At 43.5% G+C, this 102,271-nt stretch overlaps 5 protein-coding genes and 2 long non-coding RNA genes across 9 annotated transcripts; 5 read left to right on the top strand and 2 right to left on the bottom strand.

The window, feature by feature from the left end:
* Positions 1-3,308: 3,308 nt before the first annotated feature.
* Positions 3,309-10,606, top strand: RPL26L1 (ribosomal protein L26 like 1). Its single transcript, XM_082212974.1, has 4 exons — positions 3,309-3,433; positions 4,635-4,807; positions 5,979-6,119; positions 10,433-10,606. The coding sequence occupies exons 2-4, from the start codon at positions 4,640-4,642 to the stop codon at positions 10,559-10,561; spliced, it is 438 nt and encodes a 145-aa protein (XP_082069100.1). The 5' UTR covers positions 3,309-3,433; positions 4,635-4,639; the 3' UTR covers positions 10,562-10,606.
* A 2,300-nt stretch (positions 10,607-12,906) lies between these two features.
* On the top strand, positions 12,907-26,395 carry ATP6V0E1 (ATPase H+ transporting V0 subunit e1). The gene is made up of 4 exons (XM_082213539.1): positions 12,907-13,104; positions 15,546-15,593; positions 23,878-24,005; positions 25,982-26,395. Exons 1-3 carry the CDS (start codon positions 13,001-13,003, stop codon positions 23,969-23,971), a joined length of 246 nt encoding a protein of 81 aa, XP_082069665.1. The 5' UTR covers positions 12,907-13,000; the 3' UTR covers positions 23,972-24,005; positions 25,982-26,395.
* On the bottom strand, positions 15,601-29,529 carry LOC309527044. Its single transcript, XR_014217071.1, has 3 exons — positions 29,390-29,529; positions 17,284-17,404; positions 15,601-16,680 (listed from the first exon to the last, which is right to left on the bottom strand). It is a non-coding gene; the product is annotated as an uncharacterized lncRNA (long non-coding RNA).
* CREBRF (CREB3 regulatory factor) lies at positions 28,438-50,648 on the top strand. Of its 3 annotated transcripts, none has more exons than XM_082213494.1 (9): positions 28,438-28,604; positions 41,927-42,116; positions 43,283-43,408; positions 45,040-46,111; positions 46,547-46,741; positions 46,982-47,171; positions 48,399-48,472; positions 49,004-49,126; positions 49,941-50,648. In XM_082213494.1, the coding sequence occupies exons 2-9, from the start codon at positions 42,003-42,005 to the stop codon at positions 50,054-50,056; spliced, it is 2,010 nt and encodes a 669-aa protein (XP_082069620.1). In that variant the 5' UTR covers positions 28,438-28,604; positions 41,927-42,002; the 3' UTR covers positions 50,057-50,648. The 3 variants fall into 3 exon arrangements, with proteins under 3 accessions (XP_082069620.1, XP_082069621.1, XP_082069622.1); XM_082213495.1 differs by lacking the exon at positions 28,438-28,604 and adding an exon at positions 29,408-29,534; XM_082213496.1 differs by lacking the exon at positions 28,438-28,604 and adding an exon at positions 31,199-31,283.
* A 6,578-nt stretch (positions 50,649-57,226) lies between these two features.
* On the top strand, positions 57,227-58,997 carry LOC309527053. Its single transcript, XR_014217083.1, has 3 exons — positions 57,227-57,684; positions 57,916-58,409; positions 58,935-58,997. It is a non-coding gene; the product is annotated as an uncharacterized lncRNA (long non-coding RNA).
* Positions 58,998-59,790: 793 nt separating this feature from the next.
* On the top strand, positions 59,791-67,788 carry BNIP1 (BCL2 interacting protein 1). The gene is made up of 6 exons (XM_082213154.1): positions 59,791-59,991; positions 61,428-61,520; positions 62,372-62,463; positions 63,283-63,384; positions 64,240-64,358; positions 67,203-67,788. Exons 1-6 carry the CDS (start codon positions 59,908-59,910, stop codon positions 67,397-67,399), a joined length of 687 nt encoding a protein of 228 aa, XP_082069280.1. The 5' UTR covers positions 59,791-59,907; the 3' UTR covers positions 67,400-67,788.
* A 26,571-nt stretch (positions 67,789-94,359) lies between these two features.
* On the bottom strand, positions 94,360-101,416 carry NKX2-5 (NK2 homeobox 5). Its single transcript, XM_082210997.1, has 2 exons — positions 101,041-101,416; positions 94,360-96,036 (listed from the first exon to the last, which is right to left on the bottom strand). Exons 1-2 carry the CDS (start codon positions 101,330-101,332, stop codon positions 95,429-95,431), a joined length of 900 nt encoding a protein of 299 aa, XP_082067123.1. The 5' UTR covers positions 101,333-101,416; the 3' UTR covers positions 94,360-95,428.
* Positions 101,417-102,271: the final 855 nt, after the last annotated feature.

Genomic DNA, 102,271 nt, shown 5'->3' on the forward strand with positions numbered 1-102,271 from the left:
CATTCTAGCCCTCTCCCACTACTCTGCCAGCCATCCAAGTGTAAGGTTCAGATTGCACTGTGTGTGTCTTGAAAGATGGCAGCATTGACAAGTGGGTGGGGCTTCCTACACTACATCCTCTGAAAATGATTTTTGTTGTAAAACCAAATCCTATGGATCTGACTAGTATAATTATTTTTAAATTCTCACAGGTGCTGGTCAAGGCGAAAAATAATTATGCAAAGTAGATTTTTCTTTTCAATCAAAATGGACAATCATGTTGTCTTTGACAAAAATTGTGCATGAAAAACCCTAGCCTGGATATTGAGATCATTCAGAACAACAGGAAAATAGAACAATCTATTCCTATTAATCTTCTGGGATGTTAAAATGGTTTCTCTTCTTTTCAGAAACTGAACAGTGTTAGCATTTATAGATGGCATAAGGCAGCAGGACAAAAGCAGAATGAATGAATTGAGAACTGCAATATGCAGCAGAAGATGATGATCACTATCTACTGCTGCATTTTTTTGTTACTTCCTTCTGCCTTTTGAAGCATTTACTGCACCTCCTGCCCAGGTTAGAATGTCTGGATTGAAAGAGGAGAGAATGAGGCACTCCAGTAACCTGGATGGATGAGCATAATTTTGAAAGACACGAATGCCAAGAACATAGGACTTGGCCCTCAGTATGTGGAATCCAAATCCTTGTACATATTTTTCAATTGTTTGCTTATCTTTAAAATTATTTTAGATTGCCAACATTTGCCAAGGAGGATAGGTACAGCCCTGTAAAAAACGAGACAAGGCTGCAGCACAGATGTTTTCTACAGGTGCATTTCAATCTTAAGTATAAAACAATTGTTTGTGTGTGCCTGCAATGATTGGGGGAAAGGCAGAAATACTGCTAGTAGTAGTTTTTAATATGCTGTTGACATTGAGAACTACAGCAAGATCTATAATTTCAATAGACCTCAAATAGTCCTTTGATATATGAATCAAGTGATAATTAGTTGCATGCTTTGTAAATTTTATATCACCTAGATATGAATGCACATTGGCTGTGTGTTCTCTAGGTTTTGCTGCACTTCTTAAAATAAACACTAAGAATTTACATGTTACAGTTTGGGGGAGGGTATTTTGTTGCTGGAATAATGTGTGATCTTTTAAGGGTGACCTTTGAAAAATGTGGAAGTGTCATATCAAGACACTGTGACTAAATGACACAAATCTGCACATATTTACTTGGAAGTAAGTCTAATTGAATTCTATGGAGTTTACTTTTAGGTAAAAGGATACAGAATTACAGCAGGGATGGTGAATCTTTGACCCTCCAGGTGTTATTTGGCTACAACTCACATCATCCCCGACCACTAGCCATCTCTTTGGTGGTGGTGGTGGTGGTGGGGAGGGAGCCTGACCCAGGCCATGCCATTTGGTAGGGGATTTCATCTGTTATTGGCAGCCGTGGCTAGCAGCACCGCCACCTGGCAAGCCCTCCTGTCAACCTGCCAAGGCTCTTCACATCCTCCCTTCCTAGAGGGGATGCAAGGAGCTGGAAGAGCCTTACTGCTGCTGCTGCTGCTGCTGCTTTCAGTGTGGTGGCACCACCACCACCACAACAAAAACTAAGCCAGGAGAGGGGCTGCCATGGCCACCATCACCAGGAAGCGGAAAAGGGGCAAGGTGAGGGCAATGAGGGGCCCCACATCGTGATTTGTCACAGGTCCCACACACCCCTATAGTGGGTTCACCTGGCTGGAGCTGACAAAAGTCCATCTGGAGGGCCACAGGTTACATCCCCCCACCCCACCCCTGGGATTACAGCCTTCATCTGCCCAGTATGTCTGTGTGAAAATTTCACTCTGCTATGGTGTTGGAAAGATAGCAATTTTTCTCTGATTGCAATTCTCACTGATTCCCCCCCCCCCTCCTCAACAGCCCTTTCTTCACTGATTTTGAATCCTTCATGCTTTTACAATGTTGATAAAACATCTTTAGAATTCCCCCTACCTTTCTTACGAAATGATTTGTTATATTGGTGTAAAACTGGATCTTGTAACTTCCTGTATCTTGTTTAATATTTGGATGGATTTTATACATTTTTTTTTCCATTTGCAAAAATCAAATTGAAAATAATACATGAGTGTTCATTTCTGTCTCCCTGTGCCTTTCTTACATGGATATGAGGTTGGGTTTTTTCTGAGGACGAAAGTGTACTGTACCACTTTTCATCCAAATGCCACTTTTAACCCTCCCCCCCCCCCAATTCCACCAGCCCCTTCAAGTCTCTTCTACTCTCACCAGAGGCCTAAAAGAACCTTCTCTCCCCCCCCCCGCCCACCCCATGTCATTTATTACAGATATGAGCCCCCTCCTTCCTGCCCCATTGTCCTTCGCTGTCCCTGCCTGTTGAACCAGCCAATGTTTACAGTGCAATGATCAGGACATAAGAAGAGCCTGTCCTCTCAGTGACCATGCCAGTGGGGAAACGAATGCGCACAAGAGCATTTTCCCCTCCTGAGGTTCCAGCAACTGGTATTTGGAGGATTGCTGCCTCCAACTGTGGAGGAGGATGGACTGGTGTAAATACAGTTATGGAGAAACTGTATAAAACCACAGCAATCCTTTTTTAATCGTGGCTACGGATCTCAAGACCAGAAGTGCCCTGGACCTCTGTGAGGGCCTGCTGGAACCAAATTCACAAATTCATCACAGGCTGCCCAGATGCAGAAAGAGGGCAAGGGCTCCTGCCTGCCCTTCCAATAGTTGTGCAGAGGAGGCAATACCTGTACTACTGGTAGGTGTAGTTTCTCATTGCAAGCTGCGGAGGCTGAAATCTCCCCTTCCCCGCAGACTTATTTCAATGGAAAGGAGCTTTGGTTGGTTCTCTTTTTGCATCTGGCCATCTCGCAGCTGCGAGGGCAGCTACCACGGGCGAGGTGTGGGGCTCCTTTAGAAGTGTATGGGACGGCGGCTGCTTCAAGGGTGCAAAGATGGCAGGAGAACAAAATGTTTAGAAATCAAAGCGAGCGCATACGAATACGAATACGCATACGCCACGCTGCTGGCGGGACATTTATCCGCTGGTCTCACAAGTTTTGTGTCCCCTGGCGGAAAGTGGGCTCAGCCCAGGAGCGGGACAGCCCTCGCATTCCTTACAGCAGCGGACTTGAGGCTCTCCCTCCGCGCGCTTCGCTTCTTCTCCGGACTGCAAAGCTCCGCTCGCTCGAGGCGCGGCAGTCAAAGCAAGCAGCGCCCAGTTGTCTGCACCGGCTCCTGCTGCAGTTTCCTCCGAAGGACGCGCGGGGGCGCTGGCCGTTTCTCCTGCGCTTCCGTTCCGTCGACGTTTCTCGGAAGCGTGTGGCGTTCTCGCGAGAGCTGAGGTCTCACCAGCACCGGCGGAAGTAGAATCAACCTCTCTTTCCGGGCGGCCATAGCCGAGGCAGCAGCGGGTAAGAATGGAAGGAGGATTGTAATCTGTTATCATCGGCCCACTGACGGCCGAGACCCCGTTGCAGTTTACCGGGGAGCATGCGGGGTGGAGGGGGCGTCGCGGTGGTTCCTATATTTGAGGCGGGAGGAACCATTTTCTCCGTCGGATCTGCTCACCTCTTTCCGTGGCCGGTTTGGGGCCTGGGAATGCCTGGCAGTGGTGCGCTTCGCCCCATAATGCTCTCCGGTGGAAGTGCTGTCTGAGGAGGAGATGGGAGGGAGAAAGTGGATAGAAGGCCTGACGTTGGAACGCATTCCCAGGTTATAGGGACATAGACGGCTGGAGTGCTTTCCCTTCCGCATAATGCGGAGCCACATCTCCCAGCGTCAGGCTGATGGGAGTTGGAATCCAACGTCTGTAGGCTCACAATTTACCTAAATGCTGATATAACCTGATAAAGCTGTTCCGTGTGTGTCTTTGAGCCTGACTTTCCATACTACTGCTTATGTTCTCTCAGCGTTTTACTGGGGTATTGAGATGTTTAATTTTACTCCATCCCCGTCTCTTGGGAGTCTGCTGCCTGTCCCAATTATTTTAGTGCTGTAGCTGCCACTGTTAAAAATCCTATACGCACTTTTTTGGGCATAATGCACACTGAACATAGCAAGAATTATTTCTCCTGATAACACATTGCTGCTGGTTTTCAGTACAGCTGAGCAACTTGAACTTTTATTGCATGAGCGTGAATATAAGAGTAGAGCAGACATTGATTTATCGTGGCCAGAATATAGTCAATAATGACTAAGCCAGAATGCTCCTATACCAAATATTATATGGGCCTTAAGAAATATTGCGCTGAAAGCTTATAACTCCAGTGCTGTGAAAGAAACATTTTACAGGACATTAATAGAGTCCAAGTTATAACTGAGCTTTATATATGTCTTGTAAGCTTGGCATTCCAGTGTCAGGCTCACAACCCTGCACCCCCACAGCTCCAAATGTCTCAGACTTGCTTGTCTTAACTTTCTCAGGATATATACAAAGTGCAAAAGTATCTTTGAGACCTTGGCTGCTAACATGTTTTTGAGTTTGGGGGTGCTCCTTTCCAATTATTACATTTTTTTATAAATGCTGTTTTATTGAGGGATGATTGGTAGTCATTTTTCCTCGCTAGACTTCAGTGTGAATAATTAGGTGTGCATGTTTTTCCCCTCTTCTAGTCAAAATGAAGTTCAATCCGTTTGTGACCTCAGACCGCAGCAAGAACCGCAAACGGCACTTCAATGCGCCATCTCACATTCGCAGGAAGATCATGTCTTCTCCCCTTTCCAAGGAGTTGAGGCAGAAATACAATGTCCGTTCTATGCCCATCCGAAAGGATGACGAAGTCCAAGTATGTGTTTTGAGTTATTGATTTCTTCTGCGAAGAATAATGGTTTTGTTTTCAACTAATAAAGGCAATAGACGTCAGCGAGGTAAATGGTTAGTTTTGAAAACAATTTCTAAGCAACATTTTGTGGGTTTCCTTATGCATCAAATACCACATTCTAAACTGCATGGAGATCAGGCCCATTCATTCAAGCAGCAATTTTAGGTGGTCACCTTTAATGCAATGTGTGGGTGCTGTCCCACATAAGAAGCTGTTTTATGCCAGTGTGTGGAAGCAAAAACAGCCAGTGTGTCTGCGGCATTTCAGATCAAGTGTGTTTTGGCTGATTGCCATACTATCAAAGCCCTTTAATTTCAATCAATTAAAATTGTGTAAGAGTCATGTCATGCAAACAAATGTCCAAATAGGTCAAACAGTGCTTAGTGAAAACCAGAATTGGAAACTGGTATGCAAACAAACTTCAAACTAGAATTTGTTAGCATTCATTGTTTGTGCCAGCCATAGTTTGCCAGATTTGGATGTCATGGTGGACCTATTACTTGCAACCAGGAAGAGGGAAATTAGCCAACATCGGGAAGAGGAAGGTGGCTGTGTTCCCATGGTACAATCCCAATGTTTGGTTTTTACAATCTGGAACTGTGATCTGAAGTGAACCCCCAGGAGAAGAAAACTAACATAGTAGCATTGTGCTATGGAAAAAGAGCATAGAATGAAAGGCATTTTAATCATCCGAGCTGTCTCCTTGTCTTTGGGATGAAGGTCAGTTATGACAACTTTATTCTCATAGGAATGGGAGGAATTGCTGGAACACTGGGAGTAATGCACAAGCAAGTCAATGAAGGTTTTAAGATTGCCTTCCGGCATATGGCTGGAAATGGTGCTTTTTTGGTGTGCAGATTTATTTCTGTTCGAGTGAAAAAACAAATTCAGTTTTCAGATTAGCAATGTATTGTGGGTGCTTGCAATAAAAACTTTTTAGCATAGTAAATATTTAATATTGTATCAGTCTTATTGTCCCTGAATCTAGTTTCCTGCCTGGCCTGTGTAAGAGAAAGTATTTCCTCTTTATTTAATCCAATGCTTAGTGCATGAAATTCTCTGCTGTAGAAAGGTGATTACGATACTGTGTATAACAATGATACCTGAGAATATTAAATATTTTTTGTATTTGTAGGTCGTCCGGGGTCATTACAAAGGGCAGCAGATCGGCAAGGTAGTCCAGGTATACAGAAAGAAGTATGTCATCTACATTGAACGCGTACAGCGTGAGAAAGCCAATGGCACAACTGTACACGTCGGCATTCACCCTAGCAAGGTAATCTTGGCTGAGATGGTATGCAAGGGAAATGCTCATGTTTCTTGAATTATTCTGTTAAATAGAGTGCAATCCTGGTAGCTGTAGATAACTGGCATTACTTAGTTCTGCAATCAGAATTCTCGTTTCCCCAACAGCAGTTGTTAAACATACATGATCATCAAGAAAAAGAGGCACTTCAGGAGACCAAAACTTGGAACAATCCAAGGAACTTTTTCAAAAAACAAAAACTTTCATATGTGGTGGTTAAAGAATGTAATCCATATAAAAGTAGCCGTCCCTTTATATTAACACTTTACAAATAGTTAATATATACAGTCGTACCTTGGAAGTTGAACAGCTTAGTTTCCGAACGTTTTGGCTCCTGAATGTCGCAAATCCTGAAGTGACTGTTCTGGTTTGCGAACTATTATTGGAAGCTGAACGTCCGTCAGGGCTTTTGCGGCTTCTATTTGGCGGCAGGAGCTTCCTGCAGTCAATCAGAAGCTGTGCTTCAGTTTTTGAATGTTTTGGAAGTTGAATGGACTTCCGGAACAGATTCTGTTCAGCTTCCAAGGTACAACGGTATTTCATTTAGTGATTATAATGTTTAAGTCTATAGCGTTATGAAAAAATAGAGAATCATAATTGAGAGAACAAGGCATCTGACCTAGCCCAAGTTACAAACTTTACAAAGTTCCTGGGATATTAGAATTTTGAAAACTAATTATAGAAAGTATAAATTTCAGTCAAAGATTAATGAAGCTTATTAGAGCATATGCAGAGGCATGATATAAAGCAGGCATATATCAAGGATTGTCTAGTATATGCTAAACCAGGAAAAACACAAGTAGCGTAGGATGAAAATCAGCTTCAGCAGACTGGTTTTGAACTTCTAGCAGTACGATTGGGGGTTGTGTGGAAGTTTTGGAACTTAAGACTTTCTGGCTCTTCAAGTTTGCTCTTGTTAATATGTTGAACATGTTTAGAACAAATAAAAGCATGTTAACTGTTCCTCTTGAAACTCAGGGTAATTGCTGTGCTTTCTCAATATTTACTGATTGGGATTGTTGATTGCTCCAAAGCATAGTGCAGATTATGAGGTGCATCTGGGGCAAAAGCAGAAGTTCCATAGCAGTAACACAGTCCAGTATAGTCTGCTCTGTCTCTGCATGACAGAATACCTCCTGATTCTTGTGTGGACAGGGACTGCATGAACTCACTCCAGATACGCTGTTCCTGGAATATTTTAACTGATTGATTCCATTTTCCCTAAGATTTGGGAAAGTACAAATTGTCCCATCATTGTGCCAATGCTTGTTCTTCCATAGCAATGGCATCAAAGAAGTTCACTTTTTTCATCTTATTCAGATTCCATGATGAGAGACTGGATGCTGTTGGGTCTGTTACAGCATTGAATTCAGACAAGTTTTGAGAGAGTGATTGTTGGAAGGCCATATTGCCTGGAAGGGCACTGATGGCCTTGGCCATGATGCTTTGATAAAATAAGTAGCTATCATCTACACATTTATATCAGTGGTGCAGGGATTTTACTGGTTTCTGTTGCCATAATTTGAAGTGCTGATTTTGACATCTAAAACACTTTGTTACATGGGCAGTGTGTACCTTGGAAATCTGCCTTTCTTCCTTTGCTTGATGGAGAGTTAGTGAAGAGCTGCTTTCGTTCCCCCAAATACATGGGGAAAATACAGACAGTGAGGACATTGTCATGCTTATTGTCTGCATTCCACTTTTGGAATGTGAAATCAGTTTTGTTGTCAGAAATATGGTGGTGATCAAGTGTTGTCGGATGTATCATTATGCTTGTCAGACATGAAATAAATTTTCTTCAAAGAAAAAGCTGGCATGTTTATCACGCCTTGGTGAAATAGTTTGGGGGGAAATTAATAAGGAAAAAAAGTGAGACATATGTGCATTGTTCCTTTGGCAATAAGACACTTTGCATCACATTGAATGAAGTTTTAAGGCTTCGCTACAATTTAGATAAAAGTTGTTGTGGTATAGTGAGCCAGTGGGCTAGGGACTGGGAAACAGAATCCCGCTTAACCCTGAAGCTCAATTGGGTGACATTGGGCCTAACTTAGGTGGGTTACAAATACGTTTGTTATCCTTTGGAGGCCTTACTCAAAGCAGCCACCATATATTGTATCTTGGCTGAAGCTTCTTCTTGCTCAGAAACAAGATTAGCTCTATGTATGTTATGCCAGTAAGAGTAGGATTTATTTTGAGAAAATTTAAACTGAGACTAGCACATAGCAAAAAGCTGACATTAGTGCCCTGTGTGCTGGTATTCTTTCATGCTGTAAAGTGAAGTAGGTAAGTCTTCCAGGTGTTTTCTCACATGAATATTGCCTTCTACCCAGTAATAGAGAAGCACTTAAATGAGCTCTCCTAGTTCTGAAATTTGGCCTCTGCTCATAAAGCTCAGGGCATCCCTCCCATTTTCCAGTTTCCCTCCACTTCCCTCTTTCCACATCTGCAAATTTACCAAGTTGCAAGGTTAGACAGTGTGGGGGGGAGAAGGAAAAAACCCGTTGAGATTAAAGCCCAAAACTGTTTCCTCTGTGACTCATCTGGTAGAAGGAATAAAAATGAATAATTGTTAGAGTTCCTATAATTTTTAGGAACTAGAGAGTTCAAACATACTCAGAAGCAAATCCTCTTGGCTGCCATTTTCCCACTTCTCTTCCGTCTCCCTTCACCATGCTGCTTGATGAGCCTAGCCAATGGTACTGGCATACAAGAGAGCTGGAAGTGGTGGAGGAACTACCACCAAGTTGGAGAATTATTGGAAGAAGCCTGTATTTTCTCTGAGAATTCCTCAAAAATACTATTAAAATTGCCATACCAAGTAAGGATAAGGAGTGCTTGCATACTTCCAATTTATAGATACTTGAGGATGAACTATTAGAACTTTTATATTGAGTCATTAGACCAGAAACAATGTTTTTACTGCTTAGGTATCAGTACTGCAGTGTTATTACTCTAATGAAATTAGATGGAAAAATATCATCTGCATCTGAGTGGTGGGATGAAGCTAATCCCAAGCACCAATTAGGGTATTCGTGCATAATAACCAAATGTTACCTGAGGCCATTATGTTACTGTTGCTTTGATAAATTCCGGCTTCTGCTGCTTGAGAATGGGACGCTTGATGGATGTGCTCTCAGACAGAATGTGGTTCACTTTTCAGGGATTGTTTGGGCCTCTGCTAAATTAACCCTTATTAATCCCTGACAGTTTTGCTGATTGTACATTGTTACGCTGATTGTCTGGTCACATACTTGTCTACTGACTGCCTTTTTGGTCAGATATTCCTGGGAGCCTAATGCTGATATCACCGGATAATTGGCTTGCTCCCTATTTAGTACAATTGCCTTTAAAAACCAACATTTCTTCTTAATGTTGTTGCTTTGCTTCAGTGCTCAGGAGATTTCATTTTTAAACCATGTTCCTTGTTTTACAATAACCATAGTGCATAATTCTGCTCACCATACTTGCCATAGCAGTAGTGATGAGCCCTAGCTTTGTTCTTGACATTGGAAATGGGGAATGGGTAGGGTGGGGTATTACCCTGAGTTTTGTTGTGTTCTTTAGATGTTTCAAGCATAACATGACAAACAAAAGCCCCAGTCCTTTGTTTGAGTTTGGAGCTGGAGTGACTGTTCCAAATTGTAACTTTAGAAGTGCTTATGGGTTCCCCCAGTCCACTCCCAAGTGACATTAATTGAGTTTCAGATGAGCAATGTGACTGTCATAACTTTGCATGAGTTATCATAATACTGAAATTATTCAACCCTTTTCTCCTTTCCATCAAATTCAGGAGTGACATTGAACATTTTGCCCAAGTGTCTGGTGTCAGTAATGGTCTGGATAAGGACTAATAAATTAAGGGTCAATCCAGACAATTGGTCGTATAGGGTGGTTCCATGAACAAGAGAAGTGGTGTTTGGCCTCTTTGGAATAGATTGCATTTCTTTCCTTTAAGGATCACACTTGTCACTTGGGAGTGGAATTAATGTATGGCAGCAATTTTCAGTTAACAGTCCCTGTTTTCTAGTTAGTTACAAATCAAAGCACTCAGAAGAGAGCCTTTGCTGTGCTTTTGTCCTGTTTGTGAAATTCCCTCTCTGAAGACACTGGCTGGTTATTTATTTTTGTTCTTGAGTTGTTCTACTGTAGACTTGATAGATTTGGGGGGAAAGTTTTATTTTTCATACTTTGTTTTTGTTCTCTGAGTTGCATTGACAAGTTTTTTGAGCAGAAAGATGGGATATAAATATTTTAATAAACTGTTTATTTTGACTCCCTAGGTGGTGATTACAAAACTAAAGCTGGACAAGGATCGTAAGAAAATATTGGAACGTAAAGCAAAGTCTCGCCAAGTTGGCAAAGAGAAAGGAAAGTACAAGGAGGAAACAATAGAGAAGATGCAAGAGTAAAATGGACTCTTTTGTGAAACCTATTAAAGTTTCAATAAAATCTAACCTGCAAGTGTTCTCATTTTGTATCTTAACATAAGACAGAGACAGCAACAGCATTAGGTAAGAATTGGCCTTCCTCTGCCAGCAGGAATTACAGAGCAAGATATCTAGCAGATTTTCCTTGGCAGGGAATTCAAATTTTACTCAGCATCTGTTTTGATCTTGCCTCTAAAAATAGATATATTCACTGCAGAAAATGTTGAAAGGATAGTCATGCCTGAATCATATTTCTCATTAAGAACATCTGAAACATTCAAATAGCTGTGGTCACATGCAAGCTCTAAGTCCAATTAAATGCAAAAATGGATTATTTTAAAAAGAATACAGCTTGCCACTACAATAAAAAAGCAGGGACACTCATGTGGAGTCCAGTGGTTCAGTTTAGGGAGAAGCTAATAAATTACAGGCTTTTTTGCCTAGCAGCAATTCTGAATTAAATGGTGTCTATTAGAGTTATTAAGCATATAGAAAAACTGGTCTTATTGAGGAAGGGATTTGCATGCTTGAGACAGATTATAATAGGTATTCAGTTATATTGTTACCTTTATAAATCATTTGTCAGTAGGCCTGGCCCTAGAGGGTGTAAAGAAGGCTTATAACAAAGGTTCTCAAGTAAAAACAACGGTTGCATGGAACCTCTTGGTTAAACAGCAGGAAACAATGGGGAGGAATAAATTGAAAGTTTTCATAACAATGAGAAGCAGTGTGATCCCCCACTTTATAAATTATTCATATATGATTGGAGTTGGTGTTGAGCTGTAAGTTTTGGGAGAATACCAAGTGATTCAGGATACCAAACAACTTTCCAGCCGGAGTGAATGGGCAGCAAAATGGCAGATGAAATTCACTATAAGCAAGCATAAACTGACACAGTGGTACCTCGCAAGACGAAAAACGCGCAAGACGAAAGAGTTTTCCGTTTTTTTAGTCGTTCCGCAAGACTAATTTCCCTATGGGCTTGCTTCGCAAGACGTTTTGTTTGTTTCCTTTTTCTTAAAGCCGCTAAGCCGTTAATAGCCGCATAGCCGCTAAGCTGCTAATAGCCGTGCTTCGCAAGATGAAAAAACCGCAAGACGAAGAGACTCGTGGAACGGATTAATTTTGTCTTGCGAGGCACCACTGTACTAGAACAACAACAGCATAACCACAACCGCTTCACTTACATGTTGAAGGCTTTACTGGCTGCAGTTAGCTAGAGAATTATCTTGGTCGTGGTGGATAGCTCAGTGAAAACCTTTTGCAACACACATGATAGAAGGTTAAGCGGGTGTCAGAGGAGAATTCCAATTGGTGCCTTGTTGTTCATAGAAGGGCCCTTGAGCCAGCAAATACCTCTGGTAACCAGACATTGGGGATTCTATTACCATTATTTGCACCGCCTAAATATATTCTAAAACTGGGAAAAGTGAAACCAAAATGATGCACCTGGACAAGAAAGCGAAATACTTGGGTTTTTAATTTGAGGGGTGAGGATTGCATCATTTTGTAAATTGGACATAGGGCAAAAATTGATAAACTGTCCTAAAAACTAAAATCCACAGTGGCCCAATGAAATAAATTGCAAATTAAGACAAACCCTAAGAATGAAAATCAACTTCTTGGGAGTTATGTTTAGCCTGGAGAAGAGACTTAGAGATGCTATGATGATAGCCATATTCAAATATCTATAGGGCTGTCAAAAGTTTGAAAGGAGATTCTGACTAAGTGTTAAGCGTTAGGATGAGCTATTTGACCGTGGAACGTACTCGAAAGGTGGTGGATTCCTCTTTTTAAATAGGTTGGATGGCCATCTGTCAGGGATTCTTTGGTTGTGATTCCTGCACTGCAGGGGATTTGGGTAGATTAATTTTGGGATCCCTTTCGACTCAACAATTCTGAGATTCCTTTAAAAGTAGTAGGTCTTCCGAGCAAATTTGTTTGGAGTGGTAGTGTTAAGCTTGAGCGACCTTGTAACGAACGAAGTGGCGCTAGGCATGGGTGATATAACAAGGCACAGCACTGGGGCGGGAGGGAGAGAAAGCGGTTTGCTGAAGCTGTGCATGCGGGAGGCGACATAGAATAAGGACACGGGCGGCCGCAGTTCCGAAGGGAACGTGGTTCGTACAAAGAGCGCGTAGGGCGGGGTGAGCTTCCACGGGCACACCAGGCCGCCGAGAGAGCGCATGCGCAACCCTCGCTCGCATCCGGATTCGCTCGGTGCCCAAAGTGGGCGGGGAAAAGGAGGGAGAGCCTCCTCACATGCGCCGTCCCCTCACGCTGCGGGAGCCCCTGATTGGTTGGTGCTCCCGGGAGAGGGCGTGACTTGCGAGGTGGCGTAGAAATCTGCCATAGTGGAGGCGGCGGCGGAGGCCGGAGCTCCGTAGTCGGCGGAGGGAGGGAGCGAGCAAGAGCACGGCCATGGCGTACGGCGGCCTCGCGGTGCCCATCACCGTCATGAGCGTGTTCTGGGCGGTGGTCGGCGGCGTCGTGCCGTGGTTTGTGCCCAAGGGGCCTAACCGGGGGTAAGTGCCCGGAGGCTTCGTGTGGGGATGGGACGTTCTCGGCAAGGGAGACCGGTGGCGGGCGGCCCTTTTCGAGGAGGCCTGGCTGCCCCAACCGGCCGCCCGTGGGAGCTTGAAGTGCTCTGGCTACACCTCCGCCTCCGTCTGCCTAATAGCCGTTTTCCTGGCCTGGGAGGGGAGCAAACGCGGTTTTTTCACAGTTCGCAGTTTTACACGGCCTGTTGTTTAACGTTCTCGGAGGATGCGGCGCAGTGAGCAACCCCAGCTGCGGCCTTCCTCTCTTTCTCCCTTGTGCCTCCTCTTCCTGTTCCTTTTTGTTTTCTCTCCCATCTCCACCGCGCTTCCCGTAGCAGCGCCGGCCCTGCCAGCCTTTCTGGGAGCTTCTGGGCGGCACTGGCACTTCGTGAGTGGCAGGTGTCAATTCAGAAGTAGCTACACCTGCGAAGCGGCTGGAGTTCCCTTGGGATTTCCCAGAGTCGATCCCCTTTTGTTTTAGTACCCATCCCGTGTTAAGTTAACCTGTTTCAAATGAAGCAGCCCCCGAGTCAAATGCACTGTTTTGCGTTATCTCTTGAAACAGAATATTGTTTGAGATATTCTGGGAATAGCTGCTTTGTAAAAGAGGGGTCAGATGTCACAGTCATTTTCACAACCATGTCGCAGTCTTGTGACAATTTATCTTTTCCGTCTGCTGTGTGTAACTCTTTCCCCTAATTCGAGGACTATGAGGTGGATAAGCTACTTCCGTTTGTAATTAACCCATTAACCAAACTGCTGAATTCCTAACTGCATTCTGGTTGTTCATCCTGGAGGTTTTCTTTCTGATTTGAAATAAGATTTTCCTATTGAACCACATTTTCCTCTCTGATAACTTCTTCCAGTGCCATTGAGGATTTTCTTTCTTTCTACATTTCCATTACTGGTGCTGAATGTCCAGCTAGGATTACCAGCAACAGTACTAGTTTATTTCTTTGAAATGTATAAATAGTGTTTCAGCAAAAACCTACAAAACAGTGAATGATAACATATGGGGCAGGGAGGCAGTTAGACCTAAGAGAGAGCAGCACAATAACACCCAATTAGCAGTAGGTGTCTTGACATCTAAGTTGCATTATGAGTCGGGTTTAAAAAGTGGGCCTGAACAGTGTTTGTGTTTCTGGCATAATTGATGCTAAGATTGAAATTAGCTTCCATAGCTAGAGATTGTCAACGTTTTCCTTTCTAAACAGGAAAAATCAATTGTGTGGCCTGCATTTCTGAAAACACTTTCCCACTCAATGTTCCCGGCTTTACGACATTTATTCAGGCAGGGGGATTTCCTCCCCACATACTTAACAAGCTTGAAATGATTTTTTCACTGCATTCTCTTTGTCTTGAATTAGTGATTCAACCATATAATGAAATGTGAGCAGAACTAAGTGCAGCTCAGCTCAGTGCTGCATTTTATGCTTTTAAGGTGTTGGTTAGATACACCAGAGTAAAAAGTGTTCCCTTTTAATACATATCCCATGTTCGCTACCTAGGCAAGAGGCCTAGGCAGTAGTAGCCAAGCACCCAACTTGTGATATCTATTTTGAATTTATATTTATTCATGCAAAGGTTTCATCTCCTGTCCTGATTTGAAGACCTACTTCTCTTAGTGGTCTATATTGTTTTTAGCATTGGTACTAACAGCCTCTTACTTTGCAAACAGGGTGCTCTAAATCCTTGGTGGGTTGAGGACAGGACAACCGACTTGGGTGCAAATATTTTGACAGATGGTGCTTTAGGATCATATTTATTAAAATATTTATGGCCTGCCTTATATGCATTGATCTCAGGGCAGGATACACAATGCATTTAAAACAATCATTCAGTTATATAGGTTCAAAATATGTTGCTTAAAATAGGAGAGAGGAAAAAATTAAACCCGTGTTTCTTATGGTGCTCATTAATCTTCCATGATACTGAATTTCACAACTGGGATCATGGAGTAAGCAGAACCTTGAGAATTGATTCTAAACAATTATATGTGTTATCTGAAACTACAGGTGTGGGGTAGCTTTAATTTACTGTGAGTACTGTAATGACCAAGAGACTTGAGTTGTGAACCTAGAAATCACTAGTTCAGGTATTACCTTGAACTTACTAGATGGCACCTAGCAATCTTCCGTCTCTCAGTCCCCCCACTCCCCCATCTTCAATGTAGGGAGAGTCCTGACCTACCTGACATGGTGGCTGTGAGGATTCCTGATATGAAAATAATCTTGGTATGTATGAAGCACCTTAGAATGTTCAAGTATTATTGTTATTGCAATAGATTTACATTGAATCATCCTCTGTCTGCATGTGTAAAAAACTGAGAAACTATTCAGCTGTGTTTCTTTTCTTTTGTCCAAAGAAAGTCTGTAAATATTGCTTCCATTTTGTCAACCATTTCTTTCTTCCCCCTCTTTCTACAGTGTTATTAACACAATGTTGGTGACATGTGCTATCTGCTGCTACCTCTTGTAAGTATCCATTTTTCTCCTTTCAGTCCAGATGTAGCCAAATCTTTGATAGCACAAAACTACAATGCCTTTTTTATTTTAGTAACCTGGCTGGGTGTCTGATGTGATTGGCTGATTTGCAAAAATATGAACATACTATGTAGGATAAAGAACTTTATATAGTTCTCTGATGTAAATGGATTGTTAGTTCTTAACCAGGGTATCATAAATGATGGGAACATTAAGTTTTCTATAATAGAGTTGACTGTACATGAGTCTTTTGGGATGCAGAAATTGAAGTCTTATCACCCTTCTGATTTCTGTGCTGTTTAATACTTAATAGTTGTGCTTCCTCCTTTTCTAGGAAATGTGTTTAAACCATTTCTGCTTCCTGTATTTCTGCTTTAAAATGACTTTTCAGAGTATTGCTAAAACAGTAAACCATAACAAATTTTTCAGCCTAGTTTTACCAGCTAACAGGCTCCTAGTTCAGCAGTGCAGCTTATCCACATGGGAGTAAACTGATCTTCTGTACTAACAGAAAGCTAGTCAGCTAGAATACCATTGTGTAGTGCTAGTTTAATCTGAAGAATTTGCCTCTGCTTTTGCTTACTCAAAGCCTAGATTGATCATCTTGCAGTGTTTACAGTCAGCATGCTTCCATCAAGAACTGCCTTGCTTTAGCTAGACTACCCTGGGGTATAGGCCTGTTTGTGTTTGGTTTAGTGCTAGGGCAAGCAAGTTTTGTGCAAGTACATCCTGCTTGTTTATGGTTCAACAAACCCAAAGACTCATGGATGTGAAGCTGTGACCTGGCTAACTTAAAAATGCATCACACCAGGATGTCTTTGTTTTTCCTTTGCTTTTATTCAAAGCACAAATATAGATGCATGTAGGCAGTAAAAAGTTCTGACAACTTAAGGTTAGTCACTTACAGGCATGGACTTTTTCTCTTTTTTGCTAAGCAGGTAGATCAAAAAGCTATTTTATCCCAAAATTCCTTGCTATGATTAAACATCCTGTCAAATACATGACTTTGACAATACTTTCTGCATGGACATCCAGCCATAAAGAGTTCTAGAAAGCAGTTGTCGTGGTGGTATGTTGTCTGGGAAAGAAGGAAGAAGGGGTTGTTACTAAACCAGGAAAAAGGTGGGTAAACACATAGACCTGGTGTCAGACCCAATATAGTGAAGCGTTTGCTGGGGCCTAAGCCATCACAGCAAAGCTGTTGCTTTGCCCTCCCCCTCCTCAGCTCCTCCTACCACCTGGGCCTCAGACAGTAGTGATTCCACAGTGGAGAACCTCTCCTTCTGCTTGTTAACTTGTTGTGAGCTGGTGGCTTTGGCAGCAGCCATGACACTATAGTAGACTACAGTAGAGCTTGTAGAACTGTAGTAGAGCTTGCCTCCTGGCCTATTACAGAGCTATTGCCATGGGAGTGAAAAGTATTGCTCATGGAGAGGAGCTGGTGGCTGCCCCTTAACCATGTGCTCTCAAAGAAACTTGCCTGGCAGTGCCAGGTGAGTGTAAGCTGGCAGCTGCAGCACTACTGCCACCTGGGGTCCCAAGTGACAGCACATAAGCCTCCCTAAGACCCCCCCCCCACCAGCCCAAAAAAGTGGAGCTAGGATTCAGTACATAGCAAATACAGCAGTCAGAACTAGCTACGGGGTACAACTGTGTAAGTGATACTAAAATTTCAGAATACCTGACTCAGATAGTATCATGAGACTTCCAACATCTTAACCCACATGAGAGCTTCCTGTGTTGTTGGGATCAAGGGCTGAGTGCTGACCTTGCAGTACAGAAGCTATACAGTTCCTAGATCCCTGGGAAGAGGGAAGAATAATATTTATTTATTTATTTATTTATTTATACATACATACATACATACATACATACATACCCCGCCCATCTGGCTGGGTTTCCCCAGCCACTCTGGTTGGCTTCCAACAGAATATTAAAAACATGATAAAACATCAAACATTAAAAACTTCCCTAAACAGGACTGCCTTCAGATGTCTTCTAAAAATCAGATAGTTGTTTATTTCCTTGACATCTGATGGGAGGGCATTCCACAGGGTGGGTGCCACTGCCGAGAAGGTAGTGTTGTACCACTCTGAGGAATGTAGCTCTGAGGTGACTAGAGGTCTCCTAACAGCTCCCTGCGCCCTTAACAAACTGGTTTCCAATACAGTGGTACCTCAGTTTACAGCCAGTCCAGTTTACGAATTTTTCAGTTTACGTACTCCGCAAACCCGGAAAGAGTGTCCTGGTTTGCGAACTTTACCTCCGTCTATGAGCGGAATCCGAACGATGGAAGGGCACCGGCGGCGGGAGGCCTCATTGGGGAAAGGGCAATTCGGTTTATGACCGGTTTCAGTTTACAACTGAACGGATTAAGGTCGTAAACCAAGGTACCACTGTACAATACTTTAGAAGTGTAGGCGGGGCCTAAGTGTCATGGTGCACAGGGCTTTTTGCAATATTCCCTTTGTGTAAATAGGGTCATCTTTACAAAAAAAAAAAAAAGAAAGAATCCAGGTCTACAAAGCTACAATATAGTACCTGTAGCTCTGTGGAACTAGTTTTTTCTTTTCTTTTTAAAAACTGTTTATAGGATTAAGGTGAAAAGTAAGAGGTTTGAGGAAAAAATGAGATGGGATGAAGATAAGGAGTCAAGGGAGGAACACTGAGATCCTTTTGAGCGAACTCCTTTTTAAAATCTTTTTCTTCCCCACCCATCCATGTGTTTTCTTTATGAATCTGATACCAGCTAAATCAATACCACTATGTATGTGGTGGGAACAGCTTGGTGCTCATATATAGCTTCAGGGTAATTTTCCACAGTTGTAAAAACATACGAGGGCTGCCCATTGCACTTCCATGGCTTCGTACAAATTTATCATAGGCTTTGATAAACAGTGTCCGCATTCACAACACCAAGTGAGAAAATAGCATCTTGCAATGTGGGACATGATTACAACTGAACTTCCATGGGAGTGGCTTTGGGCTTAGTTTGCATTTTCACAGAGCCCCACTTAGGAGTAAGCACTGCTGCTTGCTGAGAGGTGACCATGTTGCATACACTTTCAAGGAATAAAAATCAAAACCACTAGAATGCCTATATTGCGCAAATCTAATTGAAAAAACACATAAACGTAATAGGCTGTATAATAACAATTGTAAAGTTATTTAACTACTTCTCAAAATTAGATACAGCTTCTCATAATGTCAAAATCAACATCGTGACATAACATACTAAAATGTAGCTTATTCAGTTGACCACCGAGTCCACAGAGTTTTTTTACACTTTCAAGGAAACAATGACTAGCTCTATCTTCCTCCTCCTTGGAACCTAAGCTAGATTAAATGCTATTATAACTGCCTTCAATAGCCACCATGGGCTACATATGTGAATGGCAGTACAACAAATGGATCTTGTCATCTGACATTCCAAACATAACTTCTTCTTGTTTTTAAAATAGTACTGCACTGCTCAAACAAACCCTGTATCAGTCATTATATGTTTTGATTCAATAAGGAGTGTAGGGCGAGGACATAAATGGGCCCTGGTCAACAGTTTTAATTATCTTCTGTAAATCTAAAAATTACAGCATGCAATGATGCAGAAAGGTGTCTTCTCAATGGAGTAGAAGGAAGGGAAGCTCCATATATAAAGCTTCTGTTGATATCTAGGCTTCCTTTTGACTTGGGCCTCCCTTGTCCTTGGGAACAATCAGAATTGGTGAAGGTGACATCAGTATGGTGCAGAATTCCTAAGTTGTAGAGCCAGATAAGCTGGCCCTGCCTAACAGTGGAAGTTCAGCGGTTCTTCCTCTGCTTCCCAAGCAAGAGCAGTACATCTTCTCCTTCACCTCTTTAGCTATGTATTTCAGCTCAGTTTCTGCACATCTATTCTGTAGGTTAACACCAAATGCTAATCCTTATTTTCAAGGGAGATTTAGAATGCAATTATGTTAACTGATTTTCTCCCCCAAATAATTATGTGTGGCTACTATTTCATAATAAAATCTCCACTTCCCCCATGATTTAAATATTTCTACTATTTTGGAACAGGTGGGAAGCGTGGCATCCAAAATCAATGGTAATTGTGAATGGCAGTGCTTTTGGCAACACTGAGATGTTACTAATGTAGCATATGCATTTTGCATATGTCTTCGTTGCTACTGTTGTAATAGTTTTTTTCATTACATATCCTTCATATGTATTGATGGGCAAAATGTTTTATGGCAGTCTTGGCAAAGAGCACAAATTTGTGGTTCTCTCATTCGTCAGTTCTTGGGACCTCCTCCCATCAAAGATAAAACAAAGTCTGAATCTGGGTGCTGATCATTAAGGCTGCCTTGTAATTTCTGTCTTGAGTAATTTTCTGGCAAGGTTGCTTTTGAAAATGAAACGGCATTCACTTTGTACCTGGTAGCACAGCTCTGGGTAGGTGAATTCTGTATTCAGAGTGCACTTGTAACTTGTTTGCTTTCATCATGTATACAGTGGTACCTCGGGTTACATACGCTTCAGGTTACAGATGCTTCAGGTTACAGACTCCGCTAACCCAGAAATAGTACCTCGGGTTAAGAACTTTGCTTCAGGATGAGAACAGAAATCATGCTCTGGCGGCACGGCAGCAGCAGGAGGCCCCATTAGCTAAAGTGGTGCTTCAGGTTAAGAACAGCTTCAGGTTAAGAACGGACCTCCAGAACAAATTAAGTACTTAACCTGAGGTACCACTGTACTAGAAATGGGATGCAAAATCTGTATCCCCTTTGGATGTGGTTGGACTACAACTCCCATTGTCCCTGACAGCTTGTTGGGGCTGATGAGAGCTGGAGTCCAGCAACATTTGGAGAGCCATATGTTAACTACTCTGTACTAGATAACGGTGAGGATACCATTGGAAAATATTGTAATGGGCTTACCTGAAATCTGCAGAAATCAGTACTACTGTGGCCCGAAACTGCCCTATGCTTCCTGCACAAAACATCCCTTTTTGGTTTAGGCATGACTAACTTGCATGCTGGGGAGTGTCTTAACCTCCACCAGGAAAGAAGCTGTGGCTAAGGTTTGTGGGAGCTCCATTATTAATCTGGAAACAGGATAGATTGCCTCTTGGTAATATGATAGAATACATATAGTAGCTGTACAGATTGCCCTGTTATGTGTTTGTTTTCTGCTGTTATAGTACCTTATTTTTTGATTTTCAAAATTTGGGGCAATTTGGGTTGTGTCGAACTAAGTCGTACTCAGAGTGGACTCATTCAGATTAATGAACCTAAGTTAGTCATGCCTATTAACTTCAGTTGGTCCACTCTGCGTAAGACTAGCATTGGATACAACCCTTTGTAATAACTTATCAAAAATAAATCTGATTATCATTTGAAAAGGCCAAATATCAGGCACCACAAGGAGAGTTTATTTCAACCTGTGGCATCCTGATAAACCTATAGGAGCGTATGTGTTCTTTCTGTTTTCAAAATGCCTACTTTCAGGGAACCCTTTTCACATTGACATGCCTGTCACAGAACCTTGTGTGTAACTGAGAATACGTTCCACACTCCATTGCAGCAGGAAACTAACTGGCTGTGCTTTTTGGTCTTTGGTGTTACCCCTTGAGAACTGAGCATGTGCCATAGAATGCCTTCATAACTGTTTGTGACTGTACACTGTGGAGGAAGATTGGTAACAGCAGAAAAGCTGCCTTTCAGAAAATCTTCTGCCCTTTGTTGATTGCTTCTGAAGAACCCCATGGGTTTTCTGGGACACAGTGTGAAAAGTGCTGACCTATAGCACACTCTAAGCAGAGCAAACAGTAAGCAAACAAGCAAAGATGTATGCTGGTTATATAAAGAGAAAGAGACAGTGTATAATATACACACTGCAACGTAACTATTTGATATGGGTTAAGCTTCCTTCTGGTCACAAATATGTCAGTTGGGACTCCAAACATGAGTAATCATATCTGTAGAATAATGGGCGGATAGCTCAGTTGGTTAGAGTGTGGTGCTCATAATGCCAAGGTTGCAGGTTCAAACCCTGTATAGGACAGCTGCAGTATTCCTGCATTGCAGAGGGTTAGACTAGATGGTCCTCAGGATCCCTTCCAACTCTACAATTCTGTGATTACATGATTTCAAGGGAAACTACTGGGTTCAAAGAGGATGTCATCCTATATCTGTAGCAATCCATGATGAAAATGCTAGAATTTGCCAGGAGTCCTGTTAGTAATCAGTGTTGAAAGTGTGCATTCATTTTGCTGTGGCTGTTTAATCTGTAAAATTAAGAGCAGTACTGAAATTTGACCAATGAACTCTGAATAGGATTAATCCTGTATTGCTTGTCTCTGTCTGCTATGGCTTTTCCTTCCCTCTCCCAGCTGACCTGCGTTTCATTCTCTGGTCGAAGCATCCAGGTTTGTGTGGAATTTTCCATGACTGCCTAAGCACTCTGCATCTGTAGCAGCTCACATTACAAAGCCGCTTTGCTCTTCCTCCTCCTTCTATAGCATTCTAGAATTAGCAGTTAGATGTGCCTGTGTGTTCACAAAATGTTTTGTGCACTGAACATTTAGCTACACAGTAACGTTGTACAAATTAAAGAGATTCTTAAGCCCTTTCTTATTGGCCAATGTTAACATACCAAATATGTAACCCAGAAATAAATGTGTTGCAGTTTTCTAAGTGTTTTCCGTGCTACAAAATGTATTGTGTCCTACTGGGGCATTGAGTCCTCCTGCTTCGCTAATATGGTCACTGCTCTGAGAAGTATGCATTTTGTTCTATAGCCATTGCTAGTAGCTTCACAAACTCTTAAAAGACATTCTGTGTTAGGTTGTCATAAAAGATACATGGGTAGAAGACTTAAGCTTTTATAAGTATAACATTGATGCAAAAATCCCCTGACGCTTGTCTCCTGCACCTAATGTATGTCCACTAGCAATGTCAATGTCTAAACAAGACACACCAACCCTGTGAAACTACAATTAGAGCAAGAGAAATGATGGGTCTGACAAATAGGGCTGCCGAGTGACTGTATTTTTAGGTTGCCCTTTAATATTGGAAGAAACCAGTCAGACCTGCAACAAAATGTTACCCTTTGGAGTGTTCATGTTCAGTCAGTCGTGCCCTTCTCCATACTTAATTCCATTACTCCTCACATCCAGTTTTCCAATTGCCTCTTGTCATTCAGCATTCTGTGTTCAGCATGCTCTGTTCTTATTAGGTTGTTTTACCGGGTTGCAAACCTTCTGGTTTATCCAGGCCTGCTCATATGCCCCTTTTATGTGTGGAAGGTGCCTTTGGCTACATAAACAACAGCACTCACCTCTGAACATGAGAACTAGAGGGAACCAGTAGGTCCCAGCATCAAAATGTGGAGTGCTTGTTTAAGGTTCAAGTCTTTCCACTCCATCCCGTCCCTCCCCCTGGCTTTCTGTCTTGTCTCCCCCAACAGTCAGTCAGCATTCTTTGCCCACGAAGCTGTCCTCATTGGACTGGTTTTTCTTCCTCGAAGTGTAGTGAACACTCTGGTGCACAGCCCCAGCTACATAGAAATCTTGGATGTCTCCTTTGATTTCTATGAGTAGCTTTCTGTTCCATCACTGGGAAAATTTAAAAAAATAACTTCTCAGAGTGATCCTGGAAATTGCCTATCTAGACAAAGAGGTGGTTCTATCCCTTTTATGTTTTTATATTGCTGACTGTACACTACCACAATATTTTATGAAGGGGTGGTATAGAAATAATCTTCAGGGGTACCCCTAATTTGCTGATACCTCCCACTTAGTGTGGGTAGTGTGGTTCTGGTTGCATAAGTGTGAGCACTACCAGACTTGAAATCATAATTCGTATGTAGATCAGCCTTCCTCCATTTGTTTTCTTTATTACAGTTCTCATCGTTCCTGATCATTGGCCATGCTGGCTGGGGCTGATGGGAGTTGCAAAACATATGGAGGAGCCCTAGGTTGGGGCAGGCTGATAGAAATGATGCTGATACATATTGAACTTCCTGGGTGATGGCATGAGTTAGAACACTTTTTTAAACAGTGAAAATGGAAGAGAAGCTGCCTAGTTAAAACATAAGAATTACTTGAAATGAAGTAGGGCAATACACTTTGATTTATGGGCAGTTGCTCAAACTTTTATGGGTATCTTAATTTCAAAGTTTAATTTTGGTAACATTTTGTTTGGACATTAGATTTAATTAACTGTTGCCATTCTATCTCTTCCTTGGGTATCCTGATAAATTTTAGTCATTCTGTTAATAGTCTGCTCTTGTCTTGCAGCTGGCTGATTGCAATCCTGGCTCAGCTGAACCCTCTCTTTGGACCACAGTTAAAAAGTGAAGTAATTACATATCTAAGGTACCACTGGCCTTAACCGATGTGCTCTTCTACTGCAGTTTGTGGACTGGGTAAATATTGCCACTTTTAAAATTATTTATTACATTTACATCCCACTTTTCCTTCAAGGAGTTCAAGTTGGTGGACATGGTTCACCTCCTCCCATTTTATCTTCATAGCAACCCTGTAAGGGTTACAGTGAGTATTTTCTTTTAAACCCATCCAGATGGGCAGGGTACAAATAATAAATTATTTTTATTATTATTTTATTTTATCGCACAACATGCAGAAAAAGCCATGGCATTTTATTGAGTTGGGGATAGTTATCTCCCAAGAAGAAACCAACTTGCTTTGTTGCAGAGATTGCAGCAATAGAACTTGTTGATCTTGTCATAATTTCATGTGTGATTGTTATAAATGCTAGTGCCCCTTTGACCCCTATCTCAATGATTGCAGTGTACTGGATTATTTATGTTTACATAACCAGTGGAATTGGTACTTCAACTCCCAGCACAATTTCCATTCTTTCTCTATTGCCATTTTCTCTTTAATGAAAACTTGGACTGCCATGGTTTTGGCTCATGCTGCAAGTTTTTTCTCCATGCCATATTCCGTGTCTGTTGCAGAGCTACAAAAATGCAAATTCCAGTTTCTGTTTATGGGTTTCTAGAAAGAGAGCTGTGTTAGTCTCTTGCAGCAAAAGAAGGGAGAGGCTTATAGCATTTCATTATGGCATAAAGTTTGGTGGACTTCTGCATCTGATGAAGTGGACTGTGGTCCATAAGAGCTTATGCCTCAACAAATATGATGGTCTTTAAGGTGGAGTAGCCAATGTGGTGCCCTTCAGTTTTTGTTCAAAAATAAAAGAATTGTCTGCTTGCATGGGAGTGAGAAGCAATTGTTCCTATGCAAGCAAACAAATGGCGCTGGCTCCCTTTTCTTCCTGCCTATTACTTTCCTATTCCTGGAGTCAAAAAGAGCTTTTGCTCTAAGGGGCACTAATCAATTCTCCAGTGTTTATTCTGTCTACTTATTTAATATTGAACAAAATAGCTGTGCCCCCAAACTTCCTGTATGAGGAATGTGTTGTATAAGGGGGGGGGTTATACCATTCTCTCTGCTTTAGTTCAGTGGTTGAACATTGCTGTTGCAATGTTGGCTAAGGCCTGACAGGGCTGTGGGTTGTTTTAGTAAGTCTTCGTCTCTCAATGCACCAAGAAGTTTGCCATGCGAACAATTACAGCAGGAAGCAACTTCAGGAATGTGGATTCTGTAATGGGGAAACTCAGTAGTTCAAAAGGGTTCTACCTGCTGTTTTATCTTGCAGCTCTGATTCACCTTAATAACTATAATTTCCTCTGTTTGAAAAAGCTGAATAGCAGAGGACAACTGGTGGCTGATGTTATGGTTTAATTGTCTGCAGTTAAGCTTCCTTGAAACAAAGCTCTAGTGTTTTCAGATCAGGGTTGTAATGAATTGGGATAGTGACAGGCCGCAGTGAGCATAGGGAGCCTGGTTTCCCTTTTTTTAGCAACTCATACAAGTTGGCAGTAGTCTTGTATTTTACAGAGAAAGGCCTTGTGCAACACAGCAGTGAACCTGGCTGTATTTGCTTGTAATAGTGCAGTGCATCCTGCCAAGTAACAACTTGACTTGAAAATTAAATTGGTGGTATATCAGTAACTAAGGAATTGGAATTAACTTGGAGGTGGGGGCAAAATTTAGCCTTGTTGCTCAAAGATGATATTCTGGCACTAAGTACTTGGTTTCTGCTCTTATTTTTTTCTGATACTGCTAATACCAGTGGACTCTAGCTGACAGTTTGTATTGACTTATTACTGCATTTTGCACAATTGGTTCACGTTTTAGTGAGTAGAGTCTGGAAAGTAAGCCTTTCAAGATCCAAATGGATCTTCAACTATTAGTGTAAAATTTTCTTTGCAGCAACGGTGATGCTTAGTATATTAACACCTCCCTGCAAGAATTTAACTAATAGCTGAATTAAAAATGCCACTGAAAGAAACTAAACTGCTTTTTTGCTTTGCAGGATATGAAGAGATTTTCTTTATGTAAAACCCTGTTGATCCAGATGCCTTCTAACGTACTTTGAATCCGACCACGTCTGCTCAATGCCTTACTGTTTGTTCTATTACAATAAATGTTTGCCTAATCTTGTTGTTTTTTCACCTATGCAAGTGCCTAATAGATACCTATATTTCTACTCAGTACAATGTTGTGCTTGAATTTCAAGTATTATAAATAATATTCCATCCCTCTTCTCTGCACTGACAGTGGCTAGATGGAATTGATAATTGCCTCTGAGCATTTATTTGCCTTACCAATTTTTATACTAGACTGTCTACTGATCCAGTTTACAAGCACAGTCTGAATGCTGTGTCTGATAACTTTAAGAAATATGATTGTGTTCCTCAAATCTGAAATAAAATTCTTTTCTTCTTAATATGGTCTTTTGGCTTTCTTTAGAACACGTTGTTCTTGCATAAGCATGTTCAGCACTTTTATAACATCTGAAAAGTTAAGGACAATGATTGGTTGCATGCCTGTGTGGAAAAGTTCAGTTGCTTCACTGAAGTTTTGCCCCACCCTTCATGAAGTGTGTATGCTGTGAGAAATGCCCACTATGGGAACTTGGATACTTTCATAGTGTTTGAATGGAACTGCAGTACAAATAGTGTAATTGTTCCTTAAGCCATATTGAGTTCAGGATAGAATTTACAAATATTTATGAAATAATGAAGTGACTGGGTAACCCCGCATATAATTTGCTTATCAGCTGGTTTGCTTAGCAGCATATATTAGGAATGAATATGGTTACAAAGCACCTTTTGTGACGTTTTGTGCATGGCAGACTTCTAAAGTGATCATGCAAATGTTGTATTGTGGGAATAATACTTGGGAGTGGCTGTGCTTTTGCATGTGCTTGTGAACGGAATTCTGAACACATGCATGCTCATGGCTGGCAGCTGAATGTTTAAAGAGACACATTGCAGAACGTTGCTTGAGCTGACAAAGATGTGAAAGTCCTAGCTGGGGGGTGTTTGGAATTAGGAAGGCTTGTTTGTGCACAAGTCAGCAAGTAATCCATATGTAAGCAAGTCATTAGACTGCTGTAAGGTCCTCTTCAAAAATAGCACTGTAGGAAAGTTATACGGATGACTGAATGTGAGATTACTAAGTGGTGAGGTATGGTTTGGTAACAAGCTCAAATCCTTGCAGTGGACATAGCCACAGTTAGTTCTAGAAAACAGGGGAAGGGAGCTAATAAACCTAATAAAAGAGTGACATCCAGTTGTGGCATCCTGCTTGTGCAACAGACTTCCATGTGCACAAAGGGGCATTTTTCTTTCCCTAAAGGTAAAGGGCCCCCTGATGGTTAGGTCCAGTCATGGACGACTCTGGGGTTGCGGCACTCATCTCACTTTATTGGCCAAGGGAGCCAGCGTACCTGGTCATGTGGCCAGCATGACTAAGCTGCTTTCTGGTGAACCAGAACAGCGCACGGAAACACGATTTACCTTCCCACCAGAGCGGTACCTATTTATCTACTTGCATTTTGACATGCTTTCAAACTGCTAGGTTGGCAATGGGAGCTCACCCCATCGTGGGGATTCGAACCGCCAACCTTCTGATCAGCAAGCCCTAGGCTCTGTGGTTTAACCCACAGTGCCACCCGCGTCCCTTCCCTACAGCCCCCATCTGTTTTGGAGGGTATAGGGAACTGCACAGCCCAGGAGGCAGTGGAGGAAGGGAAAGTCCTGTTGCATCCACTGGCACAATGTTGCAACTCACCTTAGAGTCGTGTTTGCAAAAGAGCAAGCAATGAGAAAGAAGCACCAAACCCAAAGCCTGGTGGCGATTTCCACAGAAGCACAGCTCTTAATGCCTTCCTGTGAGGAACATCATTATGACACTAGAAGCACTTGCAAAGTTAAGCAATTGGGAAGAATGCTCATTTTTGCTCTGCAGTATCTTCAGTTGTGTACATTTAGAACAAAAAAATCCCATGAATCTATTTCCTATAAATTATCGCTGTATAGTGTGGCCTGCAGGCAATGGATTCCACCAGTCCCAGTCAGCCAGTGATGATGGGAACTGTAGTCCATAAATACCTGGAGGACCACAGGTAACCTATCCCTGCCATAGCAAATGCTTGGCCGAATGCAGAGAAACGAGTTTGATCCCACTTCTTCCTTTCTCCCGCGAGCTCGCCGTGCGGCTCGAAACTAGCAGCTGCCGCCGCCGTGCCTCTCTCGGGCTCGCCGCCGTCACTCCGATCTGAGAACAGAACGTTCTCTTCCTTCTATCCTCCCCCGCCCTTCTCACTTGAAGCGGTCACGTGAGAAGGGAAAACAGTTTCTGCGGCCGCTGATTGGCTCTCGGCTCCTCGCTCTCTGATTGGTGGCCTTGGCTTCCTCACTTTCTGCCTTCTCCTGGCTTTGCTTTTCTCTTTCCCCTCCCCCGGTTTTTTTTTAATAAAAAGCCCACGTGATGGGGGCGAGTCACGCGATTTCCGGGAACCCGTCAGGAAGGGACATAAACAAAACAAACCCCAGAGCGGCATGGAGGGGCCGGGCCAGGGCTGGAGCCTCAGCAGAAGTGGGGGCCCCCACTGAGACACCCCCCATTACCCCGCTGGGACGGGGCGCCAGGTAAGGGTCCGAAGGGTGAGGCGGAAAAGGCTGGAGCCCCCGAGGCGGAGGGTGGGGGGCAGGAGCTTGAAGGGGGTGTAGCGGTGGCCGTAATGCCCCAGCGCGGAAGGAGGGCAGAGAAGCGGAGCTGAAAGTAACAGCAGCTCTCTCTCCGAAAAGGCCCGGGCTGGTGGGAGGCAGGAGGAGAGAAGCGGGGCTGCCGTGCACCCCCTTTTTTGGGGGGGGTGCGGGGAGTTTGTCTTGCTGTTGCCCCCGGGAGGCGAGAGTCCTCTGCTGGGGAGGCTGCGTGGGGAAAGAGCGATCGTGTCGGGAGGAGAGATCTAAAGTTGCTGTTTGTTCCGCCGCAGCTTTTGCTTCGGAAAGGGGGCGTGGAGGCAGCTGCGGGAGCAACTGCTGGCTGGAGGATTAGGCTTGGTGTGTGGTCTTTACTCAAGGAAGGAGGGCAAGGGGCTGCGCGCCCCCGGAGCGTCCCCTTAATCCTAGCAGCGATTGTGCGGGATTCCTGCAGCGAAAGCAGTTCTGGTTTCTTTTGGCCTCTCGCCCCTACATGGGAAAGGATATGGAAGAAAGGGGCGTGTACTTTCTTGGTTGTCTCGCTGGGAGGCTTTGCCTTCTCCTAGGACTGCAGAGGAGCATGGGAGGGAGAAGTGTGGGGAAGGGGGAGTTTGGGGAAGCTTTTGATTTTGTAAGTTTCCTTTTCCTTGTAAGATGTAGGAGGTAGCTGGTGGTAGGTGTGGTGATACTGTGGACTTCTGTAATGATAGTTAGAATAATCCAGTGCTTACCTTCTGCCCTATTTCCATCTTGAGAGACGTAGTTCAACCTGGTTGTTTCAAAAGGTGGCTTGATATGTTTATGACAAGGTGGAGGATGATAAGAAGCTGTTTGCCTCGTTTTCGCAGTCGTCCACACGTTTCCTTTCAGCCTGGGGTAGGTATCTAAAACGAAAGGAGCTAAGATCTTGAGTTGTGCAGTTGTGTCGGTTCAGATCTTTCGTCTCCCAGAAAAGCTGAATCCTTTAAGGATGAATGTTTTGCCAGAAGTCGTTGTTGCAAAAGGAACGAAGGAAAAATCGTTAATGATGAACTATTACTAAATAGCCGTCAAGATTAGGAGACAAAAACTTCCAGAATCCTTCTGCTTCAAATCGTGTTACACCTAAAGGCTACACGTGTTCCCATTTTATTGTCTGCTTAGACTGCATGAGGGGTGGGGAAGTGAAACCTCTCGGGACATTGCCTGAGTCCTCTTGTCTTTGCCACGGTCCAGCCAAGAGAGTAGAACGTGGAAACCAAGTAAACGGTGCGGAGTCCAAGAAAGAAATGTTGTATTTGTTGTCTTATGCAAAAGAGGCGTTGGCAGAAAAGGATGAAAATCGGTCAGTTCAGTCTCGTGATACTCTGCGTCTCTGTGAGGTGCGAGAGAAATCCTCAGTTTCGTTGCAATGATAGGACTTTGGGAAAGAGACAACTGAGTTTGGCCCCACAAGGGGAGGGGGCGGAGGCTTGCCGGCACCCCTTTCATTCAGGGGGACCTGCAGTCTGTTCGGATCCCCCTCTCGTTCCTGCTCTCCACTACTCCTCTTTCCCACCCCACCCCCAAAGGCAGGTCACAGCTGCCTTCTCTTCCACCCACTCCTTATGACTTTCGTAAGTGATCTTGTGGCTAAAGAATGTCGCTGCCCTCGCGGGTCAGGTGCTTGGGGGGGGGCTTCCTTCCCCTCCTCCCCCCAGATCCCTCCCCCGCCCTTGGCTTGGGGAGGACGGAGGGCGTGGGCCGGCGGAGTCCCGCTTGCTTCGGAACATCCAGAAAGTGAATTGTTTACATGTCGCCTCATGCTAGCTTGGGGGAGGCCACTGGGCAGAGAGACTGACGGGGACCCAGCCCAATGGCAGCGGGGTTTGGAATTAGGCGGGCCAATGCGACCAGGGAGGGGGTGGGGCCAAGTGACAACTCGATCGGCTGTGTTTCGGTGCGTTTGGTGGGGCGGCCATGTTGGATGGGAGGTGTGTTAGTGGGTCAGCCTAGCCGAGTGGGGCTGTGGCATCGGGAGATAAAATAAAAAGGGGCAGGAGTTTAAGAGGTTACTGAAGGCCCCCTCCCCACCCCGTAGAGTAGGCGAGCCCTGGGTAGAGCAAGTTTCTGTAGGCTGGAGGGACGACTTGGATTTAATGCTCCTTTTTCTGCAGTGAAAAAAAGCCATGCCAACTCTGTTGTGCCGCCGCCAAAGTATGTTGGGGCAGGCATGTGGGCATGCAGCAAAAAGCAGGCGCGAGTCAGGTCACAGTTGCCATGAGTTTTTAGAGAAGCACATTTCCATTATTGGGGCGGTTTCCTATCTACCCGTCACCTTTCTCTCTGGAAAAGGGGGCAGTTCCTTTTCACGTGAACGGTTTTAGTATTCACACGAGTTGCAATAATCATGCTCCATGTATTTTTTTCTATTATTATTTAATATTTGGAACTCGTGTGAATACTAAAACCGTTCACGGTATATTTATGTCCTTGCAGAAGCACAGGAATGTCTATACCTGCAGCAAGCCCTTATAAAGCTAAATACAATTTCGTTGCTTTAAAAAGAAACACCATTCAGGAAAAATGTGCACCATTATAAATCATTATTGAGACACATAACCAAGTCCAGGGATGGAAGAAAATGAATACAGTTAAAGAGACAAGGTATATATGTCTTGCTATAGTTCAGTGATTTTATTTATTTAAGTGGCTTCTATATTGCTGTTCAGGATCAATGCCTTCAAAGCAGGAGTTCCTAAACTGGTCTGTGGCCCACCAGTGGTCGGTGAGCTTCATTCAGGTGGTTCGTAGTATGCATTAAATATTTGCATTGATTTTTAATTGTATTTTTATTATATTGTATTTTATTTTATTGCAATTTGAACTCAGAATGTAATACAATAAGGTGCAGTATAAGAAAAGAATATAATAAACAAAACCCCCAATAAAAATGCAATTAAAAATTATACAGCATCTAGCACAGTGTATTGCAGCTGGTACCACAGGCAGAAAAATCATAAAGTGGTCTGCCAAGACCCTCAGGAATTTTCAAGTGATGAGAAGGGGTATGGAAACCACTGTCTTAAGATATAAACCAGAGAGGTTAATGCGTTTTTATTTTAAATGCTTGTATTTTGTGATGATGTAGAAGGGCTACCTTCTCTTCTGCAACCAGTACTGGACAGACGGCATTATCTCTGCAGAGGTCACTGAAGCAATCTCAATTTTTTGTGCAAGCTTCCTATCCTGCATATGGTGCAATACTTCCAAATGAAGTCTGTCCAGCCAGTATCTTGTGTGGAATTTACTATGGCTGAGTCCAAGGAGTTGCTGCTTGAGTTTAAAGCTGCTGCTTTGACTCTGGTACCTTACTCTTTGCCACATATACAGTCATTGTTGCATGTGATGCAGCGGTTCCTAAACAAACAAGAGTTTGACAAAGAGCTGTAGCTTGGTGGTACAGCATCTCCACAGTCTTCAGTCTTCAGCATCTTTATGTAGGGCTTCAGTCTTCAGCATCTTTATGTAGCTTCAGTCTTCAGCATCTTTATGTAGCTTCAGGCTTCAGCATCTTTATGTAGGGCTGGGAAACACTTCTGCCTGAAGCCCTGGAGACCTACAGCCATTGTAAGATGGACCAGTGGTCTTCCTATGTTCCTATGTCTATTTTATGAAACCCTGGAGAACAGCTGCTGGTTGGTATTGACAATGCAAGCTAGATAGACCAGTTGTTTGATTCCATATAAAGCAGGTTCTGCTGTTCTGTGTTGCAGATTTGCTTCATACTGTGGATTCCCTCAATTCTAGGTTCATTTCTTTACTTATTTTTAAGCTTAACATTTGTAATTGAGTATTGGTGGAGCACAGTAGTATGCCATGTGCTCTTTATTTTTGTTTGGTTTTCTTTCTGTAAAATTAGAATGCTAACCTGTGTTGCAGGCTTGCTCACTTGCAAAAGCAATACAAGTACAGTGGTACCTTGGTTTTTGAACTTAATCTGTTCCGGAAGTCCATTCTTAAACTGAAACCATTCTTACACGGAGGCACGCTTTCCCTAATGAGGCCTGCCACTGCCGGTGCCCTTCCACTGTTCGGATTCCATTCTTAGACCGAGGTAAAGTTTGCAAACCAAGACACTACTTCCAGTTTTGCGGAGTTCGTAAACCGAATCGTTCGTAAACAGGACTGTTCTTGAACTGAGGTACCACTGTAATGTCAAGTTAAAACTTTTTAAGGGCTCGATCGGAGAATATTAAGTACTGTATTATGGAAGAATCAAAAGACTCCCAAACCTTTTGCTTCTTTGTCTAATTACAGGGTGCAGGATTTAGTCTGTACACCTCCTGGTACATTGTCCTAGTTGCATGGAAGTGAGGTGCTTTCATTACGTGTAACACTGGAAGCAGGAGGTACTCTTTAAATACCGTAATCATATGCCAACACTGAAAAGAAGCTGGGTGACGCTGTAAGTGCAGGCAATTCTGCTTACCTGTTACAGTACTTGTTAGCAGTGCATAGTGGGGTTGTAGTGAGGAGGGATTTCTCTATATGAATTGCAGTTCTGCATTATTTCAATTTACAAAATAATCCTTTTCTTTCTTTGGCAGCTTTTATGCCTGCCATAGCAAGGTATCATATTCCTTGCTTGGGAATAGAATCTCAGTCATGTTTGAGGCAACTGGAGACAACCAGTGCACTGGAAAACCAACTTATACCATTGTTCTTTAGCACTTTTTAGTGGTTTGATGAGAACTTTAAGTGCATCATTCAAGAAGAAAACATCTTCTGTTCCTTAAAGATATTTTTTCCTAATACTGTAAAGAATTTAGTATTTTTGTTTTTCAGGAGCATCCTCATGATTGCCACTTATCACAAAGAGGCACTCATTACCTCTTGGGCCCTGAGCAGTGAGGGGCAATGGAGGAACAATTGTTTACTTATTTAAGATAGTTATACCCCACAATTTAGCCAAAAAGGCTCTCGGAGCAGCTTGCAAAAATCAGTAGTGAATTGGCTCCTGCCCTCAGAGTCACAATTTAAAAAGAGATGACACATGAGAAAAAAAGAATAAGTGGGAGGATGGGAAAGCAAGCACAAATTTTAAAGTCACAGTTCCTATAGCACAGTTATATCGTTGTGTCTAAGCAGATTCTGGCTGTCTAGAAAAGCAGCAGCTGGCTGACTGGTTGACAGGCCTTCTGGAAGTACTCTTCCCCCAAATTCCGTTTCTGTGATAAATTTTAATTGTTTTTATTCTTTGTAAGGCCTTTAAAACATTTTATGTGCACCACATAGAAATTCTGAATATTAAATGGCATAGCAGTCAGTATCTTTAAAAAAATCTCATCGCAGTGGCCAGGAGGACAGAGCAACTCCTGTCACATATGGCAAGTCACTCTTTACTCAGCACCTGGGCACATATGATGACTGAACTGTGTTAACAGAGACATAAGTCACAGTGATTACAAGTAATTTTATCGTTTAAAAGGTGGCTAACCTGAGGCCCTCCAGATGTTGTTGAACTACAGCATGTCCTCCTTGACCACTGGCTGTGCTGGCTGTGGCTGATGTGATTTGTAGTCCAACAACATCTGGAGGAGCACAGATTATACACCCATGCTTTAAGTGCTTATTAAGCGTGGCGCTGTGGGTAAAAGCCTCAGCGCCTAGGGCTTGCCGATCGAGAGGTCGGCGGTTCGAATCCCCGCGGCGGGGTGCGCTCCCGCTGCTCGGTCCCAGCGCCTGCCAACCTAGCAGTTCGAAAGCACCCCTAAGTGCAAGTAGATAAATAGGTACCGCTTACCAGCGGGAAGGTAAACGGCGTTCTGTGTGCTGCGCTGGCTCGCCAGATGCAGCTTTGTCACGCTGGCCACGTGACCCGGAAGTGTCTCCGGACAGCGCTGGCCCCCGGCCTATAGATGTGAGATGGGCGCACAAACCCCAGAGTCTGTCAAGACTGGCCCGCTCGGGCAGGGGTACCTTTACCTTTACCTTTTAAGCATGTCATAGGTGGCTTTTGATGGTTCCTTAATGTCTTCCTGGTGGCCAGATTGCAGTGGATCCTAAATTAGTCAGGAAAGTTCTATTGAATGGCACTGGACAGGTGCAATAATGGCTGAAGCATTGTTTCTTCACTACCATCTCTCACAGAGTAGGCTTGATTGTGTGTTTTAGCCATATGTCATCAAACTCTTTGAGTTTTCCACCATCTATGTCCCTATCCTTTTCTCGGTTTCATCATCCTTTCGTTTCATTACTTCCAGCTCACTGAAAAATCATTGAGCTGTGACTAGTAGAAGAGGATGTGTAGGAGCAACCATGTCCAGTCCCAGACTCATCTCTGTGTGGAACCAGCTTTGCCAATGAAAACCTCCTCAGGAGGTTTCTTGAGTGATCTTCAGGGTCAGGCTGTTCACATTGGTACACCACCCTTCAGAGAGGGATGGCTGTTATCAGCCTGAACCTCAACAGGAAGTAGTGGCTTTGACTAGGAAATCAAATTAAATCACCCTCCTAGACCAAATGAGAAAACCCAAGTAAAATATTTGATCTGTACAGCCCCCATGATTGTCATAGCAGCCTCAGCATGTTGAGGTCCATGTGTAGGGGAGTTCTGAGCACCAATCTAAGACCACCTAAGTTTAGACAAGGAGACTGTTAGACCGAGTTGTTGGAGCACTATTGGAATTATGAACACCAGGTACAAATGCTCAGAACTGGAATCCATTCAGAAGCGTGCAGAGGCAGATGGGATCTTTATAGCCAATGGCAATGCCCAATCTGTGGTAGTTCTGCACAGACTACTCAGATGTACACAACTGAGAGGGATCTGCTCTCAGCTTATCGATCCATGCCTTGGTGATACAACTCAGGATAGCTTCATCATAATCAAATCAAATTTTCTTAATTATTAAGCAGCAATACCTTGTGAGTCCAAGAACAAGTTAGCAAGGCATCTTGAGCCATGGCTGGGAAAAGGACTTAGAAGAAGGGCTAGGCAAATGTTTAGCTGACCTTTTCACTGGCACCAGCAATTCCTGTCACTCCTGTAATTCCAGTATTCTCCCCTTACCTGCATTAACTGGAATGGAGGCATCCTCCAACTTCCCTCCTCAAATTGCTGGATGCTAAATTTCCTAGTTACCTCATGATCAAGCCAGAATAGAGGCAGTACCAACAGCAGACAGCTAAAAATGCAAGATTAAAAAATCACCCTACTGGTTGTTAGCTTCAGAATTAGAGCACAAATTGAAAATAATTTGATCATTGAAGATTTCCCAATCCTTGCCTCTAAACTATTCCCCTACTAAAAGTTTGTACTAGATTGACCTCCAGGGTTTTTTGTTTGTTTGTTTGTTTTTTGGAACATGTATCAGTTGCATAATTTCTTAGCTATTTCACTTTCTGTTCTGTTTGGATTTCAAGTTTTTAGGAGAAACAGAAAGTGTTTTCATTCATACCCATGATAAAATGAAAACGAAATTCACCTGTTTCCATAGTTCATTTCTAAAGTACATTTAACGTTCAAAGTACTATATAGTGGTGTTTTTTTACTGCACCTGAGCAAATTTGGTGTGTTCAGGAAATGACGTTTCTGAGGGAAGTATTTCTTTTTAACTCTTGTAAATACTGGTGGGGAGTTAATGGCTCATTACTGAAAGTAGTTTTAATACATCATCCCTTACCACCGCCCCCTGCCCGGACATGTATAAATAAAATATGTAGGCCCAAAGAGGGGTCCTCAACCTTCTGGGACCCATGAGCATTTCTGAAATTTTAAGGTTGCACCATGGGCACTACCACAAAATGACTCTGCTTGGCATATGGCCATCCTCAAAATGGACAGCATTGAATTCATAGTTTAGGGTTCAGTGCAATATGGCATGTCTTCTACAGAATTATAACTCCATAATCAATTTACCTTTGAGAGTTTGTTCACAGTACTGAGGGGAAGAAAACTTTGTAATGAACGCAGAAAACCTCCCTTCACAGTGGCCACAAAGATGAAATTTTGACTGTTGGCTACAGGATTGGGGATAGGTAACTCTGTCTTAAAATAGACTGACAAGCTAGCTGGCAGTGATATGGACTAGTATTTGCCAACACGCTTATGTAATGTGCGGAAGCAAAGTATCACTGCGTAACCAGTTAGCTACTGGACATGAATTCTTTCATAAGGACACATTCATAGCATGAAACAGTTTTCGTAATCTGGCACCACGGTCTTGAATGCTAAAGTTGTTTTTGAAAGCTATTAATAGAGCAGATGATTCTTTTGTGCATTTCAAGTCTTGACTCTAAAGTGTTCTGTACACCAGGCAGCAGACAGAAAAAAAGATCTTTCTATAAATACCACTCTCTGCTTGAAAGGCCACCTTCTGTAAGACAGTAAAAAAAATGGTAGGAGCAAGAACTCACAGATACAAACGAGAGAGAAGGGAACTTGCTTCCAGAAAGTTTGTAATTTTGAGGAAAATAAACCTCTTGGTCCCCTACATCATCAAGAAGAATAAAAAGCAAGTTTTCTAAGAGTAAAACATCTGGATACAATTTGTCATTGGGACTTCTTTGAGGGTTGAACTAGACATAGTGTTAATTGTGTGAATGCAATTAATGTGCACATTTTTTATCTCCAAGTTGAAGCTTCTCTAGAAATGTGAACAATAGCATCAGATATGTGATTTTTGTCAGACCTGGCAGGGGGAAAGTGTGAAACTCTTCCCTCCCCGATGATGCCTTTGGCTACTCAGGCTTTGCTATGACTGCTATTTACATAACCCAAAGTGTGCAAGTTAATTGCTTTCAAACATTTAACATATCTAATTTAGCCCTGATGGTATCTTATGAGAAGGAAAATATTGGGAAAATATGGGCATGTATACCTCGTGTTGTTAACTAGCATTTTGGACCTCCAAAATCTCTAAAACCAGGTGCTGAAAATAATGCTAAAACTTTTTTGAAAAAAAACTAGTTTCATGTTTTGCACAAATTTCTTTGACAGAATTGTCCACGTTAAAGTGTTTTGGGCAGGAAAAAGTTTAGAACTCATTGACAAGTCAGAAGAGTAATAAGGACAGAATCTGTATTCTAGGTACAACTGCTAGATGTGATAAGCCAATAAGTCTCTTCCCTTTTGTAACTGAAATGCTTATGGCTTCCAAAGGTGGCCTCATACTTTGCATGAAGGTTGAGAATACTATGGCTTGACTGAGTTGTACCTGGGTGTTTTCAGAATACACACTTGTCGCTTCCACTGCACATGTTTGCTACAGGTAAGTTAGATGGCAGGGATGGGGAATTGTTTTCAACCCAAGAGCTGTATTCCCTTCTAGGCAACCTTCCAGAGGCCATGTGCCAGTGGTAGGCAGGGCCAGAGACAAACGCAGTGAGAGCGTTAGATGCAAATTTTACTTTCATACCATAGGTTAGCATCTACATAAACTCACATACCTCTCTGTATCTACTCAGAGAAGCAAGAGACATTATAAGAATTCAAGGACACAATCCAGCCAGGCAAAAGCTTCAAGGAAGGTATGAAGTAGAGCTAATGAGGGGTGTGGCCTGGAGAGAATGACCAGACAGTGAGGGGTGGAGGGGCACATTTGGCCCTTCAACCTGATGGTCCTAACCCCTGATCCACGGGTTCAAAACTAGTGATGACTATTTTGTTGTTGTTTAGTCGTGTCCGACTCTTCGTGACCCCATGGACCAGAGCACGCCAGGCACTCCTGTCTTCCACTGCCTCCCGCAGTTTGATCAAACTCATGCTGGTAGCTTCGAGAACACTGTCCAGCCATCTCGTCCTCTGTCGTCCCCTTCTCCTTGTGCCCTCAATCATTCCCAGCATCAGGGTCTTTTCCAGGGAGTCTTCTCTTCTCGTGAGGTGGCCAAAGTATTGGAGCCTCAGCTTCACGATCTGTCCTTCCAGTGAGCACTCAGGGCTGATTTCCTTAAGAATGGATAGGTTTGATCTTCTTGCAGTCAATGGGACTCTCAAGAGTCTCCTCCAACACCATAATTCAAAAGCATCAATTCTTCGGCGATCAGCCTTCTTTATGGTCCAGCTCTCACTTCCATACATCACTACTGGGAAAACCATAGCTTTAACTATACGGACCTTTGTCGGCAAGGTGATGTCTCTGCTTTTTAAGATGCTGTCTAGGTTTGTCATCGCTTTTCTCCCAAGAAGCAGGCGTCTTTTAATCTTGTGACTGCTGTCACCATCTGCAGTGATCATGGAGCCTAAGAAAGTAAAATCTCTCACTGCCTCCATTTCTTCCCCATCAATTTGCCAGGAGGTGATGAGCCCAGTGGCCGGGTGGCAAATTTGATTGTTGCATAAAGTGTGGAGTTTTGTCGTTAGCAGAAGCTTAAATTGAAGAAGATTCTCTAAAATATCAGTAAAACAGTTCTGCTCTTGTGGTTCTAGATTATAAATCACCAGGTATCACATTAGAAGTCATTCCTTTAATCCTGTTCCTTATGTTTCAAAGTATTGCATAGAGTGCTCAGTGCTCTCAAGTTGTGATCCTTAGGCAGTATTTAAATTGTACAGTGGAAGTTAATTGATCCAGAGAAGCTTTTGAAATGACTGCAGGTTTGTAAAATTAAAGCTGTGTGTGAGGAGATAGCTTCATGTTTTAGAGCTCTTGTTTGTTTTATAGTCTTGTGGTCTATGATCATACTGGTGGCACATGGATTAAAATGCTTCAGGCGAGTTTTCTTTCACATAAATTGGGTGTAAGAGATACATGACTTTTATTTTCTTAACCAGTAAGTGCAGATAAAGCATTCTTCTAATGTTCTCCACTTTGCAACTAAAGGAACTAGTTTAAGTGGTGGTCAGAACCAGGCCTGTCTTGTGCAACTCTGTTTGCCTGCCTGCTGCTGTGTGACTCATGGTCCAGTTTGAACCCAAACTTAATTCTTGTACAGTGGTACCTCGGGTTACAGACACTTCAGGTTACAGACTTCGCTAATCCAGAAATAGTACCTCGGGTTAAGAACTTTGCTTCAGGTTGAGAACACAAATTGCACAGCGGCAGCGGGTGGCCCCATTAGCTAAAGTGGTACCTCAGGTTAAGAACGGACCTCTAGAACGAATTAAGTTCTTAACCCGAGGTACCACTGTACTGTATTCACGAGCTTTCAAGCTGATCTGCAGCATCTTTTATACTGTACTAAATTTAGCTTTTTCAGGAAAAGAGGCATAATGAGGCATGTAGAATGGAGGCAGGATATTGGAATGATAGGTATGCCAATTTTAATTTATGAGCATACAATCCTTAAACAAGCAGAAGAAGATTTTTGTTGTTTTATGGCAGTCATTTGCTTTACCTCCAGCTTTCTGGATAAAAAAGAAGAAACTTCGAGGACTTTTTTCAGTGAATTGATTTTAATTGGGGACTTTTGCTTCTGAACTAACAAGCAAATTCATTACAGCAACCCATTGTGAAGCGCCATGGTGCTGAGTGGGTTATTCCATAGATGTTCCTTTGCATAATCTTGCTGTTTGTGGTATGCTGAAGGGTTGCACAGTTGGTGCCTTGAGGCGATCTGCCAAAAAGCCTAAACATCAGGTTTCAGGGGTGGCAGGGAAGCTGGAGTAGCTAGAAATTCTAGGACAAGTATTATTATTCAACTTTAAATGGGTAATCCATTGCATAATTGTCAAAAAAAGTAGATTTATTGGAAGCAAGACATTATTGGGACTCTGCCTTGTTCAGGCATGATTATGGTGCATTGTGGCTTTTTGAGTGTTTTACTGAGCTCATATTAATGACAATTATTCCTGCTGCAGCACAAAGCTGGTCAGTTATCTTCCATATGCATCTTAGGACACCACTTACTATACCTGAGTCATGTCTCCTTTCCTTTTAATTGAATTTTGAGGCATGCTTCACCCTCATACGAAAAGCTTTTGGCTTTAAAAGGTGTTAGAATAAAAACTATCCATTCTTACCTCATGGTTCTGTATGAGTTACTGTTCTAGGTGTTCCACCTCTGAGGGCAGTCTGCTGCCTTTCTGTATCAGGAGTTATGAGATAATTTGGTCACACCTGATACAGAGTAGGGCAAAATACATAGTCGCCAGCAGAGGCTGCTTGGAAGAAGAGAAACCCTGAGTAGTCGATCAGGCAGAGCCACCCTGATCAGTGTCTCCTGTGAGTGGACACTTTGGGAATTATATGAACATTTTAATATCCTTCTTCTGGCACACTGGCAATTAAAAACAACAACAAATAATAGAATTTAACTACCACTGAATATGAAAAAGTAGTTTACATGCAGTAGAAAATATACCTTAACCATTCCAATAATACGAGAGGTTAAAACAAGTTAACCTACAATTTTTCCAGCTATAACAGCAGTCTTATAAACACACATTATAAAATAATATTACATATTAAAATATTGTGTGGGGGAGCACAAACAGATGCTATGCTAGAATATGCCTTGTAATATTAAAATAAGGCTTGTAGCTCTCTGAAAAGCCTAGTCTCAGTTAACCATGTCCCGGTAACATCCTGTTTGGATTACTGCAATGCGTTCTACATAGAGCTGCTTTTCAATACTGTTTGGAAACTGCAGTTGGTTCAGAATACATCAACTAGATTACAAAACGTGACTAAGCGAATAGAACCTTTCTGGCCGGTCTTAAAACAGCAGCACTGCCACCTGATTTGTTTCCAAACACAATTCTCAGTGCTAGTACTGACCTTTAAAGTTCCGAAAAGCTTGAAACATGGATGCTTAATGGAACACCAGCTATTAAGATAATTCTCAGGAACCCCCTCTCCACTGCCTCATATGTCCACATATTCAGTCTATTGTCAAATCATGTCACTCTCCATTTCAACATTTCATAAATATAGTCATTGCACTGTGTCTCTTCAACAAGTACTCCTGATTTTCATGCTCTCTCCTCTCTAGTGGTCCCCTCAGCTCTAGCCCTTGCTCTGCTGCCAAAATCATTCACTTCTCTCATTGCTTTGAATACATCTTCCTTTTCTGTTTTATCTACTTTCTCCCCTGTGATGAAATTATGAAGTCCAAGAGAGCAGGTCCCTCCCCAAGCTCCTCAAGGCAGGGACTTGTCCTCTTGGACTTCAGAAAATCATGGACTCAGATCATGCTATGTAAAAAATCTCACAAACAGTGTTCAAACTGAAATTGGTGTACTTGCTCAGTTCTGACATTAGGATTCATGGGTATTAGGTTGTGGAAACTTTCTTTGTTCAGAAATTAGCGAGCAATCTTCATTTCAATGCAAACTGAATATTTGGTTTTGGTTTTATTTCATGCAGAAAGTCCCCAGAGAAAAGTTCCATGTAGTCGACACAAAGCTTTTTCTAGGAAAATAAATCTGTGAATCTCCATTGCATGAGTTATATGTTGCCTATTGACCCTGAAGAAAAGCTGGAACGGAATTTGCAAGCAAAGAAAACAACAAGTTTGGACTTAGGCTTAGGGGGTCTGGGCCTGGAAATGCCTCAGGTAATACCCAGTATTATATTTGCTTACCTGATATAAGAAGTCAATAAATTTTTCTTAGGTTTTGACTTTATGTGTTTTGAGGTGGCAGTAGAGCTTATCTCAGCAGAATAGAGAAGGAAACAAATTTCTATTTCAGAGAGTTGATGGGGGGGGGGGGAGAACAGCAAGAGGAAAGAGAATTGCTGGAAATTCCTGCCTCCTTGTTCCGCTGATGGAGCCTTGCCGCCACTGGATACAGCCAATGTTGAGTGCTTTAGGAACTTCTTGCTTGTGCTTTTCCATGACATGTGAATCTAGCATGTAGCAATTATCTGATTGAGGATGCCAAAGACAATATAATGGGAACAGAGGTATGGGAAACATAGGAATTGGCCTTCCTTTGTACATATACATTTCCAGATAATTGCTTAATATACAGTCATACCTCGTCAAAATAAAAAAATTCCTTCCAGTAGCACCTTAAAGACCAACTAAGTTAGTTCTTGGTATGAGCTTTCGTGTGCATGCACACTTCTTCAGTGGTATCTGAAGAAGTGTGCATGCACACGAAGCTCATACCAAGAACTAACTTAGTTGGTCTTTAAGGTGCTACTGGAAGGATTTTTTTTATTTTGACTATGGCAGACCAACACGGCTACCTATCTGTAACTGGAGTCATACCTCGTGTTATGTTTGCTTCATGTTACGTTTTTTCAGGTTGCGTCCCGCTGCGACCCGGTAGTACCGGAAAGGGTTACTTCCGGGTTTCACTGCTTGCGCATACAAAGTAGCGCTAAATCGCGCTTCGCGCATGTGCACAAACACCAAATTGTGCCGCGCACATGCGCAGATACAGCACTTCAGGTTGCGGGCTTTTCAGGTTGTGAACGGACCTCCAGAACGGATCCCGTTCGCAACCAGAGGTACCACTGTAAAGGCAGTGAGAAAAGGGATAGTTCACCAGCCAGTTTTCTTTTGTTTAGCTTAGCAAATATGCAGAACATGTTTTAAAACTGGCTAAACCCAAGCTGTGGCTCCTGAGTGACTGTTGTAATAAGGTGCTACCATTTAAAGAAGAGATAGAATATGTACCACATTAAAGGAAAATGCTAGCAATCACCCAGTAGGATTTAATGTTTCTTACAAACTGGTTGTTTGTGTTACAAATTATTAACATTCTGTTGCAGCCTAGTGTGAGTGGAATGGACCCTCCTTTTGGGGATGCCTTTCGAAACCACATGTTTTCAGAACAGACTCTGATGAGCACAGATCTGTTGGCTAACAGTTCTGATCCAGATTTCATGTATGAAGTGGTAAGTTGCTTGTATTTTTCTCTGAACTGCATAAAGCACAGCTTAGCCTCTCTCAAACGAGAAGGGGTGTGCCTTGCAGCAACCTGTGCACTGAAGGCCAGTTTGCTGTGCTTTGCTTCTCTATTAAATTTAATCACTAATTGAGGAATCCTCAGTTCCTGAGCCCAGCAACAGTGGCTTCTTGCCAATGAAAGGCTGACAAAGCTGGCTAAGAAAGAAGTAAAAAAAGAACTGTGCTTGAGTGGACTTCAAGGCATTGCTGACATCGCTACATCCAAGAGGAGTCAGAAGTGGTTGGATGTTAGAAAAGACGCTTTAAAAGTGAGGGAAATAGAGAAAGTGCTGGAAGACAACCAGCACTTCGTCCTGCCCCATGTAGAATCTCTTGTTGGGCCTGGTGAGGACCAGGGTGTTCCCATCTCCTATAGTTATAATCTGTGGGTTGCCATCTGATTTTATTCTGCTCCAAAATTGATTTTAAGCTGTATCGATTGATTTATGTTTTTAATGTATCATACTTTGATGTTAGCCTCCCTGAGCCCGGTCCTGGCTGGGGAGGGCGGGGTATAAATAATTTCTTCTTCTTCTTCTTCTTCTTCTTCTTCTTCTTCTTCTTCTTCTTCCTGAAAAAATCCCCCAAGTGAGAAAATGCCATAAGCTCCCTTGGCAACTTGTTGCCAATCTTGTTTTTTCCCATTCGAGCTGTTTTTCTTTGCCTTTAACCAAAGTCCACACTCAGTAGTTAAAACTATTGCCATTTGAGCTTTATTAGTACTATTTACACTTACGTAAGGCCAAACACATGGTTGTAGGATAGTATTATCAGTAAAAACAAGAATTTAAAACATTCAAAAAATTAAAATCGGCAATGAACTAAAAGCAGATTAAAACACACATCAGTGTGCTAGGTATCTGGGTAAACTTGCCTAAACAGGGTACAGTGAAGGTGCCTGCCTGTTATCAATAGGCAGGGAGTCCATAGTGTAAGTGCACTTACAAGTATCTGGAAACTGCCTCTGCTCAAATCTTTTCCTTAAGCTAATTGTGCTTGATTCCTTCAATATTTCTGAACAGAACTTGTCAAAGACTATTACCGTAGTTAAATACAAATGAAGGTGGTTAGAAAGCAAATAAGATATTTTGTATTTTATTCATGCACTTAAGTAAAATTCTTCAGACTAGATGATACAGCTTTGTGCTTTAGAAATGTGAGATCAGTGATCCCTTTCTCTCTTGTCCTAATTTTAGCAGTGTCACTGACAACTAACTCCGCTCTTAAAGTAGATGAGTCACTTATTTCTAGGCAATTATAATTGATGGGCTTTTCATTGAACTGGGCATGGGAACTGCTGACCTCTTAAAACCCTTTGATTCAAAGCTGACAGACAGACAGACAACACAATCCTATGCATGTTTTCTTGAAATTCCCACTGTGTTCAGTGAGGCTTACTTCCTGGTAAGTATGTTTTAGGATAGCAACTATTGTCCCTTGAGGTATGAATAGCTTTTGTAGGTATGTATGGTGCATGTCACCAGCCAACTAGTGCTTTTTGTGGTGTGGCTTGAGGGTGAATCCAGAGAGAAAAGTAATTTACCATTATTTACTGACATTTTTACATCTGCCACTGTAGGACAGAGAAATGGATTACCAGCAGAGTTCCAGGGATAACCACCTTTCTGTAGAGGACTGTAAAGATCTTGAGAACCTGGAGTCCTTTACAGACATTCTGGATACTGAAACCTCTTTCCCTGCAAATTGGGAGCAGTGGGACACTTACTGTGAAGATTTGACAAAGTACACCAAACTAACCAGCTGTGACATCTGGGGAACAAAAGAGGTGGACTATTTGGGCCTTGATGACTTTTCAAGCCCCTACCAGGATGAAGAGGTGATAAGTAAAACTCCGACTCTGGCTCAGCTCAACAGTGAGGACTCTCAGCCTGTCTCCGATTCACTGTGCTACCCAGAATTGCTGTTCAGTGTAAAGCAAACCCAGTTAACCTCTTTGCCAACGAAGAAGATTGCAACCAGAGCAGCAGCCCCCGTTTGTTCATCCAAGACGGGCCAGGCTGAGGCACCTTTATCAGAGTCTGCCCTGAAAGGAGGCAAACCCAATTCAAGCACACAAATCATGGTGAAGACCAACATGTACAATAATGAGAAAGTGAACATGCATGTTGAATGCAAAGATTATGTTAAAAAGGCAAAAGTAAAGATAAATCCAGTACCGCAGAGCAGGTCTTCCATGAGCCAGGCGAACGCTGATGCTGCAAAAGAAAACACCTGCTACTGTGGAGCTGTAGCAAAGAAACAAGAGCGGAAAGGGAATGATTCCCTCCAGAGTCACAGTCCAGTGTTGCCTTTTAAAGAGACTCAGGCTCTGCTCCTCACTCCACCTCAAGAAACTCCAGGAACTGTTGCTGAGGAGAACAGCCTCTCTGCCAGCACCTCTGTTTCAGATCCTTCACAGAAGAAGGAAGAACACAACTATTCCCTCTTTGTCACGGACAGTTTGGGTGAGCAGGCCGGTGCAGGCAAAGCTGATCCAGAGGAGGAGGAGGAGGAAGAAGAGGAAGAGGTGGAGGATGAAGATCACGATGAAGGTTTCGGAAGTGAGCATGAACTCTCTGAAAACGAGGATGAGGAGGAAGATTACGAGGATGACAAAGATGATGACATCAGTGATACTTTCTCTGAACCAGGTAATTTTAAGCTTGTAATCTAGAGCTATGTCTGCTGCAGGTATGGGGGGGGGGAGGAAAAATTTTGAATGAGTATGTTGGCAAGGCTGATGACCCACATAACACTTTTGTTAGTGGAAGAGTTGTGAATTATTTTTCAGTCATAACTCTAGAGTCAGTTCCCATGTCCATGTAGAGAATCTGTTTTTCGGCTGAGTATGCCTTTGACTAATGTGGCAGAAGGATGCAGAGTTTAGAATGCTGCACGGTTGTCTTCCTAGTCCTCTTTTCAAGCTTCAGAATCTTGTTTAGAAATGACTAGGATGGTCTCATTGGGTGAGTTTAAATGGAATGCTTTAGAGCCATTTAATGCAGGTTTGGGCAACCTTCTTTCTGCCCTTATTGCTGTGGTGAAGGGGGAGACTGCTGAACTGCAACTTTTTATGCCTTTCTTAGGGTATGAGAATGATTCTGTGGAAGACTTGAAAGAAATGACCGCAATATCTTGTCGAAAAAGAGGGAAGCGAAGATACTTCTGGGAATATAGTGAGCAACTAACACCATCACAACAGGAGAGAATGTTAAGGCCTTCAGAATGGAATCGAGATACACTACCAAGTAACATGTATCAGAAGAATGGATTACATCATGGTAAGAGCAGTCCCTTAACAAATGTTGTTGCTTTCAGGTGCATATGCAGCTTTCAAGAAGCTTGTCATAATTTTTTTTTTTTTGCATTCCAGTTGTATAATTGATTATATATTGTACTGGGTAATAATCATAACAGTGCCATGGGAGGTTGTAGGATAAAAACTATTTCTAAAATTTGAATGTAATTCACAGTATTCTAGCAACCCATCAGATAACCTGCTTTTATATATATTTTCATAGGGAAATATGCTGTTAAGAAGTCACGGAGGACAGATGTAGAAGATCTGACACCTAACCCTAAAAAACTGCTACAGATTGGGAATGAATTGAGAAAGCTAAATAAAGTGATCAGTGATTTGACTCCAGTCAGCGAACTTCCTTTAACAGCTAGACCAAGGTCAAGGAAAGAAAAAAACAAGCTAGCTTCCAGGTAAGGCGGTATAATAATAATAATAATAATAATAATAATAATAATAATAATAATAATAATAATATCACTAGCAGTTAAGATTATTACATGCCAAGGTGAGTGGATTCTTCTGTTCTGACAAGCATTTGCAGGCTAGTATTGTACTGCAAAAAGTAGGTTGTGCTGAAGCACGTGGTTGTTTTTCTCTCCCCATTCCTGCTTTTGTTGTATGTTTGAGGCATATCTGATTATGATGGTGTAATATGTCCAGCCTACACAAATGGCTTCACACTAAGCTATGCTATTTAAGCCTAAAAGTTGTCATACTTTGCAATAAACATCTGCATAAGACTATGGTAGTGTTGTCAGTCAAGGCTTAATGAGTGTTGGGAATTATCGTTCGGTATCTTGACTATTAGATTATACAGTGGTACCTCGCAAGACGAATGCCTCGCAAGACGAAAAACGCGCAAGACGAAAGAGTTTTCCGTTTTTTGAGTCGTTCCGCAAGACAAATTTCCCTATGGGCTTGCTTCGCAAGACGAAACGTCTTGCAAGTTCTTGCGAGTTTGTTTCCTTTTTCTTAAAGCCGCTAAGGCGCTAATAGCCGTGCTTCGCAAGACGAAAAAACCGCAAGACGAAGAGACTCGCGGAACGGATTAATTTCGTCTTGCGAGGCACCACTGTAAGATCTAAGCTATTATTTGTGTCCTCCCCCCCCCAACGGCTTATGCTTCATGCCCCCATGCGCATAAGGGAAATTGCGTAAAGTGGGGAGTACCCCACTTTAATAGGGAGAGCATGTGGGAAATGGAAATAGGTGGAGGCTGCTGACCGGCTTGCCCCAAGCCAGCCTGCCTGCCTGTTTTCCTGAGGAGAGCCAGTGCATGTGGTTGCAGCGACTGGCCATGGAGGGCGATGGCCAATAAAGGTGCCCAGGAGAACTGGTGTCAGGATGGGGGCAGGGAGAAGGCGTCTCCTGCCCTGTGCTGCTGGTCAATCAGAGGCCGCCTTCTCTCGTTCAGGCAGCAGCCCCAGGTGACTTCTGGGCAGCAAGCCTGAGTGAGAGAATGGCTATTTATTTATTTATTTATTTAGCGGTAACCCATGTGAATGGGGTGCACGTAAGTGGGGTGGGGATAGGGGCACCTGTATAGCATTGATGACTGCCAGTACAGTAACATCAGGTATGCTCTAAGACAACTAGATGGATATTCTAAGCTTCTTTTTTGCCTTCCGTTATCACAGAGCTTGCCGACTTAAAAAGAAAGCCCAGTATGAAGCCAACAAGGTGAAACTGTGGGGTCTCAACACTGAATATGGTAAGCCTTTAAAACAGAAAAAGACTTAATTAGCAAACTTGAAATAACTTCCTTTGTTGCTTTGTGTGAGCATGCTGTCTGGAGATAGGAGGCCATAAGGGTCTACTTGCAGCCTCAGCTCATGAGGCTTGAAATCTGATGGTCCAAATATATAATGGACAGGTCATTGTCTCCACGGAAAATAGTATCATCTGTTTTTTATTAGTAGTAAATTGATTAGCTACTTTTTGTCATGGCAACTCAAGGCCTTTTTAGCCATAGCACCTTGCTTGTGTAATTTTCCCAGGGAGGTTTAGCTGTGGCTTACATTAATACCTTTTAAGTGCATTTTTTATTTTCTCAGGCTTCCCCCTCTGTTCTATGTTAAGCGTCACTTTTTATTGTTGTGTTTGTATTAGTTATTTCAAATGGACTTGAAAATTAAAGGGGCATTATAGCAGATGTTAAATGAATAAATAGGGAGGTGTATTCTTCCTTCCCCAAAGGGTGCATTCCAGTAGACTTACATTGTTGCCTGGTCTCTTCTTGCAGATAACTTGCTGTTTGTGATCAACTCTATCAAACAAGAAATTGTGAACAGAGTGCAGAGTCCCAAAGATGACAGAGTAGCCAATATGGGTCAGAAGCTTGATGTACTTATTAAAGATACTCTTGGTAAGTAAATATCTAGTGTGATGGTACCAAAAATCATTAGTTTTTCTAAATGTTGGAAACAATGCTTGCACAAATACCATGACTTTAGACTATGTTCACCTACTACACTACCATTGACTTGACTTTTAAAATCACTTGAGATCTTGCTTTTAACTAATGCAACCTAACATCACAACAGCAGAGGCCATATTCAGATGTTTCAGGCAGGGAATATACTGTTCCAAACAACTTTTTAGGTTTTAGGTTTGTGCATTTGACTCTTTTTCTTCATTATTGGCCCTTCTTCCTAATTTTTGACATCCAAACCTGTTACCAATTCTGACAAAGATCCTTTCCAGGGAAGCAGAACCTGTCTTGGCTGCACATACCAGATATGTATCAGGATCTGCCTCACAGGCCAAATGCAACAAGTCGGTGAGGCCCCCCCACCTGTCAATCACCTGATGTTACAAACGACATCAGGAGATTTGGTGCTCTGAAGTTGTGAAACTGGAACTTCAAAGCATCTAGGCAGCAAAGTGCTGCTAAAAGCAAGTTTATTTCCTTTGTTTCAGTGAAACAGCTGTTGTACTTGGGAAGTTGCACAAGGGGGCTTTGTCCAAGCTCTGCCATTATCTGATGTCATACAAATGTAGCGCAGACGGGCGTGGCCTGCCCAAAACAGCCTCATGGGCCTGTTGGACCAAGAAAGACCTAAGGGGTTGAGGTTCCCCACCCTTATTTTATATGTGTAGGCACTAGCAAATCTTGAATTAACAATGAGCAGAAGGCAGAAAACACGCATCTGAATATATGTCTTCATTCATTTTTCCAGGGCCACCTGTATCTGGGCAGACATCAGAATTTGTGAACCAAGTTTTAGAAAAAACAGCAGAAGGAGATCCTACAGGAGGCCTTGTAGGGCTACGAATACCAACATCAAAAGTTTAGTAGACATCACTTGATCCATTCACATTGGTCAGAGCTCTGCCTGTGTCATGTACTACATTGTAAAATTATTTCTGGTCTGCATGTGAATTTAGCGTTCTATAAAACACAGTTTTCAGTTCCATCATTTTTTTCCTTTTTATAACAATGTAGTAAGATAAGTGAAAGCATGGTATAAAATGCTTACTGGCATTTTGGAGCATAAATCTTGTAGTTTTAAATCTGCTTCTGTCATAAATGTGGTGACTACATATTCATTTTTAAATTAAGTTTACCTAGGACCAGATAATATAACATGCAGGAGCAAAACATGTTTTTTGCAAGTAAAAATCTTGCGAAATGCCAAACGATATGGCAGGTTTATGCTCCAAGAAAAATAAAAACTTAGAATTCAGATTAAGAAAGTTTTTTTCAAGAATAATTGCTCTTTCGTTCTAAACTAAACAATAAGTTTTCTTTGCAACCATAACTTGTACATAGCACACCTGGCAATAATGCTAGTGTGCCATATAAAAAAATATAGTTTTCTGAGCTTGATACGGTATTTAAATGTCTGTGCAAGTAAGAAAATGTATACTCTTTGTGCCTTGTATTGAGGGGGAGGGTGGGTGGGGAGAAGTGTAACTATAAAATGGTAAGAAACCCTTGTGGGAGAGAAGATGTATAGATGGTCTCATGGGTTTTAACGTATTTGTTCCAGCTCTTACAAATTTTTGAATGTATATAGGAATATGTTGAAAATGTAGATATGCCACAGAGTCTATGTATTGTATAAAAGATGGCTCTAGAAAACTCATTTTCGGTACTTGGCCGGAAGAAAACAAATACTTGCACATTAATGCGATTGTTTATTTTTGTACCAAAGACAAATGCAACTGATATGGCAGATTGCCAGTTTAAGTAAAGTTTTGCACAGCTTACATGATACTGTACTGAATGTATAAAAAGAAAAAACTTAAAAGGTCAGGGTTAGGGATCTTACTGAACTGTGAATTTTTTTCTCTTTGGGTCCAATTGTCTACGGAAGGAGCATTCATACATAACTATTATTTTGCTGTTCTTCTAGTTCGCTTCATAGTAGATAAGTTGGCCATCTAGAAGTCTGTAAATCCTTTTTTTTCTGCACATGGTAGAAATTTTAATATATTTGGATTTTAGTAAGCTATTGGTAAAGAAGATTTTGACTTTGGAAATTAAAAATTTAGCTTGTAGGATACTTCCACCAAACAACCAAAATAAAATTATTTTTATTGTAATGTGTATATATGTAAAGAAAAGAGCTAAAATATCTAATTCCTTAGTTGCCACTTTTCCAGTTGTTGTATTATTGTGCATGTGATGTTTCCAAGGATCAACACAGGCTTAAAAAAAGAAAAGAATTTATAGATTTTATATTTTTGTACAGATATTTCAACTAGCTTCTTCAAACTTCTATGTGACTTATTGTTAACTTGTAGTTTCTATGATTGGGGGGAATACAAATGCGTGTGCAGTTTGGCTCACGAGAGTCTGCTTTTAGTCAGTGTTAAAGTACCAATGAAAAGCTTTATCTCTTGATGAGAAAGTTGTTTATGTCAAGACAGGATCATTATCTGGTTTCATGAATGCCTTTCCTCCCAGTTGTTTGATAGACAGGTGACTACATAACACTATTTATGAAGGATACCAAATAATTCAGATGCAGCTCCAAGTAAATACAAAAATCTCATTATCCCCCCTCTAATTCTTACATGCACCTTACAGTGCGATTCCTTATATCTAAATGGACATTGGGAATTGCTACATTCCTGTAATAGGCAAGCAATGCATTCTTTTTTTAAAAAGAAAGATTGAGGAAGATGTAGCTCCCACTGTAGAGTTGAACTACCCCAAAGCCTTTCCCCCCCCCTCTTTCTGTCTGCACTGCTGCTTATTGCTATCTACCTTTTCAAAAATTGATCTAAAGTATTTGCATAATTTCAGCACAAATTTGCATGTCATGATGGAGCTGCTTCTTTTTTTTTTTAAGCGTCAAGCCTGCAATAGTGCTGGCATATCAGAAATGTATCTCATTTAACGCTGGTTATAGAGCTGTGTCCAAGTATTTTACATCAGCCTATTCTGATATACTGAGATAGTGTTGAGCTTCATTGAAGAATGGTGTTTAAATATGATTCATGCTAAGATTCTAACACTGGATCAGAAGAGCGTGAATAGGATAGTTACAGTGGGATACATCTGTTTTGCAATCAGGACTTGTGCAGCAAGACAAACTGACAGTAAGATACAATACCCCTTTGTAGTAATTCAGGCTTCTCTGAGCTAATACTGCATTTGCAGCCTTTTTTGTGCATGTCTGAAAACCAGAATATGATTTTGGTCTAGCATTGAAAAGAGACTTTGAATCTTTTTAGTGGATTCCACACCCTTGCATTTCAGTGTTTTCTATGTATTAAGTTATAGTCTAAAAGCTTTGAAATAGTTGAGCTTTTTAATGGTGACACTTTATTTTGTATCTATTTATATATGTATGTATATCTTAGAAAAGCACTTTGTTTAAAAAAGAAAAAAAAGATATTGCATTTTATATGATTCCTGCCATTTGCTGCTAACTCTGGGCTGGTCAGAATGCTGCAGCGATACTTGATCTAAATAAAACCTGGCAGTAAAATGTAGAGTAAAGTTAAGACCTTTGCTGGTTTAACCTTTATTGTAAAGATGACATAGGCAAGCTGTGCAGCTTTACATTTTAACCAGGGGACTCTGTGGCATTTAAAACAGTCTAGAAAATGGTTGTACTTTTAATGCCAGTAACAATCTGCTTCCTCTAGTGTCATTTAATATACGTTTAGTGTATAATTATCACAAAGATTTTTAAAAAACCAAATGTTCATGTTTTGTTTTGGGAAATTGTGGCATGCATTTTTGGATGATTATCTTTAGAGGAGCTCTCTAAAGGTTTTCAGTGTTCATACACAGTATGTGGATCTTATTGAAGTCTTTGGTCACTTTACAAGTGTAGGCATTGTGAATATTCTCATGTCACCCAAAAGCAATTATACACTTTATTTTTTAAAAGGAGTTCCGAACTCTCTTTCATACACTGGATACTTTAGAGTTTGTTTCCATATTCAAACATGCTCTTGCTAAAAAATTGTCCGAATGAAACTGAGTGCCACACTTCTATTTTTGAATGGATATGAACTACTTACTCTGTACCATGTATGGTTCTTGTCCTTTACCCATTTTCTCCATTGACAGATTATGATGTGGCTTTATATTGTGCCTTACTTGTATATTAGAACCAAGTTTATTTTTCATTCCCCAGGACTCCTTAAACCCTTGAACCCTTTTGGAAGCAAACTACAATAAAAGCATCATGAAGGAACTTCAAACAGATTTGCTTAGTTGTATTGATTAGTTTGTACTGGCATAGGGTGACCAATTTTTCAGTGGTCTTGGAAGATAGGATTTTTTATAGTAATTCCACTACATCTCTTTACAAAAGCTTCTCTGCCTTTTCTTGAATTTATCAAGCACACCTTGATATTTAACTTTCTGGGGCTCATAAGTACTAGTCTCCTGGCTAGTCAAGGACTGGCTCTTTCCACTCAGCTCTGGCATCAATGCAAACAGTGACACTGTTGTAGGAATTGGGCACAGAGATATACTAAGTCCACTAGTTTGGTCAGTAATTTATTTTTAAATGTAGACTGAAGTGCAGTGGAAAAGAGCAAAAATGATTTCTAACACAGATTAAAGGTCTCTTGAATAATCTTAAAGCAACAGACATTTCTCAAATACCGTACTGTCAGTGTGGGTTTCACATAAGTCTATACCATTTTTCTGATGTTTGCCTTCATTAATAAATCTGCTTGTTTATTCACAAATGTCAATAATGATGTATTGTTTCTCTTATGTAAGTCTTTTTAATACAGCTAGTTTTGAAATGGTAATCGCCTCCTATCTGTGTTTGATGGGATTACTTACAAGTTGCCTTCAGCAGAAATAGCATAGCCAGTCTGTTCCTTGACTTATTTAGCAGTCTTCCTGGAATTCTGTTGAGGCACAGTCAAAATACATAACATTGAAATTCAGCCTTCCGACCTGAATTTCATACATCTAATCATGCTTTCTTATTTTTCTTTTTTTCTTTTTTAGGGTAAGGTTTAGCTGTCAAATTGTCTAGTTTAGTCTGCTATCAGATGGGAGCCTATATTTTTGCTAGCTGAAATGCTGCACAAAAGTGCAGTTTCTTATTTTGTTTTACCTGAGGGATTATACAAAGTACATTTCAATCAGTTCCTAATCCAAAAGCTGATCCTTTCCTTTGAAAAAAAATGTTTAAGGGCATTACCACATTGAGAGTACAACGCTTAGTGATACTTTCCAGTGTAAATGGAATGCTTTGTCAACATTGCAGAAATGGCACTTTAGCATATACTTCCTTCACAGCATTCTAAGCTTGATTGGGTCTCATGGATGCGTATTTTCAGTCTATTTAATTTCCCCCAATTGGTTTAGTGCAGTAGAAAGGTGTTTGTGCAATGTGATGCTCAGCCTTTTAAGATGTTAATGAACTTCCACAAGAGCATATTGGGCATGCATTTTTTTCTCCATAAACCGAAACACACTTTATTGGAAGTAAGCCCTATTTGTTCTGGTGAAACTTCAGTTTAGGATTGCAGACTTAATCTTTCTGGAAAGCAAGTTTTAGCCAAAGCTAGGCCTAGCTAAGAAATGAGAAGAAGAAAATAATTGTCTTGTGAGACCAGGCCAAAGCTTCTTCTAACCCATCATTATCTTCAGAGGCTAACAAGATGCCTCATTTCCCAACAGCTTTCCATGAACTAGGGACTAATGAAACAATTCACTTTTACAGAAGTATAATGCGTGAATAGTTTTCCCTCTCTCTTCTCCTGCCTTAAACATTCTCAACACCTTTTGGCCCATATATATGCTTAAGAATGAACAAAGTCTGCAATTCTAACCTAACTTAACAGCTAGCAGGGCCAACTCTCATTGCAATCAATGGGACTTGCTTCCAAATGAATAGGTTTAGGATTGGGGCACGAGGCTGACAGCATATGCAAACACAGCAAAGCTTTCTGAAAACCAAAAAAAGAGAAGCATATTAACAACCTTAGTGATCTTATGCTTGGGATCATGTTTGTAATGCTGTTTATAATGTTCTGTAGTCCATTTCCAACTGGAGCTCAGACAAATGTATTGAAGGTCTTGTCTCTGTTCAGAAAATTTTATCCTGTTAAAAGCATGATCTGTTTGCAATTTTTATAATGTTTAATGTTGTGTAATTTTTCTTTTTTTAAAAAAAAAGAGGCACAATTAAAACATTGATTTTGTTTACTCCTGTCACCCTGGGGCCCGAGCACTTCTATTCAGATACAAACTCATCAATGTATGCAACATCCTTTGTAACTGAAAATAAATTGTGAAGAGAAGTTCTGACAGTATGCTGGCTTTGTGTGTTTTCTGTCTGATGCACTTCACTCATAGACCGCTAAGTAACGTTAACTGCAGCTCCCACATAAGCTTTCTTACTCGTTTGAAGTAACAGAAATATCTATACTAGTAATGAAAATGTTTTATTATTTCAGTCAGCAACTGTAGGTTCCAACAGAACCCCCTCAGTTAGGAGTTCTAATCACTACATCAAGAAAAAGCCCTTTGGAATTATGACTTAACAAGAAGATAAAATTAAATATAGTCTAGCCTATTTGCCATTATCTGCTCAAGAATTGCTGCTTCATACTTCCCAGCCTCAAAGCTTTAGATCCATATAGGTGCTTAAGAACAAACTAAGGACACAATCCCAACCTCATTTATCTGGGTGAATACTTCAGAGCTTCACAATATTCTAAAACATTAGTTCCTGAGCCTTGATATTTCTGCAGTCTGCCCCTGGTGTGCCCCCAAATTTGTTCTAGAGAGTTGGGGGACTCATGAGATTTGGGGGGGAGGGTTCAGGAGGGAGAAGTCCCATTCTGTTCATGCAATGTTGGATATCTCCCAAAGTACTACCTAATGAGTGACAGGCTACATAATGAGCGAGCATGCAAAGTGTTACACACAGGAAAATGGTTACTGGTCAACCCTGGTCTCTCTGTTTAGAAGTGTGTAAATAGATTAGACCAGTAATTACCAAACTGTAGACTGGGGTCAAGTAGTGTTCCATTACAGGTGGCTAAAAAGACTCCTTGGGCTCTTCATCACAGGAGATGCCTTCTGTGTTCCATATACATTGCTCTGACCATGGTTCCTTCCACTTGGCCTTTTCTCTTCCTTCATTGGGAGTGGTAGGGTTCTTTAGTCATGCTTAATGTAGAAATGCTACAGAACCACCCAGCCACAGAAGTAAGTATTGTGTGTTTTATAGCGTTTTAAGTTGAACGTATCTCAAAGCTTGCCTTCATGCAATGAGTGGAACTTTAGAGTAGGACCTGAGTGTAACAGCACACACTCTCCTTGCAATTCCCAGGAATTGGTATTCAGAGGCATATTGCCTCTGATAGTGGAAGTAGTGCACAGCCATAATAGCCTGTAGCCATTGATAGCCTTAGCCTCCATTAATTTGTTCAAACCCTTTAAAAAGTCATCCAAAGTCAAAGAATGTCCTTGGTAGTTTACCTTGTTTAAATGTTTTCTTTTTTGTTAATCTGTCCATTTCTGGCATCACCACAGCATTACACTCTCCCATTAGCATTATTTTCTGATCAACAGTTTCTACCAATCTTTTTTCCAACCTCTTACAGAATCCCGCCTTATTTGTGTTTGGAGCGTAGATCCCCACCACGTTCAATTTCTCCCCCTGATAAGTAATTTGTACCACAATTACTCTCCCTTCTTCATATTTCAAAATTAATTTAGGCTCCCATTTCTTTTTAATATACAATGCCACACCTTTTTTATTAACATCTGAATTAATAAACTCGGTACCCAACCTTTTATTTTTCAAGATGTGTTTGTTTTTTGGTGACATGGGTTTCTTGCAAACAGATTACATCTAGATTTTTTTTCTTCAAAACATTTTCCACTTTATTTCTCTTAGATGTCTCATTTAACCCGTTAACATTCCACGTTAACAGTTTCAGAGTCATTTTTTACTTAATTAAATTCCAACTGTAAATTAAGTTCTGTAAATTAAATTCGGTATTCAAATTTTTTTTAAAAAAAAGTCATCCAAGGTGGCGGCTGAAAATGAAAAGATCATAAACTTTTACACCTCGGCACCTTCGGCAACTGCCTGTGTGGGTAGGCCAGTCATGCTGGAGGTTATAAAGTAGGCTGCCACTTATACCCATATGCTCCCTTTAATTCCCAATGGGTATGTTTTGCAGCAAACAGAGGCAAATTCAAAGGGAAGCAAAGATAGCACCAAAGTAGCCTGCTTTTCTCTACCAAACCCCACTCACACATATAACATGAACCAAGTGACTAGGCATGGAGAAAGGTTGAAATAACCCTGAGAGTTTTGGCAAAAATTCACCCAACGCCCCAGCTGCCAAATTCGATGGTGTTTATTACAGAATAGAAAATGAAGCAAGAGGACAAATGGAAGAGAGAGAGAATGTTGCTTCAAGAAAATAACAGCTAACCTTTTCATTCAAGTCTACCCCAATACAGCTACAGTGGTACCTCAGTGGTACCTCAGTGGTACTTCATTACGGAGGTCCGCTCTTAACCTGAAGCACCACTTTAGCTAATGGGGCCTCCTGCTGCTGCCGCACCACCGGAGCACGATTTCTGTTCTCATCCTGAAGCAAAGTTATTAACCTGAAGCACTATTTCTGGGTTAGCAGAGACTGTAACCTGAAGCGTATGTAACCTGAAGCGTATGTAACCTGAGGTACCACTGTACTTAGAAACAAGTTTCTGAGCTCATGTGTCAGCATATGGATAGTCAGCTGAGGGACAAAGGACTCTCCAGCAACAGTCACCTTTTAACGAGTTTGTAGCTCACATAGGTCGTTAATCAGTGGCTGGGACCAGCCGTTCACGTCTGACTGGCTGACGGAGGACACCTTTTGGAAGCCAGAGACAGGCGAGGTGTTGATTACTGCTAGACATCTCCATCTCCCTTTAATGTGTAGAATGGGAGATGTGACCTTCCCGTTAATGCAGAAGACAAGAGATTCACAAAATAACCTCACTTTCCTCTCCTCCCCCCACAATGACTCCCAAATCTGCCCTGAAGGACTGCAGGAGGGGAGAGACTGAAGGTGCAGTTCTCTTTCCCGAGACTGAAGTCTGTGCTACTCACACACATGGACTCTATTGGATACTATCATTGGCCTCGGTTCATGGCTTGCATCAAAATAAACCACAATCCCTGGACTGAACATAACTCTAAGGCAGTGTTTCCCAACCGGTGTTCCGCGGCACACTAGTGTGCCGTGAGACACCGGCTGGTGTGCCGTGGGAGGGAGGCGGGCGAGGCGGGCGGCGAGAGGCGGCGGCGGCGAGGATCCGCGTCGAGCCGGGGGCGGCTCCGCGGTGGTGGTGCCGAGCGGCGGGGCAGCGCGCGCAAAAGGGAGGAGCGCGAGACAGCGGAGGAGGAGGCCGGCATGTCCGGGCAGCAGCAGCAACAGCAGCAGCAGCAACTCCCGGCGACGGCTCCTCCTCCGCCCGCTATCGCCGCCACCACCACAACAGCCGCCACCGCCTCAGCTGCCGCCGTCCCTCAGTCCCTCGCTCTGCTGCCTCCTCCCACCCCGGCAAGGGGAAGGGAAAAAACTTTCACTTTTGTGCGTCCCTCCCGGCGTGACGCTGCGCGCTGATGTCACGGGGCGGGGCTTTAATGGTGGTGTGCCGCGAGATTTTTTTCCGGTAAACAGGTGTGCCGTTGCCCAAAAACGTTTGGGAAACACTGCTCTAAGGTAAGGATCATGGTTTAGGGGTGAGGAGGGAAGCTGCAGTTATCTGGGCATTCATGGTTAACTATGCCAAAGCAGGTTACATACAATTTAGGGTGGTGCTGTGGGTTAAACCACAGAGCCTAGGGCTTGCCGATCAGAAGGTCGGTGGTTCAAATCCCCACGACGGGGTGAGCTCCCGTTGCTCGGTCCCTGCCCCTGCTAACCTAGCAGTTCGAAAGCATGTCAAAGTGCAAGTAGATAAATAGGTACCGCTCTGGAGGGAAGGTAAACGGCGTTTCCGTGTGCTGCTCTGGTTCTCCAGAAGCGGCTTAGTCATGCTGGCCACATGACTCAGAAGCTCTACGCCGGCTCCCTTGGCCAATAAAGCGAGATGAGCGCCACAACCCCAGAGTCGGCCTTGACTGGACCTAATGGTCAGGGGTCCCTTTACCTTTAAAGTACAATAAAAATGATCGGGGGCGGGGGAGAAAGTGAACACACATAAAAGCCCGTACTAAGTAAAATGGTTTCCAGCTACAAGTCCCGCCAAAAAGCCACCAGATTCTGTGCCAAATTAAGGCTCCTTGGGGAGACCATTCCAAGGGGCTGTGCCATAACAATACAGGGTTGAATCCAGAGTTAGTCGTGCATTGAGCAGATCCTTTGAAACCCATGTGTGTTAATTTAATTGTGGCTAATTCAAAAGCCCATTTGTTTTTCCACAGCCAGTCAGCTCTAAGAATGGCTCTGCCTGTACGGCTCTCCCCGTGTGGCAGCAAAGAGCAAGGCGAGTCTTGCAGCGCCTAAAAGACCAACGGATGCAGACTGGGGGTGGCCGCACGGAGTGAGGGGTGGGGAAGAGCCTCCTCGGCCGCTTTCCTCCTGCCGCCGGTTTCTTTTCCTCCTGCTTGTTGGCACCGCCTACCAGGGCGGGGCGGAGAGGCCGCGTTTCGAAATTCTGCTCTTGTCCCCTTTGCGCTCGCCGTAGTTCCTCCCAAGATGGCGGCCGCCGGTGACGTGCCGGTTCGAGTTTGCAACCAAGAGATCGTGAAATTCGACCTCGAGATTAAGGCGGCGGTGCAGGTACAACAGCCCCCGGCCTCGGTCAATACATCGCGGGCGACGGGCAGCTACGCGCTTATGCCGGGGTGGGTGGGGCTTCGTGGCCACGCCCCCTCTGGGCAACCAGGTTCCCTTAGCGCCGCCCCCCTCGCCTGCGTCCTAGCGGAGTCACGTGGCACCTGAAGGCCAACGCAGTTGCAACGATGCCCGCTGTGGGGCGCTGGCGTGCACTTCTCAGGATGCACACAAATGCGAGTTCAGGGTGACATTCCACGCAATTGATGATCCACACAAATTTCCACGTGCCACAATAGATGCAGTTAAGTCTTTAAGGTGCCGCGTGATTGTGGTGTTGTTGGTGCGATGGCAGTTCTTCCTCACACAGCTTTTTGACTGCAGAGGTGTCAGGCTCAGACTCTGGAGAGGTGCCTCCTCAGCCTTTGAAAGTTTCCACGATAGGGAAAGTTCCTGCAACTTCTCCCAGCTTTGACTCTGTGTTGGAAAAAATCTGCTCACAATGTGATATTCTCTCTTCTGTGCCATGATTGGAGGCGGCACTGGGAGCTGGGGTGTCCGATGGTGGGAGGGCCTTGTGCAATGTTGCTATGTGAGGAACCTTTGGTAGGGATAAGAACCTTTGAGAATTTCATCACACTGTAGATAACTGATTCTTTTTTGCCTCCTGCTCTTTCCCACGATTGGCAGGCAACAACGCAATGAGGTTGCCGTAGCTTTCCAGGGCAACCAGCTTCTTAATGATCTGAAAAACATAGTTAGTACCCATCAGGGGGTACCCACTGGCATGGTTACAACTTCATGCGGGCAACTTCGGCATCAGTTTTGCATGCTGAAACTTTTAATCTGTTTGATTAGGTTCTCTATACAGTAATGTGTTGAAACAAGCATGCACTCTGCTCCTTCCTTCCCTTCCCCTTGAGTTCAGTTCTCACAATGCCAGGCTTCCCTAGCTTCCAAAATTAGGCTCAGAGGGGGCCACTTTATATGCTAGTAAATTTATAAAGAGAAGGCACTTCCAAGTAGGAATTAGAGCTGTGAATGCTAACCGTTGCATGCATTTACTATTGTGTGCTCACACATGGCGAAGCCATGGATAGGTGTACCTGCACAGTGAGTGTGCATCCTTGTAAATAATTGATTTATATGTAGGATTGTCATGTTTGCATGAAGCACACCAGCTACTATGTAACTTTTTATAGCAGTCAGGGCAGCCTTTAGGACTAAATTCACATTGCTTGTAGATAATATGGGTGATATTTCTGTGTCAATTTGCAACCTATTGGTGGTTGCAATTTCAACATTTAAAATAAACATTTTGTTTTCTTTAAAAGGTTACACTTTATATTTAAAACAATCAAGCTGGCAATTGAACATATAGCCCAAGAGAACATCAATGTAAAAATGTGTTTATTCTATACACTGCTTGTTATTTCTTTTAGGACATCCGGGATTGTATGGGACCTGTAAGTACACTTACAGAACTGAATGCCAAAGTAAAGGAAAAGTTTCAGCATTTACGGCTTAGAATACAGGTGAGGGCTAAATAGATTTGGGGGTGGGGGTGGGGAGTTGCTAAATCCTAGAATTGTAGAGTTTGAAGGGACTACGAAGGTCATCCAGTCCAACCCCCTGCAATGTAGGAATCTCTTGCCTAATGTGGGGCTCGGACCCATGACCTAGAAATTAAGAGTCTCATGTTCTGCTGACTGAGCCACAAATAAGCTCCCTTTTCTGTTACAGCAAGACTGATTCTTCGAAATAGCATGTCACTAAGCATAACAGAAAAGGGACGCAGGTGGTGCTGTGGTCTAAACCATAGAGCCTAGGGCTTGCTGATCAGAAGGTCAGCAGTTCGAATCCCCGCAACAGGGTAAGCTCCCGTTGCTCGGTCCCTGCTCCTGCCAACCTAGCAGTTCAAAAGCACGTCAAAGTGCAAGTAGATAAATAGGTACCGCTCCTACCGCTGGAAGGTAAACGGCGTTTACGTGCGCTGCTGTGGTTTGCCAGAAGCGACTTAGTCATGCTGGCCACAGATGAGCGCCGCAACCCCAAAGTTGGTCACGACTGGACCTAATGGTCAGGGGTCTCTTTACCTTTACCTTTAAGCATAACAGCTTTTTAGAAACCTGGTTCCCATTTCTGTCGCTCATAAGCAAAATGTGACCTTAGCAGCCCCAAAGACCCAGCTTTTTGCTGAAAAGGATGTGCTAAAAGAATAATTGTGTATATTTTGATTAGGAAAGAAATACCCAAGAGAACAGCTAGACTTTATTACCAAGTAGGAACAACATTGTAATGAATTTTGTTGTTGCTTGTATTAAAATTGAATAAAAATAATATTAAAAATGATAATATGCACCTGCTGTTCACGGATTTGCTTTAGGAGCTTGAGCAGATGGCGAAGGAGCAAGATAGAGAATCAGAAAAGCAAGCATTGCTCCAAGAGGTAGAGAACCATAAGAAGCAAATGCTCAGGTCAGTAAAACCCTAAATATTGTTTACCGCTGGGCTGTATCCAATGCTGTGTCCATGTGCAAGCAAAATGGACTTTCACTTGCACAACAGGATCACCTTCCTTTCCTCTTTCCTGCAGCCCTCATAATCTACTCCTGAGAGTTGGGGGACCTCTGGAGCAGATTTTGGGGGCCTGCAGGGGAGGAGACAAGGAGGGTAAAGTCCTGTTGTGCGAGCAGGGATCTGTTTGTGCAACATAGAGTTCTTCCCAATAAGTGCTTAGGCTGAGATCTTGTATCCCCTTCCTCCCAATTGGTGTCAGCACCAACAAACTTAGAGCTCTGACACGTGTTTGGCATAGATAACATTTGTGTGCAACAGTGACAGCATGGAGGGTGTCTACGTTAGACTCACAGCACTGTACTGGCTATACGTCTACTCAGAAGTAAGTCCCATTGAGTTCAATGATAGCTGCATCGTTCAGGGTATCCATCCAATACTGTGAGTGTCCTTAGCAACCTTCCAGAGAATAGGGTGGACTGTTATTAATTTCTTCGGACATCCAGACCTTTTCATTGTTGAACAGACAGTAGAGCCAGGAACAGCGTTCTCATAGTGTTCAGATAAAGAGTGGAGCATAAAAAGGTGAGGAAAATGCAAGATGCAGCTGTTAATAGTGTTGATACAGCATGTCTGTTAATGATCATTGTTACTTATGTCAAATAATAATGGAGTGCTACATTTTTAATGTATGCAGTTATCTTTGTTGATTTGCTCTTGATACAGACAGGGGTGTTTGTATCACCATTGTGCTAAATCTCACTATATTAATAATTTCAGCAATCAGACAGCCTGGAGGAAGGCAAATCTAGCTTGCAAAATTGCCATTGACAATGCAGAGAAAGATGAACTGCTTCGAGGTGGAGATCCTTTACGACAAAGGTACACAGTCTTTTTATAACTGTGGAATTCAGCTGACAGGTGTTATGTGGTGGGACTTCCTCAGCCTTTTGTGTCAAGCTCTGCTTTAGGAGGTCACTGTTTGCAGTATTGTGCCCACCTACCTACAAGTAGAATCATAGACTTGTAGAGTTGGAAGGAACCACAAGGATCATCTAGTTCAACTCCCTGCAAAGGCAGGAATTTTCCACCCAACACAGGGCTTGAATCTGTGACCCTGAGTCATGCTCTGCTGACTGACTAGGCCCCGTTTAACTTACTGGCTTCTGAATAGGATTGCACAGTAAGGAGCAAACAGGATCCTAGATCATTAAAATGGTTGCTTGCCATTGTGCCAAGTTAGATGTATTGATCTTTGATTACATTTTAATTTTACCCCTGTACTTCAGCCAGATGGCTATTTTGGACGAAATGTTTAAAGATTAACCTAAACCAAGAACTTGTTGAATTAACAATTTGAACTGGAATATAAGAAGGGGAGGTGTGGGGAAGTCAGAGAAATATGTTATAGAAAAGAAGGGTTCTAAACTGTACATGTTTCCTTTTTTTTCCTTTTTGGTTTTCTTTTTGAAATGGAAAATTCTTAATAAATATCTATTAAAAAAAAAAAAAGATTAACCTAAACCTTTTATGAATAATTTGCCCTGATTTCTAATTTAAGACTTATTTTGAAACAGAACGTTAAAGGCGTATGCTTGCATTTGTATGTGTATATGAATGCTTGGCTGATATCTTCCAGCTCTATGGTTCCCATCACTTTTGAAGCATTTTGAGTAATCGGGAATATAATTTTGTTTTTATATTAAGTTTGATTCCCACCCCCTTCTTTTCTTTTAGAAAAACTACAAAGGAAAGTTTGGCAGAGGGGGCCAGTAACATCACAGAGAACCTGATGGGTATTAGCAGGATGATGTCTCAGCAGGTACGGCAGAGTGAGGAGACGATGCAGACCTTAGGTAAGTAAATGACCACAGTGTGCAGTTTTGGTCGTTGTTGTTGTTAATAATAATAATAATGGTTGGTAGACTCATCAAAGCAACTTACAACACAGTATAAACACTTACATTTACAGCAAGCCAACCAATAAAAATTTAAAAACCTTCCACAAACAGGAAGATATTACTGAAAAGGCCTCTTCTCATGTTCCACCCTCCAGATCTGCTGTGGAGTTATTAAACTCCCTTTAGTTATTAAATTTCTATACTGCCCTTCATCCGAAGATCACAGGATGGTTTACAATATAAAAACACAAAAGTGCATACCTTCTCTCTCTCTCTCCCTCTCTCTCCCTCTCTCTCTCTCTCTCATTCTCTCTCTCTCTCTCTCTCTCTCCCACTCTCCCACTTCATTTTCTCTCGATTGCTGCCTCCTACAGCTAAATATTTAATCCTATGCCGGGAAGCACAGAATTGCAGTGAACTGGCAAAGGAGGAACAACATGATTGATTCCCTCCTCCAGTAGCTCTCTTGGCTACTTCACTAGCTATGGAAAAAGAAACGCTCCTTTCTCCCTAACCAGCATGTTGATATTATAGTATAATATGTCAAGTCATGTCATATCATGTCGTATCATCATATCATATCATACATCAGGATACCATGTATGAAATCCAGACCTCTACAGCGTGGACTCTGAAGAACATGCATGTGTTTCAAATGGGGCTTTTCTTTTTAAAGTGCACCAATAGTTAACTCCCACCCACATTAACTTATTTCACTCAATACAAGCAATGTCTTAAAGCATTTCTGAAAGAGTTTTGGGCTTTGCGTTAGAAAGCCAGAGTTTGGCCTGACAGTTTTGAGCCCTCAAAACTGTATATCAAATCTGCTGTTAAAATTTGTGGGTCATTTGGAAAGTGGACCAGCTGGACCTTCTGCCTTTTCTTTGCTGGGAGAAATAGAAGGGATGGATTCAATAAACGCAGTGTCCGCCTCTTCTCTTCCTTCTCCCTCCAGGGCTGATGGTTGTCTGCAGCTCCTCAGTGTATGCTTCCTCTCTCACTAAGTGACAGTCTTGGCAGTGAGACTGTCCTCTGTTAAAGAGTCCATCCTGTTTGGTTGAGGTATAGCTAGCAAAGGTCACTCGCCTTGAAAAAGCCAGCTGTACTTAATCTACCATTAAAATGTTGCCACGATGGAAAAATGAAGAAGTCCTTACAGCAGCAAGCAATAAATAATCTGTGGAGTCAGGAAGCCCACAGTTGTCGCTTCCCATGATAAACAACCTCAATCTTTCATGTACCATGAGAATGACAAAACTTTTCTCTTTGGTTGTAAAATAAAATGGCAAAGAAACATATTTGGCTCTGATAAAATTTCATTCTCAAGCAAAATGTATTTGCAAACTGAAATGCCCTTCTGGGGGCCACCTATGTAGGAATATACTGGTTCCTTAGCTGCTTGCTTCTAAACATTTTGCCATTAGTGTGTGTTTTAATTTACCTCCCATAATGGAAACGGAAGCCCTGCACAGTGGTTCATTTTAGGGCCACTTCTTGCAATATATTTTGTACTTGGTTGCAAAGCTGTGTAATTTATTATGATCAGCACACATGTTTTTAGTTTACTTGACATTTCTGCAAGTGAGAAAGACTAAAAAATGACCTTTTGCTCACTTCAGAGAAAAGGTGCTGGACATCAGAGCAACTTGTGTGCATTAGGAAGTCCGTAGGTCATATTCAACTAAGTGGTCCTGCTAGTGGAAGCCTGTGCAAGGACTTCTGCCAGTGCAACAGGGCTTCCCCTAACCCCAGTGTTCCTCCCGTGCCTTCCTTGAGGATTGGGAGAACCCATGAACAGCCCAAAGGGGAGTGAGGAGGAGATAGTTCCATCAGGCAAGCAAAAATGTTTGCACTGATAAAGTGATCTCCTTAGTGCTGTATTAAATTTCTCCCCAAGGTATTATCATGATTCATTTTAAACAGCTCCTGATCCACATTCTAACCTTGTTTGGAAATGTATCAAAACAGTATCATCTTAACTCTTTTCTTTTCAGTTTCAAAATTTTCCACTCTATTCTAAATTAGCAGCTGGTGAAAATGGACATTCTGGCTTTTAAACTGCCACATTGGAAATCCCACAAAGCCTGTTATCAAGTAACATCAACATTGCAGTATCTGTCATTTTTTTGCAGCGGATAGCACGCCATTGACACCAAATCTACATTTACTCCCATTGCCAATTATGTCTTTTCTACTTAGCCAGTTGGTATCATTCCATCTGGCTTCATTATGACATTTTGGACTGAGATTAGATTTTTCTAATTGCAACAGGGAGACTTGCTAATCACAATCAATTTCACTTATGGATATGGGCCGGCTCTTTGTCTTCTAAGAATGGGGCTCCACAGAAAAATGCAAGGCCATTTGGTCTGTGGTGGTTCTTGGATGAAGGCAAATGTTGGGCTGTATTCAGCTAACCCATTTTGCTAATGGAAGCTAGACTTCTTCTGACACAACAGGATTTCTCCCCTCCTGCTGCATGTCTTTCACCGCACCTTCCCCAAATATGCTCTGGTGGGTTGGGGAAGGAGAGGGGACATCATTCCATCAGGCAAGCAGATATGCTTGCACTAATGGAACAATCTCCTTTGTGCTGCGTTGTCTTCACCAGACTTGTCCTCAGCTTTTCTCAAATGGAAAAGTTCTGCAGCCTGCTTCCATGGGGCTTTGAGCCAATGTACCTATTGCATTGTGTGTTTTATTCTGTGCTACAGGACCCAAAGTGGACTTGCATATTATGTGTGCTTTTGATAGTGCCTTTGAAACGCTGGGCTGAAATGTTGCATTTTCTCTTTTCAGTCAGTTCTTCACGAACCATTCTGGATGCCAATGAGGAATTCAAATCCATGTCCGGGACAATACAGCTGGGACGGAAGCTCATTACCAAGTACAACCGCAGGGAGCTGACAGATAAACTGCTCATCTTTCTCGCCCTTGCCTTGTTTTTGGCCACCGTGCTTTACATCCTGAAGAAGAGACTGTTCCCCTTTTTGTAAAATTCTCAGATGAGGAGAAGAAGCATGACTGAGGAAGGATGAATGAAGGCTTTCTCACAAAGACCTGACACTCTTCTAATCAAGAGAACATTCACAAATGTTCATAAACAGAACATATTAGCAGTCTGTGAAGATTTAGACTTGCTTATGTAAGCTAAATGAGCTGCAGGTTAGGGCAAGGAACAATAAGAATATGACCTGTTTCTCTGAGAATGGCAGGTGTCAGTTCTGAACTGGATGGTGGAAGACATATTAAGCCTCTCTCTTGTCTTTGGCTTGGAATGTGTATTCCACTTCCTTCCTCCAGAGATCTGTTCCTGAGAGGAGGGGGACAGTATTACTGAAAATACATTTAGATACATTCCTTTAATAAAGTGTATTTGAATACAGATAGAGCAGGGAGTCCTGATTTTTTAAATAAAAAATGCCTTATGAACTGAAGGAGGAAACGTCGCCCTTTAAGTTACAAAAATGACTTTTACTTCAGTTGTTTCTGCAGATGAAAGAAGCAACGAGGCAATTTCTAAAATCTCTCCATAACTGGCATTATTGTAAATGTACTGTATCTTCCTTTGTCCATCTATTTATCTTAAGGGTGCAGCTCAGGTCAGTCCATTTGCTTCATTCCAAGATTTGCTTTGGAGGCCTAATGGCGACCTTTGGATAGAGATGTAAATTGCTTGGCATATCAGCTCCTAAAACTTCCCTGTCCTTTTCCTGTTCTCTCGTCAGTTTAAAAGGCATTGGGATATCTTGCAGGATTATAAGTCAGTGGCATCATCCAGCCCTTCACATGGCCACAGCTGCACCACTGCAGGCCTGTGAGCATGGAAGGAAATCCCTGTAAGACACTATAGTGCCCCTCTCCTTCCCTGTTGGCTCTCAACAGGGTGCATAATGTCCTAAGCACACGGGGTTGTATTCAGTGTCGGGCCAGCAGCATTCCACTGATGTGACAGGACTTCCATGTTCTCTTCTCCCCCTGCGCTGCCTCTAAATTTGTTCTGGATGGTCCCCCATCCCTCCAGACTTGGTCTTGTGGTGAGCGGCTGGAGGGAAGAAGAGAGGAAGACGTTTGCTCCATGGAAGTCTGCTGTGCCAGTGGAACTGCAGCGTCAGATACTGTCCACAACCATGACACACGCCATTAGCTGAGCCCAAAGCTATGGGTGCAGGCTATGTTAGCACGGCATGAGTTGCTTACTTCCTGGGATCTGGTCTAAGCTGGGCCACTGGCTGCTATGAGCAGCGTCTTTCAGGTAATGACTGAACATGTTGCCATGCACCCCAAACAATGTGCATCCAGCTAAGTTGCTGAGTAGAGAATGATCTCAGCTGTTAACTGTTCTGCATATACGCACAGCTCTGCACCCATGATAGATTTATTTGTTTCTTATTATATTATTATTAACCTGCCCTTCCTCTCGAAGGAGACCGGGGCAGCAAGCACCAAAAAGTTAATACTAAGTACAAATAAAATTAAATTTAAAATGTTTAAAACATTTTTAAAAGACTCTGCATTGCACTGCATAATTTAGGTTGGCAACGTGGAAGCAACCTAGAAAAAAGTTTTCAACCGTTAATAGTTTTTGTCCAAAAGTGTTTGACACTGCTGATGCAATTCCAACATTGTGTTGTTGCTCAGCAAACAATGTGGATAATTTTTCTTTATGAATGCCATTCTTTGGGGGGTTTTCGAATATGGATTTGATCAAAAGATGAAAGCAAACATGCATATCTTCATTATCAGCACTACTGCATGGTAGTGTAATATATTTATTAAAATCACAAATTCTAAAAACAAACCCCCTCTCCTTTTCTCTTTTTCCTAGTATCTTTAAGGTAAAGGGTAAAGACTGGACCATTAGGTCCAGTCGTGGACGACTCTGGGGTTGCTGCGCTCATCTCGCTTTACTGGCCGAGGGAGCTGGCGTACAGCTTCCGGGTCATGTGGTCAGCATGACTAGCCACTTCTGGTGAACCAGAGCAGCGCACGGAAACGCCATTTACCTTCCCACTGGAGCGGTACCTATTTATCTACTTGCACTTTGATGTGTTTTCAAACTGCTAGGTTGGCAGGAGCAGGGACCAAGCAACGGGAGCTCACCCCATCGCAGGGATTTGAACCGCTGACCTTCTGATCGGCAAGCCCTAGGCTCTGTGGTTTAGACTTGAGTGTGTTTTCAAATGTTTTTATTTCTTTATCTATTTGTAGCTGAATAACTTCCTTCCTTTTATAAAACTTCCAGCGCTATTTCATCTTGCACCCGTGTAAATGCCTCTGATGAAGAGATGCCCAACGCTTAATCAAATCAATGGGTTGAAATGCCTGCTCAGCCTGTTTCAGCGTCTTTGCTGTGTGGTCCATCTGAGAACCTTTTCTCTTCATTCTCATGCAAAGGACTTTTGGTACCCAAAATCCTGTAAGTTCTGACCTTTGCACAAGTATTCTCTGTCCACCATAGTATCTGATGCTTAACCTCAGATGGAACCCATATGGTGGATGTCCAAAAGGGGTAGCTATTGTTTAAGGCTGAAAGGCTCGTTGCAGTATATGCTGCTTGTAGTATGCATGAAAATACAGCAAAATTGGGAGGCTGTGGAAACTTAACCCTGTTTGAAGGGGGTCATTTGTGTTTGGCATCCAGCCCATGTTGAAAAGTTAACAAGGTAGGCTAGGGAGTAGGAAAATACAAGAAGGAGACTTCAGGAAGGCATGGTTCCTATTTGTCATCTTATGTTAACTTGCAATTTGGCTGCTGATTTGTATGCTGTCTTCACATAATACAATGCAACTGTTGTTATTAGAAGCATAGTGGACCCCTGCAGTCTGTAATAAGTTTCAATGTAATTTTGTTGTGCTAAACTTTCAATGGAAGTAAAAGCAAAACAAAAAATATCTGCACAATTTTGCAAAAAAAAAAAAAAGTATATGATTCATTTATTTTTTAGCAACTTGGTTAAACAATCACTTAAAACAATTTGTCTAACAATTAGCTGTTATACCAAACCTACCCAGGCTGGCATGTAGCCACTGTTGTGGAGGTCTGATCACCATGCAACTATCATGCAGGAAATACGGGCTTGCCCATAGGCAGTTGCTTATACCGAACCAAGGCTGGCAACCGCTTGCCATAAATGGCCGTGGCGAAAGCTGTTGCTTAGATCACCTACCTCCTTTTTCGGTTGCAAAGTACATATGTTTGCACCACTTAACATGTTGCACATGGGAGTGAGGGGCAGTCACCCTGCACCCAAAGCAGTATCCGCCTCAAATTAGACTGTCCTAAAGACAATAGAATGACTTGTGTGTAGAGAACATAAATAACATTTCAATGAATTGATGTGGGATGGGGAATGTGCTTATTGGAGAGAGATGCTTTCCGCATTAAGACGCTTCCTCCAAACGGGAGGGTGAGTTCATCGCTGTGGTGTTTCTAAAAATGCCACCGTCAGATGCATGTGGTGGCTGTCGCCTGCCAAGTGGCTCAGGCGCGCATGCCAGCTGGGAGAGGGCTGGGAATGGCTGGCTGGCTGCAATCCAGTGAGGCTGAGAATAGACAAGCTGCAGATGCAAGCCTGCCTGTAGGTATGCACAGCTCCTCTCGAAAACAGAGGGAGGAAGCCAGGTGGACCCCACCCTGTTGCTGCTGCTATTTTCGTTCGCTCTCGTCACCACCACATCCAAAGGCTTAAGTACATAGAGAGGAAGGTCCCCTGGAGACTTTCCAAAACCTGAGCATCTTTCGGAGATCCAGCTCTGAGGGCCTTCTGGCAGTTCCCCCACTGCGAGAAGTGAGGTTACAGGGGACCAGGCAGAGGGCCTTCTCCGTAGTCATGCCTGCCCTATGGAGTGCCCTCCTGTCAGATGTCAGGGAAATAAACAACTATTTGACAAAATAGAAGACATTTGAAGGCAGTCCTGTATAGGGAAGATTTTAATGTCTGATGTTTTATTGAGTTTTTATTATTTTATTGGGAGCCACCCAGAGTGGCTGGGCCAACCCAGTCAGATGGGTTGCATATTATTATTATTATTATTATTATTATTATTATTATTATTATTATTCCAGTGGAGGGCCGGACCAGATGCAAAAGGGGGCCAGCAACAAATGTAAATTTTACCTTAATGCAGTAGGCTACTGTTACAGAAGCTCACACATGCCTGTCTATCTACCATCCCATCAAGCAAGAGGCATTTATCAGAGTTCAAGGGCATGGCCAGTCAGGCAAAAGCACTCAAGGGAAGTGCAAATTTGTGTGGCTGAGGGGTGTGGTCTGGGGAGAGGCCATGGTTGAGGAGGAGGTGGCACCTGAGGGCAGATAGAGAGGGCCGGAAGGCTGAATTTGGCCCCAGGCCTGAAGGGTCATATATGGAGAGCAATCCACACATGGAAAACAGCTTTGCATGTGAACTGCATTCTCAATGGACTGGTATAAATGTGTCTGCTCACTCTGCTCCAGATTTTTTCGACAAAACAACTGGCATTTCAAAATGATCACAAAGTAGCTCACTGAGAGCTCAGTAAAAACTCAGTGAGAAAACCCTCCGCAGTAGTAACTATATTTAAAAGTTTAGGCAGCCCAGCTGAGTAGAAACAGATTCTGGCTGTCCTGGACAGCTAGATTTAACATTCAATTTGCAGGGTAAAAGGTATTGTTCTGCCATCAGTGAAAAGCTCTCTTGCCTTGTCTTAAGTTATTCAGCCTTTCGATAATTCAGTTGACCTACTCCTGTAAGGCAAATTTAAATTTGGCAATTTGCTGTAAAGTATTATCGGAAGTGGAAACTTTGTATTCATTGTGAAACACATCCAGTTTTTAAGAATTAAAAACAAGCTTTAGCTCTCATTTGACTCCAAGGCTCAGGTTACATTTAAATATTTTTTTGCTTCAAAACTGTCTGCTGTGTTTGTTCAACAACTGATGGACAAATTTATTGGAAATGTTATTATTTGCTGGCTTTACACCATCCTTTCCTTACCTTCTGTCAATACTTACGGAATTAGTGTAAGGCCAATGTTAAAACATCCACACACACTTGTGTGAACTGGGGTGGAGACCTAATTCAGATCTGCCTTTTTCATTCAAATTTTCCATAAACATTTCAGTGCTTAAGCTGTCTTTAATATTTGTGGAAACTGAATGTTCAAGTAGTTGTTGAAAGCAATTTTAGTTTGAGTTCCTGGTCGTTTATTTTAGATGACCCATTTAATTAAAGATAAAATAAAGGCGAATGCTGTCTGGCTTTGACATGTGCTGCACTCAAAATTTTCATGGCTATTTCGTGAGAGTTGTGTGTGGGAAAAAGAAACACACTAGCACAGTACAAAGGCATTAGTCCAAATGGTCAGGAAAGCCAAAGAAGTCATATGACTGAATGAGATCAGCTATGGCAGTGTCTTATAGGGTCAAGTTATGGAGCATTCCAGGGTAAAATTGTTCTGTGAATAGGAAAGAATTAGCATCAGGAACTTCTGCAGTAACAAAATATAATGCTCACCCCATGCAAAAGCAGCTTCAAAATTTAGCAGTCGGATATTGTACAAAATACTCAATGATCTGACTCTTGGACAATGCTCAGCAACCAAACTATTATGGGTACCAAAATTGAAGAGGCTGATTGGAACATCTTAAGGGCAAAAAAAACCCTTTTAAGATCAGTGTAAGAGTGTAAGAGATAATTCTGTTAAGTTATAGGTGGCATTTAACACCTTTAAGATACAGTTACATAGACAAAACATTTTCACTGTGTTGGAGAGGATGTAAGGCAGTTGGGATGATATTCCACACGTGTTCATGTGCAACCATTCTGGGAAAGTGTATATGTGGAAATAAGCAATATTGCAAATCATTGTGTACAATGTAATCCAAGAAACAAATGTTTAAAGAAAAGCAGCTCAATTTGCTTTATAAGGAACTCACCACTTTTCTCCTGGTGGTGGCACAACTACTCATAGCAAAGAACTGGAAAGGACTTCAACACCTACATATCACACAATAGGCAGGACTGCATACCCTCCTGCTCAACAGTGACCTTGGCAAGCAGGCCACAAAAGCCCAAACTTCAGTACTGATACCACATTCCATTTGACAGCATTTTTGCTCCCAATACCTGTGATGGAACAAAGGGCCCTGTATGGGCTTGCAAGGCTGCATCTTCCAGCAACTCGCTTCAACAAAAGACATCCTCTTTTGCCTATTTTAGGAATAGCATGTTAGCAGGATATGTCATGAGAAAGGCAATGAGAGTTCCCTCAGTGAAGCGCAGTGCCTTGCTAATGCAGGTGAGACATTTCCTGGCGCTGCTTATGCCTGCCCCCCGTCCCATATTTTTATTTTTAGATACAGAAAGTGATACTGATCAAATCCGACTGTGTTGTCAGCTTTTCTAATGGCACACCAAAAGCCCAGTTATCTCCACCTTTTAAACCCTGCCGGGCCCAGATGGCAGGCCACCTTGTCGCATTGTGAGTGAGTACGTTTTGCTCTGTGTTCAGTGTCACTTTCTGCATGAAAAGAAAATGCCGTTCTGAGCCTTTCAAGGCGATAATGCTGCTTGTGTCCCTCTGTTCCTGTGATAAGTGCAGAGAGGGCAGGCCGGGAGGCGGCCTGCGGAAGGATCAGAGCACACCAGGCTCCATAGACAGGCCCACGTGGGATATATCTATAGAACAAGAGGAAAGTGTTTCACTTTCTTCTTTTGAACCGTATCACATACAGGGATGCTTTATCTTGATCCTTTGCAGGGTCTGCCTTTTTGTGCTCAGCTCCACGTTCTAATCCAAACTGAGAGAAGAGAACCCTGAAAAATGGAACTGACACATATGATAACTGGGATTACTTTACAACGTTGACTTTTTAAATGGCCTCAACAACTAGAGAGCAAAGCCTGAAATGGCAACAGGTAAAAAATTACGCCCCTGTTCCTCATTTCCCTTCAGAGTAAGAAGTTCCTGGGCACCCTTTTACAGGATGAGTCTTCTCCTGAGAAGGAAGTGCTGGTTAGACTTATGGCGGTAATCAACCGTTCATTTACAAGCATGAAGGTTGAGCAGGTGGAAGGCAAATACACCCATGGTCAGTCCCAGTCCCCACGCAACTTCAGTGCCGCATCCCTAGAAGAGGGGTGGATTGGTACCCAATGAAATACCGCTTGCTGGAACATTTGTAGTAGATAGGCAAAGTGTTTCTGATTCCCGCTTGTTCAATTGGAAATGTCAGGAAGCAACATCTGGGAGATTTGGGAGCAACTCTTTCATGTATAACAAAATTGGTTCTGAAAGACTGGAGTCAGGATTGAGGAGCAGTCAATTCTCCAAAGGTGCTAGGCTCAGGCCTAGTTTTTGTACTTGTGCCACTCTCACAAAAAAGCAATCCATCTTCAGCCTTTTTCATTCCACTTCCTGATATGCATTGCCAGAAGACACGATGACAAAGGCAACTCACCTAGGCAAACTGAGGGAGAGAAAGAGGTGGCTCGTCCTCTCTTTCCCACAGACACCCATGATTTAGAAAAGCCATCCTGATTTCTGATTTGATCCCAGAATGTCCCGGTTTTCCTTAGGATGTCCCTATTTTCATTGAAGAAACGTTGGAGGGCGTGCCCTCTTTCTTTCTCAATTTGCCTAAGGGAGTTGCCTGTGTCGTCATGTGCTCCTTCTCCTCCCTCCCACATGCCAATGCTGCTGTGGAAGAGAAGATCCACTGCCAGATGCACAGCAGCAGAAGCAACCAAAAAACAGACCCTTTCTCTCCAGACTCCTTTGGTGTGCTCTTCTGCTCATGTATGAAAATTGCAGGCCACACAAGGAACTGCTCCTAGGCCATCCAAATTACTCCTGCCGCTCTACATTCTTAGGAACCAAAGAAACTGCCTTATCTGGAGTCACACCAATGATCCATTGAATTCAGTATCATCAACACTGACTGGCAGCAGCTCTCCAGGATTTCAAAGAGAGGCCTCTCCTAGCCCTACCTGGAGATGCTGGGGGTTGAACCTGGGACCTTCTGCATGCAAAACAGATGCCCTACCACTATGCTATGATCTTTTTTTGTATAGTTTCGAATTGGATGCAAAAGTTGTTGTGTGTTCAAGAATTCTCACGCATCTGGCGATACTGTGTTGGTGACTGGGATTGGCTGCCAAATACACTTAGGCAGGCAATCATAATCAGACTGACCAGTTCTAGACATTGAAGCTTGATCTGTTCCCCTCTGTTAGTGCAAGTCTGCAGCTCCCTGGTGGCGACACTTTCCCCTCCTGTATATATTAATAGTGTGCTGGCTCCTTCTAGGCCAAACAGCATGGACCGTAATGCCATGCTATAAAGATACACAGGTAATATTAGTGTTCATTGTAATGCACAACAGCAACTAAATCACCAGAAGAACACAGTGGATATGCATAAAGTAAAGGCTGGGAGGATTGCCTTTTTTGAAGTGTGTTCTACTTATAAATGTACCTTCCAGAGCCAAAGAAAAATAAACTTGGGCCTCTCTAAGCATAAACAAGATAAAAAGGAGATAGCTAAGATGACAGTGCTCACTCTCACCCTGGAGCCATTGGAAGGAAGATCAAAGCAGAAAAGCCATGTAGGCTCAGCATGTGATTTAACTTCCTTCAGTGGTGGGGTTTGGAGGGTGGGGAAAGCCCATGAAAAACAAACCGGTGCTATCATTGGCTCTCAGTTCTGTCAATCATCTCAAGCAGCAAGCAATCTCACAGCTGCCTTGGATACTTGATGGGAGGCAGAGGAGGTGACATTCCAGCCTCTTTGCCCAACGAAGACCTGCTACTCAGAGATGGAGGCAGGGAGGAGGCTCCCTTAGCACCCCTGTGTGTCACTTGCTGTAAGGAAGCTAGCCTCCCTCTGCTGCCCTTTGTACAACACTCCCAGGTGGTAGGAGAGTTATTACATCCGATTCCCAAGAATGCAATTTCCTTATGCCTTACGTAGTGTCATTTAGATACAGGCTCAGCCACAGAGTTTTTGCATGAAGCCAATGGGATAACAATGATCAAATGTCATGTGAGATGAAAGATTTGCTATTAGAGATTCCCAAGTACATCAAATGCAGACTGCAAACTTTTCTCAATTCTGCTTTAAGACTGTTAGAATATGCAGGCTAGGGCTTCCTTCGCATCCAGCAAGTTCTCTTTCTCTCAACCTGCCCTTGTTTTGCGGGGGCCCCCACATTTTTGCTTCATATTCAGTTGGTATAAGAGTTCTGGTGAACCCACAGGCTGGTGATGGAGCACACCTTGCTTTGTGAGTTTCGGTTGACCAGGTTTGTTTGGGGGAAGGGCTGTTTGTTTGGGGGAAGGGCAGAGCATCTCCTTTGCATGCTACAGATGGGCCAGGTTCAGTCCAGCATTTCCAGGTAGGACTGCGAATGTCCGCTCTCTGAAACCCTGGACAGCCTCTGCCAGCCAAGGCAGAAAATATTGAGCTCGGTGGAACAAGGGTATAAGGCAGCCCCCTATATTCCTGTTTTAAAAGATCCCCGTATGCAGGTAGAAATCACATCTCCAGAAGCATTAAAAAAGATAAATAGGGAGAGCGAATGCAGAAAGCTTCCCAGCCAAATAATTATTAACTTTTAGTCAACTTCTGTCACTGTTGAGGCCAGAGAAAGTGGCTTAGCTGTTTTTCTTTTCTTCTCTGCAGCCAAAAGCCAGCAGACATTAACAATCTCCTCTCCATCGGCCCACAATCCTCCATCCTGACATATTGGTTATTTTTCCAAGTGTCACCGTAACAATAACCAGACATGTTTATTGCTCATTGAAATATTGGAACGCGGCTCCTCCTCGGAGATACCTTGTCTGGGACTCAAAAGGGGAAGAAAGTTCCTCTAAATAAACAGAGCTGCATTTCATTTGGCACGAGCCCCATGCAGTCCTCCAGGCTTGCTGCATTTGGTCCCATTTGCCGGCTCGCCTGGACTCCAGATGTGGTTGGCACCAAGTGGCAGTGAGTGCCCCTTAATTTGGAGAGGCAAAGAAAATGTTATACTTAGGTGACCACCAACTCATAAACAGCCACATCTGAAGTGGAAACAGAAGATCTGCAGAGCAGAAAGATCTGAGTCTGTGTGCAGCCCGAAACCTCAAGAGTCTTACTTACTTACATCAAGATCAATGGAACTGACTCCCTAGTAGTTATCTTTAGGGATGCAGTTGTATAGCCTCTTATTATTTCTTAATAACCAGAGTAAAACAGAGAGCTGTGGGACAGGTAGTAAGTAAATCATGTTGACAGGCTGCTAGCGACAAGCACCTGGAAAACTCTCAACTCCAATATTGCCTATACTGTAAAATTTTAACATGGACTTCATTGTGGTTTCCTCTGCAAGACAGGGATACTAGCAGCATCATGAGAAAGATGTCAAATTAGTTGCATGGATCACCTCAACAAAGGTGATGTTGCAATCCAATCCAGTTATAGGATTGCTCTATTAGAAAAAGGCTAAAACCTTAAGTCTTTACTACATATATAATTTCTTTGCTGGGTGCGTTCTTATTTTTCATTGACATTTATATGCCATCAGGGTTTATGGGGTGTTAGGGAAGGAGTAGCAGCCCTGGTACACATTGTACTCCTTGTGCAGTACTTTGTCCACCTTTGGTCCCCATCCTGCACTCAGCTCTCACCTAGAAGCTGTCAGCATGTGATAGCAGTGGCCACACCCTGGGAATGGCTTTGACTGCCTGGCTAAATCAGGTGAGGGTAACTGATGGCTCGCATACCCTCAGGGGATTAGGGACTTCCCCTGCATGTGAAGACAGGCTCTGTCAGGGTAAGCAGATGAGATGAGTGGGTCCAAGGATCAAGAAGGCGGTTTCTGCATGTGCTGTAGAGGTAAGTGAGGGGCAAAAGGAGCTCATCAGCTAGGGAAGGTAGACCACCTAGGAGAAGGAAAACTGATCCTAAACCTTCACTGCCTTGCAGGATATCTTTGGGAGAAGAAAAGGCTCAGGAGTAGACTCTATGCATATCTGGAATGGAGTCTCTAAGATGGCTGGATGGCGTCTTGTACGTCTCCTTCCAGCAACCCCTGCAACCAAGCTGGTGCCAAGCATATTGCTCTGCTTTCCTTTGGATCACACCAGTGAGGCCAAGGTGGGCTGGTCTTGTCATCTGGGCAGCCCAGGGCCTCCATACACACTGCCCAGGCTTCACCCCTAGTAGTGCTTCACCCCTAGTAGCATACTCCATTGTCTTTCAAGACAGATGGATGCCGCCAACAACAACAACAACAAATTTGTCGAGGGGTTTGGAGTAGTGTGCATGGGATTCTGTGTGGCCTTTTTTTCTGCTGCAGGTATTGCCCAACTCTAGACCTGCTTTGTTTCAGCAAGATGGCTGCATCAGGTACCTTCAGACCCTGCCCTGTTTTGTCAAGACAGTGTTTGCTTAGTTAGTGCCTACCAAATGTGCTACGTATTTTTCAGCCACTAGGTGACAGGGCACTCTAAAATTCAAACCAAGTCTCCCAACATTGAAGCACTTGTCCAGGAAAACTTTAGAAGTGTCTCCGTTCAAATCATTTGTACAAAGCCCATGGAACTTAGTTCATTGTTGACTTCTGAGGAAACATGCTTAGGAGCAGGTTGTGGCCGGACTGCAGTGGTCCAAAAAGAAAAGAAAAGAAAAGAAAAAGTCAGAATAAATATGTACAGTACATTTAACCGCCCCTAGTGACTTCGGTTCTAGAACTCACAATTTCAGTTTGATTCCTTCCTTACCTGGTAGAGGGAGGATCACAAATAATGTCAGAGACAGCAAAAAGTATAACATCCAATTTAATTCTGTTGCTTTGTCTCCATTAATTTGAAATGACCTGTGATTGTAGCTCAGTAATATATCAATAAGTCATTTAATACATGCAGTGAGGTGAGAAAATGAGACAAAGAGGAATATAGGAAAATCACTTCTCTGCCCCTCAATGTGCTATTTAATTTTTTAAAAAACAACACCTGGCATGTTGCCAACTGTTATGTCTGGTCTGGCCCTAAGCAGGTGCACTTTTTCCTTATGATTTAATCTTAATACTGGGGGAAACTTCCTCTGTCTGCTTTACTTGTGACTTACTGTTGTTAAAGGCAGAAAAGCACTAGTAAGAAAGGCAACTGCTCCCATATTTACTGGGCAGCGGGGGATTTTATAGCACAGTTCTGTGGATGTTTGCTGAGGACTGAGTCACACGAAGCTCAATGGGACATACAACACACTGTTCGCAAAAATAGAATTTATCTTAATAATGTGCTAAGTGAGATTATTCAATTTGGAACTAAAATACAAGAGTGACGTGCAGAAGTTTCATCAGCTATTGAAAGCTTTAAGTACCAGACATAGTGAGTTCTCCCATTTCCAGAGCCAGTGACAAGTCTAGTCCTGTACAGTGGTACCTTGGGTTAAATATGCTTTAGGTTACAGACGCTTCAGGTTACAGACTCCGCTAACCCAGAACTAGTACCTCGGGTTAAGAACTTCGCTTCAGGATGAGAACAGAAATCGGTGGCGCGGCAGCCCCATTAGCTAATGTGGTGTCTCAAGTTAAGAACAGTTTCAGGTTAAGAACGGACCTCTGGAACAAATTAAGTGCATAACCAGAGGTACCACTGTACAGGGAAGTTTTTTAAGTTTGAGGTTTTATTGTGTTTTTAATATTTTGTTGGGAGCTGCCCAACCAAAACCCAACCCAGTCAGTTGGGCAGCATATTAATAATAAAATTGTTATTAAATTTATTATTATTATCTCTTGATCCACATGTAGACAGTCTACATTTCTGGGGAGGTTTTTCTAAACAAAACTGTTTTTAGTAAGCATTTAAAAAGTAAAGTGACAGTGTCTGCCTAATGTCAATAGACAGGGAATTCCAATGTGTAGGTGCTTCCACACTAAAATATCAATTCCTTACAAATGCAGAACAGATATTATGTGCCCTAGTAATAGGGCCAGTTCCACAGATTGAAGCGCTCAAGTGAACATATATATAACATTTATGTAATGAACATGAAAAGAGATGTGGGAACGTATTTCTGTTGGATTCCATTGCTGGTGATAATTCCTGAGCATAATGCCACAAAATAATGGGCAACAAGACATTGAACAAAAGAGAATGCAAGCTGGGAGTTCTGTAGCTGCTACCCAAGACTGTGATTTATAACAATCTGAACTCCTGCTGCCCAGCTGGGAGTTTTGGATTTTTTCCCCTAATGGATGAACATGTCTTTATATGCCTTTTGTCAAGGAACATTTTGTACTAACAGAGAATATAATTCTGATTGTGCCATAATGGCAAACTGAAAAAATTATTTTCTCCTAGCATTAATTGGAGTAGGATGATTACACCCAGAATGCACTGCGGAAATTAATATCATGGAGGATAATGTTGAACACCCCATATCTAGTTCATCAGCATGGCTGCTTACCTTTTAAAAAATGGGATCATATTTAAATAGGGTTTGGAATCACATCATTTCCTTAAAGTCTGTTGTGGTCTTTTTCTTTTTTAACCTTCCTCTGCTACTGAGCTTCTCAAACGGTGGTGTTTGAACTAATGTGTGCATTAAGTAGATGCTATAGAAAGGCACACAGAAGAAGAAGAAGAAGAAGAGTTTGGATTTGATATCCCGCCTTTCACTCCCTTTAAGGAGTCTCAAAGCGGCTAACATTCTCCTTTCCCTTCCTCCCCCACAACAAACACTCTGTGAGGTGAGTGGGGCTGAGAGACTTCGAAGAAGTGTGACTAGCCCAAGGTCACCCAGCAGCTGCATGTGGAGGAGCGGAGACGCGAACCCGGTTTCCCAGATTACGTGACTACCGCTCTTAACCACTACACCACACTGGCTTGTACATCTTAATGGCGCCATCCTGCCCATGCCTACTCAGAAGTAAGTCCTATTTAATTCAGTGGGTCTTACTCCCATATGAGTGGGAACTTACTCCACTGAGCCTTCTGAAGTTGCATCCTCTGTTCAGATGAATGGTTTTTATTGCTTTCCCCTGAATCGACCTTGAGTAGATTGTACAAATTATTTTCTCATCACTCCAGCAAAGGAGGATTACAACACCAAAGCAGCATTGTCGGTTCTCACTTTCTCTTACAATAAGCTCATTTTATCTGTTTAATTCTGTAACTTAGGAAGCACTGGGGTGTTTGCAGCTCCCTGAGGATCTATGCTGACCTTCAACAGGCTTCAATTGTTAGATCAATAAACTTCTGACACTTGCAGTACAACATAAACTTGACCTTTAGTCCCATCTGATCCATCACTAGGAGGGTTGCTTTGAAGGGCAAGGGAATTGGTGGCCAGTGCAAAGGTACCTAAATACAGTAGCCAAATCAGAGCGATGCAACAAAACAACCATCTGCTTTGAATAAATAGTTTTGAAGTGCATTTTTTAATTGGGGTGGCAAGTAGGCTATGATATATGATTTTTTTATGGGAACGTATGTTTCCCTAGTATTTTGACACTTTAAAGAAGATCAGCAATGGTGAGCCTGGCGATGGGAACTCCTGGTATGTTAGTCTTGCTGTTAGTGACAGAATTTTTAGCATTAACCTGCTCCTGTTATCCAGATGGTGTCCTAGTATTTTTGTTGATTCAACTTCAAGGGGAAACTCTCTCAGAGGAGACTTGGGTTGAAAAGATCTGCCAGCACAACGCATTCTTAAGAGGGTGAAATTCTTCAGGTGGCCCACCCACCGAAGCTTGCAACATGTCTCTTATAAATGCTTTAGATGGATATGAAATGGGACACAGTGGTATGAGTAGAAACTAATTTTCTGCACGACACCTGCCCCTCAGTTTAAACTTGACTTCCTGATCTCTACCTGACAAGAGTTGGCTTTTGAATGGCTGAGCTCCAACAGCTTGATTCCAGCACTGTTTGAAACTGCTGTACGTAAGGGACATAAAAGGAACAGGTCTCTGGTGTGAGGAAGTTAGTGTGAAGGGAGACATATGCTCCCACGGTCTACCTAAGCATGAATTTCCTGTCTTCTAAGATACTTATTCAAAAGGCCATATAAATAAATGTGGATGTACAAGAGAACTGGTTCCTGGAAGCTGAGAAGGCAGGTATCTCAAAGTCCAGAGCAAAGAATGCAACGGAAACAGACATTCAGTAATTAAGAAGCTTTCCGTGGGCTACAGTCATTTAGCCTTGAACAGCAGGCTTCTGGAGAACATGATAGGTTGCTTTCTCCAGAATTGGCCGCAAGGGCAAAGGGGCTATTTTGTTAAGGAATATTGCCTTTAAATAAAATTTAAAAAAGAAGCAGGACTGTCATGAAACAGAAAGTTTTCAAAAGCTCAGCTGTTCCTTGATGTGTCAACAGATGTTGCCAGGTGGTCTCCAAGGGCTGGGCACAGCTCCTCAGGGAAATTTAACACTTTGCAGAGAAGCTAAAGTTTTAATAGCACAAGTAACTGAAGATGTAGTGATCCGATGGTGCAAAGTTTTTGTGAATGTTAGAGTTAGCCAAGACATGAATATGCAGCATATTTAGACGAGGATGCAAAGCTAATCAGTGTGCAAAACTGGATGAGAAAGTGCCTTTCATTCGTCAAAAATAAGCAAGGGTTTGGCTCCATTATTACAGCATGACATAGTGAAGCTGAGATTATACACCACGGCTGATGGCCAACATTGGTCATATTCAGAGGAGACCAATTTGAATCAAGTCACCGAAGTTTAATGGGACTGCTCTAAGTAGGACTAACATTAGATGTCACCCAATGCAATGTGGATGTAATTCTATCAACATTTCAAAAGCTCTAACAATGGTCATCGTGGTGTCTGAGTAACTTTGAGGTGTTATGCCTGCTTCTCTGAACTTGTAGTCCATTAACATTTAACTCCATGCAGTTTCTTGTGTGCTATAAAGTTTAGCATGTGTTTTGTGTGCATGATATGCCTAGCTCCCATCGCCCCCTGATGAAGAAAGGAACTCTCATTATCTGTCCAAATGCAAAGAATGTATGGAAAGTCCTTATGGATCAGACCAGAACCTCACCTAGTCCAGCATCCTGCTCTCACAGCAATCAAGCAGATGCCCACAGGAAGCCCTCAACTAGGACATAAACCCAACTGCTGTTCCCTTGATTGGGATTCCCATAAACTGATGGTATTCAAAGAGATACTGCCTCTGACCACAGAGTTACACTTACAGCATAGCCATTGGAGAGCTATAGAACTCTCAGGGGGAAATAACAGGCAAAATAAGACATTAAAACTAACCTTAACCTCTCTGTTCCACAAGATAGTGGGCTTAGCCAATGCCTGCTCCTATAACAGATATTAGAAAAAGTGGGACCTGCAATGAAAAGTTGCAGAATAGCATGCTTCTGTTTAGTGTCTGGGTGAGTCTGCTATGCTGTCCTCCAGAATACTCCATTCCTCAATCTATCCAGTGTTCTGCTTCCTTTCCCACCCAAACAAACAGCATTTGGTGGCCAATAAGTGCAAGTAGATAAATAGGTACCGCTGCGGCGGGAAGGTAAACGGCGTTTCCGTGCGCTGCTCTGGTTTGCCAGAAGCGGCTTAGTCATGCTGGCCACATGACTCGGAAACTGTACGCCAGCTCCCTCAGCCAATAAAGAGGGATGAGCGCCGCAACCCCAGAGTCGGCCATGACTGGACCTAATGGTCAGGGGTCCCCTTTACCCTTTTTAAGCACACTCAGTCCTCTGTGTGTTGGTTGTAGGGGGTGGGGTTCCCTCCCCCCGGGTTTCTTTGTAAAGATTTTCATATTTTTGCATATGTTGGGAGTTTCCCAATGGCTGTGTACACACCATACATTTAAAGCACACACAAACTGTAGTTTCTTATGAGTACTGGGACTTGTAGCTCTGTGAGGGGTAAGATGCAGTTCCCAGGATTCTTTGGGTGGGTGGGTCTGCTTTAAATGTATAGTGTGTATGCAGTTCAAGTCTCCGGTTATCTCTGTCCTGTGCATGCACAGTGCCTTTTTGGCAATATAAGCAAAAGCAAAATACTAAAAAAAACTAGGGGTGTGTGTGTGTGTGTGTGTGTGTGTGTGTGTGTGTGGTTATTGGATTCCATACTCCATTGATTCTTAAGGCTATAATCTTCTGGCTATTAATGCTATGCTAACTGCAACAGGATTTCAATATGAGTTAATATCCTTATGACCACTTTCTGTTACTTTTTACTTTATTGCAAACATTTTTCACTACCTTCCTGCTCAGAATGCCCAAGATTGATAACGACTAACAAACGAAAACAATAAAAATGTTAAAAACACAGGAACGGTAAAGCAATAAAAAGCAGCACTTTTTTTTAAAAAAATAACCCTTTCAAATAGCAGTAGAGACAAGTAGGCATTGGTGGTCCCTGACAGGTGACCTGATGCTTGACTGGTATCACCAGTTGCAATTCATTGCATTAATGGAAAACCTGATTAAACACACTGGAGCAGGAAGGAATAATTTGCAAAGCCACATTTTATTAATGAGACTTGGAAGTGTTTTGTTTCAAATGCAAGGCTTAAAAAGCGCAACTGCCAGCTTCCTTCCACATATAGACTTCTATAGAAGAATGCCCTTGGGTGTCAATAGGAAAAGCAGAATTATCCAGCAAAATTTGTACTGAATATTCTTTATGGCTTTTAAACTTCATTGAGTTTTAAAACTCATTCTGTTGGTTTTTTGTGCTGTTTTATAACTATGTGGAATTATATTTTGTACATCACCTTGGATCATGGAAGATGACCAATTAACAACCACAACAAGAATCCAGATGGGTATGTTTGCTTGTTTTGATTTGTAACAAAATCTGTTGTACATGTTGAATGCTAGAGAAATAAAAATGTAATAAAATAAAAATAACGAAATAGCAACAGAGAGCACCAAAACAACTTACTGATAGAACCAATAAAATGCGCATGACTGCAGATTTGGGACTTTCTAGTAAAAGGAAGCAAGACCTGACCATCTCTCAGACTTTATTCTGAGTGAATACGCCTCTGGGATGAGCTACATGCCTTAGATCATTGCTTGCCCTTCCTCAGAAGATTTTCAGATAACAGTAGCTGGCTGGCACCCTCTTTCCCAGCCATCCCCACAGTTCAGGGAACACCCACTCCTGCCTCAGTGACCCCATTGTAATGCCGCTCTTGCACATCTTGCCATGGCCTTTTCTCCCTCTCCCAGCTGAGGGTACATCTTCCTCCTGGCCTATCGTGCAGGTTAATTCCCCCACCAACCCAGGAATGAGCCCTATGCTTCCCTGCTGGACCCAACAGCTGACTGAAAGAAGGGAATAGGTAAAGCGAGTTGAAGGGGGGCAGCTGTTGGGATAGAGGCCTCTCTTGTGGCTGGAGCCAGATTAATGCCCCTGCATGCATTCCACTTGCTTCTGTCTCCCAGCACTTGCAGATGGAAGTCCCAAACAGTGCCTCACTCTTCAGACCCTTGATCCACTGCCAGGCTGAAGCTGTTCTCCAAGCCAGCTGCAATCCTGCCCTCTCTCTCTCCCCGTCATTTTCTGAGCAGGCTCCAGGGCCTTGACTCCCTTGCCCAATCGCTCCCTGTCTCTCCTCTTATGCATCTGTTTGTGATGGAATTCCCAGGGAGGGGGGGAGTGAAATATTTTTGCTTTGTGTAGGGAGGGGAGGCAAGCAAGCAGGAACAAGCGAAGCACTTTTTCTGAAGAGTCTCTAGGAATAAACACGTGGCTTCCATTGGAGTCTTTTTAAAATAATAATAATACAATGCTAGGGGTTTTGTGCAGAATAAACCGGTCACACTATGAAAAAGTGGTCTCAATAGACCCTTACTGGTGGATTTTGATGCTTTTTAACCCTTCTGTTTTCCCTTAACGATCAATTAAATGTGATATAGAGGGCTAAGCATGTTGCAGGAATTAACACCTGTCCCTAGTGGGTGGTATTCATGGGTGTCCACAGCAATAATTTGGGGTGGGTGGGAGTGTCTATGACATGTAATTACAGTTTGCTGACTTGACTATTTGCAGTCTTTCTATAGTTGAATGCTACACACCTTTACCTGGTGCTGAAGAGATGCAACAAGAAATAATGATGGACTGTGCTAACAGTGATCAATTAAATGTGATACAGGGGGCTGAGCATGTTGCAGAAATTACTGTATTTTTTGCACCATAACACTCACTTTTCCTAAAAAGTAAGGGGAAATGTCTGTGCGTGTTATGGAGGGAATGCCTACAGGTGGCATGCCTACGGATTTTCCTCCTCTAAAAACTACGTGCGTGTTATGGTCGGGTGCGTGTTATAGAGCGAAAAATACGGTAACTCCTTTCCATAGACATCTGAAGGCAGCCCTGTACTGGAAAGTTTTTAATGTCTGATGTTTCACTGTGTTCCGTTATATTCTGTTGGAAGCCACCCAGAGTGGCAGGGGCAGCCCAATCAATTGGATGGGGTACAAGTAATAAATTATCATTTGTTAATTTAGCAGAGTAAGCCGCCCGAAAGACATACAATTGCAGTTTGTCCATTGAACAATACTGTAGGGCCCTAAGCCAAATTTGAAAACCCTAAGGCTGAATTTCACCCCTTTTTCACAGAATCTGCCTTGGCTGTGGTGAGCACCAGATGGAAAGCCTGCAACCAGTAAGACTTTTTCTGTTAATGTTTGTCTGTCCATAAGATAAAGGAAAATGTAATGCAAAATAGATCAATCTTTAAACAAAAAGTGGAGTCTTTGGAGGTCTTGGGCAAAACACTCAATAAGCCCTTTTATAAATTTATCCTGGGGAATAGAGCAACTTTTTCCTATGGACACTCAACAAACAGAAGCCAGACAATTGATCTTTACTCATTGTTGAACGCAGTCATGTCTTCACCCTGTGTGGTCCAATAGTTCAGTAAGGTCCATGCTGAATATGTCTCACCATGACCAACCTAATGAGGACAGCCTGCTCCATGAGCTGCAGGAAGGCCCAGCTGACAAAGTGTCAAGGTGAGTTAAGCAGAGGTGTGGGTTCAGCAGCAGGGCAAAGAGGCCAGGCAACACCACTCTTATGTGTCTCTGCTGAGATAAAGGAGCAAGCATGGCCCCTTGCACCTCCACTGTAGTTAGATAGAACTAGAAACTCTTTATTATGAAACGTATTTTCTGTAATAAACTTAAACTTTCTAATTTTCCATACCAAAAGTCTCAGTGTGATTGCTTCCAAGCATAAATGTTTTCTTCCAAGGTCTTCCGGTGTTCAGTTCAGACTTCTGCTGATCCATATATTCTCTAGTGCTATCACAATTGGCAGGGTGTGGGGCACTGTAGCATATCCAGACTAAGTAGGTGACGTCACCAAATTGCCTCTTTTATACCCCAGTCCTATGCATGTTCGATGGAATTTCCTTTCATGGAACTGTGCATTGGATGGATTGTAGCCATGCAGTGCAATTAAATGCATTGTTACTCAGATGTCCCGTGGTTTTCAGTGGGGCTTCCTCACTTGTATGTTCAAGAGCTCAGCTCTAATAGTAGTCCTATTCTTTCCACCCACCATATCTGTCAAGCCCCAAACAAAACAGCCCTTTAGAACCTGTATTTCACCATCAAGACACACAGTTCTCTTCCTTTCCCAGTTGGTGCCTTCCAGACATTTCGGACAACAGCTCCTATCATCCTATCATGAGCCAGTGTGGTGTAGTGGTTAAGAGCGGTAGTCTCGTAATCTGGGGAACCGGGTTCGCGTCTCCGCACCTCCACATGCAGCTGCTGGGTGACCTTGGGCCAGTCACACTTCTCTGAAGCCTCTCAGCCCCACTCACCTCACAGAGTGTTTGTTGTGGGGGAGGAAGGGAAAGGAGAATGTTAGCCGCTTTGAGACTCCTGAAGGGGAGTGAAAGGCGGGATATCAAATCCAAACTCTTCTTCTTCATCATCCCTGGCCATTGACCAGGCTGGCATCAGGTTGGAGAAGGCTACACTATGGCAACCGGTGGAGGTCAAGGCTAAAGTTGAAATAGCCTTAGAAATTAGGAAGCAAACTTAAAGAAGATGACAACTGGGATCTTTCCAAGCCTAGACCGTGACGTCTCTTCCTTTGTCGTCTGATGAAGCATCATCCACTCCAAGTGTCCTGGGACATTGCATTCACCAGAAACAGCATAGAACTCAGCTGGGAATATTCTTAGCATCGCTTGTCTTTCCCTAAAGGGCATGCCCTTCAGCCTGACCATCCACACTTCAATAGCAAAATAGGTTAGGGGGAGCAACCACTTCATTGGGATGTATTGGGCATTGCAAGCTTTTCTTACTATCTACAGTCACATGAGTGGTTTGACAGACTGTGTGGCTAGTTTTTCATACCTGGTATACTCTGTATGCATTGAGACTACTGAGCATCAGCTGAACATGAGCTAGAATGTCCTACTCCCTCCCATTTTCAGTCAGAACCAGAATAATGGATCAGCAATGGTTGTTTTTAGATAAACTCAGTTGTACAGTTTTTATAAAATATTCTCCATATACAATGCCTGAATTGACAGATTTATAAAAAGTATGGGTCATATTCTCAGCAATACACTTGAAACAATTTATGACAAGACAATATAAACATCAAGAGATAAAAACAACTACTTTAACCTCTGGATTGAAATATGCATAATAAAATAAGATAAAAACAATATACCCTACCAGAGAGGCACACTGCAACTTGAAATACTAAGAAGGGTTCAGACTTATTCTTATTATTAATATGCTGTGCATCTTCACTAAGTTTCAATTTATTAGGATTTTCATTCCTCTGTGTTTTCTCGTTTTCTCTTCCTCTGCTGACTAGCTTTAACATAGCACAAATTCTCCACCTACAGCTGGTCCAGAGCTCACCTCGGACATTTTCTCTGCACCAGCTGAAGTGCACTTCGCTCTTCATAGCTTCTATTTCCCACTCAGAAAATACTCTGATGGAGCTGTGGCTGAATGCATAGCCCACATCTCAGGAACAAGAATAACAGGGGTTCTACTGGACTTAATGGAAATGCACGGTTACACATTCCCACTATATTCAGTGACATAAAGCTACATTGAACCCAGCCTATTCCTCTGCCCCTTCTTTCCCCACCTCTTACCAAAGGAATGTGGAATTGTGGGGCAGAATTGTGAGATATATACCTTTGCTGGGGCAAATCCATAGGAACATAGGAAGCTGCAGTGTCAGACCCATGGGTTCATCTAGGTCAGAATGGTTGACATTCACAGGCAGAGTCTTAGTCAGGAGTCTTTCACATCCCTACCTGAAGGTACCGGGGACTGAACCATGGAGCTGTTGTGAGCAGGCAACACACATGCTTTACCACACAGCTAAAGCCCAACTATGGCCCACTGCTGGTCCACCAGGCCATTCCTCGCAAACCATGTAGGGCTGTGTACAGAATCTAGCAGAGGATATATTTGTGAGATGTTATCCTTCCTTGGGTTTGTGAGTTCAGTGGAATACATCTACCTTTGCAGCAAAAATAAGGAAGCTGTTGATCAGCCTTTCAGTTTAAGTAATCCAGGATGCTTTACTGCAGACTGGATTTCCTGGCAATTTCCACTTTCCTCCCTTAAAAATATATACATGCAAAACAGTCTTCTTAGAAGTAAAGATAAATTTACTCACTCGCATTTCACAGTAGCAGTCTTGAGGCAGGCTTAAAAGGTAGTTACAGACATATATTGTAGTTTAGATTAACATGGAGTCTGGGTTTATATCCCTAGTCACTGATGAGACACTGAAGAGAAGAGATGAGAGAGACTGGATATCAGGAAGCAGAGAGAAAGCAGGCCTGACCTGACCAGCTTATATAGGTGGCGCCCCTTTTACCTGGCTGGCAGGACACAGTGGGAGGGGCTCTCACTGGTGGGATTTCCTGTAGACCCTGTGAGATCCAACTTCCTCTGTGTGTGCCTTTCTAGCAAACAATAGTTGTTAGTTTAACTGCATGGGTGGTGCTGTGGGTTAAACCACAGAGCCTAGGACTTGCCGATCAGAAGGGCAGCGGTTCGAATCCCCGCGACGGGGTGAGCTCCTGTTTCTCAGTCGCAGCTCCTGCCAACCTAGCAATTCAAAAGCACGTCAAAGTGCAAGTAGATAAATAGGTACCACTCCGGCGGGAAGGTAAACGGTGTTTCTGTGTGCTGCTCTGGTTTCTCCAGAAGCAATTTAGTCATGCTGGCCACATGACCTAGAAGCGAGATGAGCGCCGCAACCCCAGAGTCGGCCACGACTGGACCTAATGGTCAGGGGTCCCTTTACCTTTACCTTTAAATATCCCACAAACCACTCCTACCAGCCCCTTGCTTGAAGCCTTTCATGTTATCAAGTGTGGTGTCAGGTGTTGCTCTCCTAGTTCTTATTTCACCTCTATGTGATTTTTATTTTGAGGGGGTAGCCACCTTCACAACCCTGAAAGGAGCAGTGGAGGGTGGGAAATCAGAGGCCCTGGTGGGCACCAGGAGAATTCCCCACGTGCCCCTGGCCTCGTCGCCACAACCCGGTTCTGTGATTTAGGCACACTTTAAAGGCCACCTCGATGGCAACGCCAGTCGACGGAAACAGCTCACGCCTTTCCCGCCGGTAAGCCATCAAGTGACGAGGCTTAAAGGTACGGGCAGACGCGCGTCAACATGCGGAACATGGGCGTAACCAGGATTTATTTTAGGGGGCAGTTGTCTTCCACGCAATTGGTCAGTTAATTAAGTATTTTTATTTATTCCAAGCTGTGGAATTACAACGCTCTACCTAGTGTTTCGCGATTTCAGCTGGATCTTCACCAATCACTCTGCCAGTCACCACCCAGGCAGCCAAAATATCTCTTTTTGCGTGCGGGGCAGAAGGAAGGGAGTAGAATTAGGCACACAGATGTTGAGAATTTTATTCGTACTTGAAATCACACACAGTCCTACAACCATGGAGATAAACTGATTCCAAGGGGGACACATTGGACTCAAGGGTTCCTGTGAGCTGCATTTTCGGTGTGTGTTTGTGTACCTTCCAGCCCCAAACTGCGCAGGGGAGAGGAGGCGTGGCCCTCTCTGAGCGATGGCCCTCGGCTGCTGGCCGCCCTCTCTCCTCGCCCTGCTCCTCCCTGGCTGCTTGTCTCCATCCTTGTTTACTGATGGGTCCGATAGGGGACTCCGGAGAGGTCCCCTCCTTCCCCTAATGGCATTCTCCACCGCGGCACAATGCCCCTCCGCCCCCAGCCCCCAGGATGTTTTGACTGCGCCTCATTCCCCTGTTTGTTGTTCCTCGCTCCGATTAGGGACATCCGATAAGGGGCTGAGTAGTCACAGCGCCAGGTCGCCAAACTCAGACCCACCAGCAGCACTTCTTCCTCCCAGCCCCCCTGCACAGTCGCAGTCTCCCTGCTGAAGACAGTCCTCGTTGCGAAGACAGGAAATCGTCCTGGGGGCCTTTGATAATCGCGCGCGCGTGTTTAAGGGGAAGGGGGGGCTGTGGTGGCCTTGATGGCGCGCACAAACTGGGTGGAAGGGGCTCTTGATCTTGAGCAGAGAGCTCCACGCGGGGTGCTGAGACCGCCTTCCAAGTTTTCTAGCGCTCTTTGGGTGAATTTGGAGTGGTAGTTGTTCCTGCCGAGGAGAAAACAGGGGGAGAAGCGTTTGGAAAGGCCATTATCCTTCTGAACCAGGGATGGGGAGCCTATAGCTCGCCAGACATTACTCGTCTTAAATTCTCATTATCTCTGGCCATCGACTGGCCACGCTAGTTGTACAGATGGGAGCTGAAGCTCAACCACACCTGGAAGGCCATAGGTTAGCTTAGCTCCCTCCTAAACAGTTTGTGGCTTAAGCGCATTGAAGCAAGAGCCTCCTCAAATTCAGTGAGCGCAAATGTTGATGGGGCACTGTTGTACTCATAGAATCACAGAATTGTCGAGTTGGGAGGGATCTCGAGGGTCATCTAGCCCAGCCCCCTGCAGTGCAGGAATCTCAACTAAAGCATCCAAGACAGATGGCCACCCAACTTCTACTTTAAAATCTCCAAGGAAGGAGAGAGTCCACCGCTTTCCGAGGAAAGGTCGAACAGCTCTTACTGTCAGAGAATGGACGTGCTATTTAATTTTAGGACGTCCTAATGGGGCACTAAAAGCCAATTGCCCTCAGATCCTAGTAAAACGAAACACATTAAGAAGCACCTGTGACAAGGGCGCTCTTTTCCATGTAAAGAGAACATAGATCCGAAAGGAAGCTGCTCGGCGTTTTGCACGCATAGAAAATGAAGTTGGGGGAGTGTGCCACACGCCCTGGGAAAATATACCCGCTGCCCGCTAGAATAGTGGTATCCTCTGTTCGGATGGGATGGTGTCATCTGTCTGCATTTTTAGCTAAATGGCTGGTGTGCCTCGGCAATGAGCCTTTTTCTAACGAACAGCAGATTGTTCTGGCCCTTCCTACACACCTGGACCTGCTATTCACCGCAGGCGCTCCTTGTACGCAGCAAGTCTAACTGGACGTGCTTTCCGGTTTTCATTCGGATGGGGCTTCCTTGCCTAAGCAGCAAAGTGTAGGTGTGGAAATGGACTGGGAATGCCACCACGAAGCAGGACCTAAGGCTTGGTAAGAGGAAATGGTGTCCCTTGGATTTTCCGACTCTGCGTGTTCAACAGGGAGAAAATGGTCCCAGAGCTCCCAGGGGTGCTTGGGAGCTTCCCTGCCAGGCCTGACTGAACCGGGCGACTCCTCCCCACCCGCTGGCGTTGAAGTTCATCTTCCCATTTCCCAAACACGTCCACTCAGAAGCCCAGTTGGTCTGGATGCGATTTGGGTGGTCATAGGAGCCAACTCCTAGGGGCCGAGGTCCCTTTGCCCCTCCGATGAAATATTTGAGCCCCCCCCCCAGTTGACGGGCATTGCCATTCAAATGGTGTGCGTGTGCCGCATCATGTGATCGATCATACGGGGCGGTGTTTACCTGGCCTCCCCCAATATTTTATTCAAGTCACCCGCATACTGGACGGTGGCGGAGAATCTAAGACCTTTCAGGTGTTGTTGGGCTAGCCCAGTGGTTCCCAATTGGTGGGACCCCACGGGGTTTGTGGCACCATTCACACAGCAAAACCACCACATTTTCAAAGTAGGGGGTCCGCGGCTTGGCTTTTGAAAAACAGGGGTCCGTAGCTAATAGGGATCCACTGGACTAGACTGCCTATCCGCCCTAGCGATTGGCCGTGCTGACTGGGGGCGGGGCTGATGGCAGTTGGAGTTCGGCAACACCTGGAGGGATCCAGATTGAGCATAGGATGCCTGGCTTCCAGGTGGACGCACGCAGGATGGGGCTGCGCATTCCAAATGACGGCGATGAGAAGTAAAACCCCATTGAACTCGGCATAAAGCTACTTCGTTCTTAGTGGAGACGTGTGGAGTAGGAGGTTGTAAATAATACTAAGATAATACTAAATAATACTAAGATTGGAATGGTAAGCATACTTACTAACCACGAACGAGACTTACTTCCAAGTAAACGTGGTTATGGCTCTGAGTTTCGAATAAAGGATGAGATCCAACCAGAGTCGGAAAAATTAAGCTTCAATTTTTTTTTTTTTTTACTTTATTTCACAGTAGACCACTTCGAAATCCAGATAAATAGGCAAATTACACGTAGAACAAAAACAAGCTTGAAGTTGCAATCCTCGACACAATTCCCTGGGAGTAAGTCCCATTGAATTCGATGGCATTTCTATTGTGTGTACTGTATACATGTATGAGCATGCATCGAATTGCCCTGTGAATCTCTCCCAATTTTCAAAGTGCCTGGTTTTGGCTCGGTTGCGCCCGCCGCTCAATGGCACGGACTCCTTTTAGATTTAAAAGGAAGTGCTTCGTTTTGACCGTGGGATCAGGCAAGAGAGAATCGCTAGCCCCGCGCGACCCCTATTAAGGGGTCATTAAATTCTCGGTTGCAGGAAAGAAAGCAAATACGACCCACAAACTCAAGCCACTCTCTTTAATGACAAGACACTCAGTTGTATCGGGCTGTACAGCAAAAAAGGGGGGATGGGGGAGACCACGTACATCAAACCAAGCGGCTGGACAAAGAACAGACAGTGCATTTAATACTATCAAAATCAATCACTTGTTTTAGTGCATAACAACTAAATGGGGATCTGGAACGAAAACAGCGTCTGACTTCCTTCATTCTGGTGGGGCCTCGGCTACAGTGCGAAAGAGTCTTCACTCCACCCCACCCCCTTGCCCAACACGCGCACGCACACACACATATTCCCACGCAAGGTCTGGAGAAGGAAAGGCCAGACGTGTCCAAGTTAAAAACAGAACAACATAACCCCAGCTACACCGGAACAACCCAGCAAGAGAAATCTTGTTTCAAAACCTGAGCTCGTAGCCAACTTGAGCAACCCCTGAAGATCCTGACATCGAGCTTTTAAATACTGTATAGGAAAAGGATTCTGGACGTGTTGAGAATAAAACGAAACAGACAAGAGAGCGCGAGTGGGAGTATGTCTGTTAGTAAACAAGACCCGCCCCCCCCCCTGAAAACGCCAACTCCCCTTGGAAATTCATGTTCTAGTTGGATCCAAAAAGAGAGCCCAGTGGATTCACGCCCGTCTCTTAAATTCGCTGTAAGGTTGCGATCTGCAGAGCAAGCTGCTCCCTTTAGTTTGAACCATAAAAAAGCCCAGCGCAGTGCGCGCAATCCTGGCCTGGAGCAGAAGTTGGCTGGCGGGGCAGTGGGGGGGCAGAAAATGTGTCCAGCAGTGTAGACAAGATCTTCCTTGGGCGAGTGAGCGAGTGCTGGGAGGCGCCTTGGGAGCTTCTGTGCGCCCACCCCGAAAGAACCCCAAACCTGGGGTGGGGGGATGCGCCCCCTGTCGCCCCCGGATCCTTGAGCCCAGAGTGATCCCTGCTGACAGACCGCCTCTCTCCAGCAGGAGGTCCAGCCCGGCCGCTTTTAATGCCCGCTTTGGAGTCCGTCCAGGAAAAGTCTTCCCCCCCAAGCACTCAGCCCCCGCCGCAAGGAGGGAGGGAGCCTTGGGAGGCCTACCAGGCCCGGATGCCGTGCAACGTGGAGAGGGCGCTGTTCCCTTGCGGGATGGGCGTCTGCACGGGGTTCAAGTCCCCCACGCTGAAGTTCATGAAGTTGCCGCCGGGCGCCGCGGGCTGCACGCCTTGCACGCCCGGGTAGCTGCAGCTGTAGCTGGCACTGCAGGCGGCGCCGCTGTAGTTGCTGTAGGCCGGGTAGGAGTTGTAGCTGTAGGGGTTGAGGCTGACGTTGTAGGGGGAGCTGTAGGGCGACGAGTCCCCCAGGCAAGGCTTGCCGTCCCGGACCAGGACGGGCACGGCGATCCTCCGCGGAGGAGGGATGCCCACCATCTCCAAGCTCTGGTCCTGCCTCTGCCGTTTGCATTTGTACCGCCGGTTCTGGAACCAGATCTTGACCTGCGTGGAGGTGAGCTTCAGCACGTTGGCCAAGTGGTCTCTCTCCGGGGCAGAGAGGTATTTCTGCTGCTTGAAGCGCCGCTCCAGCTCGTAGACTTGCGCCTGCGAGAAAAGCACGCGGGGTTTCCGCCGCTTCCTCTGCCGGGGTCGCTCCGGATCCTCGGCGTCCCGTTTCTCCTGCTCCAGGGATTTCTGGAGGGCGCACAGCTCTGCGGAGAATCAAGGAGAAAGAAGCCCAGAGGGGCAGTCAGAGCCTGGCGCTTGCTTGTCATATATTGGACATTTCCAAGTCACTAGTCCTCTGGATTTGGTTGAGATTCCTGCATAGCAGGGACTGAAACTAGATGACCCTCGGGGTCCTTTCTCAACTTTACAATTCTATGATTCTATTATTTTGGTTGGACTGAGGATTTCAACCGGAACCTTTGATCCCTTACATTCTCATTCATTTGATTGCCTGTATAGGTCCTTCCTTTGCATTCTCCAAAGAGCTCAGCCTCCACATTGATCTTCCACCCATTTCGACCTCCCAAGCAAAAACCCCGTGAAGCACAGCTGTCAACTTTTCCCTTTTCTTGCGAGGAATCCTATCGGAATAAGGGAATTTCCCTTAAAAAAAGGGAAACGTTGACAGCTATGCCGTGAAGCAGGCGAGACTGACACAAGTGAGCAGGACCGAGTGGGGATCTCAGTGGAGCCCTCTTCTAACTTAGCCCTGCGCTCTAACCATTTTACGACGGTGCCTCTGGGGTGGGAAAAAGTATTGGCTACCAGCCTCCTGCACAGAGAATCGGCCCTCTGAGTTGGATTGTGATCTGTGTTTGGGAGGTCAGGCTAAATACTGCGCTCCATAGAAATCAATAGGATTTGCTTCCAATTCCATTTCTAAAATGGATCCCACCCTCCAAAGCTAAGGTCTCAAAACACTTTTCACTGACGCTACTGCCCACCTGAATCCCGCCCCCGCCCCCAAGCTTTCGAAGCAAATGACTGAATCCTCTGGATGCTTACTCCTTAGTAAGTTCAGCAGCGCTCTGTGCAATTTATTCCACCACCCAAAAAAATATTCAGAGCATTGCGCCCTAAAACTGCAGCCCTATATACACTAGGGAGTAAATCCCATTGAACCAACCCTTCTCCCCAAAGGCTCTGGGTGTTAAAATAACGTTCTGTGTCTCCATTCTGTAGCCCGATAACACATCCATTCACACCACAATATCGATTGCCATGTTCAGAGGTGCTAAAGTCCCAGTTCTCTTTCTCTACAGATAGTTGCAGTATATAATTCTAAAACGAAATGCGGCCAGTTAAAATTAATGCAACAGATCAAGCCTACATTTGGGGGCTCAAATCCAGCTAAAATTAAACCCTGGGATACAAAAGTGCTGAACATTGGCTGAATTGTATCCGCTGAAAAGTTCGCTCTTTTAGGTCATCGGGAGTAGAAGTCGATCCTAAACAGATTTCACAAGTCACCCCACTCGTGTTTATTCAGAAGTCAACTCATCTTACTTGGAAATACTGCTGAACTCCAATGATTTGCTTCTGCAGAAATGGAGCAAAGCCTCTGTTTTCGTTTGCCTTTTTTCCAAGCAGAGCTATATTCTTAGGTGCGCTTTGTTTCCTCCAAAGAAATTTAGACTTGAAGGCCTTAATCTGCGGACTAGGTGGTTGCTCATGTTGTTTTTACATTTTTAATTATTCAAATACAGCACTGCCCTTCATCTTAGTTCAATCTTAGTTCATCTTCATCTTAGTTCAATTTTAAGATTCAGGGCACAAACTCAGCTCAAAGCGATGAAAATGATATCGGAATTATTTCTTTTTGGAAATTTAAAGACTGGATGTAGGCATATGACTTAGGCACTCCCAAAAATTGTCCCACTGAAATCAGCGGGATCCCAGGATCGTGGAACTGCAGATAATGGGCAAAATCTGGCCACGTTTCAGTACGTTGAATTTTTACTTTTATTCATTTTTTGCACACTTTATTTGGGACAACCTCTTTTTGAAATCAGTAGGGCGCTTCCAAGTAAACGTGCGGAAGACCTGGCAACAGGACTGCCAATTTAAAATGAACACGTTAAAAACTTAAATTTAATTATTTGTCCATAGGTTTTTTTGGGTTTTTTACTCATTACAAATCTATAGGACTTAAAGGATGAATCCTAAACTATCTTTATTGAAAACAGCTTTATTGAAATCAACAGGGCTTGCTTCTGAGCACGTATATATATTATCAGATTTCGGAAATCCTAATTGTGGCTGAATCACGCCCAGCTGGGTAGACCTCAAGACATTGCGTACACAATGTACCTTTGAAGTACATTCATTGCCTCAAAGAATTCTGGGCACTGTAGTTTGCCCCTCACGGAATACAATTCACAGCAGCCCTTAAACTCCATCGCCCAGAATTCTTTGAGGGAACAACGTGCTTCGAATGTGATTAAAGGTATGGTCCGTACGCAGCCACACTGTCGCTATTTGCGGGTGGGTGGGAATCAGCCGCAGACAGGTAAACTCAGGTTAAGCAACTGAAGTAAATTAGGAACTGCTGCGCAACAAATCGCTCCCCAAAAATAAAAGCATAATCGGAGTTTTTGCGGTAAGGAAATTGCCAGAAAATGTACTGGGAAGTGTGGGATAACAATTGTTCACACGAGGTTGTATAGCAGCCCCTCAAACAAATCATAATAGGTTATCAAAAAGTAAAAGAAGCCATAACCTCCCCCGCAAACTTTGTGCAGGACGAATGCTCAATAAATATGTCATCTAGAAGCGACCTCAGGTAGCGTCACATTTGCCTCCAGAGTGAAGAAACCACAGACACTGATGAGTCCCATTCAAGCTCTTTTCTCGAACAATTAATGTGGATTTTATCTGCACTTCAGTACTACACACATTTACCTACACACACAGAGACAGAGAGAAAGACAATCTATCTATCTATCTATCTATCTATCTATCATCTATCTATCTATCATCTATCTATCTATCTATCTATCTATCTATCTATCTCTATCTATCTATCTATCTATCTATCTATCTATCTATCTATCTATCTATCTATCATCTATCTATCTATCTATCTATCTATCTATCTATCTATCATCTATCTATCTATCTACAATTTATAGAAGCCATTTCCAAGTCAGTGCTATTTATTTCTACCCCATTTACTTAGGACTAATGTTAACTAGTTTAGGAACCCAAAATCCGAGCCGGAGATTCCCAGGAAATGAGCTGCTCAAAGTATGAACACATCAAAGCTCAATCGGTCGGATGTTCTATCTGGGAAGATTCCTATGGAAATGAACTCGTGATTCCAAAAAAAGCAGGGACATCCTCCACTAGAGAGTTGATTAAAGTGCGATTCACACAGGGAGCTGATCCTTTCCGTCAATTTCCACACAATGAATTGGAAATCTTACAGAGCAATCCAATGCATGCTTACTTAGAACCGGAGAGCCTCAAGAGGTCCAGCGGAACTTGAGGCCAATTAAGTGTGCATAGGATGGCAACCTCATGGGGGGGGGGGATTAAAAACTCGTGACTTTCCAAAGGCAACTTTTGAAACGTTAATACTCCGAAGGCTTACTAAGAAATTATTACTGCAATTAATGTAAACATGACTTCCTAAAGGACCAGCGAAAAAGTGCATTCGATGGAATTTAACTCTTGTGCGTGTTAATCAAACTCCTGAGCAGAAGTTAAATTACTGCTACTAGTACTATTACTTCTGTTTGAAAATAAATCCAATCGAGATGGTTGGAGTCTATTCCTTCTGGGAAGGGTCGTAATGTTGAATTGTGCTCCTCGATTTATCAAAGAATATTTTAAGAATCTCAGATTGTCTTACCAACGCCAGACACTTTTGGAGGAAGTTTCTTCCCCCCCAGATGATCTTTATTGAAATTTTTAGTTACATACTGTACATAGACATACATTATATTCCTCTAAGGAGGAAGTTTCCTTAGAGTGAGTTTGCGGATTGCGCCTTTTGAGGAGTTCTGAGGCCTCTCAGCCTACATCAAAGGGACAGCTGAGCAACGGGTGTGCTGCTAATAATAATAATAATTTCGAACTATATAAATTTAAATGTAAATACTAAATTTAAATACGAGCATGTTTAATACGGATTGTAGTTTTTATACATCTTATACATATTTTAAATTTTACAAAATGATTGTTGACAACAACGATAATGTAATGGATAGTAATCCTATTCTCAATGCTACCTCTCCGCTCATTTGTTACCGAACTTCGGCGCGCGAGAAAAGAGAGTTCGGACTCTTAGCTGGAGTCCAGCTGCAGAACATCGACTGCAACTTTCTGCACATCTGCCTTGGTGTAAGTACCTCTGAAGTTACTTGAGTAGATGTGGATATGACCGGGCTACGAGCTAAGAACCAGGAAGTGCCCAGACTCATCCCTGCCATGACCCTAGGCAAGATATTTTCTTTCTTTCCTTATCTGCAGTGGACTAAAGGCTTGTGATCCTCACAAGAAGATAATGGTTGTCATACGCCTTGGACAATCACAAACGCTCTGTAAAAAGCTTATCCTCATCCTCGTAAATCATAACAAAAAATGGTTTATTAGGAGGAAGATATCTGCAGGAAAATGTACAGCAAATGTCCCTCTTAGACTAAGAGGAGTCAAGGGAGGGTCCGACTCCAGCACCCCGTCTGCCCGCAAAGGGATCGCCAACTAGCAGTCAGCACAGCCGACTCTCCCTGAATCCCTCTCCTTTAGGAGGCGCGAGGATGGAGAACCATCCCGCTCCTCCAGCAAATGACAAAGAGGGATGGTTCGTAAATAAGACGACGCACTGCTACTGCCGTTTCCAGCCGACAAGCTGCAAGCCTGTCAACATGAAGGCGACAATCCAGCTGGTTTCCTTCAGAAAAGACTCCGGGCGGCTGTGCATACGTGGAGCGGGACTGGCCGCGCACTCCCTGGGCCCTCGGAGACTTCCTTCCTTCCTCTGAGCCGTCGGTGGTTTTGCTTAACTCGAGTCGGCGGGAGATCCAGGAACCAAGCAGCCGCTTCCAGCTCCAGCTGCCTCGGAGCCCCCTAGCCCGGCCAGAGGTCTCCCCCCCGCCCCCAAATATTGCCCCCTTCCCAGCCTGCCCTGCTCAAGAGAGAGAGATGGCGCTTCGGCCGCCGCGGAAGGGACCCTCTCCGTGTCCCCGACGGGCCCTTGCTTTTACCTTTCTTGTTGTCCCCTTTGGGCGCCTTGGTCGAGTCCATTTCCACGTAGTTTTTGGCCGCGTAAAAGGGGCTGGGGAAAGCGGCGCCGTTGCTTTTGGCGAGGCCGACGGGGCTGTCCGCGATCGGGCCTTCGTCGGCTGGATACGCCTCCTGCTTGAAGGTGGCCAGCATGCACGACGAGGGCGAGCCTAGAGCCGAGAGCTCCATGGGCGCCAAGCCGCTGGGATGTTGCTCCAGGCTCAGGATATCCTTGACCGAGAAAGGCGTCGTGGTCACCGGGCTCGGGAACATCGCGGGCGCCGGCGTCTGTGCCCGAGCGCAGCGTCCTGCGAGCGCAGAGCAGGTGCCCCCGGCGTGCGCTGAGCCTGGTCTCCAAAGCGCGCACAGCAGGGCCGGCGCGGCCAGCCGCAGCTTGGACACTCGGGAGGCAGGGACGGAGGCGGAGCGAGGCGCAGGGAGACCTCTCCCATTGGCCGGCGCCGGGCCGCGTCCCGGGCCCACCTAATATAGTCACGGAGCGCCGAGCAGCGCCGCGGAAGGGACGCCGAGGCCCGGCCAGTGGCGCGCGCAAAAGCGCTCCGGGATGCCATCGATCATGGCGTCAGGTTGAATAAACAAGCCGCAAGGAGAGCGCCGTCGGGCGCGCAGGGTGACCTGAATGCCGTGTCAAGAGGAGGGCTGCGAGAGGAAGTGGGGGCGGCGGGGGGAGCGCCCTTCTTGGAAAGGTTTCCCTAAGAAAAGAAAAAACCCTTTTTTAAAAAAAACCTGGAATCAGCCCGACTGTGGGAAACTGGGAGGAGGGACGGGCACGTTCTTTAGTTTCCACTCCAAAGAAACCCAACGAAACCAAACAAAAACTGTCGTTTTAATTGTTCCACGAAGTTAGGCCAGTTCCTCTGGCTACGGCAAGGGGCGCCCTCCCCAAGATCAGCGCGCAGCAAGATCCAACCCACTAGCCAGGACTAAACGCTTCGCGCACCACCAGGCCTGTGGATCCAGCGGGGAAAGCCTCGCGCTTGCAGTGCAACCAGCCTCCTCTTTTACAGCACTATGAACTTAGCGGTGGCATCAATCTAAAGCAGTGGCCTTTACAGAACACACGAAAGACGGTTTACAGCGCTAACCTCCCTAACCACTCAGGGTGCCGGAATGGCGGGTTGACCCGAGGCCCGGCAAGCCCTGGGTCTCCTCCACTGTCCTTCCTCCCTGCTTCTGGTGTCTGCCAGGCGA

Source organism: Podarcis vaucheri, assembly GCF_965113315.1.
Source record: "Podarcis vaucheri genome assembly, chromosome: 2".
Lineage (NCBI taxonomy): Eukaryota > Metazoa > Chordata > Lepidosauria > Squamata > Lacertidae > Podarcis > Podarcis vaucheri.

Bases quoted from the DNA above. Each gene is read 5' to 3' on its own strand.
- RPL26L1 (XM_082212974.1), top strand. From the start codon at position 4,640: ATGAAGTTCAATCCGTTTGTGACCTCAGACCGCAGCAAGAACCGCAAA. The intron at 4,808-5,978 runs GTATGTGTTTTG...TTGTATTTGTAG, and splicing joins GAAAGGATGACGAAGTCCAA to GTCGTCCGGGGTCATTACAA. The intron at 6,120-10,432 runs GTAATCTTGGCT...TTGACTCCCTAG, and splicing joins TCGGCATTCACCCTAGCAAG to GTGGTGATTACAAAACTAAA.
- ATP6V0E1 (XM_082213539.1), top strand. From the start codon at position 13,001: ATGGCGTACGGCGGCCTCGCGGTGCCCATCACCGTCATGAGCGTGTTC. The intron at 13,105-15,545 runs GTAAGTGCCCGG...CTCTTTCTACAG, and splicing joins CCCAAGGGGCCTAACCGGGG to TGTTATTAACACAATGTTGG. The intron at 15,594-23,877 runs GTAAGTATCCAT...CTTGTCTTGCAG, and splicing joins GCTATCTGCTGCTACCTCTT to CTGGCTGATTGCAATCCTGG.
- CREBRF (XM_082213494.1), top strand. From the start codon at position 42,003: ATGAGTTATATGTTGCCTATTGACCCTGAAGAAAAGCTGGAACGGAAT. The intron at 43,409-45,039 runs GTAAGTTGCTTG...CTGCCACTGTAG, and splicing joins CAGATTTCATGTATGAAGTG to GACAGAGAAATGGATTACCA. The intron at 46,742-46,981 runs GTAAGAGCAGTC...ATATTTTCATAG, and splicing joins GAAGAATGGATTACATCATG to GGAAATATGCTGTTAAGAAG.
- BNIP1 (XM_082213154.1), top strand. From the start codon at position 59,908: ATGGCGGCCGCCGGTGACGTGCCGGTTCGAGTTTGCAACCAAGAGATC. The intron at 62,464-63,282 runs GTCAGTAAAACC...TAATAATTTCAG, and splicing joins CATAAGAAGCAAATGCTCAG to CAATCAGACAGCCTGGAGGA. The intron at 64,359-67,202 runs GTAAGTAAATGA...TTCTCTTTTCAG, and splicing joins GGAGACGATGCAGACCTTAG to TCAGTTCTTCACGAACCATT.
- NKX2-5 (XM_082210997.1), bottom strand. From the start codon at position 101,332: ATGTTCCCGAGCCCGGTGACCACGACGCCTTTCTCGGTCAAGGATATC. The intron at 96,037-101,040 runs GTAAAAGCAAGG...GATTCTCCGCAG, and splicing joins CAAAGGGGACAACAAGAAAG to AGCTGTGCGCCCTCCAGAAA.